At 31.9% G+C, this 134,248-nt stretch overlaps 3 protein-coding genes across 8 annotated transcripts; all 3 read left to right on the top strand.

The window, feature by feature from the left end:
- Window positions 1-30,298: 30,298 nt before the first annotated feature.
- On the top strand, window positions 30,299-56,690 carry LOC139523687 (B-cell receptor CD22-like). Its single transcript, XM_071317901.1, has 14 exons — window positions 30,299-30,629; window positions 38,589-38,654; window positions 40,209-40,550; window positions 41,688-41,945; window positions 43,006-43,263; window positions 47,424-47,681; window positions 48,257-48,547; window positions 49,283-49,390; window positions 49,783-49,867; window positions 50,642-50,721; window positions 51,290-51,332; window positions 52,219-52,301; window positions 54,275-55,056; window positions 55,345-56,690. Exons 2-13 carry the CDS (start codon window positions 38,600-38,602, stop codon window positions 54,391-54,393), a joined length of 1,980 nt encoding a protein of 659 aa, XP_071174002.1. The 5' UTR covers window positions 30,299-30,629; window positions 38,589-38,599; the 3' UTR covers window positions 54,394-55,056; window positions 55,345-56,690.
- A 1,616-nt stretch (window positions 56,691-58,306) lies between these two features.
- On the top strand, window positions 58,307-87,379 carry LOC139523686 (cell adhesion molecule CEACAM20-like). Of its 4 annotated transcripts, none has more exons than XM_071317899.1 (17): window positions 58,307-58,454; window positions 59,836-59,886; window positions 60,769-61,071; window positions 66,629-66,886; window positions 70,490-70,753; window positions 71,755-72,012; window positions 75,652-75,915; window positions 77,378-77,635; window positions 79,517-79,810; window positions 80,164-80,259; window positions 81,392-81,473; window positions 82,048-82,115; window positions 83,315-83,351; window positions 84,195-84,283; window positions 86,143-86,179; window positions 86,525-86,613; window positions 87,150-87,379. In XM_071317899.1, the coding sequence occupies exons 2-17, from the start codon at window positions 59,841-59,843 to the stop codon at window positions 87,275-87,277; spliced, it is 2,571 nt and encodes an 856-aa protein (XP_071174000.1). In that variant the 5' UTR covers window positions 58,307-58,454; window positions 59,836-59,840; the 3' UTR covers window positions 87,278-87,379. The 4 variants fall into 4 exon arrangements, with proteins under 4 accessions (XP_071174000.1, XP_071173998.1, XP_071174001.1 ...); XM_071317897.1 differs by having other exon boundaries at window positions 80,161-80,259; XM_071317898.1 differs by having other exon boundaries at window positions 58,356-58,454; window positions 59,840-59,886; window positions 80,161-80,259.
- A 5,701-nt stretch (window positions 87,380-93,080) lies between these two features.
- On the top strand, window positions 93,081-128,385 carry LOC139523685 (neural cell adhesion molecule 2-like). 3 transcript variants are annotated; one of them, XM_071317895.1, is made up of 14 exons: window positions 93,081-93,244; window positions 94,678-94,751; window positions 95,656-95,707; window positions 102,884-103,228; window positions 107,543-107,797; window positions 109,776-110,033; window positions 112,585-112,842; window positions 113,341-113,634; window positions 115,372-115,470; window positions 116,597-116,678; window positions 120,571-120,644; window positions 121,486-121,522; window positions 124,608-124,690; window positions 128,121-128,385. In XM_071317895.1, exons 3-14 carry the CDS (start codon window positions 95,662-95,664, stop codon window positions 128,252-128,254), a joined length of 1,965 nt encoding a protein of 654 aa, XP_071173996.1. In that variant the 5' UTR covers window positions 93,081-93,244; window positions 94,678-94,751; window positions 95,656-95,661; the 3' UTR covers window positions 128,255-128,385. The 3 variants fall into 3 exon arrangements, with proteins under 3 accessions (XP_071173996.1, XP_071173997.1, XP_071173995.1); XM_071317896.1 differs by lacking the exon at window positions 94,678-94,751 and having other exon boundaries at window positions 107,561-107,797; XM_071317894.1 differs by lacking the exon at window positions 94,678-94,751.
- The last annotated feature ends 5,863 nt before the right edge of the window (window positions 128,386-134,248 follow it).

The following is a 134,248-nucleotide window of genomic DNA, read 5'->3' as shown; positions in this document are numbered from 1 at the left end:
TACAATTCTAAATTTGTGAAATGTAATTTCTTAATTTGTAACATGTATTCTTTCCATCCGTTACATCAATTTCTACATTTCTTGATTTGTAAAATGTAAATGCTTAGATATAATTTATTCACGTATTTTCGTCATTCTTTACATGAATTTCTAAATTTCTTGATTTGTGAAATGTAGTTACTTTGTTTGAGTCACGTTTGGTGAGACCGCGTCTGTCAAATTGTTACCGCTGCCAGTCAATGCGAATTTCGTTTCTAAAGAAAACTTAGAAGTTACAAATCAACATGTTACAAATCAAGAAGGTTTACAAGTCTAAGATGAAATAGTTTTACAATATTCCACACGAGGTTGCTGTGGAGCCATGTCAACTCGTACCTTCGCAAACTGATACCCAATATTTACCAACGCATATTTCTACTAACTTGCGCCCAATATTGTATGATTTATATTCATTAAGTTTGTTATATTCTTTTCTATAATATAAAAAAAAATACACATAACATTAAGTGGAACTGCATTTATTGGTTATCTGATGCAATTGGTTTTCAAATCAGAAATGTCTAAAGTTAACCATTTCAAGTTTCTTAAGAGCCAGTCTGTGATAAAACCATTCAAAATGGTTCAAATCCAAAATATTCCAATCAGACTGATATTTTGTATTTTAGATACCTTATATGTAATAACTATTTGTGCAAAATATTTTCAAAAAATATTCAACCATTATTTGTGTATGCCGAGCATTCCTTAATTGTCCATTTCTCTACTGACAAAAGGCCATTTTAAGCCTATTGTAGGGTGCTTTGACCTGAAATTTTATTGTTTTACAGAAAAATTGCAGCTCAATGATGAAAAATATCTTAACAAACAACTTAAAATGAAAGGAAATTATGATAATTCAAAAAGAGATTTCTCAATACCCCTACTGACAGGTTGCAATTGCATGGTTTTGAAAAGTGCCGATTCAGCCAAATTTGTATATTTTTAAAGGCTTGAATCTTGTAAGATCATGTTTTATTTTCAATAAAATGTAATATTTCATGAAGCTTATATATTTATCTACAAAATGCAAAAAAATGGTGCTCGGCAAATGATACCTTCTTACGATAAAATAATAATTAAAGATAGGCATGATGGCAATTTTGTCAAATTTTAGATTTTTTTATCTGTTTCATTAGAAACTTTTCAAAAGTATGTAATAGTCAAAATATAAGAAAAATAATGACTGAACTAATGTTTACTGGTTATATCAATTGAATGAACCAAGTTTAACTTAGTTTAAATTAGAAAATATACCAAAAGAGTAAGCCCGGGAAGACCCCTTTTTTGCCTTTTTTGCCTCTAAACTGAGCATTTTACAATATGGTTAAATAAAAGCTTATTCAAAATAAAATTACTGAAGTAACTTAAAAATGAGCTGTTTTACTTACAATACTATGCACACTCATCAGGTAATATCATCATGAGTTCTTCACAATTTTAGCATTTTAAGATATTCTACTTTTTAGACACTTTTTGTCTAAATACAAAGTGGCCACAATTGAGTTCAGTCTTAAATTTTTAAAACATGTTGTATTTGATGATGATTCATAAAACTGTTTAACATATAAAAGATAGAGACTCAACATGAATGCAACCCCTTGCAATTTAGACAAAAAAACTATCGTAAAAGTACTAAAAATTCTAAGCACGTCTCCTTCAGATGAAATCGGGGTATTTTCTTTTCTAAAATAGTGTGAAAATGTAGACAAAATTGTACAAACTACGCAGCCTTGTACATTCATGTTATCTATTTCTAGAAAAGATGAAGATTTATCATTCTAATGCAACAACGTTTGTAACGTTCATTTTGATTGGATAACGTCACTATCTTACATGGCATCAATTGTCAATTGGACGTACGCGCAAACGCAGACGGCATATGCCAGATTTTAAATACAAGTTTTAACGTTGTTTTCTGTCAGTTTCATTAGAATGGAGATAACAATATTGTATTTTAAGCTCCGACGGCATCAATTTGGGATTTGATGGTCGCAATACCCGTTTACTGTCTCCGCTCACGCGTCGCCAGTAAACTTAATTTGCGACCATCAAATCCCCAATTGATGCCGTCGGAGCTTAAAATACAATACAGTTATCTCCTAAGTTTTATGAATTTCATAGTATTGTGCCTCATACCTAGAAAAGTGCTATATTTTGTATATTGTGATAAAGCTTTATGCCAAATATAAAGAGACTACTCCTAATAGTTCCTGATAAAACTGCAACTGAAATTTTGAGACGCTGACATGAACCAGTTAGTAATCCTTATGTCAACTGTGGGAGATCAGTGGACATAACAGTAATGTTAAGTTTCCTCCTAGAATTTAATCTCTAGCAATTTGAGGCTTGGGAATAAGACATGTAAAATACAGTTTGACTATTCCTACCAGCTGAGACATACACAAATATTTCAAATTGCAATAAAATTTATTTCATAACCACATGTGATAATCAGATACTCATTAGGGCGCAGCTTTATACGACCGCAGAGGTCAAAGCCTGAACAGTTGGTGCAAGTGTGGACACAACATTTAAGCTTGATACAGCTCTGAATTTGGATTGTGATTAAATGGTCTAAGAACTTAAACACTTGAAACAAATTAATTTGACATTTACCTATTATGGTCCAATATCAAAAATCTAAATACATGGTTATATTCAGCATATCATAGAACTCCAAGAATTCAATTTTTGATGAAATCCTTTTCTGGTCATAAACCTTGTTTTATAATTTCATAGATTTCTATTTACTTATACTAAAGTTATTGTGCAAAAACCAAGAAAAATGCTAATTTGGGACCTTTTGTTGGCCCCTAATTACTAAACTGTTTGGACCAAAACTTCCAAATTCAATTCCAACCTTCCTTTTATGGTCATAAACCCTGTGTTTAAATTTCATAGATTTCAATTAACTTATAATAAAGTTATAGTGCGAAAACCAAATGTATCCGGACGACGACGACGATGACAACGACAACGTCATACCAATATATGACCATTTTTTTTTCAATTTTTGCGGTCGTATAAAAACAAATATACACAGATAAATGGTTAAACTGTTGAGCAGACATACAATTAAGCGGCCACGTTCACTTGTATTTTTGTCCATCTGATGAGTTAAGCCTTTTTCAACTAATTTTTATAGTTCGTTCTTATGTTTTACTGTTATACCAATGTCCTAGGTTAGGTGAGGGTTGGGATCCCGCTAACATGTTTAACCCCACCACATTATTTATGTATGTGCATGTCCCAAGTCAGGAGCCTGTAATTCAGTGGTTATCGTTTGTTTATTTGTAACATATTTGTTTTCCGTTCATTTTTTTTCATATGAATAAGGCCGTTAGTTTTCTCGTTTGAATTGTTTTACATTGTCTTATCGGGGCCTTTTATAGCTGATTATACGGTATAGGCTTTGCTCATTGTTGAAGCCCGTACAGTGACCTATAGTTAATGTCTGTGTCATTTTGGTCTCTTGTGAACAGTTGTCTGATTGACAATCATACCACATCTTCTTTTTTATATTGTCATTAAAATGGTTATGATTTTACTGTTTATATACATGTAATATTATGGTGGTCTGCCGTAACGAAAAAACGTGCAAAATGGTCTAAATACAAGTTTTTAGTCATGAATGAACATGATGAAGGTATTAGAAAAAGAGAGTAAAAGTTTGATAGATCTTGAAGCATTTAACATAATAAAGTCATTCATATCTATTTTAACTAAATATCAAACAATTTTGCGGCATCAGAGTTGAGAAAATTTTGATAAAAACAAGCATTCTGTGAGTAATGCATGGTAATACATAGTCCCCAACCCGTTACAAATTCATTGTAATGGAATAAAAATTTTTATTAACCAACTTACTACAATATGTATAGAAATGCCCATGCTTTATAAAAGGAAAATTTCAACATCTGGTCATTATGAACGGAAAAATTGCTACAGCCAGTCATTACGAAATCTCAGTCATGCATTACGAAATATCAGTCATGCATTACGAAATCACACCCGTGCATTACGAAATCACAGTCATGCATTATGAACAGATGAAACGGGACATCGATTAAATCAAAATGTCGTTTATTTCTTTAAGTAAGTGTGACATTTTTTTATTTTTTTTAAAACTTAATATCATAAAAACAAGTTTAAATGATGTTCATTCACATTGTTTTGTAACGACTTGAAACGGAAATATTTCACAGCCTTTTTCGAGTACGACTTTCGATTATTATCACTGTTTCATTTCCGTTGTTCAATCCTCAGATTGCAGACTAAAGAATAGTTAAACTGTCTGATTTATTCTTCCCAGCTACTTTTTATTTGCTAGATGAAATGAATTTTAATAGCATAAAATTAAGTACTTGGATGAGAAATCAGAAATTACATCTGACAGTCACAATGTTGACCAAAATTCCATGCGAAATTGAATGCGAAAAGACAAGTAGAAGTTCAGCTATGAAAAATATTTCCTGTATCTTCTTCACGGTAAGTTTCCTACTCTTTGTTTAATCGAAGAATTAAAACAATTTAATAAAAATGTTATGAAACGGGCTTTTCTGTATTGGTCCTGTTGTAGTTTGTGGATAGCTGTATAATATTTTGGATCCGAGACTCGAAGACTGTTCTTGAATGAAGATATGCCTTTGTAGTTGGTTAATAAAAGTATCAATATATGGACTTTTTCATATTGGCTCTGTAACATGCCCTTGATATTAATAATGGCCTCGGACAGTTGTAATGGCCCTCGGCGTTGCCTCAGGGCCATTACAACCATCCTTGGACATTATTAACACCTCGGGCATGTTACAGGGCCAATATGAAAAAGTCCATACATTAATACTATAAACTTGATCTATAATTTGTCAACTACATAAAAATATCGAGACAAAATCTTCAAGCAAAACGAAAAAAAAATGTTGAATTGTGACTATCTAAGTGAATTTTCTATGTCCACAGACCACAACTCTGCACACAAATATCAGACTGGAACAAAATTGAACCAAAGAAAAAATCAAAATCTCAAAGTATCAACACACAGGAAAGAGATGATGTTTGGAGAGGGGACATTCAAGATAATTTTGGAAAAGCTTTCGATTTTTGAAAAAGTAGGGTCACCTCAACTGTCTTTCTATTATCTGGATTTAATCTGAGATATAAATCAAAAACTTTCATATGGCACATTATATATGCACATATAAACTTTTTTCGTAGATAAAAAAAAAGGCCACATTTTTTTACATACGCTCTAATAGACAAAACTGTATAATCTAGACACCCAATGAGTGATTGCCCCTATAATTGGTTTCGTTCCAATCAAAAGTTTCAAAGAGGAAGATATTTTGAAGTACAAGTATGTTCACAACTCTGTTTCATATAACAAGCTTTTAAAAAGACTGTCATCAATTGAAAGTATGTGAAAACCAGGTGCTCCGCAGGGCGAAGCTTTATACAACCGCAGTGGTTGGACCCTGAACAGTGGGGGCAAACTAAATTTGGTCACAATGTTCAAGCTTGATGCTGTCTGAATTTAGCTTGTGATTGATTTTTTGACAAAACAAAGGTTTTTGTCACAAAATAAATGTGGTCAAAGATCAAACAAATCTATTGCACAATACTGTGCAACTGAAGATTTCTTCTTTAAACTTTTCAAAATTTGAAATTTGAAAAATGTTGAAAAAAAAAGAAATCCCTTAAGATAATTGTAAACAAATTCCCCCCTCAACTATTGAAACCCCCCTTTAAGCAATAACCCTTAAACTATATCCAATCCTTTTCTTTGTAGTATAGAACCTTGTAGTACAATTACAGAGAGATCCATACACTTAAACCCAAGTTATTGTTTGGAAACTAGAAACATGCTTCTTTTTGGCTCTTTTTTGGCCCATTATTCCTACATATTTTGGGCAATTAATCCAAAACTAAATCCCAGCCTCCCCTTTGTTATATGGGGCATTGTGGTACAATTGTAGAGAGATCCACACAAGTACACACAAGTTAATGTCTTGAAACTAGAAAAATGCTTGTTTTTTGGCCCCTGTTTGGCCCTTAATTCCTAACTTTGAACCCATGACCCATTAAATGAATCCAAACCTTCTACTTGTGGTTTTAAACATTGTGGTACAATTTCAGAGCAATTGAAATACTTATACACAAGTTATTATCCTTAAACTATAAAATGCTTGTTTTGGGCCCATTTGGGCCCCTTTTTCCTAAACGGTTTGGACCATCATCCCCAAAATCGATCCCAACCTTCCTTTTGTGGTATTGAACCTTCTGAAAAAAATCACTCAGATCTATACACTTAAACTTCAGTTATTGTCCTGAATATAAGTCTACTTTTACTTTTTACTTGTCTTAGAACTGATATGCACCTTTAAAAAAATCCTAAAAGTTAAAAAAAAAAAAATTTGATCTTGAGAGAAAACACCTACTGAGTACATAAACTACATGCAAGTTATCTATTATATCCGTTGCACGAACCTCTCTGGCAACCTGCCAAAAGGTAAAAAAATTCTCAAAATGCATTTTTATTTTTTTTTTATGATGTTCTTTGCAAAATATAACAAGATAATGTTATATTTAAGAGATATATCAATTATCCAGACCTTTAAAAAGTACCTAAATATGGTGATTTTTTTGCATTTTTTTTTAATAATTCACAAATATGCAAAAAAGGCTGTTAAATTGAAAATAGTGTGAATTAACAAAAAAAAAACGTTTTTATCTTAACTCCTAAATACCCAAAGATTTTGGAAATATGTATAATGTTGCCAAGTTGTAACTTCCAATTTGGACGAAATTTGAGATTGTGCATGGTTTTATGGCAGACTGGCTCTTAAACAATCACCACTATATTCCGGACACTGTATAAAACGAATCTAGAGTAAACAGAGCGTACTAGCTCTTGGTTAACAGATTTTTAGACGACCCTAAAAGCTCAAGACAGTGACAGGGTGTTCACCGGACGCATTTGCTCCAACAATTTAATTCTTGTAGATAACGGGTGGTGCAAGTGGACTTTCTAAAAAGAAATCGACCAGTAATAGAACTGTAAATAACGAATAAAAAATTGCACATTGATAGCTTAAAGTTTAATTTCTTATATGTTTGTGGGCTGACAAAATAAAAATACTGTTTTTGGACTTTATTGACATCTTTCTTGGACATCATATCTGAATATTTGATGAAACGATGTTAACTAACATAGATACTTTAAACCTACTAGACGATTATATTTATTTTAATTTATTTAATTCTTGTTCTGACTTTGTCGCTTCATAAATATACGGGTTGTCAGTTTCACTATCGAAGGTCTACGGTTTTCTCCGGACACTCCGGCTTCCTCAACTAATAAAAACTAACCGACACGAAATAGCAAAAAAGCGGCGCTTTAAAGTGGCGTTAAAACACTAAAAATCAATCAATCAATTTTAAAGTAACGAAAGGCTTTCATATATAAACTAAATAGAAAAATCTCCTTGAACACATGTTCAACACAAAGATCAAATAAAAAAGTTTCATAGGATGTTTTATCTTATCTTTTTGAAGCGAAAAAAGCAAGTACAAGCATTAAACATAGTCCAAAGTTTAACCATAGTTAAAATTCAAAAAAATGTACATTTCGCCCTTATTTTCACCCAATCGTTTTTACAAAGTCCATTAGTAAAACTCAATGGAGTGTGGTGTACAAAGTGCTGTACTGATTCTGGAATCTGTATTTTTATACACACGTCTACATTTATTTTCCCTTAAACAACCCAACCCAATTCTCATCTATTTTTGTATGTTCGAGCCTTTTGTCCACTAATCAGGTGCCGATCAAGCCAATTTTTATAAAGGTGTTCCAACACTTACGAGTCAAATAGAAAGGGGTTTTCCAACCATATATATGTTCCATACAAAAGCATTAGTAGTCAAACAAAAAAAGGGGTATCAACCCCCGAACCTCCCACTTCTTCACCGCCACTGACTAATGATCATTGATAAGAATATAAGTTTTAATCAGAAATATCTCAGTTAATCATTCGTCTATAGAAGGAATTAGTGATTGTATGAAATTGTTTGAACGATAATTTTTTGCGTATACATGTTGATTAATTATAATAACACATTAGTCTATTCAGTGAAATGGTTAACTTTAGACATTTCTGATTTCAAAATCAATCACATCATATTAAAAATCGATGCAGTTGCATTTAATTATATGTGTATGTTTTTATATTATAGAAAAGAACATAACAACTTGAATGAATATAAATTGTAAAAAAGTGGGTGCGAGTTGGTAGAAATAATAGTTGGTAAATATTGGGTACGAGTTTGGGAAGGTACGAGTTGGCATGGCTCCACAGAGACTTCGTGAGTAATATTGTTAAACTATTGCATTCTAGACTTGTAAAACTGCTAGACTTGACAATCTTCATAATTTGTAACATGTGTATATGTAACTTGTAGTTTTTCTTTAAAAACGGAACTTCTCATTGACTGACAGCGGTAACAATTTTACAGACGCGATCTCACCAAACGTGACTCAAACAAAGTAACTATAATTTCACAAATTAAAAAAAAATAAAAATTCATGAAACGAATGACGAAATACGTGACCAAATTTATTTAATAAATTGTGTTTACACATTAAGAATTTGCATTTCACAAATCAAGAAATGTAGAAATTCATGTAACGGATGGAAAAAAATACATGTTACAAATTAAGAAATAAGATTTTACAAATAAAGAAATTGCATGTTACGAAATGATAAATTGCATTTCACAAATTAAGAATTGAATAATTAAGAGCCCTGACTTAAAGCCAACAAGACTTTCTAACTTAAAAAAGTTGTCATTTCTGAACTATGATAATATTTAGGTGTTAACTCGATAAAATTAAAAATAAGATTGAGGAATCTAACCTTGATTTTTCTGGTGTGTTTTTGTTGTTGCTGCAAAAATCATGAATTGAGTCACTGTTAATATTGGGGAAAATAACTGGCAAAATAGCTTGTTCCTTCATTCTGTTTATTAACTTTTCCACTGTTGCATTGGTTATTAAGTACCATTACTAAATTTATAGATAGTAACCAAAGCGTATATACAGGAGGGTCAAAGTGGTATTTTAAGAAAAGATAATATTTGACTATAAATACAGAAAAAAATAAAGAATACAAAATAATGGACCAACAATACAGAAAAAACGGACCTTAACATAAATAATCATGCATTTTGTCTTAGATGCATGATATTTTTTTTGTATTAGTTGTCAGTGGCTTTGAGGTAGCTGTCAGTACTTGCAAGTACTCTCAGATCTGTACTTGGCGTCTTTTTTGTTGTAGGTATGCACAAATACCCGGCCACGTCCGATTGTATTTGTAGTATTTGGTTTTTTTTATCCATCTGATGAATTAAGCCTTTTTCAAATGATTTGTATAGTTCGTTCTTATGTTGTATTGTTACTGTCCTATGTTAGAGGGGATTGGGATCCTGCTAACATGTGTAACCCCGCCACATTATGTATGTATATGCCTGTCCCAAGTCGGGAGCCTGTAATTCAGTGGTTGTCGTTTGTGTATGTGTTACATATTTGTTTTTCGTTTATTTTTAGTACATAAATAAGCCGTTATTCCTGTTTGAAATTTGTTACATTGTCATTTCGATTCGGGGACTTTTATAGCTGATTATGCGGTATGGGGCTTTACTCATTGTTGAAGGCCGTACGGTGACCTAAAGTTGTTTATTTCTATGTCATTTGGGTCTCTTGTGGAGAGTTGTCTTATTGGAAATCATACCAAATCTTCTTTTTTATTTTAAACTACACTATTAAATTTGATCTATGACATAAAGTGTAACAAAACAATGCAATAAGGAGCGGGATAAATAAAGGCAACTGTAGTACCAGTATACCGAATTCGCCCCATGTCCCCCTTGGAACGAAGTGAATTAAGTCAAGTATACCGAATGTCCGTGATTGTCACACAATTTATGACATAATCATCATGTGTCAATAATAGGTGACCATAACGTCATTTATTCGAACACGTCATCTTTCACCATAACCAAAAACAGAAAACATACTAAATAAAAAGTAATAAGTAGTGAGTATTGAAATACGTTGTTGCTCCGAGTAATGCTTAAAGAAAAACAACAAAGGTCGAGAGGAATCGAACTAAAATAATGGCTTTCAAGAAGAGCAGGTCCGAGTGTTTTCCAAATCCTCAAAGAATTGTCAAATAAATTCGAAGACAGCGATTCTTTAAGCAATTTTCTTCGATTCATTCATCAGCAGTTGCATACCTTTTTGATATGGTGAAAGACAGTATTACTAAAATCAGTACTAATATATACCTTCATGTATATACAAAGAAGATGTGGTATGATTGCCAATGAGACAACTCTCCACAAGAGACCAAAACGAGACAGGAATTACCAACTATAGGTCACCGTACGGCCTTCAACAATGAGCAAAGCTCATATCGCACAGTCAGCTTTAAAAGCCCCCAAAATGACAATGTAAAACATGTACCCGTATCACATCGGAGGAAAGATTATCACTAATTGTAAGATACTTGCAACTAGTGTTTTTAAATTTGAATTATTATATAAACTTCGTGCAGCCATTGCTAATCTAATGTTGATTTTAATTTTTTTTTTATATATTTTTATCATATACTTAGCATTATTATGATAGTTTTTGTATATGTATAATGAACAGGAGTAAACAAGCCATAATTTCACGCCCAGGCTGAAGACCCATATCAAAGGCACTTGTGTAAAAAACTCAAAAACAGTGTCTCTCGTGCAAGGTACTTCTGGAATCGTCTGTTTACAAATTTAAGTTCTGCTTAAAATATCTGCCAAACAAGGACATGATAGCGGAAGATCGGTTGATAAATGTGAGAGAAGGAGATACAGCAGAGATCATAAACTCGATGGAGAGGGTTGATACCAATAGGAGAACACAATGTGGCATTAGTCGGATTCAAACTTGGCTTTTAACAACACACAGTGAATTTCGATGTCCGTTTTCAAGTATTTGACCTATATCTTGCCAAATTTTTTTCTATCTGTGAGAAATAAAAAAAAAAATGGAGAGTATAAACCGTACACATTAAAGTCCATACAGTCTTCAATTAATAACATTGTAGTGAAAAATCCGATGTGAACATTTAAACTGATAAAGACTTTCAGCACTCTAAGGACGTTCTGTCAGCTAAAAAAATAATCTTCAGAGCAAATGTTTTGGGAAAAGAAAACAACGAAAGGCATATGCTTTCACACAAGAGAAACTTTATCATATTTATAGCAGTAATTTCCTCGGAACAAGTAAGTAAAATAACATTTGGACTTACATTGAAAATATTATTTTACAATTATTTAAAAAGTGTTCCTATAGATGTTGTTCACATGTGCTTGTTTCTATTGTTTGGTATTGGATCGACAAAAACATTATATCTACTTTTCTGTTTAGTATACACATATACATTTAATGATCCTCAATGTACAGTATGTATTATAATAGTAAAGAAATGCATGATATTGGTATCGAGGTACATGACTTTTTGTATACTTGCATTTCCTTAACAAAAAAGTTTTAACTTGCTTTGTTTTCAATCTATGCTTTTATTGTGCAAGTAATGCTGATGCGTATAAGATTGATTTATACAGTATGGGTAAAAAATATAATACATTTTGGCATTAGAAGCCGCCAAAAAATATCAGGATATGTAGTGTTGTGATATTGAAACATAACTAAATCAGGAGGAGTCAAGCACATGTATCCTGGATTTACTGAACGAAAAAAAGAAAGTAAGAGAGAAGTACAAGACCATTTGCAGCAAAAATGTTTGCAACACCAGGTAATTATTTTAAATAAAAGTATATCATTATTGTTAGTATTGATAGAACCGGTATACGTTATATACTATGTATACAAAAAGAAAATATCAATAATTAAGTATATTATGTATCAAAATAATTCCTAAACAAATCCATGTAGATATCTGATAATATGTTTAATCAAAACTGGTGAAACTCACTCTGCTGCGAATATCACACATATCTTACAGACTAACTGGGAAAATGTGTAAAAAAAAAACTTTGATGTTTATGTATTACGTGTATTAATAACATTGTTATTCATATACCTTAATTGAATACGTATTGTTTTTTCTATAAAATGACAACTTTGTATACATGCACATCATTATCTATTTTTCAGATAATCCAAGATGTACAGTGACAAAATTCAAGACTTATATCAAACGAATGCCAGACAGTAAATTGTATTTGTCAATTCTTTCTCGTTACCTTTCTAACATAACAAGGATCATGATGGTTTTGACACAAAGAACACACATATATGGTATACTATGAAGCAAAAAGAAAAATTACTTTGTGACCTAGTAAAAGTAATATTAGAGAAAGGAGGATTAACAGGTCGAAAAGTTGATCATTTAACTATAAAAAACAACAGCAACATCATTTTTGCATTTGCACACAACAATACGCAGCATCTATACATGATTATAGTTCAGCATCTTTAGATAAAAATAAATGTCCAACACATTGTCTGATATTGGATCTGGTGGTAATTGTTTTTGTACAGAACTTATAAGCTTATTTTTTAAGGGAGCGTAATTGAAATGTGTTTTAACGTATTGCTACTATCATTACATTGTGCAGGAACCTTTCTTTGATGCTTTTGATGGTTATAATGTATATGACATATGTCTTAAAAACCCTTACTTCCGGTAATATCCAAAATGGCGGACATAGAAATATCAATTAATTATTCAAATATTCAACTTTTTTTCAAATGTAAAGAAATTTTTTTTTTGTGCTGGTCATTAAACTTTTGGCTTTAAGTTATCCCTAAAACCACTAATTCTATCATGTTGTAAATGTTTAAATATAAAATTGATACTTCCGGTAAAAATTTGACGTAAATTTCAAAGATGAGTCCTCAATCCATTTCTTCGATGTAGAGTTTTGGATAGATTGGTTCAAACAAAATAAAATCACTATAGTACTAAAACATATTTAAAATTACTACAATTTTCGGCCAAAAATAACGATCACCACGACATGCACAAATCGCAGTGCACGGGAGACCCGATTTTCCACATTAAAAATGACCGCGGCATCCTTTCTTACATCCACAATGTACAAGCTTCTGACAAAATGATGAGGCCTCAGAAAGAGTTTTTTTTAAAAGGGACCCTCTTTGTCCCTACGCAATCCATTAGTGCCTGGACTGGGTAGCATAAGAGCCAATCCCAAGCTCGTCTCACTAAACACCTGCATTAGTATATTGCTCGCTTTACATGCTTGAAAAGACTAGACCAAGTTGTGGAACATATAATTAGCCTTCCCTTTTGTGCAAAAAAATGATTTTTTTGCTTCGTTAATCATGTTAGCTCCAACTGATAAATTTGTGCGATCTTACAGTAAAACCCCGGTGATTTAGGCTGATCAATCATCATTCTTTATGTTAAAGTCACATCTTCAAATACCATCAATGTCTCCCATGCACGTAGTCTTTTTTTCCTTTTCAAGCAAAGAGAGAACCGAATCACAACCGGTAAAGGTATGGGACAGAAATAAGTGTGTGTGATCACTCATTGCCTAGTGCATTTGAAAGGCCATTGATAGATGTTAATACAAAGATTTTTGCCTTCCCAAACACAATCAATAGTTCGTCTGCCCCTATCTCACGGAATAGCGAAAAAGTATTGACAGCATCGTCAGTGACTGTTTATCATGACTCGTTTAAGTTCGTGTTTCACTGCATCAGACACATGCATCATGATTTTAGTGTCTGTTTCGTTATGTGAACATGGTGCTACACTTGAAATACATCAAGTGGTGGATAAGATAGAACATCCTGAGCATTTGTTGCTACAAACACCATACTCATCAAAGACTTCATCGACTCGTATTACATCCACTATTGTTACAGTTTCAAGGTATTTTATTAAGGTAAGGACATAATACCCAATCATCATATTCGTTAGGAAACACCTTGAAACTGTAACAACAGTTGATGTAGTGTCGGATGCGAACATAGACAATACTGGTAGTTTGAAAGCTGTTAAAAGAAGCAAGAACAACATTTAGGGGAAAGGGAATACACAGACGAATCCAGGGTTCACTGAACCAGTATATATTTGTTTAGGGGCCAGCTGAAGGACGCCTCCGGGTGCGAGAATGTCTCGTTGCATTGAAGACCTGTTGGTGACCTTCTGCTGTTGTCTGCTCTATGGTCGGGTTGTTGTCTCTTTGGCACATTTCCCATTTCCATTCTCAATTTTATTAAAAACATGCTCAAAATTGGCAAAGTTTTCTGAGAGATGACGACAATAATAGAGAACTTTTAAGTTTTCATTCACAGAAGCTTGCTCAATACAATTTTAAGTACAAGGTAGTTGTAGCAACAAATGTTCAGGATGTTCAATATTATCCACCACTTGATGATGTTTCAAGTTAAGCACCATGTTTACACGAAGAGACTGACACTAGAATCAAGATCGATGTGTCTGATGCAGTGAAACACAGACTTAACTGAGTCATGACTCGAACAGTCGATACTGATGTCATTGCCGTTTCGCTATTCCGTGACATAGTGGCAGACAAACTTTGGTTTGCATTTGGAAGGGGAAAAAGCTTAAGATATATATCTATCCATGACCTTTCAAATGCACTAGGCATTAAAAGATAACACGTTTGCTGGAAAAGGAACTGCGTTGTTGACATTAATGGTGTTTGAAGATGTGACTTTAGCATTTAGAATGATGATTGACCAGCCAACACCACCATATGGATTTGATAATTTAATGTCATTGAAAACGATACGTGGTTTTGTTGTAAGATCGCAAAAAAACTGATCAGATTGGGTTATAAACAAAGCAAGAAAATATGTGTTTTTGGAATTTATGGATGTGAGGACCAATACCACAGTCTTTGTAAATGTGGGAAAGTTATCCTCTTTGTCCCCGCCTGGAGTGGGTAGCATAAGATCCAATCCGAAGCTCGTCTCCCTAAACACCTACCTAAGTATATTGCATGATTTACATGCTGGAAAAAACTAGACCAAGTTGAGGGAATAGCCTCAAAAAGCCTTCCCTTTTGCGCAAATAGTTATTTTCTTGCTTCGTTAACCATGTTATACCCATCTGTTAAGTTTGTGCGATCTTACAGTAAAACCCCGGTGATTTAGTCTGATCAATCATCATTCTTTATGTCACATCTTCAAATGAAACCAATGTCTCCCACTTAGTTTTTTTTCCCTTTCAAGCAAAGAGAGAACCATATCACGACAGGTAAAGGCATGGATAACAATAAGTGTGTCAGATCACTCATTGCCTAGTGTATTTGGAAGACCATTGATAGATATTAACCCAAAGTCTTTTGCCCTCCCAAACACAATCTATAGTTCGTATACCCCTATGTCACGGAATAGCGAAACAGTAGTGACAGCATCATCATTAACGACTGTTCGAATCGTGACTCGTTTAAGTTTGTGTTTCACTGCATCAGACACATGCACCATGATTCTAGTGTCTGCCTCTAAATGTGAACTTGGTGCTAAACTTGAAATACATCACACGGTGGATAAGATAGAATGTCCTGACCATTTGTTGCTATAATTACCATACGCATCTAAGACTTCATCCACTCGTATTACAGTTTCAAGGTATTTTATTAAGCTAAGGACATAATACCCAATCAGCATACTCGTTAGGCCGCAGTTCACAATCGGAGAGCTGATTTCCCACATTTACAAAGAATGTGGTATTGGTCCTCACATCAAATGCAAGAGAATTGTGTGTCTATCTATGGTCAACATGTTGGGGTATGACTAGAAACCACTTTTACCAATTTTAAGAAACATTGTTGAATTTTATTTATGGAATAGATATAGGAAGATGTGGTGTGAGTGCCAATGAGACAACTCTCCATACAAATAACAATTTAAAAAGTAAACCATTATAGGTTAAAGTACGGCCTTCAACACGGAGCCTTAGCTCACACCGAACAACAAGCTATAAAGGGCCCCAAAATTACTAGTGTAAAACCATTCAAACGGGAAAACCAACGGTCTAATCTATATAAACAAAACGAGAAACGAGAAACACGTATATATTACATAAACAAACGACAACTACTGTACATCAGATTCCTGACTTAGGACAGGAAGCTTACTTTTCATTTATATAAATTTAAGATTAATATTTCTGAGATGTAGGTTATGGATTGTCTCTTCTTATAAGTGGGAGGATTCCCAGTTATTTAATATATTTAATTAAATTGTATTCAGGCGCGTAGCTCCCTATACGCCAACACGCAGTTGCGTGCACATCAATTCAGCATGCAAAAAAAATGTCAAAATAAAAATTTATAGCATTCGGCAACCCACACCAAACTTGCTGTAGTTGAAAAACATCAAAAGGGAAAATACAGTGAAATTTGGAGAATTTATATTATCACATGAACATGCATTTGAAATATTTAAAATATTTTTTTCAAATTTTTTAGTTTTAGGTTCCACCTAGCTACCATATTAGAAAACTGGGATTTAAACGCTAGTCTATTAGAGGGATATTTCCAGTGGCGAATCCAGATATTTCAGAAGTGGGGTCCACTGACTGCCTAAGAGAGGGCCCACTCCGGTCATGCTCCAGTGGTTCTCTAAATAATCAACCATTTTTTTCCAGACAAAAAAAGGGGGGGGCTCTTAATTCGCCTTTGATTTCATTGGTTGTAATTTTGGAATTTTATTTTATCATGAATCAGATTTGAACACGACTTGGGGAATGAAGGTAAAGACCGAATGTCAGTTTTAGTCTTACATGTACATGTATATATGTGTACATATATCACTGATTCAGTGGCGATGGTGAATAGCTATATATAGACACTGACAAGTCTTAGATAACATTTTATAGTTTTGAATGTTTCTTCATCAGTTGACTAAAATTAGGTGGAGGTATGGTTTTATTTCCAACAGAGGGGCACTCATGCTCAACCTATATCAATTTGTGCATGAAGCGATTGATAGTTGCCAGACACTGAATGATTATACCACAAATTTGTGAAAGTTTTAACCTATGCATATATACTTTAAATACGATAAAAAAAAAATCATGTCTTATACAGGACTTCTGATCCAACCATGTAGTATGGCATGTTATTGAGATATGGTTCTGGTTGATGAATGTTCATGAAGGACCTGTAGTTCAAAGTATATCACTGGATTGAGCTCTCTGTCTAAGTGTATTATTAAAGTGCTTTGCTTTGAGCTCGGTTCATTGTTATGCAATTCATTCTTTGTGAAATAAAGATTTTACAGACAACTCTTATGTACAAGGATGTCTCAAAGTATTATCATTTCTATGTACAATGTAAGTAACAGGGAGATAAAAGCATTTTATTTTTTGTTTGAACCAAACATTATTTGTCCATTGATCAAATTTAAAAAAAAAAAAAAAATTACACAACAATGCTACTCCCCCTACTAGCAAAATGATGCTAGGTTGTATTAATACATCTGTAATGCCTACTGATGACTCGGTCCTAAGTACAAATGGTCATTCAATTATGTTAAAAATTGGACCAAAATTTATAAGGCCTATCTGGCGTAATTGATTTCTGAAACTATATTTCATTGTTCATGTTCAACATTTTTCACTCGTTTGTTTATTTTGTGTGAATTAACATTGTAACAGTAAATGTTAATTACAAATGAAAAGAGAATAATTTTGCAATACCATTTTCATATTGAATACTATAACTTTTTAGATATTTGGACATATTAAGTAAATTTTTATAATATCCACTTGTCATGCTTGAAATTCTTTCCGATGACTTTTGGAGCAGTTATGAGTCTTTGACGCATGCTCACAAAGGTTCTTTCGATGATATCATTTTCATATTGGTCAAAACTTTGTTTTGCTTTCACCAGCTTTGAAGGAGATATTATCAAAGAGTTGATAGAAAACAGCACAGAAGCTTACTTTCTAGCTCATCAGGCCCAAGCATCATTTTAGGCAATGTCATTACCGGGGTACTAAAAACCAATAAATGTTTTCTAATCTGAGGATCAATTCAACATTTTAAAGTTCTAATGATACTGACAAGCCACCACAAAGATATATAAATAGAACCATACAAATAGTTAGCAAATACATGTAAAAAAGATGTGATATGATTGCCAATGAGACAATTCTCCACAACAGACCAAAATGACATAGAAATTAACAATTACAGGTCACCGCACACAACCTTCAACAATAAGCAAAGCTAATACAGCATAGTCGGCTATAAAAGGTCTCGAAATGACAATGTAAAACAATTCAAAGGAGAAAAATAACAGGCTTTTTTATGTACACAAAATAAAGAAAAAACGAATATGTAACACACAAACAAACGACAACCACTGAATTACAGGCTCCTTATATCATGTTCTCAGATATCATCTCCCAATTTAAAAAAATCACGAAAAATTGAACCTATTATGTGTTGCTCTCCTAGCTATAAAATGTATCCAAAATCAAAGATGTGGAACATATTCTATCATAATCATTTGGTAACCAATGCAATTAGTGTCTCTTCCATGCCCGTCTTGAACATAAAAACTAAACTAAATATAAAATAAACAACACTCCTAATGCTCAGGTTTGTTGTCATCGTGCAACACAGTTAATAACACATATAGGAAAATCATAAAACTACATTTATCATAAAACACTGTCAAACATCCAAACATACTATTCACACCCATCTGTGTCCACACTTGTACTTATTGAAAGATGAATATCTTCATCATATGAATATCAAGCACAGTTCCTCCCGTAAGGGGTTTAGTATCATACCGTCTGATAATATATGAAAAGAACATAACCCGTATAATGCGAACTATTTTTTTTTTAGAATACACGTATTTAGTATACTTATTTTCCTATATGAAATAGTTGACAAGCAGATTCCCGTCATTAGAACCTGAAAATATAACTTAAATACTGAATGACAGAGACTCTATTAATACAAAAAAAAATAATTGGAGTAGCAAAACAGATAATCGGAGGTTATTTACTAAAAGAAGACGGCACATTTAAAACTACTCAAGACTTGGACCAGGCCAGTACAAAGGACGTTGTTAAAAAAGACTCCCACAGTATTATGGGAAGGTCCGAAAAACGGATGGTACTTCATATACTAAAAAATAACTCATCACCCTAAGATTTAGCTTACAAAGGGCTATGGGTCTTTTTTTCTGGACAATTTTTTTTTTCCGCTTTATTTTTTCAACACAAGTCGAAATCAATTTTTTTCTTTCAATTTTAGCATTACATATAGTGGCAGCTGAGGGTGAAACAAACAATTTTTTTTTTATCAGAATCAAAAACAAATTATTTTTTTCTCCAAAAACTGGAAACAAACTTTTTTTTCCAAAAAAACCATAGCCCCCCCCCCCCCCCCCCCCCCCAGAAAATCAAATGGTTGCTGCCTAATAAAGATGGCAGAATGAATGACATTCCAGGTAAATTATTTATTGGTAATATTTCAATTAACTGATTAAATACATGCTTCTTAAACCATGATAAAGAAGTTCATGTTGAATCCATACTATTATGAGTCTTTCACATTTGAAGTTTCTTTTAAAAACACATTCAGGTACCAGTCGTAATAAAACTGCTCTCTTGGTTTGCAAATGGCATTTCTTTCTTTCTAAATGAGTCATTTTATGAAAAAATGGTGAGTTGAACCTGGTATTGTGGCATATATATCACAATGTATACACATACAATGTATGTATTTGTCTGGGGGAAACATGACGTCATCAATGATGACAAATACATATGTGTATACATTGTGATATATATGCCACAATACCAGGTTCAACATGATGACGTCATGATTCACCCAGACAAATACATATGTGTATACATTGTGATACATATGCCACAATACCAGGTTCAACCCACCATTTTTTCATAAAATGCCCTCTACCAAGTCAGGAAAATGGCCATTGTTACATTATAGTTCGTTTCTGTGTGTGTTACGTTTCGGTGGTGTGTCTCTGTTGTGTCGTAGTTCTCTTATTATGATACGTGTCCCTCAGTTTTAGTTTGTAACCCGCATTTAATTGTTTTATCTCTATCGATTTAGGAATTTTTGAACAGCGGTATACTACTGTTGTCTTTATTTATACAATATAAATGCGTACATGAATGCACATTTTGTCTAGAAGTTCCAACTTAAAATTCGTTATTCCAAAAGAAACAAAAACATTACAAAAAAGTACATTTGTAGCTTTAGATAAACATTGTAAAATATTGAAAACAACACGTTAATAATTTCTTGCGTCCAAAGCGCATTTCTGGATTTACTTTCATCAGGAAGAGCTGTATGTCAAAAATACCTAAAATAAATAGCCAAATTCATCTAAAGCCAAAAAACTTAAATTTCTTAATAATTTATAATTTATAAATGGACAATTTTAGTAAAGTTTGATAAATCATGTCAGTACTGAAATACTGACTACTGAGCTGATGATACCCTCGAGGACTTATAGTCCACCAGCAGAGGAACCGACCCAGTGATGTAAAATATTGAAAACAACACGTTATTAATGTCTTGCGTCCGAGGCGCTTCTCTGGATTTACCTTCATCAGGAACGATCAAAGTCAAACTTTTGAAATCCGAAGATGTATAAGTACCGAAACCGTTGAAGAGTTATATGTCAAAAATAAAATGAATAGCCAAATTCATCTAAAGCCAAATTTGCCTGAGGAAGTTGAAACCTTAGTTTCTTAGTAATTTCTAAATTTATAAACGAACTATTTACATACATTTTACTTCACTCACTGATGAGATAGCATTATGTACAATCCATGTACATGTACCTTTTTCAATGAGTTACACATGTTGACTTAAGGTCAATCAACATAACTGAGATCATCAAATATTGGTTTTTAATGAGAATAATACTGTAACATCAGCATAATGACATACATGTAGCAACTTACGGGAAAGTGTAGGTTGTTTATTTCTTTTAACTGAAATTAAAAAATTCAAAACTCTCTCAAAAAATGCTGAAACAAAGTATAAAAATCTTATAAAACACCTAAAAAAACATTTATCTGTAAAATTAATATTATTTATTAAAAGTGTATATCCCTTTTTCAGGGAGTGTCAATTGCCTTGTTATATCTTTCACCAAATACATGTACTTTAGTAAACTGCATCAGGATAGAACAGTTTTTTGGCAGCGGTCAAAGTTGAATCTAAAACTAAAGAAAAAGAGGCTGTATAGTATGACAATAGTACAGTTAGAAATAATACTCTTAGAAGTCCACTAGCTAAAATTAGTGAAGGGTATGGTTTGTCTCGACGGTACACAAATCATTGCATACACACTTATGCACACTATATGCATAACTGTCTTAAATGAGGGGGTATTGAAGCTCGACACATTATGGGACGTAGCGGCCACAAATCTGAATCAGCAGTTAAGTCCTACTGCAAGCGTCTCAGTAGTACTAAAAACATGAAATGTCAAACATTTTAAGTGAAACTATTCAAAGTAAAACAAGTTCGAATGGTGAATTATCAGGAGAAAAAAAGAGTTAGACTCATGATACATCAATCTCAATATGTAGTAATGGCTTCGACTTTCTTTCTAATGATGTTGAATTTGATCAAATATTACAGGACAATTCAATCTATGAGTCAAATCAGATAAACATTCAAATTATTGTTCTTACCTCATGTAGTTCAGTTGATGTAAATGATAACTTTTGTTTTCCATTGTCTGGTTTTCAATATAGAACATTAACAATTCCAATATATATTTTCATTTTGAGATGAGTAAATTCAGTTAGTTAGTAACTTTATGGAGTCAGTTATTATTCTATATGTTTCTTGTAATTTTTTTGTTGAAAGTACAGTCATTAAATCAAACAATGTTGTTTACTATTTTTTATTTAAGATACCATATGCATTAGGAAACTAAATTGGTGAAATTTGTCATGAATGGTCCTTGAATACTACTGTGCATGCACTAGTACAATGTACAAAAAGTATGGTAAAATATAAAAAGGAAGATGTGGTATGATTGCCAATGAGACAACTGTCCACAAGAGACCAAAATGACACAGACATTACTAACTATAGGTCACCGTACGGCCTTCAACAATGAGCAAAGCCAATACCGCATAGTCAGCTATAAAAGGCAATGTAAAACAATTAAAACGAGAAAACTAACGGCCTTATTTATATAAAAAAAAAATGAACGAAAAACAAATATGTAACACATAAAGAAACGACAACCACTGAATTACAGGCTCTTGACGTGGGACAAGCACATACATAAATAATGTGGCGGGGTAAAACATGTTAGCGGGATTCCAACCCACCCCAAACCCCCACCTAACCTGGGACAGTGGTATAACAGTAAGGTCTGCTAATTTAGATGTGTCAGAAGGTGTTTGAAGATTTCTGTGAAAGTTGTGTTGTTCAGTATTATAAAACACATTTACAATGACTAGTTGTGCGGGTAATAGCAAGTTTGTTGTCCCTTTGCATACAAATTGTTGCCCTCGGCTTCGCAATATGTGGTATCTCCGGGACAACAAACTTGCTATTATCCTCACACCTAGTCAATAAGTATATAATATTTCCAATGCAAAGACCCTATAAGAGAATCAATATTAAAGCCAAAGTATGCTATCTTTAACATGCTTGATGACCTGAAAACAGTATCGTAACCAAATACTTTCTTAATAAGTCTGTTAAAAGATTTGGTTAGCTTTTGATGTGAATGCCGACATGTTTGTGCTTTGTGAGGAATATTACCATAAAAGATTGGGTGTGTAATACTTGGTCGTAGAAGGTGTCTGCATGTTGATTTGTATTTACGAATGGTGTCCTTGTACATTTAGCGATGTTAAAATTCATTAAATGTTTTGACTAGTTTGTGATATCGAAAATCCTGGTGTAATATTTTTTTCTGTAATACATGTACAAAGATTTCCTTCATTAAAATCTACAACGTAGTTACATACACGCGCGAATCCAACACGTTTATATATATAAATATACACCATAAGTTTGTGAAAAGGGAACGTCTTCATCTAAAATGGGTAGTTACAAATGTAACCATAAGAAAAGAAAACTCATCTCTTTCATCATAAATGTTGGTATTTAACTTCAGATCTTGTTAGTTATATATATATATCAAATATCAAGAAAGGGCAATTTTCATTGTTAGTATTAGCTTAATCTAAATTTAGTTCAGCAGGATAAAAGAGGAACGAAAGATACCAGAGGGACAGTCAAACTCATAAATCGAAATTAAACGGATAACGCCTGTCTAAAATGAAAAAGACAAACAGACAAACAATAGAACATATGACACAACATAGAAAACTAAAGAATAAGCAACAGGAACCCCAACAAAAACTAGGGGTGATCTCATGTGCTCCGGAAGGGTAATCATATCCTGCTCCACATGTGGCACCCGTCGTGTTGCTTATGTTATAACAAATCCGGTCCAAAATTATTTGTAAATAATTCCACTATTTTCAAAGATCTTATTCAACAATTATTATCAGGTGTTTAATTGTACCAATAGTTACCAGGCTTATCATTTAATGTGCTAAACGCGCGTTTCGTGTACATAAGACTCGTCAGTGACGCTCAGATCAAAATGGTTATAGAGCCAACTCAGCCAAGTGTACTTAGTAGAATAGACAATTAAGTAGTGGAACAAATATTATGGGTTGACGAGCAAATAAATATTTATTTGTAAGGTATTTTTTGTAGCTTACATAGTTGGAACATTCATAGTATTTGGTTCTGCCTGTATATGTAGATACATGTACATGTACAAGTTTGTTGCAGATGTTATTTTGCTGAATGTAAAATTTACGTCAAACAATAATGATACTAAGCAAACATTTTCCTGTTTTGTTTTTGATACACCAGTCATTTTAGATCACTTTGTAGCTTTCTGTTCGGTGGGAACCAGGGCTCTGGGTTAAAGGAATGTGTTTGCATGTATTGAGGGTGAGTGGGACATTCACAATGCACTATGTACTAGTATATGATTTAACGTCTACATTATAACCGGACGTGGCTGAGTATTTATACAGCCAAACAAACTTCACGTAAATGTACTACTTTAGAAAAGGCCGACTTTAACTCCCAAAACAAGAAGACGTCAACATGACAAAACCCCCAGTCTATTCTTAAAGTTTTAGCAAACAAAAACAATTACGTCGGAACAACTTTTATAGTGTTTTTTTATGTCCGCTTTTGATAACAAATAGAGATGGATTTCATTTATATCCAGGTGCAATGATATATTTCCCTATGGCATTGTCTATAGAACGAGGTTATTGCATTTTAAGAAATTCGTCTAGAACTACATTGTAGACTGGACTATCTCCTCATTAGTTAGCAGTCGACTAAAAGATTGCATTGCAAGACATTTAACAATACGACCTCACTGAAAAGCTATTGCTCAAAATCTTTGGTGTGCAAACAGTTGTGCTGCAGATAACTTTCATTCTTCAAACACGTGTTTTTGTATTAAACGTTCCAATTGGAAATCTAACTTTATAGGTTATTGATGTTCCATTTCCCATTCCTGCTTAACTGCTACCAAGAAGTCATCATAGCCGTCATACTGCTTGTTTTCAAAACCCTTGATATCATGAAAATAAATTGTACATTTGGGAAAATCTAGTCCCGATTTATGCAAATTTACGACAATCGCCTGGGATTTAAAACAGTTGCAATTTCCGTTTTATAGTATTGGAAAAATCGGAATATGGTTAAGGTTTTGTTTGAATATTAAAAAAATGTATTCAATGAATAATTGATTTGCTTTTTTAAGGGAACACTTGGTTAAAATAAAAATATTTGAAGTTTTTATAGTTCGGGATAGTCCCTTTTAAATTATGAAAGTTAGAAGTGGATAATCTGTCTTGATATCTGTTTTATCTGAAGAGTTACACACTTTGTCATTCTATTTCATGTTGCGGAAATTTATTCTTCATTCTAAAAGGCTTTGCAATTAAACACTTATGTTAACATTAAATCACTATTATAATAGCGGAAACTGTATCTTTATTTCTTCCTACAGGCTATGACAGTAAACACTTGAACATTATAAGGATTTTTTTTAGTGCAATATATGCATATGCAACTCTAGGTGTAAGTGTCTTAGTCAGGTGACGATAAGCTGTTTAATGTATACCAGAAATAGATATGGCACCTGATAGACATTCGATTTACATATAAGGAGTCAGTTTTAATTCTTCTGCCTTTGAGTGGCCTTGTGAAGGCCTTTTACAACAAACAAAAAATACAGTCTTGTTTTAGAAATAATTAATGTGACTACAAAAAATATGAAACATAAGGAATTATATGCGTGTGAAATATGTTTGCTTTTAATGTAGGCAACATTGTGAAAACGGGTGTCAAGATTTTACCTATGAAATGTATTGAAATGCCAGTAGAATAACCGAATGAAATAAACATGACAAAATCATAGTAAATAAATTTTAATATGAAGGAATTTTAGTGACGTATTAAAATGTAAAATAACTGTTTATTATGACTACAGCATCACACGGCATACATCGCAAAGTCATAACACATCTTTAACTTTCCATACAACTATACTACTGACTACATACATACGTGTACGCTGTACATGAAAAGTTCAAAAAACAAAGTCAACGTTCTTGAATATAGGAAGATGTGGTGTGAGTGCCTTATTGAATTAATTACAACAAAAAATACAGTCAAGTATAGTCTATCAATATTCAAATGTTAAACTTGTTATATGAATTGAAATAATTACCTCTTTGGGTAATTTATACTATACAACGCATTTTTGGGCACATTGACATCTTTCGATTATGGTTACAAGGGCGAAATTTATTTGTTTGTATTTTACCGGCAAGTACTCAGAATAAAATCCTAAACGGTTTTTAATTGGATGATACAGGATTGGAATAACATTTAATCGAAAAATCATATTTACATTTTACAAAGTAGTCAGAGACAAATTATCTTCAATTTCTGCACGTTGTGGCCTTTAAATACATGTATATGTCTTTTTCATTAAGCGAAAACAAATCTTTTTCAACTGCATTAATTTTTAAGTCAATTTTTGCCGCATGACTACATGTATATATATTTTTTTTGGTTGTAATGCAACACTGGCATTTCTAGTAACATGAACTGTTACTCGTTTTTCCCTAGTCTGTGTAGTCTTCCAGCAAAAATACGGAACGCCAGTGGTATCCTATGGAAAATGCATTACGAATAATTGCGCTCTTGATAATGAATCGTGAATCAAATTATAAGGGAGCTACCATTTGATTTTTATGGGGGGGGGGGGGGGGGGGGGGCTAGGATGAAAAATGTTGTCCTGCATTTTTTTTAGTTGTAATTTCTGTCCTGCCTTTTTATTTTTCACTCTATTCGGTCCTGCTTTTTTTTTTAGTTTATCCTGACTTTTTTTTACATAAAGTGTCATCCTTACTTTTTTTTTTTGCAAGTGTCTCATCCTGCCTTTTTTTATACTCAAAACTCCTGTCCTGCCTATTTTTTTCAAATTTCATCCTAGCCCCCCACCCCCCATAAAAATCAAATGGTAGCTCCCTAAAAGGGGAAAGAAATGAAGGAGAATAACCCGTTCTATTCTAGACGTTAGTTCCATGTTAGTTCCTTCTAATGTACGACGGTAACATGTATAGAGTTGAACTTCTTGTTAATATGCAAAAATGATTAACGGTCACTATACCTTAGGTCTAATTAAAGTTAAGAGAAATAAATATATGAATCGGATTTTTTGTTTAAACAAAAAGGTTTACAATATATAATGCAAAGTTAGAACTGTTCTCAAATTAACAAAGCAAGGAAACAACTTTAAGATAGAACTAAAATGTTCTAACACGGGACAGGCACAACTCAATCAGTGGGGTAACAGATTGCACAAAAAAGAAAATTCAGTCCAATCATCTCATAGTAAGCAGATTACACTTTAATACATAAAACTTATGTATCGTAAACAACAATAATCACAGCTATGAGATAATAGCGTACATTTAAGACATGTTTTGGGTCAAGTAGGACTTTATACAAATTGAAGAAAAAAAAACGATTGTTCATGAAATCATTTCCCAATATCCTTCCGCTTACATAATAATGTTTAATGTTACACATTAGATACGTGATGTGATATACATTGTATGTATAAATTATACTGCATTTCGTACAAATTTCCGCGGTTTGTAGTAGTAAGATTTATGAAAAAGAAAATATTCTTTGCAAATCAGATACATTTAATTTATATCTTTTCTTTAGGTTGCATACCTGCAAATATTGACAATGTATTTTCCCATAGGAACTCCCTTTACGGCTTAAACTATTAATACCACTTTTACTATAAAGTTCTGAAAAAAATCATATCCTAGAATGGAAAGTTCAAATGTATTACTATTTTTGTCAAAGGTCAATATATAGGGCTGTGCGGCATACATGTATTTTCAACGTTAATATGCCCCGAACTTCTAAGAGTTTAAACTAACACTAAATTTCTTAACTACCCCTACCTCGACTGTAGGGTTACCACAGATTACAAAATAAACAATATAACACAGCTACTTATTAATAAATCTGTTGCATACATGATGGTACTATTTCTGTACCAACATCTGTAGTAGTGAAAATCTACGTTTAATATTCAGAACTATTTTGTTACTTAAATATTTTTGTAATATTTAGGTACCTGTATTTTAAAGTACTTTATTTTTACTTGAAATTTAAGTACTATACAAATTTTGGTTACACCGTTACACTTTCACCTCGCTGAAGTACGTCCATTTTTCAATTTTCATTATTCAAAATTCAATAATGAATTATTCACTATTCAATTTTAAGTTATGAATAATGAATGATGAAATAGTTTCTGTTTCAGTATTCAAGTTGAAAAGTGAACCATGAAATAAAGATATAATTGTTGACTTATATCCCGTATTTCCGAATTCGTCATTTTGATGTTTTCTAATATTCAACTTAAATATCCAGAAAAAAAATCAAACACTTTTTAAAATTCTTAACATAATTCATTACTTAATTTAGTTTCGGAGAATCAACTAGTAGATTACTTTTACTACTTTTAACAGAAATCCCTTGGTTCAATGTATGGACGACCTGAATACCAAAACATATACAAAAATATTAAAATACTCAACGTTGTCTTTTTTATTTTTACGTTGCCTTTGCTGTTCTTCATCCCATTTTTATAGATATATTAACATGTCTATTGTGCCACAATGACCATTAGAGGGGTAACGGAGGACCTAAATGTCATAAATTAATACACATACAAAAATAAGAATAGCTAATTTTGAGTAATGGAATTGATATTTTGAATAAATGAATGGACTGCTGCGACGACCCTTCAGCCCCTAATAACAGATATACCTTATACCTCGAAAGCATATTTATAGAGGAACAAAATGTATACAGTCAGTATGTTCCGCCAAAATTCGAAATAGTACGGGTGAACATTATGAAACAACTTATTTTGAATAATGGAATGAACTTCAACAACCCGTCAGCCCCTAATGAAGAAAAACTTTTTACAGCATTTGACAGCTTTTTAATAGAGGAACAAAATTGTTATAAATAATATGTACCGCAATGACCATTAGGGGGATTACAGAGGACCTCAAAGTCAAAATACGCGTGAAAATTAAGAAATAGCCAATTTTGAATAATGAAATTGATATTTTGAATAATGGACTGCAGCAACCTTTCATCCCCAAATTACATGCATACCTAATACATCATTCGACAGCAAATTTTTTATAGAGAACAAAAGGCGTATAGTCAACATGTTCAGCAACGCCTATAAGAGGAGTAACACAGACCCTTCAGCTCCTTTCCACACTAGTCGAAGGCTTATAGAGGGAGGGATAAAATGGTCTATTAATAAGCTTTCAAACAACCATGGCGGCCATCTTGGTTGATGGGCGGGGCCATCGGATACATTTTTGAAACTAGATACTATAAGGATAAGTTATGCCAAGTTTGGTTTAATTTTGCCCAGTAGTTTCAAAGGAGAAGATTTTTGTAAAAGTTAACGGAAGACGTCGACGATGACAACGATGGACGACGGACGCAAAATGATGAGAAAAGCTTACTTGACCCTATGGGTAACACAAACCTTCCGAAATACCTTAAACTCGTGTGGACTGGAAGGAGGGGAATTTGTTGTTCAACAAATGCTTTTAAGAGAGATGTTCCACAAAGCCGATTACGTGGAATGCCGACATTAAACGGTTGGTTAATAGTTTACAGGTCGAGTACTGTGTTTTCTTTCATATTTATTTTCTCTCTATACGTTCGTTATACTATGTTTCAAATTAGGCGGTCAATATTGTAATGTAGGTGTTATTTTTCTCGTTTAACGTGTTTTATATCTAGACTAAATGTCATGTTTGTCTTTATGGTAAACATGGTAAAGTATACATTGTATCTAATAAAGTTATCATGTTGAAATGAATTCATAAAAACCTCTATTTCGTCCAAACAGTATTAGATTTGTGCATCGATAACTTTCGATCGATTATTAAGGTTTTTTTTCAACAAAAATTCTTAATTTCAATTCAACAGAACCCATTATAGGCTTGTTAATGTTAGAAAAAGTGGGCGATGGATGCAAAACCAGACCTCAGTGCGCATAACATGAATTAAAATTAAACTGATTGATATTAGTTGTAGTGTGGACATTTAAAGATATGAAATATATCATGATTACATATTTTTAATACTAGGTTATTTATCAGGTAAATTTAACAAAAGACCTGTAATTATCATCTAGTTTTGACCCCTTTTAACTGCCATTTAAATCTTTACCACATAAATACACAGTCATAATATGTTGACAAATTTTTGAATAGATGAAGTAAAATATATTTTAATATAATATATCTTGTTCATATACATCAAATACAAAAGATTTAAAAAATATAAAAGAGCCACACACCTATGCTATGTACCCTAAGATACTAAGTGTAAAGAGCACGCATGTCTTGCACCATGAATTTTTGTGCACTTTGAATAACCTTCAATACATTTTAACATCTATGAGAAGACAAACTTACATCAAAAACTTCTAACGTTTGGAAAAATATAATTTTACGGTCATAAATAAAAGTAGTCACACTTCTATACTCTCTTATTATTCTTTTACATATTCAGATTCATTTAAAAACTATTTAATTTAAATACTAACATACTTCATTCCTACTCAAGCCGACCCGGAAGTTTATATTATAAATAAATTTCGATTTCTCTGTTAAAGAGATGACAATAATATCATTTTGTGAAATGATAACTATCTTCGTTTCCGAGTCGTACGGAAAAGCAAGACCGTAGTTTGTGTTTAAAACCATCCTACTAAATTGTCCAGTGTAGTGTATTTGATGGAAGGATACATGTTGTAAGGCAAATTGACCAAGTAGAATACCTTTGTATGTATAATTCGAAGGAGAAAACTAATAGATATTATAGTAAGTGTCAATACTATTTTTTTTATTTTCTATGTTTGGCCTTAATTAAAATTACTCGTAATGAATGATTTTAATTACTAAGTTTAACACGTTTGGTCTAGTATATACTATTTATACTTTTCCAAGTTTAGTTTATAAGGAAATATTATAGTATATATATCAACGAGGCAGACCTAACGATAAACACAAATCCAAAAGATATACAAGACGAAAGTTTCAATCATGAAGATGCTATGCATCCTCATCAAACCGTGTTAGTCATGTATATGTGTTCTTTAGCTTAATGAGTGATCACACATATACTTTGTTGTTGTCTGGGACATAGGGTGAGGTTAAACTGGGCTGTTTAAGTTTTAAACCCCTTTATCTTTTAATTAATCACGAACAGCGGAATTACAAACGGTACACAGATGCACCTTTATCAAATACCTGTTTTTGTTGATTGGTTGCTGGCTGTTGTCTATTCCACAGCCCTTTTATTTATATGTATCCGCAACCCAAATGGACTCGGTGTGATTTTATTGAGGCATTAAAGTCGACTCACTGAATGAGGAAAACAAACGTATTAAATGGATATATATATAACATCATTGTTTTAATATATTTGTATATAAATGAGACAGCGATAAACATTTATTTTTGTACAAAGCGTCTTAGCCAATTCTATTAAGATATTACTGAGTCCTTGTCCCCCTTTCCCACCTTTGTTTATGTAGTCGTAACTGTTCATGCGCAGCAAGTAGGAATTGTGTACGAATACAGAAAACGCTGAGTCAAAAATTAAATATACGGTGCATTTAAACGATATTAACGACCCATAACTTTTTGAACAACTTTTATAAAACAAATACACAGGAAGTTATTAAGCTTTCTCCAACATTACACAATACAAGTACTGTATTTAAAAATAAAAATTTTAAGATAAAAAATCAATGTTCAAACAGGTACATGTACATGTAACCACAAAACAGAAAGGGAAATCCGAACGAACAAAATCATAAAAGATGAATTAAAGTTAACATTGTTATGTGAATGTAACCAGTGGCAGATTGATTAGTATGATTTGAGCGTTGTTAAACAGGGCGAAAGATACATTTCCGAAAGTAAAATATTAGTCTTGATATAAGTAAACTTAAAAAAATATTAGTCATCATATAAGTAAACTTAAAAAAAAAATTTTGTAGGTTCTGTAAAGGTTTAAGATTAGAAGACCGGCAGTAAAATGTGTGACTGCTACCTCAAACTGAGGAGCCCTGTGACTGAAAATTTATTTTGTGAACAAACGTAGCTTATATAGATTGTATAATTATTTGTTTTTAAAAACGTTGGTTAAGATATATATTAGAGGTCGTTCATTTAAAACGTATCAACCGTATCATATACGTTGGCGTATACGCATTTTCAATAGTATTAAGTGATCCCGAGCTTAAGAATATTATACTTTTTCCCTCTGTCCCTCTGGTATCTTTTGTCCCTCTTTTCCAACAATTAAGTCAGTTACAAATTAAATACTAGCATTAGAAATTAATCAGTTGCCTATCTGCGTTATTGAAAGTATAAACAATTAAATCTCGGAATTACATACTGAAGATGCGTATATACTGTGCGTCAACGTATATTACTGTACGTCAACGTATATGATACGGCTGATACATTTTTAAACGACTGACCTGTAATGTAAATAAGATTTGTCAAATAATTAATATTGAGTATTCAGTTGATCTTTAAAAAAATATTTTGACAGAAAGCTCTATTTGCATTATATTCAGTGAAGGATCCAGGAGGGGAACCTTCCGAGTGCCGGGGTGGAACCCCTTTTTTTTAAGACGATGAATTCATTTGAATTGGGACATATCGTTTGACCTAACGACCCCCCCCCCCCCCCCCAAACCTCCACACACGTTTATCCTTGGTTGTGAACCCCGCTTTAAAAATGTCTGGATCCGACTCTCATAGTTTCTGTTTCCTGGAAGTTTTCAAGATTGTATAATACAATTATTAAAAGTTTAACGCATAATAGCAATTTCGAATTATGAAATTTTGTTAATTTCCGTTAACAGTATAATCTTTGTTGAATTTGAAACAGAGGATATGTTTTGATCAAATCGTACATCTTGACTCAAGTATTAATTTCTGCTCCTGCATTTTATTCTGTTTCCTCGTTTCCTGTTTAATTCTGTATTCTAATTTTTTTAAGCCATTGTTTTTCTACTATTCTATATAAATTTTGCCCATTATTCTCTATTCTTTATAAAATTTGCCCATTATTCTCTATTCTTTATAAAATTTGCCCATTATTCTATATTCTATATAAATTTTGCCCATTATTCTCTATTCTATATAAATTTTGCCCATTATTTTCTATTCTATATAAATTGTGCCCTTTATTCTATATTCTATATAAATTGTGCCCATTATTTTCTGTTCTATATAAATTTTGCCCATTATTTTCTATTCTATATAAATTTTGCCCATTATTCTCTTTTCTTTATTTTTTGGGGTCTGTTTTTCTCTATTCTTTACATTTTGTTGTCTTTTATTCTATAAACCCAATCCAGACCGTCTACTATGTTCTTGGTAGATGTTTAGTACAATGTATATCAAATATGATGACACCAAGGTTACAAAACTTAAAGTTTTAATTTTGCTAAATTTTATTAGTCATATTGCATAGATTGACTTGACTATAAGCATGATAAGCCACCAAGATAAAAAAAAAATGTTTTTACATGGGTAAATAAGAATAACAATAAACTATCTGCCCTTTGTGTACTTTGATATTATAATATATATTTTGAAATTTAAAAACACAACAATGAGTTAAAACAAACAAACTTCATAAGACATTCATATGTAATTCAGTGGTTGTCGTTTATCTATGTGTTGCATATTTGTTTTTCGTTCATTTGTTTTACATAAATAAGGCCGTTAGTTTTCTCGTTTGAATTGTTTTACATTGTCTTATCGGTGCCTAGTATAGCTGACTATGCGGTATGGGCTTTGCTCATTGTTGAAGGCCATAGGGTGACCTATAGTTGTTAATGTCTGTGTCATTTTGGTCTTTTGTGGATAGTTGTCTCATTGGCAATCATACCACATCTTCTTTTTTATAACATGTGCTTATTCATTGAACGAGGATGGTTGGATATGGAAGTACAAAAACTAGTAATTTAAAAAATTCTATGGAACTCAGCCATCTTCAAGCTTGTACAATATACACCAAATATCACTTAGTTTTACATTCCAAAACCGTACGGCCTTCAACAATGAGCAAAGCACATACCGCATAGTCAGCTATAATAGCCCCCCCCCCCCCCCCCCCCCCGATAACTTTACTCTACCGTAAAAATTTAAATTAGACATGACTTAGAGCGTCAACGGCAATAGATCATGACTGAAGGGGATGGGTCAAATAATATCCATGGAATGAGACATTCTAAATCAAATGCATACCAAATAGTATATTGCCTTACCATAGTTCCCCTTAATAAACTGACATAATCCATATATAAACTTCTACATTTTAACCAAGTAAAAGTTTCAAATCACTAATTTAGTCCTTACACCTTGCTGAGGGGGCAGTGCTTAATAATTTCTTTTAAAATGGCATTAAATAAATGCATTGTGCCAATGATATAAAAAACGAATACCAAATATCATTGACTAGCAGTAGTGGGCAAAACATAAAAACAAACTGTAAAAATCAATAGCGACTTTCGTTCTTAATATACCATGCATTGTATACACTACAGGACAATATACACTTATCATTTGAACTTCTTATTTGCATTACTTGCGATAATGTTAACCCATTGAAAGATTTGTAAAGTTAATTTCCTTAATATCTCAAATATCATATTACATCTAATCTGAGCAGTGGACGCAGGAATGTACGGTCTGCGGAGTTAAAGTTTAAACCAATTTCATACGAGTACACTACATGTACATGTACGAAGTACGAACCCTTGTATCTGAGCATCGGACGAAGGAATGTATGATCTGCAGAGTAAAATCAATATCATACGATTACAAATACATGTACGAAATACGAACCCTTGTATCTGAGCAGCGGACGAAGGAATGTATGGTCTGCGGAGTAAAATTAATATCATACGATTTCATTACATGTACAAAGAACGAATCCTTGTATCTGTTCTGTGATAATAAATCCTTTCACAGTCTAGCGAAGGTACATCTGCTCAGTATAAAAATTCCTTAGCTCGACTTGAATATGTGAACTCCGTCATCAAATTTGTCTGTACGTAGGTTTAGGGGTTCAATCCTTTTCCCTTTTAGTTCCATACAAAGAAGTGCAGAATTTTTACTTTTTACTCTTTGATATATTTAGTACCTTGACTTCATCATGTGACTGTCCTAAGGAAGTAGCCTCGTTATTATCTAAATAGTTTTGTCATTTAGAGAATTTGGTATGTATGGTAGTCTCAAATAAATGTATTTGCAACTTCTCTAGACTCGCTTTGATTTACAGAATGATGTTCTCACAATGTAATCAACTGCGTCGGTGTTTTATTGGAGGCCGGTTTTCGACCTCTAGATGAATTTTTGAAGGAGTTTCTTTGTCGTCTGATACCGATCTCATTTAAGTTAACCTATAGGTTTAAAATTTTAAAATGTAGATATATGTGTGACTTGTAGGTGGCACGGTAGTATTTGTATTCCAGAATTTAGGTTGCTCTTTTGTGTACCCGACTTAGGTAAATGTATCTAAACAGTGTGATTGGACAAAAAATACAGTATCAACTGAACATACTTTTCAAAACTGAGGGATGAATCAGGTGTAGAAAAATATGTAATAATTTTACAAACAGATGAAAATGAATTTTTGAGAATTATTTTAAATTTTGTATTCACTGCACCATAAAAGACCTAAAAGTACTAGTGGCCTTAGGTTTTTAAAAATAGCAAAAAAAGTAAACGGTCATGATACATATTCAAATTCATTTCTGAATAGTTAAATGAAAGTACTTCAGTTAACTGTGAATGTAGAATTTTTTGCAGTGTTAGAAAGTGGTGAAAATTCTAAAAAGGCTATCGTTATCGCTTATGGGCCAGGAAATACTACCGTGCTACTTGTAAGTTGCAGCATGGTTATCTTATCTGAGAGTTTATCCGACAAACGATTTCTGCGAACAGTTTTTTAAAATTGATATTAAGATGCCTTTGATTGTATACAACATGTTCAGTGAGGAACAGACCATTTCGTGCTTAAGACTGTTTATGATAAAAAAAAAAAAAAAAAAAAAAAAAGGGGGGAGGGGGGTTGCCAATATTTCGGTTAGGTTTTCGATACATAGCCATACCTACAAATGACACACCTTCGTATATAAAACTCAAGTAACTGCAGGTTATGTGTTAATTTACGATTTGGTCATTCAAAATGAAATGATGTATGTAAACCAAGCTGGTAAAGATTATTTTCACATCAAGATAACCCTTAAAACATTTCTGGAAAAAAAATCACCTGTTAACTTATAATTTGATTTTAGAACAATTGTTTATACATTTTGAAATTTCTAGACCATCGGTGCAACTTCATCAAACTTATTATGTACTGTACTTTTAATCTTATCGAATATGTTGTCACAATACACCCCTACTTCTACCGGATAATGGCCACTATTATTTATTTATTTATTTATTTAATTAAAGGTGTGATGTAGACACATTACGATAATAGATTTGTTAAATATCTATTTTTATATATACAAACTTTTAATCTATTAGTTCCTTCTTCCTAGTCTGTTGCACGATTTTTCAAATTTATTCAAAACACTTCACCGTGTTCATTGAAGAAAATGACTTTTCATTAACAATTGAAATCACGATATATGATCAATTAGATCGTGAGTTATGAATTATTATAACCGATTCTGTAAATATGCAAATACTTAAAAGTCCTATATGAATACCTTGCTGTAAAAATCGTGCAATTAATGTTTATTCGTTGTATAGGTAAAAAGATGACACACCCAAATTAAAGGTAAAATGTCTTATTTAAATGGATTTCTGTATGTGTGCTTTATATTTCTAAATGAATTAGTCATGTTTTTCTCCCGTCATGTTGTATTATTGTAGATCAGTGTCTTTCAAAAATACTGATGTGCACCATAGAGCCATAATATTAATTTATTATTGACTGACTGTCTACATAGTTTGTAACAAGACGTTATAAAGTGTTGTGCCTTATCATATATATATCTTTATATATACCCACGATTTCCCCCTTTAAAATGGCCAAGCACAAACCAAATAACAAAAATAGGAAGACAATGATTTCTCAAATAAAAATGTTCACTCATTAGATGTTGGATGTGTACTGATTGATAATTTAGTCTTAGATGCATGCTTGTTTATTGGTTGTTAGTGGCTTTGAACTAGCTGTCAGTAACAGCGAGTACTCTGAGATCTTTACTTACGTGTTTATTTATTTTTTGGATGTACAAGTACCCCGCCACGTCCACTTGTATTTGTTATACATTTTGTATTTGTATATTTTTTTATACATCTGATGAATTGATCTTTTTTCAACTGATATTTATAATTCGTTCTTATGTTTTACTGTTACACCACTGTCCCAGGTTAGGGGTAGGGTTTGGATTCCGCTAACATGTTTAACCCCGCCACATTCTGTATGTGAAGCCTGTTATTCAGTGGTGGTCGTTTGTTTATATGTTGCATATTTGTTTTTCGTTCATGTTAGTATACTCGTTTGAATTGTTTAACATTGTCATTTCGGGATTTTTTATAGCTGGCTATGCTCATTGCTGAAGGCCGTTCGATGACCTACAGTTGTTAATTTCTGTGTTATTTGGTCTCTTGTGGAGAGTTGTCTCATTGACAATCATACCCAATCTTCTTTTTTATAGTTATGAATTATTGTGTCTTGTCATAAAAGGGAGCTATGAATAGTTATTATTAAAGACGTCAAACAAAACCATGAGAATCCCCAATTCCCCGCCTTTTAAAAAATGCCAAGCACAAACCAAAAACAAACAAAAAGGACAACTATGATTTTTCGAATTAAAATGTGCATTATTTCGATGTTGGATGTGTACTGAATGATAATTTAGTACATGTTTTTTTATTAGTTGTTAGTGGCTTTGAACTAACTGCCAGTATTTCGGTTAGGTCTTTGATACATTACCATATTTACAAATGACACACCTTCACCAGATCTGTACTATGCGGTATGGGCTTTGTTCATTGTTAAAGGTCGTATCAGTGACATATATAGTTATTAATTATGTGTCATTTGGTTTCTTGTAGAGAGTTGTCTTATTGGCAATCATACCACATCTCCTTTTTTCATACTCACATGACCGATATGATGATATCTGACCTTAACCTCATTTTAACTAACCAGTGTTTAGGTTATAATTTCGGATTGAAATCTGTTTCACTGGAAAGGTGTCATCACTCTGTAAAAGACAATATTATGAGTGCGTCGTACATATGGTATTGGTTTTTTTTCCGAAACATGCTCATTGTGCGAAATATTGAATAGAAAGTATTGTTTAAGTGATTTTTGCTACATGTTTTATGTCCCTTGTTGTAGTAGTATACGAAACGATTTTAACTAGAAAGCATGGTAATATTCAACTATATTTTCTACCCCAGGAGTGGCTTACGTTAGCTGTACATGTATGTAGCAAATCTTTTCGGCATTTTGGTGCCTCAATTCTCTTTAAATCGTAGTTTATTTTGTCTTTTAACTCATTTATTCGAACACCACTGTCTTTTGTAGACGAAACGCACGTCTGGCGTAAGTTTATACGACTGATAATATTAATGAGTATTTAAAGGAAGTACTAAATACCGAAAATTTAAAACAAATACCATACATTTTTCAAAGCTGTATAATTACATTAACGGTACATGTGTCATTGTACTAGATTTACCGCACCAAAAATTGAGTATACGCTATAATTTCTCTTGTAGATTGGCAGTAAATGATGAAGATGTTTGATGTCTTATTGTCTGTTGTGCTTGTCTGCATAATGAAAGGTAAGCTCGATGTTACTGAAAATATGTTTACTAGGTAGGTTATTGGACACAAAGTCATTTTTTATATGCATTGAACGCGAAATTTTAACTGGTAAAAAGGGATTTAGTTTGTCAAAATTTTAATACATGTATGACTCGGACTTCTCTTGAACTGAATTTTAATGTGCGTATTGTTATGCTTTTACTTTTCTACACTGGTTAGAGGTATAGGGGAGGGTTGAGATCTCACAAACATGTTTAACCCCGCCGCATTTTTTGCGCCTGTCCCAAGTCAGGAGCCTCTGGCCTTTGTTAGTCTTGTATTATTTAAATTTTAGTTTCTTGTGTACAATTTGGAAATTAGTATGGCGTTCATTATCACTGAACTAGTATATATTTGTTTAGGGGCCAGCTGAAGGACGCCTCCGGGTGCGGGAATTTCTAGCTATATTGAAGACCTGTTGGTGACCTTCTGCTGTTGTGTTTTTTTTTATTTTGGTCGGGTTGTTGTCTCTTTGACACATTCCCCATTTACATTCTCAATTTTATGTATGACATTCATTAAGCTTATGGTATACAACCACTTACTAGTTTTCATAGCCCCATTGCTTTCTGTGTTAAATTATGCAACTTCAAGCATTAATTGCTTCTTGGTCTTAAGTTCAAACAAAATGGCAATTATTTCATGTCAAAACTATTATACTTTATCCTGACTTGTGCTGAAAAAGTCAACATATTACCTTTAATTGCATGTTAGAGCGTACTGTGTTCCTGGAAGTTTGATAGTACAAAAACATGTACATCTGATCTGATCTGAACAACAGGGCAAATGTGTCCTATTAAAAATGTATATACTCAAAAGAAACCTTTAGCAATGGTTCTACAGTAATACCAAATCCCTTAGCCTTTATTTAATACACAAAATGGCACCCCATAATTTTGGAAGTAAAGTAACTCTCAATATTAAGAATTTTTATTTTATTTTGTAAAATGTTGTTTGTATACATTGTAGGTGTAATACCACCATTGATTTTCCCCTATTAGTCTTTGTTAGATTTGCACTTTTCAAAAAAATGTGCAGAATTTATCTTTGTTTCAAATAAAGAAATACTTGGCATGAGTAAAGTTTTATCCTGTCCAGTACTATAGAAAAAAATTCACATAACATTTCATTGCATATAAGAAAATAACCATCATTGGAAGTTAACCAATCAAATGTCTCCCCTTATTTTATCTGTGTAAAAGGTTTAGTCACCATGTAACCTCAAGATTACAAAATTTTCTATAGAAATCCCAAATAAAAAATATTGGTGTTTTGAAATACCCAAGACATATGTTTATGACACAGAAATGTTTTTACTGCAATAAAATGTAGGATTAATTACCCACAACTGTCAAATTCAAGGGAATATTTTTTTAGACCTACTTTTGTATGCAACCGGATGTGACGTACCATGATTTGGTGGTATTACATCTATAATTGCCCGTGTTGTTCGATTGTTTCGATTGCCCCTGAACATTTACCATGATTGTTTTTGTTCAAATATTTTAATCGAATCTATTCAATGTTTGTAGGACATGTATCATGTAGGAACATTTCAGTCTCACCGAATTATGTACATAGTGGCACACAACTGACATTAACATGTGATGTAGGTGGTTCAATTGTTAACGGAACAGCATTCTTCCGCAGAAACTCTGAAGATTTAGGCAGCATTCAGTATGATCATAAAAACAATTGTTATGTGAATTCCTCATCTACTCCCTGTCCATCAACGTGTTCATGTGATGGACAGGGCAACCGAATGATATGGCAATACACACCATTATCTACACCATCTTCTGACCAGACTTTCTATTGTGATTTTATTGGTGAAAGTGGTTCATTCACTAGAAGTACGACCGTGAAGAGGGCAGGTATGAAAGTGTGTTGCTGTATATATAACAAGTCTAATTAAAATGCTTTATTTACACAAATGGATTGTAAAGATACACAAGTACATACTGTAATTACAACTGTTGCATCCTATAAGTCACATACTATGGTAGATTTACATAGTTGCAAGCATTCAAATTATTATACCTGTTGCGGTAGATTATATGTGATACAAAAAAGAAGATGTTGTATGATTGCCAATGAGACAACTCTCCACAAGAGACCAAAATGAAACAAAAATAGGTCACCGTAATATAGTAATCGTTAGAATATTGTGTTCAAGTTATACATTGAAAAATAATTTATTTAGACATTATTTTGTGTAGTAAGTGTAGTATTGGTTCATAAAAACAAATCTGCACCGTATAATGTGTATAAGGCAAATATCATACAAATCATCACGATTATATAATAAATATAGTATGTATATGTTGCATATGTGTTTTGAATCAAATATTTTATAAATAAATGTGATAGTGATCGTTTTGTACAAGTTTTTCGTCATTCAGCCTAGAAGTGGAATACTATGTTTACTACTGCCTTATCTGAACCTGAGTACATGTACATGTATGACTGGAAATCTGGAAATTCTGATGCAACAAATAAGGAAAATATAAAATGTGCCTCATCTAGTTTAAAACTATGGGTCTTTAGTTATTTCGGCTTAAACATTTTATTCTTGAGATTTGTTCCTTTTGACAATGAAATGTTTTACCCAAGAACCACAATACAAATTGTTTTCCGATATCACTGTTAAAATGAGTATTGATTCATATTACGCATAATGCATTCCAAACAGAAAACGCCTACCATGCGTGCAGACATCCGTTCATTATACTGTTTGTAGCGCTTGATTTTTTTCTTTCATACAATGTCGGAAGAATTTGAAATTGATATATGAAACATACTAAGTAAGCTAATGTTATGAACAATATCAATATACTAGCTGACCTTAAAAGAAATAAACACTTAGCATGCTGAATGTAAATTATAAGAATACAATTTTAGAATACATTTTTATATCAATACACCAAAGACTTGATACAAAAGAATACACAATTTTGAAATTTTTGTGCAAAGTTTGTCAAAACATCATTTATCATTTTTATTTGTTTCAGTATTGTCATTACCAACGATATCACCACCAGCCTCTTCATACAATGCGACTATTCGTGGGAAACTAGGACCGATACAATGCGTAGTGAAGTGTTGGCCATCTTGCGGTATCAAATGGTTTGGACCAAAAGGTTTCACTTACACAAATGAAACTTTAGAACTGACTAACATTCAAAAGACAGATTCTGGACAGTATCTGTGTCAAGCAACAAATGTATTAGGGACAAAAAACAGTACACATGTCACAACTACAGTGCAGTGTAAGTATGTGTAAAGTGATATAATATGATTAATTGAGAAGTATTTTTTTCTCGCATAGCACAAGTTTTCAAAACAATGTGTATTTTAATTCAATAGTTTAATTTGAATTCATGAGTCTTTTTTTTAAACAAGAAAGTAATCAATTTTAACTATTACAGAATTGGGATGCAATAGAAGTAATAGAATGCTATGTTTATGAATTATCGGTTTGGGTTATACAGAAACACAAAAACATCTTTTTCCACATAACAGTCAATGATCATGAACATATAACTTGTTTAAAATAATCACATCTTCGACATCATGTTGTATCTAAGCTGCTGGATAATATGGATTAGAAATAACAGTTTTATTTGAAAAAGTGTGAAGTTTGCTGTACATTTTTTTTCCTGTATATATAGCAGAAGGGGTTTTCGAATGATATAAATCAAAAGAATTATGAGTGTTCTAATAAATGAAAGTGGAAGCCATATGTAGCACACAACAAAGAGAAAACAGTAGTTGTATTACTTATAGCTTTATTAAAATATGAAATATATACTAACAATGATGATTTAAACGTTCAAAAATGTCCAAAAAGAATTATCTAATAATACACCGTATAGTGAAAAACTTGGAAACTTAAAATCATTACAAAGTCAACCTACGTTGTTGCTACAGAGATTGTAAACACGTATGTTTCTATGTTGTTAAATGATGCTTTTTCAAAAATCAAAGTAAGGTCGAATATCACACGTCTCTAGAATGTGATAATATCAACGGTACCGAAATTGCATCAAATAGGAATTACAACAGAAAATATCTTTTTAGTGATGCTGGAGTCAGTGGTTGTAAATTATTTTAAGGTATTAAACATGTATGTCTTCCTAACTTGAAAATATTTGTATCCATCAGTAAACAAATTTCCTTGATAATTGGACAATTATTTGCACAAAGAAATAGTATATTTTTTTTGAGATGCACACAATCTCAATAGTTCTAAACGAAACGGATGATGTTCGTTAAATAAATTTCAATTTTCAAACAAACACATTGTGTCAAATTGTTTATCACTTACAGATGGACCAGAGAAAATAACCTTATCGCCAACGGACCAAACTTATAATAGAAACCAAGGTCAGTCGATTGGCCCTATCAAATGTTTGGCTGAATGCGAACCATCATGTGATTTTGAGTGGACATATCCTGATGGCACACCACTAAAAAGTACTGCATTGCCACAACTTGTTTTAAAGAAATCACACCATGGCCAATATAAGTGTAAAGCATCAAATGGGATAGCAAGTAAAGTGACAACAGTTACAATTAACGTAAATTGTAAGTATGATAATTTTGATGTTGGCGTTGACGTTTTTTGACTATTGACCCTCAAGGTTGATCGTAGGTTGTCTGTTAACATCATTAAATATTATGGATAAAGTATTGATATTTATTACTGATTGAAGACCTAAGGACTATTGCCATAATTATGGAAAGGAATATCCGCCATAATTATACATTTCTTAATTTGTGAAATGCAATACCTGAATTTGTAGTATGCAATTTCTGAATTTGTGTCATGCAATTTCTTAGTTTGTAAAATGTAATTTCGCAATTTGTCACATGTATTTTTTTCATTCGTTACAAGCATTTTTATTTCCTTGATATTCGTTACAAAAATTTCTACATGATTTCTTGATATTCGTTACAAAACTTTCAACATTTCTTGATATAATAAATGTAACTTCTTAGTCTGTAAATGCAGTTTATTAATTTGTTAACGTATTTTCTTCGTTCGTTACATGAATTTCTACATTTTGCAATCTGTGAAATGTTATTTCTTGGCTTGAGTCACGTTTTAGTAGGTCGTGTCAGTGCACTTGGTTCTACTGCCAGCCAATCAGATGTTCCGTTTCTAACGAAAACTAAAAGTTACAAATCAAGAAATTTTTTAAGTTAAGAATGAATCAATTGCACAATATTCAAAACGCAGTCGCAGTGGATTCATGCAAACTCGTAACTTTGCAAAATCGTTCTTAATATTTACCAACTCGTATTTCTAAAACAGATACGAACCATGATTAAAATTACAAATCATACATTAAGCCCTTGATTTTCCCCAAGCTTAGTTTCTACAAAACTCAATGAAATATGGTGTTCAAAGTGTAGTACTTATTCTGAATTATGTATATTCACAAATTTTTTGAAAGGGGTTCCAACAACCTCAGGTCAAATAGATAGAGAGTGCCGGCCTATACAAAAGCATTAGTAGTCAACCAAATAGGATGATTTATCCCCGGTGCCTCCCGCCCAATTCCCCCCAATGACTAATGATAACTGATTAAAATATTGTGTATAATAATTTTTCAACATGTACATGTTGTAAATGAAAAAAAATATTGTTCTAATAATAACATATAATCGCGTTCTTCTTAACACTTATTAAACTTCAAAACGCGTCAGGTATATATAAACATGGAAAAAAGTATTGCAACACCTTGATGTTTTTAAAACTTGAAAAACCAGCCTCTTTGTTTTGGATGGAATATGATAAAATATTTGTAAAATAATATTGAAATATATGTCTGTTAACATTGGCATTAAAACAAACAAAAATTGTATGAAAAAAAAAATGTTTTATCTAACCAAAATTTTTATAACAAAATGAAGTGTTTTTTGTACAAAAAAATGCATTTTACAACTTTAACTGTAGTCCAACCTACAATTTCAGACATTTCAAAATTAATCTTTAGATGATTGTTCACATCATGGTGGATCTTTATACGCCAAAGAATTAGTACTTTGTGCGCATTCTCCATTCAAACGGATAACCACATCTTAACATCTTCTGATTCCTGGCATAAGTCGACCAATTTGTTGCTAAGGTAACATCAACCATTCCTGACGAAGGATGTTGTTTATTTCATGACTTGTTTGAACAGGGGTGTCCTTTCGTGCACTTTACGCCCAATAGTGTCCCATATATGCTCGATATGGTTCAAATTCGGGCTACGATCGGGTAAAGGATGATAAACCGAATTTCATTGGAACAATGGATCTTTCTCCACGATGCTAATTTCAAAACTTTGGCGAGATCTGCACTATATTGGATACGGGCAATTCTGTGTCTGTTCGTAGACAAAGGTCCCTGAAATGGTCTTATCGCACGATAATAAGTAGCGATGAACCAATCTCGAACAGTTCTTGCTTAAAGGCTCCTGTATGGTCATTACTCTCTTTTACAAGGTGTCAATCACATAACTTTATAAACTTTGTTAATTAAAGTGTTGAAAAACATTGAGGATAAAGAAGATCTGTTTTATTGGTTACGAGTACAGTAGCTGCATGTGCAGATAAGAACTCATCGAGTCGATATTTATTGATTAAACTCTGGTGTTATTTAAATAATGTTTAACTAGTTCTATTTCAACAAATTATATCACAAAACAATAAAGAGTGCTTTTTTAATTTGAATTTCAATTTGGTGTTGCAATACTTTTTTCCATGTGTATATATATCATATAAAAGAAATTAAACTTAATTGCGTGAAATGATTATTTTGAATACGGATTGGCATAGGTACAAGTTGACATCGACACACAGTTAGTTCGTGTGGAATTTTGTGGAACATCTCATTGGCTTGCAGTCGTAATAATTGCTCTGACACGATCTTCTAAAACGTGACTCAAATAAAGAAATAGCATTTCATAAGTTCCTAAGTGTATAGAAATTCATGTAATGAATTATGATAATATTTTAAAAAATTAAGAAATTGCAGATACAAAGTTTAAGAGGTTACATTTCACAAATCAAGAAATTCATATAACGCATGGAAAAAGTACAAAAAAAGTCATGTTACAAATAAAGTAATTCCATTTTACAAATAAAACCTTTGCATGTTACAAAATGTAATTAAGAAAACACTTTACAAATTAAGAATGCTATATCTATGGCGGATATTTTCTTCCATACATAATTGATATGAAATGTACCTATATGAAATGTGTGTGCATAGATATTTGATCTTAAAATTTTTAGTCCGTTTATGTTCCTTGAACTTTTTTTTATTATATAAATAAGAAAAACATGCTTTTTAACTTATTCAATATCCTATTTGAAAATACTGATGATACATGATCAAGTATTGTCTCACCAATTTAAAACATATTCACACCTTCATGTGACATCACAAAATTAGCCTCTCCCATTGATACGAGTTCTCTTCAAATGTTAACAGGAATATAAATTATTTTAAAATTCAAAATGTAAAATTTCAACTGTTTGAATGAAGGAGCATGGGGATAGGTTCGGAAAAAAATGGACAAATCATTCAAAAAGGGAGTATTTACTGCTTCGGATAAAATTGGTACGTATCTATCTCAAGTTATTTAATTTTAAAAAGGCTCAGCACGAAATGTTTTTTTTTTAAATTAGATTTTTGAAAATATTATATCTTTTTAATAATGATAAAATTTAATCAAAAGATTTAAAGAATGAGAATCCTTCAAATATAAGACCCTGAATTTTTGATTGATGGAATTATAAGAGTTTTTCAGTTTGTTTGCTTTATATATCAACAGTTATTATTTATTTTAAACATTGTCTATTAGATCGACCAGTTAACGTTCAAGAGTTATTTTACTAACATTGTTCCCTTTCAAATATTCATTTTTTAGTTCCTTTTTTTTTCCAAATGGAAACTGACTAAAGGGACTGTACACTTAGTTAGCGCATTACTAAAAAGTCCACTGTCATAATTGATTTTGAATGGAAATTTATGAATGTATAACGTTTCATAGGGCATTGAAATCGATGTACTATGAACAAAAGATAGGGGTGTACGGATTTTCCATTGAAGGAGAAGGGTTGAATATTTTTAACATATTTTATTTCACATAGAAATGAACTCTATTTGAATAAAACTAATAAATGTTTAGTCTATAAATGGTGATTTCCACTTGCACGTTTTCGAATTGGCATAACTGCATTTATGTACTACCGCCCAAGAATGTAAACTGTAATGTAAACTATATATCATATGTAAACTATATTGTAAACTATATATTATATGCAAACTATATATTACATGTAAACTATATGTTGCATGTAAACTATATACTATATGTAAACTATTATATATTATATGTGAACTATATATGATATGTAAACTATTATATATTATATGTGAACTATATATGATATGTAAACCATATATTTTATGTACATTAAGGACAACAATATCGCTTAACCATTGTACTTTTCCGTCCATAGTTCAACGTTCATAGTAGGCTGCATTTATTTTCATAAATCCATTATATCTTCAATCAGAAGAATTTATAATTTAACATTGGTTTTTTTAGGTGAATACTGTGTAAACAAAGACATTGTTGCATCCTGTGAATGTTTTTTGGGGGAAATGTAGTGTTAACCTAGAGATGTACTTTGGAAGCAATAGCTCAATGAATTTTGTTTTTATGTCTTAATACGAATATTTTCAGATGCACCAGAAAACATAGAAGTGTCACCTTCGAAAACATTATTTATAGTCAATGAATTTGAAAGCTTTTCTGTAAGTTGTTCGGCCGATTGTAGACCAAGCTGTAACTTCATGTGGACTAGTCAAGCACAGTTTTCCTCATCTAACACCCAATTACGGATAACGAGTGTAAAAAGAACCAATGCTGGATCATATCGATGTTCTGTTAGAAATTCGGTTGGTACTGGGCATTCATCAAGTATATCATTAAAAGTTTACAGTAAGTATCGCTAGCACTTTTTAAAATTACTTTATGTACAAACTCTCTTTACCAATATCATACCGATTATATTCATGTTAATGTTCGGATCATACGTTGTCCTATCATACGTTGTCCTACTTATAAAGGTCGAAGATGTCATACTTTTATAAGTCTGGTTGCTTTCTGTCTTGAATTGATTTTCGACAACATTGTTCTATGATTTCAAATAAAAGGATTTATCTTGTTTTTGAAGCATTGAAATGATGAAAATTCTAGTTGATTTACAATTTTATTGTATAGTAATATTCACAATATTTTTAACTCAAGAATCTATGGGAAAATTTTAATTCACTTTTGTGAAAATTGAAAGTTTGTTAATCAAGCAAGTCATACCATGCATACACAATGCACAATGATTAATTGGTCTCTTTTCAGTAGTTTCCCCCCTTTCGATAGGTATAACTTTTATAATTAAAAACTTCAATCATATGCATCATACATAAAAATGTATTATTGAACATGTTGAATAACCATATAAAAAAGTCAATAAAGTAAAATTCAATTATTTAGGTTTTGCTTATTATTCATTTTAGCACAACCGACAAAAGTAGACAGAATGACTGTTGTTTGTACGGGTGCAACAACAGCGTCAATTGCTTGGATTCCAGATATGACAGTAGTACCTGGTGAAAATTTTACAGTCAAATATAAAACTTACAGCGGACAAATGCAACTATTCCCTTTTGAAGAACCGTTAACTACGGATGACATCTACTTGCTTCAAATAGACAGTCTCTCCCCATCTACAGAGTACACGTTTACAATGGAATCAAAAAATGGGTTAGGACGGGCTGAATCGAATGAGTTCACATGTACAACAATGGGTGCGTGTTTATAAATTAACCACATTATGTAGATATAGGAAAATGTGGTATGAGTGCCAATGAGACAACTCTCCATCCAAGTATCAATTTATAAAAGTATACCATTATATGTCAAGGTACGGCCTATTTTATTAACAAGAAATATTTGTAAAAAAAATTAATTAAATATGAACAAATACTTTTCTCTTTTAATTAAAATTTCTATTGTGTGCCATTTAGTGACTTTACCAAGAATGAATATATAAACTGTTGTCAGTCTCCTTGTTGAGATGCAGGCGGTTGTACACTTTTTCCGTGACTCAGAATTCAAGCCGATGGCTTATCTAGCTAATAAAGAGTAAACAATTTTGATCAGATGTTTGTATTTGCCATACTTTTTTGCCTTGAAACGTTTACAATGTTACGAAATTAATAGGCATCCTCATTTTTGACCAACGAAAGCTACAATATTGCTTATCAGTCTACAATGCTTAGTAAAAGCTCGAGTTAAAACTTTCATAAAAAAATAATAACAAAGGATGATTATTACAATTATAAAATGTTAGACGCTGCTCAATTTAAGACCAAAAATTATCTTGTTTTAAAATGTTTCATAATATGCATACATTAAAATATTTCTGTAAAGAAAACACACAAACTTTGCTGTTCAGTTACTCATAATGAACCGATAATATTAGAAATCATTCGATAATCTTTAATACATACATTGTATCGCTGTTATTGCTATTTTTATAGCTGCATCAGAGGAATCTGAAGTTAGTGGTGCTCTAATAGGAGGAATTGTATTGATATCAATAGCACTACTGCTAATCATCATAGTCATAGCATTAATACTACTACACAGTAAGTAGAACGTTTTGACGTTAAAAAAGACGACTCTATTTTATCAAAAGAAGTTAAAGTGTAACTCACCAAACAAACCATTAAATAAACACTTTACAAACATAAGCGGCACCATCTTGAAAAGAAATCAATTTAGTAAAGACTGTTATAAGAATGTTATTCTCAGTTTGTCATATTTTTAATATATATTAGAATGCATTTTTTAAGCCTTACTCCATACCAACACTTTAAACATGTTTAAGCAAAGTGGTTATATCAGGCGTTTGAGTGATAATTTGCCAAGTTGAACAACTTAAAGAATATCATAGTATTTTCTATTTTTTTTTTTATATCTGTACATGATGTCATCATAACAGGTTTCGAAGGTCAAGTGTAATTAATTTTCTTTTCAGAGTTTAGAATTCTCACAACTGATCTTTCTACTTTACCCTGTGCATGTCCAAATTGTATAACGACGTGCATCCAAAGAATTTCAAGGTATATTATAGCTTCTCGTCAAAATATACACCAACATCTTAAATATCAATTCATGTTGTTGTAATGGTCAACTCATGCCACCAGATTGTCAGTAGTTTCGTTGATTCTTGTCGACTTTCTACCTTAAAGTAAAATGGTGACACTTAGTGCAAAAAAGAGTCCACATCCATTTCAAAGGTCAATGATTCACTTACCATGGCAAACAACGAAATACAACTACAAGACAAACTCTGATTAAAAAAAACAACAAACAAAACCTTATAATGAACAAGATGAACATCACCAATAACCTGAGTGACGTCCATGCCCCGAAAGGATAAGCAGACCCAACTCCACATGTGGATTTAACTTCAGCTAGCAGATATACAATATAATCAGAACTAGGCTTTTGAAACACATATATTTAGTTCACGATCAGTCATTTGAAACAATTGTAATTTAGTTTATGTCATCATACGTTTTTTTTAACCTGAATTTTAAATTGTAGTTTTTGTTTTATCTACTTATATTGGTGCGACTGAACTCTGATTATGTTGAAATGACTGATGTTATATTCATGGTTTCTTTAATCGAATATTAAACTTCAATGTATATTTGAGTAAATACCAAAGGAGGCAACGATACATACACGTATATATATATTGTCTTGATTCAAGAAATTAAGAGCTGAAACAGTCGGAAATTTGCATAAAAAAAGATAAATGACACATAATAGTGACAATTCTTTATATAATTGTACAACGTACCTATAATTCAGCCTATTTCCTATTGTAGGTTATCAAAGAAAGATGAAGGTCCATATATGAATACAGTACACACAAATTATGTGAACACTACAATCAATGAACCTCAAGGTACGGTACAATCATAGTAGAACACAATTATATCAATTCATTGTGGCATGTTACAAAGAATATAACCTACAACGGCTTACATTATCCTCCATGTAAGTTATACTTTTTCGTGGTTCTCGTATGAAAAAGCAGTGTGGAAATAATCCGAAAAAAATCTATTGTTTGAAGTGAATTAAAACACTTACTTTTTTCAATTTCACATGCATCGGATATCAATTATTGCATTATTGTACAGCAAAAAAAAAGAAGGAAAATAACACTATATTAAAGTTGTGCTTCTCTGATTTTACTTTGCATCAGTAACGCTTTAAGCTAAATAATTAAAAGTCAAGGATGTATAAGAATCGAACTAGTTAAAGCGCTTTATTAATCCATTTGATATTAATCAAATTATTTAAGGTCAAATCAAAATATTCTATGTAATGTAATGGGTAACGAAAAGTAAGTTGTTTCGATTCGCTTCAATGTGATGCTCCTTCTTTTGGAAAGTCCATTGCTATTCTATAAATTAGGAAGTCGCACAAATACTTGAGATATATCTTTGACCATTGCATATATTTTATTGTAGAGGGCAATGTCAATACAGAAGTCACAAATGATGACAATGGAAGGTATAGTATAACTAAGATAATCTGTTATTAAAATGGAATATTTGAATGGAATTAATATCATACATAAAAAAACAATGCGCGGGAGTGGATCGTAACCCTTGGCTAGCGAAGATGTGGACCGTATTGTTGGAACATAAACATGATAAACTATAGATAATTTGTCAAATTGGCTGTCAATTTTTCATTATAATTTTTATTTTAGATTTATCATTTCAACACCATTTCGGTTTGTTTTATCAGACAAGAATATAAACTCAGATAATGTCGTTTTATTGCCACTGAGTGCACGACATAAATGTACGGAAATGAATCCAAAGATGACGACATAAGCATATACAGTTTATCATATAGCATTTAACTTTGATAAAAAAAAAACGACACCGTTTAGTAAGCTGTAAAAAGCCCCGACATGACAACATGAAAAACAATTTATCAAACACTACCATCATGACTTATTAAAAAACAATTAACGAAAAAACAAATATAACAGACAGCAACAAACAACAACCACTTTATTACTTGCTCTGGCTTAGGACAGGCTAGTATAGACTGTGTCGATGTTGGGAAAATTTGTTAGCGCTCTTCAATCATCCACAATGACATAATTAGAAAAAGAAATATATCCAGCATCACCAAAAAAAAATAAAAAGTATTTTGACTAAGATTTTTTTTTCTCTGAATATCGCTTATAGACCTCATACTTTATTTAAGACCCTTTTGACTTGTTCTGGTTCGAATTTCAATGATGACTCTTTCGTAAAGCACGGCAGGGGTAAACACATATAATTAATAATGAATATGGGGTTAATATATAATAAGTTTTTATTGATCTGTATCATTTTAAGATCTTTCTCGGTTTCTATTATAATGATAATTATATTTTCAGCGATAAGCCTTATGATGATCTTGTAAGAAGAACTTCGAACTCCTCGGAAAAACCATACGATAACTTACACATGTCTCCAACAGGTAAATATGCATATTCGCTGCATTTTAAACAATGCTTCATGTGCTTTGTCTTCCAAAATTGATAATGAAGATGTATATAATCGCGTTACATGTATCCAGTACATTGTAACCAGCATTAATCATTTAGAGTATTTTGTGGGAATTTGATTACCACTCGATTGTTGTTATGCGTCATTGAGAAATGGTCGATATATAATAAAAGCATGAATGAGAGATAAAAGATATCAAAGTGACATTCCAATCCATAACTAGAAAATAAGCCAAAATTGTCATGTCGAAAAAAAAGAAACGTGATACACAGATATTCCATAAAGATCAATCAACTCATGGTATCGTCTGTAAAATAAACGAAGGGATGATTTCAACTTCAACATTTGGAACTCTTGGTTTAATAGCTTGTAAGCAGAAACTCGCATGATGGAAACTCCAGCCCTGTAATACAGAATCATCTTAGAGATATGTACTCTGCATCTGCATGAATGTTGCTACATATAAAAAATTACATATAAATTCACAAATGGCATTCTAAAATAAATTTTTTTTATTTTTTTTTTAACGACCCTTATTGTCAATTATAAGATGTTAGTCAACTTATGAGGCACACTTGACCGTATCTAGTGCATCCGTAAGTTCAAGTTTAGTCATACATAGAAAAGATAATGAAAGAAAATATATAAAAATAATTTTCAATAATCAAAGATTTAATTACACGATACACCTTCAACCAAAAAGTAAAACATGCATTAAGCTCCAACCCCAAACCCTACGGGCAGCAAAAACGGAATGACAGGCGGATGCTGATACCTGAAAACGAAAGTCTCTGCTAGCATTATCGAAGATGCATAAAAATGAGTTTTTGACGAGCCTGCCACATTTGTCGCAGAAAACGCGACATAGGGATAGTGATCCGGTGGCGTCTACGGTGGGGATGGCGGCGGCAGCGGCGGTGTCGTTAGGTCACTTCGTAAAAGCTTTATATTTTAGAAGGTGGAAGGCCTGGATGTTTCATACTTTGTATAAAGATACCTTATGTTACGAAGTTTTTGTCTGTCCTTGACCTCAGTTTCATGGTTCAGTGACTATGCGAAAAAAAGTTAAGAACTTTGTTTGTAATAATAATTTCTCACTTAATTGAGTAATATGATAACTATATTTGGTATGTGCGTACCTTGCAAAGTCCTCAAAGGAATTTGAGGTGTACTTGTCCAACCGGCAGATTTCATTTGACGTTGACCTCATTATCATGGTTCAGTGGTTATAGTTAAGTTTATGAGTTTTGTTTTTGTTTTTCTAATACTAAATGCAATAGGTTATTTTATATTTGGTGCATAAATTAACATTATGGTGTACATGTTAGTTATATGAACTACTTTGTAATAAATAAAACATCTGTGTTTATATTCTTTCATAATTATTAATGTAAAACAAATAAAGACCGTATTTCGAATATTTAAATATTTGAAGTCCGTTTCTCATGTTTGATATTTTAAGAGGTATCGCGTCATTGAATACGTGCGAATTCGTCGATAATTCAAAATTTGCAACAATAAGTACTTGCAAAACATAAAACATACAGCAATTTCCTCTTTTAAATATTGGTAAAATAAGAGAATGTGCACTAAATACACGAACGTAGGACAAACATAGATTCAGAACCAAACGATGTCCTCTGGCATAGTATGAAACATGTACTTTGAGAACAGTATGGACCTATGGAGAGCCTGTTGTATGATGAATCCCAAAAGATACATGTAGCTAAACTATGTTTACAATTCGTTTTTATCCATTATCTAAACTTGTATCAATCAATAATGTAAACCACTAGATAATATTTTTATGTAACGGATATTAGTATAACAAATTTAAAGTGAACCTTCATGCGAAACTATTACTAGGTAAAAAGGACAACATTTGTATTTGATTTTTTTTAAAGAATATGTGTCTGTAAGTAATTTGTTATGTTTTAATTTCAGGTACACAAAATGATCAATCGTCACATTATGCTAATTATGAAAATGTGAACAAAATGAAGAAGAAAAAAGAAAAACCTCCTCCAGTGAAACAGAAGCCAAAAAAGAAATTAAACAGTTAACCTAAATTAACGTTTTATATTAGTATACAGTGCAATACTATTGACTTTATGTTGAAAGCCAAAAAAAAGTATGGAGAAAGTTCCCAATTGAAATTTGATGACATGAATTAAGAAATTAACGAGAAACTAATGTGCTACACATGTAACTTTCTCTGGCAATGTTGATATTATATATAGTTTGCAACTATTTTACGGTTCCTTTTGGTGAAATCGACCCGTATTGTATCTCGTAATTTTACAACCCCAGCTTTCAAATTTTATTGATTTGCATGTTATTCAAGCGCTTTGGAAACATGATTTTATATTACATGTATTTATTACTTTTTGGTGTTTAAATCCAATCCTACACAATCTTGATTTGTTGAATTTAGTTTCAGCAATGAAACCAGCAAGTTTAAGAAATCACAGATTTATAACTTTTCGACGTTTGTATCAAACTTTGATCAAATGTTCTCTAAAGTAAAATACCAAAAAGAAAAGATAAAGAATTTTATCGCTATTTTGTGCATTTTTCTTTTGATCTTTTTTTTTGTGATAATTTTCATATCATGCTTCTCGCTTGAGATGGAAAAATTATCGCTAGAAACTAATGAGGCCACGTGGCGTTGCTAACGAAATTGACATTGAAATTGACAACGTCGTCATAGGTAAAATAGCGATAAGGCAGCAACCATTTGATTTTCTGGGGGGGGCTATGGTTTTTTTTGGAAAAAAAAGTTTGTTTCCAGGTTTTGGTGAAAAAAATAATTTGTTTTGGACCCTGAGAAAAAAAAATTGTTTGTTTCACCCTCAGCTCCCACTATATGTAATGCTAAAATTGTAAGAAAAAAATTGTTTTCGGTTTGTCGCTAAAAAAATAGATTGTTCTTCGCCGAAGGCGAAAAAAAAAGTTTGCACAGAAAAAAAAACATAGCCCCCCCCCCGAAAATCAAATGGTTGCTGCCTAAACAGATTATCATTGGTCATCTCAACTCGATTGATTTTCTCACTTTCGCTGTACCAGCTCTAGCGAGAAAATCAATCTCGTTGAGATAATCAACGATAATCTATAAATATCTGCATTGATATCAGTGATAGTACTCATTTTAGGTCAAAAAAATAATGACCTTGTTTTTTTAATTGATTTGATAAAAATACAAAATGAAGTCTTATATCTCACTCCCAACAAAAGCTCTGCATAAGGTTCCTTTGAGTTAAACTGTGTATTATTCAATTTTGCATAAATGATCGATATAAAAACTATTTTTGTTAAGTTTTAATTAAGTGTAATCAACAGCCTTACAAAGAAAGAAATATTATTAATTTTAGAGAACTTATAGCAAAATGCATTTTATGCTATTTCTATTATCTATATATGGATGGGATGATATCAAAATTATAGTTGGACATTGCGTGTAGCCTATGCTCGTTTCCTTACATATAAATATTGTAGGTCGAAAGCAAATATGTTAGAACACGTTGAAATTGTTGACATACTAACAGTATGTTCATTAGATCAAGTTTATTTTATGTGATCGTTTAAAAACTGTGTAATGTACTTTAAGTCAAAGGGTAACAATGATTCTACAACAGTTACCATGTCTTACTGTATATACACTGTATATGGCCATTGCAAACATTTACATATAAAATGAATAAATAGAATTATTTGTGAACTAAGGATCAGGTTCAACTCGAGTTGGTATATTATAGTCCATGTTTCGTAAGGGGAATCAAAAAGAAGGACATCCGTACATCCACAAGTGGGTGGTGTTTGTCCAGGCCCTTCATTACGGCCATCAATTCTGTCTGGTTAGTTAATTACCATCTGAGACAAGTCATCTCTTTTTACATACTCAAAATTCCTTAAAAGTAAGTAAATACTTGAATTTAAGAAATGAAAAAAATCTCAGAAAAAAAAATAATGGGATATAAGGAGGAAGACATCATTGAGATTTAAAAGAAAAACTCATCAAAGATTCAGGCTGATAATTTTGCATTACATCTACAAAAGACATCAATGTCACTCGAATAAAAAAAAAGTGAAACTAAGTACGGAGTTGAAGAGCATTTAGAACCTAACATTCAAGAAGATTTTGTCAAATAAGTCCGCGGCTATTTCATAGAACAGACTCCTTGACTTGACATAAGAAAATAAACATGTTTCTTCATGAAAGTAGTTCTAGAGAATTGATCGTCAGTATGTATTGCATATGCTTTGTATGCATGCATGTACATAGCAGTTTGAATGCTTTTCTAATTGATATTAATATTGTTACATTTGTTTTTTTTATTCATTAAAAAATTATGAAAGTGTATTTAGGTTTTCTGTTATTATCAGTTTAAAATATAAAAAAGAAACTGGCAAGAAGAAGTATTATATGTCGCACATGTTACGATTGTTAAGGCACTAATTGTTTTTTTTTTTATTTACCTATATCGAATGTCATGAACTCATTCAGAATATGGAGATACAAATCTAGGTATTCTATTTACAAAGAAATTTTAAAACTATTTAAAAAAAATTACAAGATTAGTTCAACTTTCATGTATTGGAATTTAATTTCTGTGGTTGTCGTATAAAAACAAGATGTGGTATGATTGCCAATGAGACAACTCTCCACAAGAGACACAGATATTAACAACTATAGGTCACCGTGCGGCCTTCAACAATGAGCAAAGCCCATACCGCATAGTTTTCCTTTAGATTACAAATGTAGACAATCGGTTCTCCTATTTGAATTGTTTAAAACTTTTAATGTTGGGCCCCTTTAAAGCCATGGGCTCCTTGTTGGAGGGCGTACTCTGACCTATCGTTGTTAACTTTTAATACATTCTGACTTGAGATTTGACATTTAGAGTGGTGAATAGAAAATGATGGTAGGGTTTATGTTAACAGTATTTTACCCATAAAACACGTCACCTTTTGACCGCTTTAAGTGTTGTTTTATAGTTCAATGGTACAGAGAGTAAGACACGCTCTCTTTACAGGAGGTTTCGAAGTTACCATTTGTTACATTCTATTACTGTAAATGTATACCTCAAGCACATGCTCAAACGGAAGTCCCTTTTTTTGCAATCGTCGGAAGAAGACTAAGGCAGCAACCATTTGATTTTTTTTTTTTGGGGGGGGGGGGGGGGGCTATGGGTTTTTTTTTCTGGAAAAACAATCAATTTTTTTTCGCGACAAGTCGAAAACGATTTTTTTTCTTTCAATTTTAGCATTACATATAGTGGCAGCTGAGGGTGAAACAAACAATTTTTTTTTCTCAGAATCAAAAACAAATTATTTTTTTCTCCAAAAACTGGAAACAAACTTTTTTTTCCAAAAAAAACCATAGCCCCCCCCCCCCCTCCTCACCCCCAGAAAATCAAATGGTTGCTGCCTAATGAATGGCCATATTATGTTTATACAGCAGCCATCCTGTAAGATAAATTAGATGCTCAGGGCTGATATATACTTTGTACATGTAAAAACATCTCAGTGTACTAAATCTAAGATAACATCAGTCAGTGACAATATAAACCAGGATAAGCGATTAGTGTTCCGTGCAGGCTTTTATCTCACTCTTAAGTATTATCTTAAAAATCGGCAACACTCTTATAGATGTTTGTACACACACCCTCATGATGATTTGTATTTCGTTGCATGAGGAGTATATACAAATAAAGCTTGAAACACCTGCAGTAAAAAAATATTTATTTCTTTATTAAATCAAAAACACTTGAAGAAAGTTAACAGTGACTGCTTTGTTCTTATTTTATACATTATTGAAAACAGGGATTGCTATTGTGATAATTAATTTGAAATATTAAGCTCTTCGCTTTATATTATTTAAAAGGACGTGTTTGCATGGTATGTGTGCGATTTAATCTTGCGTCCTGTTTTAAATTGTAGAACGGAAGGATAAAACACTTCTTCTTTGAATTCTTCAACTACATATTATTTATTACTGCGTGCGCATATACTATCAACTTTTTTTCTTTTAGCCGTGGAATTTATACAAAACGGGATTTTATAATGGTTTAAGCGTCTATTTATTTTTAATTTTGTGTCGAGTTCTTCTGAATTCACTTTATAGGTGAGTTGATAGATTCCTTTGTTTTCCTCCAGTTAGCTGATACCTACGAAGCTTTAAAAATACATCTAATTATTACGAGGAATATTTTTGTATGGATTTTTTTAAGGAAATTTTATTCTAATTTCATCATTTAAAAAATACAATGAATAACCTTACGATATGATGTGCAGGCTTGATATGTCTTTCTGGGTAAACCTTTATCAGTAACACTCAGAAAAAAAGTTGGGAAGCAAAATAAATTACACGGCGGAGAGCACATATAAAAAGGCTAACAAAAAGTGAATACAAAATTTAGTTAATAGAAATGTTGCCCTAAACTTAATAACTGAATTATTGCAAGAGTATAAAATATAGAAAAAAAACCGAAAGATAGATTTTCAATCGAATTATTAAAAAATGAGAAATAACACTATCATGTTAATAGTATTATTTTTACTAGTCCAGAAACGAGAATTATTTTTTTTTAACTTTTTTGTCTTTAGTGATGCTCGGGGCCAAAATATTTAAAAATTGACAAACTTTGTTTAAATCTGAGGAAGTTGACTAATGCCAAAGCAAACAAACATTATATGATTGGGAGGAAAATACATTTCCGGACCAGATTGTTTTTCACAGAATTGATAGCGATCAATATCAACGAATGCTTTCATTTCAATAGTGTTGCTCACATTCATCTTTTCGCGTAGTTATTTAGGAAACCGAAATCTTTACACATTTTGTAATTGAAATATTGTCTAAATATCCGTTTGAGTTCATCTTTAATGAGCACATACCATCACATACATGTATATTTCAGCAAGTGTATTTGTTACGGAGACAGATTAACATATAAGCACTTATTGCTTGTTTCTGAATCCTAATTGTGAATGTGTTTATAAAATATTCTGACTTGTATTATTCATACAAAAAATATTGTTTACACCGATTAGTGTAGTTGTTTTTATACTTGTATCATGTTGAAACAAATACCTCGAAAAGAACATACATTGTTGAACGTATCCATCTGACCGTGTAAGACCCTCATAGGAGATCAAGGTGGTTAAAAAAAATCTTTGGAAATTTGCTTTTATTTTAGTATTAAGAATCATTAGACATGTTAAGGTAACATTAAACGGATCATGAATCAGGAATTCTGAAATTAATGTACTTATGTAGGTGCAATATACGTAGAAAGGGCAACGGCTACATGCTATTAAACTATTTTTTTTTTAAATCGTATGACGCTTTTCATGGCTGGCTGAAAATTCTAAGTTGTGACAATTAACGGATACTAAATACAAGTTATTTTTGATTTTACTTAATAAGTATAAGCCATAGTGTATTGATATGTTAGTATATTGTTCAGTATTAATGATTGATTTCCTTTTTTATGTTCTTTAAGAAAGAATGCATTCCTTTCTGCTGAACGTCTGTCTCATTTACATAATTCAAGGTAAGTCTTACGGTTTTCCTACCTTTTAATTAAATTAATGGTATGGGAATAAATTACAAATGATAGTAATTGTTCATACTTTGCCAAAACACAGTATATGTTTGATATAAAACTGTTAGGTCACTGCGCATTTTCTCAAGCTACAAGTTGTGACAAAATGTCACATTTTGTATGGACTATACTGGAAAAAATATGTGATTAGAAACTAAACTAAATGATAGATTTTAAAAATAGAATTCGAGATGATACATGTAGCTGTTTGAAAATGCTTTGAGAATATCAAAAGAAAAGATGGCACCGTAATTTTTTTCCGGCTAAAATACTAAATAGGAAAAATCCTCTCCTTAAAATAACAATAATAAAAAAATAAAAACCAAGCAAAAATAATCTATACTTGTAAAATATTTAGAAGTTATACTCCCTATAAATTTGTTATTTTGAATGAAAATTTCTGTTAGTTATCTGCATTCTTGAATCAAATACAGCCCTTCGTACTATGATTTGAGGTACTGGGTTCTCCATAAAGATAATGATATCTAGATCAAAGGTCACAATCATGTTCTAAATGTGACATTTACCCCAGTTGCTTCTAATCAGAATAAGAATTAATCAAACGTTAATTTTGTTCCGAAATATCGAAACTGTAAACTTTTCGTCAAAATGGTACAAGTCGTTTTATTGAGGAGTCAGTGAAAGAACCTTAACGTGTTGACAATTTTGGATATTCACCTTTTCTACAGGCCATAGATTTATATTGATAAGTGTCTAGAATGGTTTAAGACTGTTTCAGCCTGGTCAAATTTAAGATTCGAAAGATAATTGTTTTTTTTTTGTGTTTGACTGTATAAAGTAAATATAACGTTTTCATATTTTCACCTTCAGGACATGTGACGTGTATTACATTATATGCCTCACCGAACTATATTCATGCAGACACTAGCATAAGTCTTACATGCAATGTAAACGAATTTCTTGGATATGGGCAAAATGTGACGTTTTTTAGAAACTCGGATTTATTGGTTAGCAAAGTATGTTCCCAATGGCAACGGCATCGATACTACTGTCATTCGAAAATGACGTATATATATAGACCAGACACAACGCCAACAACTGACGAAACATTCTCGTGTGAGATAAATGGAAGACATGGCCAAGAGAGAAACTGCACAACAGTCAGGGCGGCTGGTATGTAAATATATAGTACACATTACATTCCTCAATTTGATAATCGACTAAGGTCATCATCGATGTATTTATGTTTAATCATTATTCTACGAAAGGATATTTATATTAAAAACATGCTTTAAGGATGTACTTAGGTGAGGTTTTGGAATTTGTGTCAAATGTTCGGACTCCTTGGTGTTTTTCCATACAATACAATGTAAAATATTTTGCCCCATAAGACCCATCTATTTTTTTCATATAAGACTTCATAGCTCAAGAAAGGTCATTTACCAAAATTTTAAAAGATTCTTGATTTTCTTTCTTTTGTTTTGAGACCCAAACAATACCAATGCAAATATAAGGTAAAAGTCCAAGTCAGCCTTTTCCCGCCATATTTTAAATCTCAAATATCTCGGAAAGGAGGTCCATGACCTATCAATATTTTTAGCTTATCTTTAACCTTAATTGATGCTCTGCCAGCTTATAGTATCAATTTTAATTTCTTAATTTCTTAATTTTTACCTAACCTCACCTAAGTACATCCTTAAATAATGATGGAAAGGTTTTAAATATCAGTAACCAGTAGCAATAGGTTTTCTCTCCAGTTCTGTAAACATTTTCGAAATTTTCCTTTGACCGATGCAGACGACTCACAAGCATTACACCCCTTAATTCGAGATCCGACTACGCTCTTCATCAAGATATTTATATTTAATGATTAATTCTATATTAAAACATGCTTTAAATAATGTTGGAAAGGTTTCAAATATTATAAGTCGCAATATTTTTCTCTCCAGTGCTATATCATTTAATTTATTTAAATTAATATATACCCCTTCTCCATCAATTACACCAGTGTGTATATTATGAGACAATGGTTCCCAAGCAAGGAGATACATGTAGTGGGGGTGTCCAACCATATGTCCTCATTTAAATGCATTGCTCGTCCAAAAAAGTGGGTTTTCAACCCCCGAAACCACCTTCCCTCAAAGATGCCACTGGGTGGACACGATTCTGGAATCGAATCTTGGAAATGAGTGGGAGTTAGGTTGGAGGGAATTGATAGTGAGCCGATGGCGGGAACTAGGTAACGAAGTGGTAAAAAGGGATAAGTAATGCTTCCTCAAAACCAAATCGTAAGGGGAGGCAAGTAGGAATAATTTCATGTTCACCCCTCAATTACAAGGGTCAGTGAATAAAGTTATTTTTTAAATTAAAGAATTCTTTTTTTTTTAAGGTTTTCTGCAATAACTTTACCCCGGCACACGATTAACGGTTTCATAGAACGTAGTACTTTTTAACTCTACACCACACATCAGACAAACTTAACAGAAATAGCAATTCAATAGTTCAGCTTTATCGTTTTTTAAACGCCTGTGTGGTGTATTAGACGAGACGAATTACGGCGGTATACCGTTGTCTGACCGTCTGTCTGTCGTCAACATGCCGTACACTAACATCAACATGTCGTACAATAACAACAACCTGTGTTTTAGACGGACGAATTATTTTCTGACCGTTTGTCTGTCGTAAACATTAACTACAACCTGCTTTCACGATTTCCCATAAAACTTTCAATTGGTGAATTTTTTATGTCAATGGACGTTCATATGTTAACCTTTTGGATCATACAGGGGGGGGGGGGGGGTTATAGTTTTCAGAAAATCAATCACATGATGTTATTTAAATATATATTCAATAGATTACAGAAACTGTCCTTTTGTTTTTTAAAGTAAAATTGAAACAGACTGAGTACTTCTCTAAAATCCCAGAAACCACTTTTGCATGAAGCCGTACATGTACCTTCCGTAACCCTAACACTGATACATTATCAACATATATGGTCATCACTGCAATTTATTAAGGCAAAAGAATAATTTACTTTGTAAACAATTAATTCAACTGGATAAAATTAACTATTTATATCTTTATATTTGCTCTAAATATGCATGAAATATTTGCGACTGCACATCAATCAATCAACCAACACGAGTTCATTTATGTGTAGCTAATTATTATGCATAATACGAACAACTGACTTTGAACAAACCAATGCTAATAAAGGACCACTTAATCAACAGTTAGAACTCTGAGAAAAATTGAACTAGTTTAGTAAAATATGACAAGATAAAACTAAATGTATAATTAATGATTCAAGATTTCAGCTTTATCTTTTATTATACGACTGTGTTTTAGACGTAACGAATTATAGTATACCGTTGTCTAACCATCTGTCGGTCGTCAAACTCAAGTAAGAAATGAACACCTCAAAGAAACATTAATAATACAATACAAATAGTACATGCTTGCAGTTTCTCGGAAACCATGTCGCATATTAAAATCACAACATGCAGAAATGCACCTTCTGTGATCCTCTTCTTATTAGGGTTTTTGCTGTTATCCAAAATCAAAATAGTGGAACATATTTTATAGGAATCATTTGACAATAATTGCAATCTTCTGCTCCTTTAAGATATGTATACATCTCTCCAGGGTAGTTGTGTTCCATTAACGGATCAGTTTTAAGAATGATAAATGTACTCAAAAAGAAGTTATTCCAAAGTTAAAATGTTGAAAGGAACCCCCATCCCCCCAATGGAACGTTGCACATGCAAAAAAATATAAATACAGGAACGTGCATACGTATATACACGTAGCACTCAAGTATGTTGGCCAATATGTGAATTAGATATTAAACAATGTCTTGCTAAATAAAATCTATGAACGGTTTGAAGTGACTTAAATTAGTGTCTCCTCCGTGACAGTCTTGAACATTAAACTTAATATTAGATAAAAGACACTGCTATTTTAGTGTTTGGTACAGGTTTGCTGTCACTATGCACCACAGTTCAACATAGAACTCTATGGGGTGAAACAAGAGACATATGTCAGAACACACTATTAAACATCCAAACATACTACCCACACTGATCTGTGTCCACACTTGTATAGATATAATAGTTGTTGTTATATTCAGATAAGTTGTGGTTAGGATATGTAGCATCATGTTATAAGAAATTTGATCAAAAGTTGAACTGGCGTCATCTTATAAAAAATAGTTTCAAGCAGGAAAAATTGTTAAAACAATCTATTGACAATATCTAAACGGAATCCATATATTCCGGCATTATGTCAAGTGCAAGGAAATAAGTCATCTGGAAAAAGCTTGAATTGTTGTAAACACTTAAAATCTTATCCCTTTCTTCCACTTCAAGAGTTTGCATGAAGAATAATTTTACTGTCCTTGAATGGTGGATTTTTTTACTAAACTATGTATGGTGTAATAATTAATGTATTTGGTTGATTGTGTATGATGTAGAGTGAATGGGAAAAATGAATGGTGTAAGGAAAATAATATGGTGCATGAGCTATGTTGAATAGTGTTTGAATTTAATTTTGTTTCATTAAAGTTTTTTAACATGTATGTTGTCCCATAGGAAATCATACCACATCTTCTTTCTTATATAGACATTTGACATATTAAAATTTTGGATAATTTTGAATTGTGTTAACTTAATCCTGAATGATTAAGGATAATTGCACTTCAACTTTGTCAATCGTATTGATATCGGCTCCCATGGTGAGTTTGTTTAACGCTCAACTGGCGCACTGAATTATGGGTATCGTATAATTGAGGTTTTTTATTTGTTATTTTACGGCAATTAAACGGAAAGGTATTTATCTAGACTAAGTACAACATACGCCTTGTCATGATGGCGAGACATAATACTACACTGATATAACAATTTACCCTGTTTACAACTATATGTAGAATAGATGTGCAAAATTTAGTGGCTAAAAAAAAGGCAAATTATTAAAGTTATAAGAGGTTATTTTGTTACTGTCAGCTAATGTTTTGGCTATAGTGCAGTGAAGTAGACCTATACACATATTGTATTTTATTATTTTGTCAATTTCACTTTTAATATATGTTTATGTTTGTAATTTTACTTGCTATATCCCTTTTCTTGTTTTCAACTTCTTTATTTGTGGTTACAGCTGCTCAATCCTGTTAAATGACTGTACAAATTCCTATTTGGATGGGGACAACGTTCATATTTACACCCCGAACAGTTCTAGTTTTGCAAACTAAAAATTGAATATCTACTTTTAAGATCGGTAATTTTGCAGAATACCAAAAAATAAAACGTTTTTAGTCTTAGACAGAAAACCCAAGTTATTTAAGCCTTATATAGAAATTTAAAATTCTTAGGCAACAATTAATGTTCATAAATATGGCATCATGTTAACTTACCTTTAATGCTCAGAATTTACTCGATGATAGATGCATGTTTCTTTGTATAGATCTATGGAAATACTTTGAATTTAAAATACAGTTTTCTTTGAAAGAGTCATGATACATAAGTCTAATAATTTAACTACGCGAAACATATTCAATGTTCCTACCTGGCTGACCCTTGCGATAAAACACGTAATTTTGAGAACTCCGTAGAAGTCAATTTTACTATTAATGAAATGATTGTGTAGCTATTAAACTTCAGTGACTTTTTTTATTAAGAATTTAAGACTGTTGGTGTCCAAGAGCTTTCAGCTGTGTATATTCATGCTTATTGTTTGTTCGGGTTTTAAGGTTGCTTCGATACATGCATTATATTGTCTGTTTGGCTGTGTGGAATGTATAAATACGCATTCACGTCAATAAAGGTACTTTTCTCAGAGAGCTCACAGTTTTTTTTGAAGTTGAATGACTGAAGATGAGATACATGTTAAAATGTTACAGTATATGTTTGATGTTGTTATACATCTAACTCTTACCACCGCTTTTAGAAGAAAATATTTGCAGCAAGTCTGCATTAAAAGATGTTCGGACACAAAATAGTTTCCATGAGGACCGCCTGTAGTGATCATTTCTCAAAATAAAACATTTTTATATGAGCATACTGTTCATATTGTTAGAAGATATTCCATGGAATTAAGAAAACAAACAAAATCAAATATTTTTTTGTGAAATGAATGCAAAAATTAAAAAAATCTCAAGTTAAGAAAAATCTCATCATACCTGATGCAGTGGTACAATAAAAAAAAAAACATTTTCAAATTTATTATTAAACCATCTAGTCACCTGTTCACATTTTATGATTTTTAACTTTAGATTCATTTCCGATTTTATGCTATAGTTAATGTGTGTATGATAACTGTGATTGCGAAAACTGTAAATTAAAGAAACAGTTTACATATTCACCGATTGTTTTATGCAATAACACTTGAAAAGTTGTAAGTTAGAATGTAGAAACCTCCCAACAGCAAAAGTCAACCATAGAACACATCAAGTAACAAGTTAGCATACTTTCCTTCTAAGTCATAAGAAGAATTTATAATCAAGTATTTTTTTCGCCTTTGCTCATGACCAATAAATGAATATATAACAACGTACCCGAACAGCAATATACATGGTTAGTTGTTGTGTAGTCGTTATCAGTATATTAAAGTCACCAGATGAAAGAACACCGGCTATAAACAATCCTAAATCAGAATACCAAATCAATTTTACAAATACAAAAAATCCGAATTATCTTTCTTGAATAGAAAAATATTTCTTTTTTTATTTTTCATTTAGCGTTACAATCTGTAACATTATCACCATTAACTACAGAACTCAATGTAACACAAGGAAAGACACCAAGAAGTATCACATGTTCTGCTGTTTGTTGGCCAATTTGCACATTCAGATGGATTGGACCCAATCATTTCAATAGAAACGGCCCTGAGTTGACACTAAAGGTCATACCGAAATCAGGATCTGGAACATATTGGTGTCAAGCTAAAAATGTAATAGGAACAAAAAACAGTACAAACATCACTTTAACAGTGCAATGTAAGTTTTAATCTAAAAATCTAAAAATCTAAGAAAATATAACTTCTCAATCAGAAAAAAAATCATGTTACCGAGTCAATATATTCACACACAAAAACAAAGACATTTATATTTTGGTTGACGTATAAGTGATTCATGTTTGATTGATTGCTGTTTGCTCTGCGTCCTTCAAGTGTCCAGTACAGAATGTATTTCATGCATGTTCAGGACGAGACAAAGTTGTCTAACAGAAGGGCCTACTTCGATTCGTCCAACTCGGGTTAACTCTAGTTGAAAGGTCAGTGCTAATGCGCATGTGCGCAACCGTTCTGAATCGAAGTAAAAACTCTTCCATCGAGTTAACTATTATACTGGAGGTGAAAAAATTGTTTTTTGCTGATCATTTAAATAAAAAAATATTACATAGTGTTTCACAAAGAAAAGTTCTGATCCTGTTTGCTTTTGAAAAATAGTTTGTTAGTGAGTTAAAAAAAAATGAACAAAAAATCGTTCAAAGAAAAACAATTAATTTCTATTTTATTTCTAACCACCACCGACAGCTGATAACAATCTCATCATAGATACCAGGAATAAAATTTAATATGTACGCTAGACGCCCGTTTCATCTACAAAAGACTCATCAGTGACGCTCGAATCAAAAATGTTATAAAAGGTCAAATAAAGTACGAAGTTGAAGAGATTTGAGGACCAAATAAACACATAAACAACATTGGCTGATACCGAAATACATGCAATAATAAATTCCCCCTGTCAGCTTTATTCTTCGGCTGTGTTTTGTCAAATACCAGTTTATATGTATCAATTTTATTTGTTGCAACTATTTGACGCCATCTTGAAACTCGACTAAACCTGCCCCGACCCAGGGTTGATATCGAGTTACCTCGGGTAGGTTCAAAAGGTCAAACTCGGGAGGTTCGGTTGTCAGTCGAGTAAACTCGATAGACTCTACTAACCCGAGTTGGACGAATCGAAGTAGGCAAAGGAAAGTTCTGAATTAGAGGATGACCAGGATGTTCCTTCAAAATGAGGATTAATTTGATAGGGACATCTAGACTTGCAACATGACACCTGGTGTTGTGAACTATATTGAATTTTTTTTAATTGCAAAAAGTTAGTTATTGTGCGATGAATGTCATACACATCACTACGTAAAGCTCGCAACTGCTTATCCGACTTGGTCAATTGTCATCGGTGTCAGAGCATAATAGTAATATACAAGGATTTTGATAAAATGACGAGGCGTCCTTTTTTCTTAAAAACTTTTTCAGAAAATACTAAATAGAACTAACACATAATATTTAGTATCTGCTTCGTATAGAATACAGGATAATTGTCATTGCAAATTGTAAGTGTTGACAGTGCGTAGCCTTTTATTTACGTTATGATCAGTGTTCCTGATAAAGTTTGTTCTGTCAGACCGTACGATTAGGCGTTCTTGATACGGATTGACGATTCGAAAACTGTTGATCTATGTTTGACCTTACCCTTTATCGTAATATATGTGTCATTAAGGTGTTCATCCATTGGTGTGTTTGAACTTTTCATTTCAGTTGTGTTGTATATCTGTTATGTAAGATACCCAATATTGGCTTTTGGATCCGAATTATTGTCAAGTTAACCAAATTGAATTATGTCTGTTTCAGTTGCTCAACAGATTTAGTCAGTATAACGATTCATATACAATATATGTACATTGTCGGAAAATATAAAATTTCTTGGTATGAGCTTACGAAACAGGACGAAAAGCGAGTCTCTGCCGAGCTTTTCACCTGTTTCGTAGCGGTTACGAATACATTTTATATTTTCTGACAATGTACATATATTGTTTTTATCCTGAAATTTATCCCAGCACTTGAAACTTTTGTTATTAAATCAAAATCATTGTCTCTAAATTCTCAAAGAAATCGACATAGTTGAAACACGGACGGCGAAGAAGACCCCAAAATAAACTGGTTAGGAAACAGAAATATTCATATCAGCGGTTGCTTAACGTGGAAGTAGGGTAACAGGAGACTTTATTTGTACAAGACGTACAAATAAAACAAACAATCATTTGTACCCTGTTATTTGTACAATATTTGGTTAATTGTAGAATAAAATAAAAATAAGTTGGAGGCAACGCTAACTTTAAAACTATGTGTACACCACCTTTCAAAAATCCTCCTTCCTAGAATTAAGGAAATGTTGTACTATTACCAATAAGACAACTATCCACCAATAAGAACATATTTATTGTATGGCGTGCTATAAACATGATAAAAGGTCCAGACATTAAACATGTGAAAACATTCAATTGATGAAGTTTACGGCTTAATTTCAAAACAAAACAACTTACGAAATACAAATATGACAGACATGAACCAATGCCAATAACTAAACTTCAGACTCTTGAATTAAGACAGGCACATGCAAAATATGGCGGGGTTCAACCTGTTTGTTAGCGCAAAACCATCTCCTAACCTGGGACAGTGGTGTAACATCACAGCATATGAAAAAAAACCACAGACAATTCTTGGCAGGGTATAAAACTCTCCCTCGCCCCTAACATAAAAAAGGACCCTAAATATATAGTTATTAGAGTACTTGCAGTTACTGACAGTTAGTTCAGACCTAATGACATCTAATAAAAAATCATGTATATAAGACCAATTCAGGATTATGACAAGTTTTCCATTCGTGCCGTTGGTTAATATGGTCGAGCGTTCGATTCTGAACGGAATTCCCCTTTTTTGGTTTTACTTAACAGTTTGCGATTTTGATGACAAAGAAGATACTGAATTGATAATGTACGTCATTTCAAATATTAGAAACCAGACAATTTTATGCACAAGGTTTTGATTTTTGTCATTATATTGAACACGAAAACAAGTGATGCTGATGACTATCATTGAGGTGTAAAATATATTATGTAATGTCACTTTGCAACATACTGACACATTTCATCAAAGAGTGTAGGCAAAAAATATTACACAGGCTCTAAACATCATTAATCAAAGAATAGACAGAAGACAAAAATTAACCGGCAGAAATAAAAACACAAAAAAAAAACGAGAAATAGTCTAGCGTCATGGACCCATAAAAGGGAGACGTAAATGAAGTGTTTATATTTAAAATAATTAACGTGTAATAGTTTTCTTTTATAGCAAAAAAGCAAAAGCAGGACGAAAAATACAAGATGGACATTCAAAATCATAAATCGAAAACAGGCTGACAAATCAATGGCTAAAAAAAAAACGACAAAAGCAAACAAACAATAGTACACAAAATACAACATAGAAAAATCCTGTTGCTCATGTTAATACAAACCCGGTAGTAAGTCTGATTCGGTAGGTCACATTCGTTAAAAGGGAAACGGAATTAAACTTTTTCAATGTGTCTTTTATTTTGAAATAGGGAATAAATGCCAATACTTGTGTACAGTTGAGAAAAGACAAATGTCTTTATTTATTTGTAATAACCATTGTTCTCATTTTTTTGGGTCGCTAAAGTTGTTATTAGAAGATAGGCGGTTCTGTGAGCTATAGACCATTTCTTTTTAAAATATTGTCACAAATTATTATTCATTTATTAGTGTACAATCACTATTTTAAAAACATATTACAGATGGCCCAGATACCATTGTAGTATTTCCTTCAGAATTGAACGGTAGATATATAAGAACTGAAGGTGATTCGATCAGAAATATAACATGTTGGGCTGATTGTCATCCTGTATGTAACTATACGTGGACATATCCAGACAAAACAACAAACGTGACGTCATATTTCTATAAATACGCACTGGAGAAGATACATGATGGGGAGTACACATGTAGAGCATTCAATGAGATTGGCTCCAAAGAGAAAACAATTAGAGTTGTTGTAAACAGCAAGTATAATGTACAGTAAAAATCTGACTCATCTGTGTTATCACGACTATACAAACTTGAAAAAATCAAACACAATGTGTGTGTATATATATATTCTTTGTGCATTGGTCATGCATATATCTTTAAGTATATTTTGAACATATTATATAGACATCTTCTTTTTAGAAAAATAATAACAAATATGCCCAATTTGCAGTCTAGCACAGACTCAGGTAAATCAGCGTTTTCTGATTTGTTTATAGAAACTATGTTTTTAAAAGACATAATGAGTTATCGGTAGCCATATCATCTTTAGAATGCAATCCCAAATTCCTTGTATACTCGATACAATTTGATTTACCGCCTTACATACATTTTTCGAGACATGTGGAAATACCTTCAGTTTTAATCAATGCACAGGATGCAGAATTGCCTTTTTCAGCAACTTCTATCAATCTGTTCGTATGGACCATTTAAACATTTGCTGCACGGAATCATTTCATATTTTGACAGACAATTTTGTCACCTGTTCACATTTTATGATTTTTAACTTTAGATTCATTTCCGATTTTATGCTATAGTTAATGTGTGTATGATAACTGTGATTGCGAAAACTGTAAATTAAAGAAACAGTTTACATATTCACCAATTGTTTTATGCAATAACACTTGAAAAGTTGTAAGTTAGAATGTAGAAACCTCCCAACAGCAAAAGTCAACCATAGAACACATCAAGTAACAAGTTAGCATACTTTCTTTCTAAGTCATAAGAAGAATTTATAATCAAGAATTTTTTTCGCCTTTGCTCATGACCAATAAATGAATATATAACAACGTACCCGAACAGCAATATACATGGTTAGTTGTTGTGTAGTCGTTATCAGTATATTAAAGTCACCAGATGAAAGAACACCGGCTATAAACAATCCTAAATCAGAATACCAAATCAATTTTACAAATACAAAAAATCCGAATTATCTTTCTTGAATAGAAAAATATTTCTTTTTTTATTTTTCATTTAGCGTTACAATCTGTAACATTATCACCATTAACTACAGAACTCAATGTAACACAAGGAAAGACATCAAGAAGTATCACATGTTCTGCTGTTTGTTGGCCAATTTGCACATTCAGATGGATTGGACCCAATCATTTCAATAGAAACGGCCCTGAGTTGACACTAAAGGTCATACCGAAATCAGGATCTGGAACATATTGGTGTCAAGCTAAAAATGTAATAGGAACAAAAAACAGTACAAACATCACTATAACAGTGCAATGTAAGTTTTAATCTAAAAATCTAAGAAAATATAACTTCTCAATCAGAAAAAAAATCATGTTACCGAGTCAATATATTCACACACAAAAACAAAGACATTTATATTTTGGTTGACGTATAAGTGATTCATGTTTGATTGATTGCTGTTTGCTCTGCGTCCTTCAAGTGTCCAGTACAGAATGTATTTCATGCATGTTCAGGACGAGACAAAGTTGTCTAACAGAAGGGCCTACTGCGATTCGTCCAACTCGGGTTAACTCTAGTTGAAAGGTCAGTGCTAATGCGCATGTGCGCAACCGTTCTGAATCGAAGTAAAAACTCTTCCATCGAGTTAACTATTATAATGGAGGTGAACAAATTGTTTTTTGCTGAGCATTTAAATAAAAAAATATTACATAGTGTTTCACAAAGAAAAGTTCTGATCCTGTTTGCTTTTGAAAAATAGTTTGTTAGTGAGTTAAAAAAAAAATGAACAAAAAATCGTTCAAAGAAAAACAATTAATTTCTATTTTATTTCTAACCACCACCGACAGCTGATAACAATCTCATCATAGATACCAGGAATAAAATTTGATATTTACGCTAGACGCCCGTTTCATCTACAAAAGACTCATCAGTGACGCTCGAATCAAAAATGTTATAAAAGGTCAAATAAAGTACGAAGTTGAAGAGATTTGAGGACCAAATATACACATAAACAACATTGGCTGATTCCGAAATACATGCAATGATAAATTCCCCCTGTCAGCTTTATTCTTCGGCTGTGTTTTGTCAAATACCAGTTTATTTGTATCAATTTTATTTATTGCAACTACTTGGCGCCATCTTGAAACTCGACTAAACCTGCCCCGACCCAGGGTTGATATCGAGTTAACTCGGGTAGGTTCAAAAGGTCAAACTCGGGAGGTTCGGTTGTCAGTCGAGTAAACTCGATAGACTCTACTAACCCGAGTTGGACGAATCGAGGTAGGCCAAGGAAAATCCTGAATTAGAGGATGACCAGGATGTTCCTTCAAAATGAGGATTAATTTGATAGGGACATCTAGACTTGCAACATGACACCTGGTGTTGTGAACTATATTGATTTTTTTTTAATTTGCCAAAAGTTAGTTATTGTGCGATGAATGTCATACACATCACTACGTATAGCTCGCAACTGCTAATCCGACTTGGTCAATTGTCATCGGTGTCAGAGCATAATAGTGATATACAAGGGTTTTGATAAAATGACGAGGCGTCCTTTTTCTTAAAAACTTTTTCAGAAAATACTAAGTAGAACTAACACATAATATTAAGTATCTGCTTCGTATAGAATACAGGATAGTTGTCATTGCGAATTGTAAGTGTTGACGGTGCGTAGCCTTTTATTTACGTTATGATCAGTGTTCCTGATAAAGTTTGTTCTGTCAGACCGTTCGATTAGGCGTTCTTGATACGGATTGATGATTCGAAAACTGTTGATCTATAATGTTTGACCTTACCCTTTATCGTAATATATGTGTCATTAAGGTGTTCATCCGTTGGTGTGTTTGCACTTCTCTGCTGTTGTATATCTGTTATGTAAGATACCCAATATTGGCTTTTGGATCCGAATTATTGTCAAGTTAACCAAATTGAATTATGTCTGTTTCAGTTGCTCAACAGATTTAGTCAGTATAACGATTCATATACAATATATGTACATTGTCGGAAAATATAAAATTTCTTTGTATGAGCTTCAGAAACAGGACGAAAAGCCTTCTCTGCAGAGCTTTTCTCCTGTTTCGTAGTGGGTACGAATACATTTTATATTTTCTGACAATGTACATATATTGTTTTTATTCTGAAATTTATCCCAACACTTGAAACTATTGTTATTAAATTAAAATCATTGTCTCTAAATTCTCAAAGAAATCGACGTAGTTGAAACACGGACGGCGAAGAGGGTCCCAAAAAAAAACTGGTTAGGAAACAGAAATATTCATATCAGCGGTTGCTTAACGTGGAAGTGGGGTAACAGGAGACTTTATTTGTACAAGACGTACAAATAAAACAATCATTTGTACTGTTATTTGTACAATATTTGGTTAATTGTAGAATAAAATTAAAATAAGTGGGAGGCAACGCTAGCTTTAAAACTATGTGTACACCACCTTTCAAAAATCTGCCTTCCTAGAATTAAGGAAATCTTGTATTATTGCCAATAAGACAACTATCCACCAAATTTTTTTAGTAGTTGCTAGCAATTACAGGCAACCGTTTCGCCTTCAATAATAAGAACATATTTATTGTATTGTGTGCTATAAACATGATAAAAGGTCCAGACATTAAACATGTGAAAACATTCAATTGAAGAAGTTTACGGCTTAATTTCAAAACAAAACAACTTACGAAATACAAATATGACAGACATGAACAAATGCCAATAACTAAACTTCAGACTCTTGAATTAAGACAGGCACATGCAAAATATGGCGGGGTTCAACCTGTTTGTTAGCGCAAAACTATCTCCTAACCTGGGACAGTGGTGTAACATCACAGCATATGAAAAAAAACCACAGACAATTCTTGGCAGGGTATAAAACTCTCCCTCGCCCCTAACATAAAAAAAGGACCCTAAATATATAGTTATTAGAGTACTCGCAGTTACTGACAGTTAGTGCAGACCTAATAACATCTAATAAAAAATCATGTATATAAGACCAATTCAGGATTATGACAAGTTTTCCATTCGTGCCGTTGGTTAATATGGTCGAGCGTTCGATTCTGACCGGAATTCCCCTTTTTTGGTTTCACTTAACAGTTCGCGATTTTGATGACAAAGAAGATACTGATTTGATACTGTACGTCATTCCAAATATTAGAAACCAGACAATTTTATGCACAAGGTTTTGATTTTTGTCATAATATTGAACACGAAAACAAGTGATGCAGATGATTATCATTGAGGTGTAAAATATATTATGTAATGTCACTTTGCAACATACTGACACATTTCATCAAAGAGTGCAGGCAAAAAATATTACAAAGGCTCTAAACATCATTAATCAAAGAAAAGACAGAAGACAAAAATTAACCGGCAGAAATAAAAACACAAAAAAAAACGAGAAATAGTCTAGCGTCATGGACCCATAAAAGGGAGACGTAAATGAAGTGTTTATGTTTAAAATAATTAACGTGTAATAGTTTTCTTTTATAGCAAAAAAGCAAAAGCAGGACGAAAAATACAAGATGGACATTCAAAATCATAAATCGAAAACAGGCTGACAAATCAATGGCTAAAAAAAAAACCAACAAAAGCAAACAAACAAAAGTACACAAAATACAACATAGAAAAATCCTGCTGCTCATGTTAGTACAAACCCGGTAATAAGTCTGATTCGGTAGGTCACATTCGTTAAAAGGGAAACGGAATTAAACTTTTTCAATGTGTCTTTTATTTTGAAATAGGGAATAAATGCCAATACTTGTGTACAGTTGAGAAAAGACAAATGTCTTTATTTATTTGTAATAACCATTGTTCTCATTTTTTTGGGTCGCTAAAGTTGTTATTAGAAGATAGGCGGTTCTGTGAGCCATAGACCATTTCTTGTTAAAATATAATCACAAATTATTATTCATTTATTAGTGTTACAATCACTATTTTAAAAACATATTACAGATGGCCCAGATACCATTGTTGTATCTCCTTTAGAATGGTACGGTAGATATATAAGAACTGAAGGTGATTCGATCAAAAATATAACATGTTGGGCTGATTGTCATCCTGTATGTAACTATACGTGGACATATCCAGACAAAACAACAAACGTGACGTCATATTTCTATAAATACGCACTGGAGAAGATACATGATGGGGAATACACGTGTAGAGCATTCAATGAGATTGGCTCCAAAGAGAAAACAATTAGAGTTGTTGTAAACTGCAAGTATAATGTACAGTAAAAATCTGAATCATCTGTGTTATCACGACTATACTAACTTGAAAAAATCAAACACAATGTGTGTGTATATATATATACTTTGTGCATTGGTCATGCATATATCTTAAAGTATATTTTGAACATATTATATAGACATCAATCTTTTTAGGAGAATAATAACAAATATGTCCAATTTGCAGTCTAGCAGAGACTCAGGTAAATCAGCGTTTTCTGATTTGTTTATAGAAACTATGTTTTTAAAGACATAATGAATTATCGGTAGCCATATCATCTTTAGAATGCAATCCCAAATTCCTTGTATACTCGATACAATTTGATTTACCGCCTTACATACATTTTTCGAGACATGTGTCAATACATTCAGTTTTAATCAATGCACAGGATGCAGAATTGTCTTTTTCAGCAACTTCTATAAATATGTAAAGACCATTTAAACATTTGCTACACGGAATAATTTCATATTTTGATTGAAAACTGACAGACAATTTTGTATATGACTCAACGTTGTTTGTAACATGCGACTTCCAAATTTAATACCATAGTTAAATGTAGTAGAACTTTGCGTTAAAATATATTTACAGTCAAACCTGTTTTAAGAGACCACTTAAGGGAGAGCGAAAAAGTGGTCTCTTAAGACAGATGGTATTTTAATACAGTTTCAATTTATATGAAATGTACTATAAAGGGATCTACATTTGGTGCTGTTTAATAGCAGTTTTTTGCTTAGTACAGGCAGTATCTTAAGCAGGTTTGATACATCATAATTCTTGCGTGTATCATGTCGTGTTGATACTACATTTCAATCAAACGGGGTTGTAAAGGGTTTGTGCGATCGTTTGTTTATTCGCTTCAACTCCGTATCCACAACTCATCTTATTTAGTTGCATAAATACTTGACATGTTTTAATTCAATTACACTTTGCATTTCTGTTATTATTCGTCTACAATGTAGCATGAAGTATGAAAAAGAATCCGGTACAGATTTCCTTTCGAAATCAAAGATTGAAATATAATGAAAAACTTTTGTAAGTTAATGATCTTCAGGAAATAATTTTTTGAAAAAAAATGCAAGTCACTTTAGAGCTTAAAAATATGAAAATTAATAAATATAAAATTTCCTTGTATTGTATTAAATGTGTGATTTTTTATTCGGGTGGTTAATTTGGTGGGGGGTACATTTAATGTGATTTTTGATATGTGACTAATCACCAAGCATTGTTTATGCATTTCCTGTAGATGCAAGTTGCGTTCAGGTGAAATGTACTTTCATATTACGAAAATTCCTTGTTATCGACAAAACGTTGAAACTCCAAAAAGATGATTCGATTGATCAGTAGGGTAGCAATGGCTTTCATTCGGTTCAATAAATGAATGTATTTCAACGTTTAAGCTACAAATTCCTTTTAATATACGTGTATATTTGAAGTTCTATAAACATTTTAGATGCACCAGAAAACATACAATTGTCACCAAACATCACACCAATTATAGTTCAAGAGAACATTTTTGATTCAATAACTTGTTCTGCCAACTGTAGACCACAATGCGAATATAAGTGGACAGGACAAACTCGATGGTCAGCATGGAATAATCTGTTATTTAGAAGAAATGTAAAAAGATCAGACAGTGGTTATTACAGATGTGAAGTAAGAAATGGTGTTGGACGAAAATATTCTTCGTATGTACGTTTAACTGTCCACAGTAAGTGAATATATTGAAACACATATACATTTTGTACACGTCATTACAATAATCTCCTTCGAAACTTATGATTAAAGTTTAATTATTTCATTACTTATATACCACTGGTGGTAAGCGGATGGTCGTAACTAAAAGTTACGACCATCCGGAGATGGGAGACAACTCTAGGGATAAGTTTTTTTCCCGATTTTCGTGCAGTAAAAGGTTCATTTGAGCCAAACCGCTTGTCTCATACATACTATTCGGCAGTTCGGTGATATTGAAACCAAATTTCATACATTAAAACATTCCAATGTTTGTAAAATAGTCATTTCAAAAATTATCATATATTATATTCTGTATTTCTGAAGATTTTTTAAAATTTTTACATACAACGTAAAATAAAGCAATTTTAATCCATGTAAAGTTTTCAAATATTTGTTTTTGGGGAATTTTGATTAAAGTTTGATTTAAAATTCCAATTTTTTAAAAATGTTTTGGACCATACAAGGCAAGTCAAGAGTTTTAAACGTGTCTTTTGTAATATGAATATATTATATTATATGTTTGTGACGTTGTTTTCACCAAATAATAAAAAAACTAAAAGGGGGTGAAGAGAGGGGTACCTATAAAGTGCGAAATGGAGGAAAATTGGAACGAATCGAACGAAACAATACAAAATGAAATGAACAGTCATATATACTGAAAATATAATGTATAAAATTAACAAATAGGTAAATAGTTGAATTAATGTAAGCGGTTAAATTCATTAACAATGTAAATTTCTCAAAAGTGGAGAATTCGTTTTAAAACAAGAAACACAGCTCTGGTTATAATTCTTAGTTAGAAATAAAAAGCACGAAATGTACCAAATCATTGTTTAATTACAAAATAAATGATTTTATGAAAAGGCATTTTTAATAAATGGGAAATCACATGAAATAACAGTATCCTGGGTTTTTTTTCGTTAGATTTTGCATCTATTGAAAAGATAAACCATTTGAGGATATTATAGGTAATACTAGGTTTAAAAAAAAAATCTACAATTTAAAATTGATACATTAAGTCGAAAGATCAAAACTGTGTATGTTTAATCATTCTCTAGCTTAATTTCTGCATACCATTATCAGAGTAACAAATAATATTGTTTGTAGCAAATCATATATGACATCTGAGTATATTAATTTTACTTTTAAAATACATTAAAACAAGTTTGTCTAAATACTCGAGTTACGGTCATCTTTCAAAGTTACGACCATCATCCAAAATACTATAGTTGAAGTTACGACCATCACACATTTAAAGTTACGACCATCATGCTCGAATTTTTGAATGACTATTTTACGAAAATTGGAATGATTTTATCTACCAAATTTGGTTTCAATATCAACGCACTCACGATAAGTGTATATGAGCTCAAATGAACCTTTTACTGCACGAAAATCGGAAAAGAAAAACTTATCCCTAGAGTTTTCTCCCATCTCCGGAAGGTCGTAACTGAAAGTTACGACCATCCGCTTACCCCCAGTGATATACGTAACATTAATCAACAAGTCTGAGATTTTCTGTTGATATTTATTGATACATTGTGATTTATTGGATGTTTAGATGTTGAAATGAAATTTTCGAACAAGGTAATAGTAATACATGATTTACGCTTAACATCAATACAGAGTGGAGGTAAAAGTATTTACAATAGATATAAAACGGAAGGCAAATAAAACTTAAAAGAAAATAGTTAGCGTGTCCCTGTATTTACAAGTGCTAATAATACCATTAAATTGTTCTTTAATTTTTTTTCTACCAACTTTTTTTTCTGCATGACATATGTAATAGATGTTTTACCTACTCAAAGCATTGAATACAACTTACAAGTATAACATGCATAACGTATATTTGTAGCGAGACCGACAAAAGTAAAAAATATTACTGTAAAAAGCACTGGATCTACCACTGCGTCGATTGCATGGATACCCGATATGACAGTGGTTCCTGCGCAACACTTTATTTTGCATTATAAAACAAGGACCGACATGGATTTCACTAGTGTGCTTTTTAAAGAACCAGAACATCAGCAAAATATCTTCTTGTTACATGTAAAGAGCCTGATCCCTTCTACAGAATACGTTTTTAAAATATCGTCAGAAAACTATTTAGGACAGACTGAATCGATTGAATTTCGATCTGTAACCAGTGGTATGTATTTACACAAAGTGAAACTATGATCATATAGAAACATTATTGCATTGTATAATTTTAAATAAAGTATACATTCAATAGGTTCAATTGGATAAAAAAAAGTGTGTTGTGCACTTGCAACTTCGGTATATATCTTTCTTAAAGAGGCTGTAAGCAAGTAATGTTTTTGAGATGAAAACTGAAAATCGGTGAAAATTTTGTGCCAAATTAGGAATATGGAAGTTAATTCAGAAGTATGTTCAGTTACTATGTGTTTTTTATAAGTACCAATAGAAACGTGTTACAATCTTATTTACATATAATAATTGTTCCTTTATCTATATTATGATTGGATATTTATTTCACAGCAGGTCAGATTTCTCCAATACGCCCTGATTTTATTGGCGGGATTGCATTGATATTGATAGCGTTACTTGTAATCATCATAACAATGGTGCTAGTCCATAGTAAGTCATTATATAAAACATCTCTCTTATCCGGTCATACATTTGATCTTCTGCTATTTATCTGCACTTTAATTTGTTTTTGTATCTAACTTTTACTGTGTATAAAACTTAATGATTTAAAAAGAGAAAAGATGAAAAGAAACTATACAGCATAATTATGAGCTCAATACCTGACTTATTCCAAATGAAAATCAAATTTATTGAAAAATATATGTACACTCACTATAGGGTAAACCGCATGGTAAAAAGAAGTTTTTATCGACTTGGAATGCATATGGTAATGAGTATGAGTGCATGCATACGGTTCTTTAAATATACAGACACCTGCTGTGAATCTGGAACGTGCGTGAATATAGTGTATTAACTGACATATAGAAACGCTATATCATGGCGCTTATGGTTTGTCACTGATGAGAAATGGCAAGTTAACAATTAGAAAGTTGAAATGTCCCTTTTGCCACATATGCTAGGTTGAATCAGTTCATCCACGTTATTATTGCGGACAGATCGATATGTGCAGCATACCTTCTGTTTTAGAAATATCCTAAACCCCAGGTTCACTTGGATATGCAAGCACTCATTAAAATATGTGTAATTGAGTGATGAGATGTAATCATCATATCTGAAACTAGAGTTTTAGAGAACTTTGAAAGACGTTGTTTTTTACTTATTGTCATTGAAAAGGTTATGTATGAACTATCATCATGATTTATATGAGTACCAACAAATAAGTAATGGTGCCAAATCAGTATCCGTTGACATACCTATTGTTTGTTTACCGAACTCAATAAAAAAATTGTCGATTACAATTCTGCATTTTAATTCATCTTCGATGTATATATTACTTTTTTAATCGTTTTGAACATTATATATTTGCCACCAGTTGTAAGGCTACCAACAATCAGTAAATCAATTCTTTTTCCAAAGGGCTGACATAAAATATATTTGAACACTTATTTGATGAAATGAAATATTGCAGAGTAAACCAATACACGACATCTGATGTTGTTTTAATAGAAATTATATCTCTTTTTTTTTAAAGCAATGTCATATTACAAAAATTAAACAAGCAAGCAAAAATAAAATAATACATAACGGTGTATTCATTAAATGAGCAATGTGTTTTATCAAGGGTTTCGATTACTAACACAACGTTTGGACACTACAATTGGATGTTCTTGCTGCATCAAGGACAGTACCTCAAAAACTACCAGGTAAGCAAGACCCAGCTGCTACATTTCGTTACAATTCAACGGTTATATTAAACTTAGTTGAGAGAAAACATAAGCATCTGTATTTACATCATATTCCAAAGGTTACACAGAATTGAGTTTTATTTCTTCGGGTCGTGAAGGGACATATCTTCATTTGTAGATACATTGTATGATATACTTTTTTCTAGTACGAGTGAGATGAATAATCAAGTAAAGCAGTAGGAGTTGTGCCGTATCAAAATTAAGCATAAATGAAACAGTATGTAAATGCTCTGATACTTTTAGTCAATTTAATTGATTAAAGGTCACACGGTATAGGTTTATATTGCATAATATTCACTTGATACATGTAAGCTTGGTGCAAATACCTTTCGCAGTCATTCTCAAGTCAGAATAATCTTATCTTGTTTCGCTTAAACATGTTAAATAAAGTAGTTGTTCTCAAGAAAAACGCCGAATATTATGTAGTTGATTTTGGAAACTACGTTCGGTCTTCGTATATTACTCTCAGCTTTTGTATAGAACAAGTTAAACATTGACTAATTGTCACATCATTTCTAATGTGTGTTTGTAGACCAACTGAGAAAAGATTATATGAAAATACCAGTCTCCAAATGCAAAACCTAGGAAGTTCCAGCGAAGGTAATGGTCAAATATCAGTGCTAAAAACTAGTGGAGAAAGATACCAGAGGGACAAGCAAACTCATATATCGAAAAACAACGCTCTGGCTAAAAAACAAAAGACATACAGACAAATAATAGTACACACGACACAACATAGAAAACTAAAGATTTGGCATCACGATCCCCATAAAATCTGGGGTTGATCTCAGTTGCTCCGAAAGTGCTAAGTGGTTTGTCTATGACGTACACCAAACAGTTTAAATAGTTAAATGATTACAATTACGTGAGTACAGATGATTCACTAACTATGGTGTGATCATATGCACTTGGTTCAGTGTTTTTTTGGCACATCTTTTCGTAATTTTGGGTCCTCAATGCTCTCCAACTTTGTATTTTATAACTATTTTGATCTGAGCGTCACTGATGGGTCTTATGTAGACAAAACGCGCGTCTGGCGTATTAAATTATAATTCTGGTACCTTTGATAACTATTTATAAAAGGGTCTACATTTTGGTATATTTATCCTTATATGTATGTTGTGACACTTAACATTTTTGTAAGATTCTGGTTTGAGTATAAAATATCGCCAATATAAATTGTCGCGAATATTATATCTGAATCACCCCTTATGTGAATACATAAACACAGATAGAAAATCTGTCATATTTCTTGCCGCAAAATCGATCATGGAAACCTACACGCATCTAAGAATCCACCAAGATAAGTTTGGTAACAGTATTTTGTTTTATCTTATAGCAAAAGATTGACTTCTTTTTTAGACTTTCTTTTAATAATGGGAATATAATTATTACTATGATTTATGCTAAAAAAAATGCATGTTTATTCGATTTTTTTTCAAATTTGAATGTGTACAGTTTGTTCAATAAAGGGACAGTTTTTGCAATACTTGTTAGGTATCCGTGAACACGAGTTAGCACATATCATACTTAAAATCCATAAGTCTGAATGTAAGATAATATTTCTTTTAAAACTGAACATACTTATTCATTTTCTATTGATTGATTTGTTACTTATAATTTGTTGAAATTTAGATTTTTTGATGGAGAAATTATTTGGTAAGATGAAAAAAAAATCAGTTACTTTGTTATGTTATTGCCATGGTATTTTAGCAATCATTATATTATGCAAATCCTTCCGATTTTTTTTATATTATTCATTAAACGATGAACCTTATATCATTTTACATTTTTTGTAGCATCAGGAGGGATTGAAGAAATAACACAGGAGCGTGGGTAAGCCACTTGTGTCATATTATTCTTAATTGCACGCAAACCTTTTACACATAAATGCGAATTATACCCTTACTTATTGACACGACACTATCAAAGCTCAATTAATGATGAAATTGCATTCCTATGAAAGATAATTTATTGAGTATTCTAGATTGATTAATTGTTTGTTACTTGACGTCCAGTGATAAATATCTCATGCATATTCAGGACGAGAACAAATTAACAAATAAAAACAATAGGCAGGTCTTGTAATATAGGCCAATTGGGATTATGATGATGGGAAAATTTGGACTACCACTGGAATTGCCTATTGGATAGAGGCAGACATTTTGCCTTGCAACAGACGATATACGGACCCCTCAAAGATTTGTCACAAGGGTTCTTAACGTACAAAGAGCACTCGGAGCGAACGTGGCTGGAAACTTATATATCCCTCACAGCCAAACATTTGACTTTTATTAGTTGCCTGACTTGCAGAAAAATCTTTACAAAAAACGAAACTTATTTGGGAAAAGTCATGTATAGAAATTCTGTTGCAATAATCGGGTAAATTTTTATACAAAATACAGTTTGACTTGTGGAAATGTAGATATAAGAAATTGTTTTGTTTGGCCTAAAAATGTTCTTAAACAGGACTTCCAACAATCGAGGTCAACACGTTTCCATGAGATCATCAATACAATTAGATTAAGAGATAATAGTATATTTCATATCAAAAAAAACTTTTACTGCTTTAACTAATGATATCAAATACGGATTATCAATATTTTTTAACAAGTCTGACTTCTTCTGCTGTTTTTGTTAACACAAAAGAAAGTGTTTAAACACACGATGTATTTTCAGTGGAGCGACTCGTGGCAATGTATTGAGCAGACCCGCAGACGAACCTCTTATTGAGGAACATTATGAAATCATACAAATACCTACCACAGGTAAATTACTCTTTTGGTACCACACACCTTGACTACAACCAATTTGCTTGTTTGATTACTGTAAATTCAGAAATTATTGCGTTCATTTATTATTGCGATTTTGTCATTTTAGACTTCAATGCGATTCTATTTTTTACGAATTTGAGAAAGGTCCTGTTTAAATCATATAAAATATTTCAAAATGCGAGTTAAACTATTGCATTTACAATTCTGTCGCATTATTCGCAATAATACAAACCTCGAAATAATTACTGAATTTACAGTATGATAAAATTTTGACAAAATATTTACTTTAACTCTTTGACAAAAATATAAATATACAAAAAAAAAAAATTAATCACAAACTTTTTCGGTTAACTTTCATTGGATATATAGCTTTTTGACGAGTTCTAATTTTCATCATTCAGAAGTTTAATAATCTCTCAACAAGGAAACTCTCGTAAAACGTTCAGCTGATTTATATGTTATACATCATTAAGTCATATACATATGATTAAATCGAAAGAAGACGGGGGAAATTAAGAAATTAATGTTTTCCTGTGAGTTGTGAACATTATATATGTATATATGTATTAAACTAACCCATCCTGCAAATAATTAAAAGGTTTCAAATTATAACAAAAGCTGGTTATGAATAAAGGGAACTTTATATACTACATTTTTACATTATAGATTTGATTTATTAAATATATTTGTGCTTCACTCTAAAATTCAATAGAGGTACAATTTGATTGTTAATTGTGAAATGGACGCTCATATCAAAATAATTATAAAACCAAAGAAAGTACAAAATTGATGAGCATTGAGGACCCAAAATTCCAAACATCCTCAGTTTTTCGAAAAATCGAAAGTTTTGCAAACAGGAAATTTATAAAAAATGACCATATAACTGATATCCATGTCAACCCTTAAGTATTGACTACTAGGCTGGTGATACCCTGGGAACGAAACGTCCAGCAGCAGTGGCATCGACCCAGTGGTGTATAAAGCTATCAAAGGTACCAGGATTATAATTTATTAGCCAGAAAAGAAAATCATCAAAGATACCAGGATTAAATTTTGTAGGCGCGCTTTTCGTTTACGAAAGACTCCTCAGTGACGCTCGAATAAAAAAAATAAACAGGCCAAAGAAAGTACGAAGTTGAAGAGCATTGGAGACCCATTGAGGGCCCAAATTTCTAAAAGTTTTGCCTAATACAGATAAGGTAATCTATTCCTGAGGTAGAAAAGCTGTACTATTTCAATAATTAAAAAGTTTTGTAAACAGTTAGTTTATAAATATGACCATATCAATGATAATTCATGTCAGCACAGAAGTGCTGACTACGGCTTTTAGAGTATTCAATCATACTGCATGATTTTGTGAAAGAGCATTTTTTTATGTATTTATAAATAATCCTTTTGTGAAAAAAGATTGGTGTTGAGTATTGGTTATATAGTAAACATTTGTTTTTCATTAGATTAAATAACTCCTATATATATATATGATCAGTCAGAGACAACAGAGAAGTAAATTGACTGGCAATCATGAGTACATTGACTATAACATTACATATGTATTTGGTTAATATTTAAAAGAGTTAAAATTATTTTATTTTCCTATCCAATCACATGTGTTTCTTTTCTAAAAGCTTTTTTATACTAATTACCTGTCATACAAGTTGGAGGTATAGTAAGCTTAATAACAGAGTATTAGTCAGCCCGACATTTCTGTTTTTGAATGTCTGAACCAATGCAGGAGAACGATAGTTATTTTTCAATTGTTCTGTTAGTTGATCACGTTTGAATGTGCCAGTTTGTATGTAATATCCCTTAATGTTGCATTAAAAACCTTGTGTCATTTGAATTTTTATTTTTAGCTTCACTAGGTGTTGATGAAATAACAAAGGAATCTAGGTAAACCATGTATTTAATATTTATATTTAACGAGCATGCTAAGTCTTAAATATTTGTTCTATGTACTAAAGGACAGACTGCAAAACAACCATTACCATGTGCACGTGCACTTATGTAACGAAATAAAAATGCTTTTCTCAAATTTTATTTTTAATGTTTATAACTAGAAATTTGTTCAGCCTAGTAAGTACTTGCATGTAAAACCCAGAAAATTTGTATTTACAAATAAGCTCTAAGTGTTCTAAGTAAGAACTTTATTACGGAACATCAATATTTAGCAAGACTGATTTCATCTGATGTATTCATTAACAGAAAATACTATTTAAACACGCAATGTACTTTCAGTGAGACCCTTCGTGATAATAAATTGAGCAGACCTTCTGGCAGGCCTCTTATTGGGAAACAATATGAAAATCTGAAATTGACACCAACAGGTAATAAAAATTAACTTTTATAAAACAAACGATAACACTGAATATGAAAATTAAGAAGTGATTTTTTACGTTTTCATGTCAGTTCACTTTTTGTATTTTTATTACCTCTTGCAATTGATTTAAAACTGAAATTACGCTTTGCAATACTCACCTCCATAAAGAAAGCTCAAAGCCAAATATTTAAAGCCATGAATTTATTATTAGAATGTTATTCTATTTGCTTCTGGTAATACATATAATTATATTTTTATGGTCGTGCGTTGAATTTCAAAGCGGAAAACAAAACAGAAGTAGACCGACAAGATATCATGAAATGCTGCAAAAGGATAAACATTGTTTAGTTAATATTCAGTATGAAAAGATGTGTTATTGTCTCACGCATCTAAATCTGTTTTACGCACGGAAATCGCCCTTGTTAACCCTTTATGTAAAATATCAACCACATATTACTTGGGTTAACATTAACGTCCATATTAGTTATCTTATGTTACTTTAAATTTTTCGGTCGTGACTTTAAATAGTAAATTTTATTTCAGATCGAAAGCAGAACAATGTGTCAGTTCATAACGTTAAATCAAATACTAAAATCAATCAGAGGAAAGATCACGTAGAGAAAAAGGCACTGAAGCCTCTCATCAAATCAAAACCACATATGAAGACATGACCAGCGTGTGGCCAATCGCTTACTTTTTTATGATAAACATATTAATTCTTATAGCTGTACATATACTTAAATGTAAATAAAAAAAATATCTAAGTATTCGGATATGGATTTGATAATCAATTTAAAGAGGAGAAACACATTCCAATTGAGGATTAAACAACCCTAAATTCATGGACATATCCCAATAATCCTATGTTGAAACCTAGATTGATATCTGGTTCTTTTTTGTTTAAACTGTTGACTTATATTATAGTTATCATGGCAAACAACATAGCAGCTTTTTTATGCCTTCTGTCGTTGTTAACACATTTGTTTTAAAACATAACTGTTGTATTTGGAATTTTTGAGAGAATGATCACGATTCGTTTTCCGATTGTACAAGGAAAACTATGCTGTATTTGGTAAACCTTTTAGGAATTTTTGTTCTCAATGCTTTTCAACTTTGTACTTTATTTGGATTTATTTACTTTTTTGGATTCGAGCGTTCCTGACGAGTCTTTTGTTGACGAAACGTGCATCTGGCGTAAATACAAAATGTAATCCTGGCATCTATGATGAATTTATCTATTTAGAATACACAATTATCACGAGGCATGATATTGTAGTGATATGTTAAGGATGAAATAATAGCAAATTATTTTAACTCAAACTTGAAAAAAAATGAGAAGTCAACTGGCAACGGACTCGGATTTAAATAAATTGCAAATGAATCTAACTTTTAAATGTCATTTACTAAGTCATGAATATATCATCAGTCCATTTCTATAAAATTGAGAATGGAAATGGGGAATGTGTCACAGACACAACAACCCGACCATAGAAAAGACAACAGCAGAAGGTCACCAACAGATCTATGTATATTTCATTGGCTTTTGCTTTTGATATAGTTCAGTGTGACTATCCGTTATTAACCTCTTGCTATCTTTCCCTCGGTTTTGGTTTGAAACCCTGATTTGGTTTTGCTTTAACGATTTATGAGTCTTGAACAGCGTTATACTACTGTTGCCTTTATTTAAGCCCTACTATCAATTGGAACGTAAAATAAAAAATAATGTATTAGTTTCTTTGAAACAAAAACTGGATGTGACGGCTATTCATCATTCACCAATGACCTTATAAAATAGCATCTGTCATACACTGTGCAGCCTTCAATAGTGATCAAATTCTAAACAGGTTGGTGGGCTTATATACTGTATTTTAAGTTTACAGTACGGAACATTACAATTTTTGTTCATTTATCAAAACAACTTGATTTATAAACGTTTTCCATTGTTCTCTTTTGAACAATATCAGAGAAAGAGGACAGCAGAGTATTTGAATCTAAATAAAAAAAAGAGCCAACAGTAGTTTACAGCTGTTCAATCTACATAATTCATTATAAAGATAAATGCATCAAAGTAAACAGTTTGACACAATCGTATTAGCTTTGATAATGACTCCTACTATGGATGCATCTCTAATATGTAATACTCTATCTGCTAAATGTAATGCAGTATAATTTTTAACGATAATGCCAAACATTATCACCTGCGCCAAAAAACTTGTATTTGAAAACGCGTTATGTGATACTATAAGATCATGATTTCAATTTTCGTTTGTTGAAATGTTTCGTTAATTTACATACCTCAATTCAATATTGATAACGTTGATTGTTCCTTAACATTTGCGGTAGTGAGTAGTACCTTGCAGACACGCTGTATGCATAACGTACAGTACAAAATTAAAACGCAACGTTTTAACTTATATTACAGGTATCAAACTGATCGTTGAAATGCAGTTTCGACGATCCAAATGCAACATGGTGGAGCCAAAAACAAATCTAATTTCTTCGTGTACACGCATTGATTACAAGAATTACGCAACCGCTAGGTGTATATCCATGGTATTGTTGTGTGTGTGTTATAAGTATCATATGTGGCCTTGTTAACGAAATAGTAGCCATCGTCATTTTACGGAAGATCAACGTAACTCCAAGAATTTTATTTGATATAATAAGCGTAAGCTGATTATTAGATAGTCGTAACTTGTACTAGATACTAGTTACTTATCAGTGATAATCGTTACTTTCTTTATATGATGATGGGGATGGCGGCTATATATGTTTGATAGTGGGACTAGAATAAGTGAATAGTTTACAAATAGAACGAACTATGAATATTGTTACGCATTTGTTGTTATCTTTAAATAATCTTTTTTTAATGCCCCCGTCGTAGCGTAGGAGGGCATATAGTTTAACAGTTGTTCGTCTGTACGTCCGTCCGTCCGTTGGTACTTCCCATAGTTGGTTTCCGTTCTCTAACTTCAGTTTTACCTCGACCAAATGTTATAAAACTTATACACAATGCTTATTACCACATAAGTTAGATCAAGTTCGAAACTGGGTGGCATCACTTTTACCGTTCTTTCGTTATATCCCTTCAGTAACATAACAATTGCTAAAATGTTCTTTTCAGTTGTCTACCTTTATTTTGCCTCAACTGAATGTTATTAAAAACTTACACACCACAATGTTTATTACCACAAACTACAGCAGGCCAAGTTTGAATTTTGGTGGTGTCTCAGTTACCTTTCTAGAGTTATGTCCCTTTATAAATCGATAAATTGCTGATTCTTTTGTTTCTGTTCTCTTTACTTTAGTTTTCCTTAAACCAAATGTTATGAAACTTTTACACAATGCGTGTTGCCATATAACAAATACCATTAAGTTTGGAGGAGGCATCACTTATACCGCTATCGAGTTTTGCCCCTTTATAAATGGATAAATTGCTAATTTTTGTGTTTCTGTTTTTTTCTTATTTAGTTTGCCTTTACCAAATGTTATGAAACTTATACACAATGCTTAATGCCACGTAACACACATCAAATTGGAATTTTAGTGAGTTAATTTTTACTCTTCTAGAGTAATGCCCTTTCTATACAAATGACAAAAATGATGAATTTTTCGGGTTAGTATTTCATGTATTTTTACTTTAGTTTGCTGTGACCAAATGCAATGAAACTTTAACACAATGCTTATTACTACATCACACAAATCAAGTTGATCTTCTATCCCATGAATGCATTCCCCATTTATTATTAATATTCCGTTAGCAGAGGATATTGATAAAATCAGTTACTATTATTATAGACCTATTTCATACAGTTACGACTATCTTTCAAATTATTTGTATACAAGTTACGATTATCTTCTTTTGGAGTTACGATGATCTTCCATAAATTTTCTATGGCTATTATTTCGGTAACAATACCAGATATGATACCAAGAACACGCACACACAACAATACCGTGAATATCAACCTAGCTGCTGAGTTATTCTTGAAAACAACGCATGTACACGGAAAAATTAGATGAGAACAATTTATCTTGTTTTTGGCTCCGCTGTGTAGGGATCGTCGTAACTGCAATTACGGTGATCAGTTTATATGTAATATAATAAGCTATATAGACGTGACTGCATTCTAGGTTTCAACACCTTTTAAGCAGACTCGCTGAAGCTGATATGTACAGTATTTTTTCTACATACCACAAGTCAGCATTTACAGTTTTAAAACATAGATACAGCAAACGAGGAAAGCATAACTTCATACATAAAGCATATCTGTCCGAGTGAATATGAACGCTTGACACAATGCATCCGTTGTTTGCATGGTGTTTGAGGCGGATAGTCTTCATATTGTTTAAATTTCGATCTTGCCTTATTCATGAATGTTGCCCAATACCTTTGTTGTCTAACGTAAAACAAAGCTCTTGTTCACTTCACATTACATATTCAGTAGATATTTGCCTTTTATTGAGTCAATTAAGCAAATGTTTTTCACTTGATTGACATTACAAGTACCTGGCCATGATAGTATGTAAAGGCAACAGTAGTATAACGCTGTTCGAAATTAATAAATCGATAGAGAAAACACAAATCCGGGTTGCAAACTTAAACTGAGGGAAAATGTAAATGTAACACACACAGAAACGAACTATAATATAACAATGGCCATTTCCCTGACTTGGTACAGGGCCTTTTAAAATAAAAATGGTGGGTTGGACCTGGTTTTGTGGCATGCCAAACCTTCCGTTTTAAATGCAATGTTAATTACAACATTAAAATGACAATATTACGTGATAGGACTACAAACTATGTCTCAGATATATTTGGTAACTAGCAACGAGTACATAGTTTCTCCTTGCTTTGTTTTTCAATGTATATATCAAAAAAGGATATGTGTACACGTTCGTGTACGCTACGTGTTTTTTTTAACTTGACCGAAATACCCCGGAGCCTCTGATACTTAAGGGCATATGATACAGTTTTGATCCCGTATTCATATTTTGAGAAAAATTTCCATATAGACTATTTTTTTACCAGATTAAATCAAATATGTAATAAAAAAGATAACTTCATGTGGTACTTTTTGAGTAAAATGAGGTCAAAATTTTGTATATTTGCTCAAAATTCGGATTTTTAACTTTTTTATTTTAAAAGATAAACAAAAATTGTTTTTGTCAAAAAAAATAGAATATAAAATTACATCTAGGTCAACCTCGTTTGAGGCACTTTGAAAAGGTAATTTCAAAATTTATAATTCGAAATTCGATTGAGAATGCACTGTAAAAGACAAAAGAAACTATGAAAAAATCAACACATTACTACTTAATAATTGTGCAACATGCACTTTATCTAACGCAGAGGCAAACTTGTGTACTCCGGAAGGGTAATCAGTTTCTGCTCCATGTAGCACACATGATGCATTATGTCAGTCTTGTTTATATTCAACATTTTCTTCCAACTTCTGTTCTTTTGGGTTGCCATCTTTGATTGAGCACTAACCAACACATATATTGCATCTTGAAAACACATAAAACATTATATTATAGAATAACCTTTTGTGAATGTATCGATTGTGACATTTCACTCGGTAGATTTGTTAATTCGTGCATAGCAAGATACCGTTTCGGAAAAGGATGAGATACATTGTAGAATGAATAATGAGTATCTTTTATTTTGTTCATGAAGCTCCTGATCCGTGCTTTCACAATTTCTTTTGATTGATGCTGGTGAAGGTATATCTTTAAAATAAACCAAATTACCGATTTATTTGGTATTTGTTTATAAAGAGTTAGATTAGAAGGGGCAAGTTTGCACCAAATAATAAGTATACCCTGAACACATAATGATGAACTATGGTTCAAGTGACAGAAGCATGCCAGACCTACTTTATTTTAAAGCTCTTTCATGTTTGTGGTTGGATACCATCGGTTTGTAGAATCTCGGTCAATGTCAACGAAAAAGTAAAATCACAGAAATACTGAACTCCGAGGAAAATTCAATTGGAAAGTCCCTAATCAAATGGAAAAATCAAATGACAAAACACTTCAAACGAATGGACAACAACTGTCATATTCCTAACTTGGTACAGGCGTTTTTAAATGTAGAAACGGTGGATTGAACCTGGTTTTATAGCGCTAAACCTCTCACTTGTACGACAGTAGCGTCAAATTTAATAATATTGATAATGATGCTTGAACAAAACAAACAGACACAATATATAGGTAAACATGTCACAAATAAAGATAAAAAGTTTAATTCGGTAGGTCACAATCTAACCCCGTAGACTTAAGTAGAAATTATATCACACGCGCCATATCTCTCGACACTTGTTGTCTTAATTACACCAGGAAATAATAGAACGACTATAACATTCGTTTAACATGTTTAAGGCTGTCCACTTCGTCAGGCACTTATAATGGTACTTAATGTAAACATAAAATTCATAAAGCACTTTTAATACAAACCGGAAGATTTTACACTTCGTGATATAGCTGTATGTCTTGTTCTGTGTCTTGTCGTCATATAAAGAAAACATTTTACACTAGAAGTTTTTTATTTAACATTTTAAACAGTGCCGAGATCGCATGTTTTTTTAGTCAGATTAATGATGAGTGATCTTGTAGGAAAAGGTATTATTAATTAGGTGAGTATTGATTGACAATTTCAGTTTAATTTTGAAAATAACAAAACTTCTTGCACTTGTTTACAAAATTTATAGTACGTTACTATTAATTCATGATTGAATGTCTTACTAATGTATTTACAATTTATAGTTAAAATATTTGAAAAATTGCGATTGTTAAGCAAAAGAAATGATTCCTGAAGATGTATTAGGTGCCTTTTTTCTTCTTGTTTTTAAGAATTTCAATTTTTGATTTGGCATTTCAATTATTATAATACAAAAGGGAATAATGAGTTATATTCAAATGACACAGGCCTTGTATATTTATATATATATTTTTAAACCACTGTTTCGATTGCACCCTGATTGGACGGTTCGCCCGATGGATATCATTCAAATACATCGCATTTTAGTGTTAAATTTAATTTTTATGCTTTTCTTTGAAAAATGCTTGATTATGTTTGTTAAGGGGGTATAAAAAAGAACATATCATTTAGCAATGTTTTTCTATAAATGAATTTTATCATATACCTAATAGAAAAATAAAATGAAAAAATGGGGTCACCATGCCTTTGAAAGAGGCAAACATTTGTGCAAAGATACTTTTTTTTCTGTTAAACTATTAGGAGAAATAGAGGTTATATCGAAATAGAAAAAGAACTAAATTACAGAAATCGTTTAAATTTTAAAATACTTTAGTTTAAGAACAGTTTCTTTGAAAAAAAAATAAAAAAATGTAGGTCACCGACGAGTTAAAAAAGATATCTCAATTTTAATGCCAAAAAAATGGCACTTTTGCAACAAATGGAGATAATTTTTTCAATGATATAATACTATACATTTTAAAAGTCATCTGTGGCCAAAACGAATTAGGTTTATTTAAATTTTTATTTGTACCATATGATAAAAGTACAAACTTATGAAGTAATAAATAAAATGTGTAATGAAAAAAAAATGTTTGAACTTTTTGTACCCTCGTGACTCCGTAAATGTACAAATATTCAAACCAACTTGGTTTATATATTCCCCGATACAGATGCTTTAGCCTTATTAGACACTACTGTCGTTTTAATGCTTTCCAAAACTATATTTGATGAGGTCTTCCCTCACATTTCTTTAGTTTTATTCTGTTGTTTTTTTTATCATTTATTTTAAAAGAAAAAAATCAAACATTTAATTCATTTTCATTGTTTTGTTTCATATAAAAATATATGTTCTTTAAATACTGTGTAACTGTTCATGTTGTTCATATCAGTGATTGACATGTTTTCTTTTAATGTTCAGTGGCATATATGTAATGCATATAACTATTCAGGACTTTTTTATGGGGTTTGTTTTGCTATATTGTAAGTTTTCAGTTATTAGAAATATGCTTGTTTATTGTGTCGTCTTTTTCTTTTTTCCTATTAAAACGATGTTTTTGTGTGCCCCCTCTGTTTTTTTTTCTTTTAAAGATGTGTCAACCTTCAACTAGTTCCAAACTGTGTCCTGTATGTTTGGTTATTAGTGTTTATGTTCCAGATCAGAGGTAATTTATCAAACCGATTGGTCATTTTCAAATGAATCTTTTCTTGTACAATTCAATTATTATGGATGTTGATAAATTTTAAGATAACTTATATACGTACTAGGGTCATATTTCATCAGTTAATGTAGACATAAAATGGTGGCTATTATTTGTATGTCTCTTTTGTCATATAATTCCTTCTTTATTCAAGTGTTTATAAATCATTTGCATTCGATTTTTATAGGTTTCAACTTTCCTGTTAATGTAGATTCAGAAAAGCGCTTCTGAAGCAACATGGTACAAGTGATATTATTAATTGTTAGTCATGTTAGATATGGAGTATTTAGAAATATCTTTACCCGCAATATATTGCGCTAAACATGTTAAATAAAAATAACAATTTGTTAAATATGTAAGATGCATCGAAAATTATTTTGATAATACGTTAGGAATAATACTTTAGTCTTAATATTTATATTCCAAAAGGTATTAAAAACTTTCTGAATTCAACTCATAGGTAAAACAGGCAGTCAATGGTTATTGCATTCACTTTAATATTTGTGTTTACTTTTTTATCTAATAAGAAAATGGGTAATAATTTAGTTCTGTGCTTTGAACGAGTAAAATAACAAGATGCTGTTTGTTTTGTTTCCATAGTACGTTCCACTTCAGGAAGCAATTAAAAATCTTACTTGTCCTGCTAATTTGCAACACGAATTATACGAAGCTAGTTTAAACTAGACTAAGTTTAAATTATGTAAATGAATGTTAGTATACTATTATTAAGTGTAAACTGTATAAGGTAAGTACTTCAGCAATATGATATATATGTTCTATATTTACAATGTAACTTGATATATATCACATTGTTATGTTATACATTTTATCAAATATTAATGATACTATCTTTGTCGTTTTCGCAAAGGAAAAGATGCATTGCCTTTTGTTGAAAGTATTGACTATTTACATATTACAAGGTAAGTCTATGTGATTTTTCGTAATATTTTTTATAAAATGTGAATTATTGTGATGAAAACAATCGTTAGTAGTCTGCAGACATAAAAATCGTTTTATTTATGTAAACTGTTTACACTTTTTTTTAAATTATTTGAAACGAACGTTTAATAGTGCCCTATTTCGTTTTTTTTCAAATAAACTGTAAACTGTGTGAGTGAACCTTGTTAGATTTTGTCCTTTTTTACATCATATATTTAATACCGCGGTCGCACTACGATCTGTGAAAAAAATGCAAATGTTACGACCGTATTGTGATTGTGTAGATCGCAATAAGGTCGTATCACGATCGTGTTGAGGGCATCAAAGTCGTCAAGCTAGGTTCACACTGCCGATCAGATCAACTCGGTGATTCCGATTGTTCACATTTCCACGACCGAGCGTGACCACATTCTTGATCGGGCCTGTTTACGACTTCTACTCGACTGTACACGACCTTAACCCGACCATTCACGACTCCATCACTACTCAAACCCGACCACTTATTGAATACAATTCGATTATTCCGACCAGTTCACGATTTCTACACGATCTTTACTCGACTCGCTAGATCAAATCAACTATACTCGATCTCAGCCTGATCTCTGCAAGACCACAACGACTTGATCATATAAGGGTCGTAGGGATAGTCGGGCATTGACCGGGTATGTACTATTTCAGTATAAAAACATACGATTTTTAGCTCACCTGGCCGAAAGGCCAAGTGAGCTTTTCTCATCACTTGGCGTCCGTCGTCGTCCGTCGTCGTCCTGCGTTAACTTTTACAAAAATCTTCTCCTCTGAAACTGCTGGGCCAAATTTAACCAAACTTGGCCATAATGATCATTGGGGTATCTTGTTTAAAAAATGTGTCCGGTGACCCGGCCAACCAACCAAGATGGCCGCCATGGCTAAAAATAGAACATAGGGGTAAAATGCAGTTTTTGGCTTATAACTCTAAAACCAAAGCATTTAGAGCAAATCTGACGGATTAATATTGTTCATCAGGTCAAGATCTATCTGCCCTGAAATTTTCAGATGATTCGGACATTTCGTTGTTGGGTTGCTGCCCCTGAAATGGTAATTTTAAGGAAATTTTGCTGTTTTTGGTTATTATCTTGAATATTATTATAAATAGAGATAAACTGTAACAGCAATAATGTTCAGCAAAGTAAGATCTACAAATAAGTCAACATGACCAAAATGGTCAGTTGACCACTTTAGGAGTTATTGCCCTTTATAGTCAATTTTTAACCATTTTTCGTAAATCTTAGCAATCTTTTAGAAAAATCTTCTCCTCTGAAACTACTGGGCAAAATTTAACCAAACTTGGCCATAATGAATATTGGGGTATCTAGTTTAAAAAATGTGTCCGGTGACCCGCCCAACCAACCAAGATGGCCGTCATGGCTAAAAATAGAACATAGTGGTAAAATGCAGTTTTGGCTTATAACTCAAAACCCAAAGCATTTAGAGCAAATCTGACTAGGAAATATTGTTCATCAGGTCAAGATCTATCTGCCCTGAAATTTTCAGATGAATCAGACATTCCGTTGTTGGGTTGCTGCCCCTGAAACAGTAATTTTAAGGAAATTTTGCTGTTTTTGGTTATTATCTAGAATATTATTATAGATAGAGATAAACTGTAAACAGCAATAATGTTCAGCAAAGTAAGATCTACAAATAAGTCAACATGACCAAAATAGTCAGTTGACCACTTTAGGAGTTATTGCCCTTTATAGTCAATTTTTAACCATTTTTCGTAAATCTTAGTGATCTTTTAGAAAAATCTTCTCCTCTGAAACTACTGGGCCAAATTTAACCAAACTTAGCCATAATCATCATTGGGGTATCTAGTTAAAAAAAATGTGTCCGGTAACTCGGCCAACATACCAAGATGGTCGCCATGGCTAAAAATAGAACATGGGGGTAAAATGCAGTTTTTGGCTTATAACTCAAAAACCAAAGCATTTAGAGCAAATCTGACAGGAAGTAGAATTGTTGATCAGGTCACGATCTATCTGCCCTAGAATTTACAGATGAATCGGATAATCGGTTGTTAGGTTGCTGCCCCTGAATTGGTAATTTTGAGGAAATTTTGCTGTGTTTTTGTTATTATCTTGAATATTATTATAGATAGAGATAAACTGTAAACAGCAGTAATGTACTTCAAAGTAAGAACTAAAAATAAGTCAGTATGACCAAAATAGTCAATTGACCCCCTAAGGAGTTATTGCCCTTCATAGTCAATTTTTAACAATTTTCTTAAAATTTGAAGATTTTCAATAACATTTTCCACAGAAAGTACTGTTATAGATAGAGATAATTGTAAGCAGCAAGAATGTTTAGTAAAGTAAGATCTACAAACACATCACCATCACCAAAACACAATTTTGTCATAAATCCATCTGTGTTTATTGTTTAATATTCACATAGACCAAGGTGAGCGACACAGGCTCTTTAGAGCCTCTAGTTTTGTATATCATCCCCCTGCAGCGGAGAAGGCATTAAGAATTACCCTTCTCCGTCCGTAAGTACGTTTACGTACGTCCAAAGATTAGTTTCCGTTCTCTAATTTCATTTTGCCTTAACTAAATTTTATGAAACGCAATACCCATAAAACACAGATCAAGTGCGAATTTGAGTAATGATTCTCTATAACGTTATATGCAAGCTTGGGCATTATCTGTGTCGAATGAACACGATCTCAATTTATATGGTTAAATTCAGTAGTTCACAGTAGGTCTGAGTAAAATTATAAATTAAAATATCTACATGGAAATACAGCAGTTGGATTGTTTGGCAAGGTGGTTAGAGCCTAGATATACAGGTAAAAAGCTGTGACGGAGTTTGAAGAGAGCGTAGAGAAAGCCAAAAAAGGCTAGACAGCAATGGGTGTCGAAAAATCTAGATAATGCAGTGGCTGAAAAGCTGACCACTGTGTGGGCAGTATAAATAGTAATCACAAAAATACTGAACTCCGAGGAAAATTTAAAACGAAAAGTCCCTAATCAAATGGCAAAATCATAAGTATGAGAGACTTGCAGGAGCTGAACAAAGAGTACCCCTATGGTTATAAGAACTTTCTGAAAGTAAAGTAGGACGCTGATTTGTAATGGGAGCTTTACTGGTCTTTTCTTCCAAATGAAATTTGTCACTATGTTAGTACGGATGTTAGATAGCAATCTTATATGCATAAATATTACCATCCCCTTTTCTTTGCTTTCTTACAAATTAAGCCTATTGTTTGTGTCATATATGTGCATATGTATGTAATCAGTATTTTCCATATATCTGATACCAGTAGTTGAATGGTTCAAGATATTTCGTTTTGGTGTATCCATGGCAATTGCAACAATCTGTCCTTTTTTTACTAATAATATTGTGAAAGGGGGATAAAGATGTCACATAGTTTCACAAAATTTGGCCAAAAATAGATCTTGAATTCAATCTCCTTAAGGATTCCTTTTCTGAAACTCTTTACATATAACTATCACGAATTCAAATAAAAAATAATTTGGCTTTCGTCTCATATTTTTTAATAAAATTATACCAAAAAGCGTATGGAAAAAGTGTTTGTTAGCATTCGACCGTACGGTGACATATAGTTGTTAATTTCTGTATCATTTAGTGTCCTGTCGAGAGTTGTCTCATTGGCATTTATACCCAACTTCTTATTCTTATACTACAAAAAAAAAATTTTGAACATAGGGAAAATACGGATAGTTATACAAAAACAGCCCATCAAACAGCTAAACTATAGTATTGATGTTTTTACTGGCTTTGAAGGCTACATTATAAGTCATTAGCTGCCTAATAATGAATTTTAATGCACAATTACTTTCATATTTAAAAAATACTCTTGGGTTAAAATGCAGAATCTATTTCCTTTCCGAAACACCTCCGATAATCCCAAGTTTTATGGGGTTTCGTGTTGCTAAGTTTTTAGTTTTTTAAGTTGTGTTATGTAGACTTCTGTTTGTTTTCTCGTCGGCTTTCGTTCTTCGCTACGGCTGTGTCGGTTTGACCTTTGAGCTTGATCGTTTATTTGGTATCTGGGTCATTATAAACAAAAACCATGTGAATTTCGATGAGGGTATATTTTGGAAAATAATTCATTGTTTAAAACATTTAAATATGTCCCTCTATCTAACTATTCTATAGTATGGTAGCAACTATGTTAGGAAATATGCAATGGGGAAAATGCGAAGTTCCTTCCAATTAACAATTTGAAATTTAGGTCATCCTTTGATAGAATCGTGTCAATGATGTTACCAATTTAAAACATGCATTCAGGTACTTAATAATATTGTTAAATAGCAAACAACTATTCCAATTTGTTGTTAAGGTTTAAATTACTACTTTATTCATATAGTTGTAAATTCTTTTTAAACATAAATTTCAGAATAAATTGTTGAAAAAAGTTGGCTGTCCTAATTATTGTCGTTTTATTTATATTAAAACATACCCTTAAACTGAATATATGTAACATGTTGAAGACAGAATGATTAGATAATACCTATCCTCCGTATAAGATATGAAAACCCTTTCATTTGTTAATAAAAAAATTAAATTATTGTATTTTTATATAGTATCACTACTGACCCATAAGAAAGCCCAATGACACAAAAGTATCGCCATTGACACCACATTTCAAATTTTACTTTTATGAAGTACTGATCACAAGACAAAGAACACTGCGCAAAAAGTAAAAAAAGAAAAAATAACTCTTAGGCTGAAAAAACTCAAATTATATAACATAACATCAATAACTAAGAATGAGAATAGTGTTTCTAAATAGTATCATTGTTGTTACCAGCATACACTAGTTTGTGAAAACTTTGTATACGTAAAACATTTATTAAAACATTATATTGTTAAAACATTGTTAAAAAGTATTGCTTTTCATAAATAATATGATGTTTCGCTTGTTAAACATTAAAAGAAACACAAAAAAAGCTGATTGTAATAATATATTCAGTGGTGTTACTATACCATTGACAGTAACACCAACGATTTACAGGACTGATGTATTTTAAGAATTAGTTACAAAATAAGTGCTCCATTCCTCTATTTTATATGTTGTTCCTGGTGCATGTTTCTACAATCAATATATTTCATAACTCAAAGTTCAGGAAATCTTTCAAAAAATAGATTTTTATAAGGGTACACCATTGACACCATTGACACTATTTTCATTTCGATATAGCTTTTAAAATGTACTTAGTTTTAAGATTTTTTCACTAAATTTTCAACATTGTTTTCTTTTGCATAACATGCTAACAAGTACGATCGCTTAGGGAGAAACTATTGTAAATGCTGAAATCTTGAGAAAGATAACTCTTTAATAACTCTCTATAACTCGATGATGACCAAGGTCATTGGCGGATCCAGGGGGGGGGGGTCCGGCGGTTGGAACCCCCCTTTTTTGGCCGATCAATGCATTTGAATGGGAGCATATAGTTGGAACCCCCCTTTACTCTTGGTTGGGAACCCCCCTTTTTTAAATTGCTGGATCCGCCCCTGAAGGTAGACCGCCCCGAACATTCTTGTCGATTGAGACAGACCAGTCTCCCGATCGCTTCATTTATCTTGATCGAGATTAATCGAGTTGGTCTGATCGGCAGTGTGAACCTAACTTAAAGTAGGTTCAAACAGCCGATCAGACCAACTCGACCAATCTCTATTAAGACAGATTAAGCCATCGGAAGACTGGTCTGACTCAACTGACAAGAATGCTCGGGATGGTCTACCTTGGTAATCATCTATCTGACTTTCTACCCGAGAGTTTTTGACATGTCAAAAATATTCGAGTAAGGATCGAGAAGCAAGTCACTCAAGAAGAGATCGATAACTCGTCGAGTAAAGCTCGAATTTATTGGGAAAAGATCGTTTAGAGATCGCGTTTGGTCGGATTACAAATATTTTACCGATCAATACTCGATCAACTAGACCTTTGCTCGACTAATATCCGATTATTTCCCGAGTAACGCCAACCTGTTTGATATGGAGTCCATGTAAACTCGATTAATGCCCGATCGCTACATGATCACTGCGGCGTCTATAATTTTCTTATCCCAGACCAACTGGACCAATACCCGGTCTTATTGCGAACACATTCGACCACTCTTCGATCCATACTCGGCCATACACGAGTACATATGACTGCTACATGATTTTTCTACAAGTTAGTGCAGATCTTATTAACTCTCATAATTGTTCTTTGCATCAAAATAATGTTACTATTTATGTTTAACTGTACGCAAATTCTTCAATGTACAATACGTGTCTGTACTTATGCAATGAGGGGGAAATCATAAAAGGGAGACAACAGATACCAAAGGAACAATTAAACTCAAAGGTCGAAAACCACCTGACACAGTCATAACCAAAAACGAAAACCGACGAGAAGACACACAGCAGTCCACATAGAAAACTTTAAACTAAGCAACATTAAACCCAACAAAACCTGGTATTCCGTATTTTTGTCCCTGATTATTTTTCATAAATGAAAGTATTTGTGCAATGAAATTCATTATTAGACAGCTGATGACTAATTTAGTTTTCAAAGTTAGTTTTTATGAACATCAAGATAGTTTTAAACCTGTTTTGAAGGGCTGTTTTCTGTTTGACTGTCCTTATTTTCTTTTAGTCCAGAAGTATTTGTAGTATAGAAATTAGAAGATGTGGTATAATTGCCAATGAGACAACCCTCCACAGAATAAATGAATCAGAAATTAACAACTATATGCCGTACGGTCGAATGGTACAAACACTTTTTTCACACGAATATGAGACGAAAGACAAATGATTTTTTTTTGACTCAAGGGTTGGGATCCCACTATCATGTTCAACCCGCCCACATTCTCTGTGTTTGTGCCTGTCCCGAGTCAGGAGCCTGTAATTAAGTGGTTGCCGTTTGTTTCTGTGTTAGATATTTGTTTTTTTTTTGTTTTTTTTTTTGTGTACATAAATCAGGCCGTTAGTTTTCTCGTTTGAATTGTTTAACATTGTCATTTCGGGGCCTTTTATAGCTTACTATGTGGTATGATAGTCAGGTATGACATACGAGTAATTTTAATTTCTAGTGGTTTTGCATGATTTTGTTTATTATTTCATATTAACCTAAATATTTTTTTCCTTCATATTTTTGATTTCAGAACACATTGTGTGTGTCACATTATCAGCCTCTCCGAACTATATTTCTGCATTTGTTGACATTAAACTTATTTGCAAATTAGACGAATCCATTGAAAATGTGAATATTGTTACATTTGGTAGAAACTCGAGTATTATAGGCAGCGTCAAATGTTCCAACAACATGGGACTGTTCTTTCATAGACGACACAAGTTTAGACGTTGCCATTTTAGGGATAAATCCTGTTGTGACTATATCAATAATACCGTGAAATTGACTTATAAACCGTTTACAACGCCAATAACTGATGAAACGTTTTACTGTGATGTTAATGGGGATATGAACAGTACAACATTGAGACCCGCTGGTATGTTATAAAGCCAAGACTTTTAAAAAAACTGAAAAGAGATTAATATTCTGTATATGTCAATTGAAAAGCAACTCAAAGACACATTCATTTTATTATTTATTAGATTCCTTTTAATTCAGATTCGAAACATATCAAACTAAAATGCAAACTCACTGGTCTAAAATAAACTGTCAATCTCATAGCAAAAAACAAAAAAACGTCGAAAAGACAAACAGCAGTACACAGAGCACAAAAAGGGTAAGGCCACCATATTTAAAAAATATCACCATAAACATTAGAAAGAAGTACACACGAGCACCGACAAAGTTTTTGACCAGTAACAGTTCCATTCACATATGCCTCCTTATGTCAATAATTTTTTCAATCTCAATACACTTAATTTTGTAATTTTTGAATGTTCATGGTCTTTTGTTCAAAAATATTTCAACTTAGTGCAAAAATAATGATCGACATTAAAATGACTTTTCAGTGATCAACGTGAGTATACTCACGGTTGTCATTCGGTTTATCGAGAGAAGAGACCGTGAAAGAATATCTAACGGTACAATGCGGTAGTCAGGCATTGCGAGACGATCGTGAATTTAATTAAAGGTAAATTCTACCTCAGAATCTGTGAAAAAATCTCTGAATTTTCAAAACGCAAAACAAATTTAAGTTAAAAAAAATCATTAGAAATGTGTCTTAATCAGTGTGAAAAAAACCTCTTGAGAATCGGTCTAATACAATTCAGGCAGACCGCCACTTTAATGCCAATAATATAGGTATGCAACGTTTAAATAAAAAAAGTCAACCATCAACCAAAATCTGAAAGCATTTTTCTTAAACAATTTGAGATTGAGCGATAACCAACATTTTGGGCAACAGTCATGTTATTACAAATCCGGTAAATTGTCTTATCGCTAGGTCATATTCGTGAAAAGGGAAGGGTATTGTAGTTAAGACATAAGGAACATATCCGATATCATCTGTGAAACGGTTATTCCATAACGGTAAACCAAATCGTGATGGCGTCCGTAAAATTTACGAAGGGATGATTTCAACTTCGTCCTTTGGAACTCTTGGTTTAAGAGTTTCTTTGTCCTCTATGATAGGAAATGCAAGCCCGGGAATATCGTATCAATTGTGAGATATATACTCCGTATACAGGCACTGCTGGAAAGTTGCTACATAGAAATGAAAAGTTCACAATTAGGAAGCTGAAATCTTCTCTTCTGTCGTAGACATGGTAAAGTTTTTGTTTTCAACCGACCCTTATTGTCAATTTTTAGATGTAAGTTCAAATAAGAGGCATAATGTATTAGTATATTGAGTAGTTGGTATACTGAAATTAAATGACAAAATGCCATAGTTGTTATTTCTTGTTCTTCTCACTTTCTGAAAATATTAATGACTTTAATGCTTAAATTTATTGAGAATATTTGCTTTATACATATAATGTGCATAAAAATGAGAATTCAAAGTTATCAATACAAAATAATTTAAAACAATCGTAAATAAGTATTTATAACAAACTTATGAAAGACTGACAAATAGACTGATATTGGTATTATTTACCAAGTCTGTGTGACATTATAATGTGAACGTGTTCGTAGCATCAGATCTTTCACGATCCATTTCACGATCTTCAAAAAGCGGTAAGTGATCTTTCACTATTTGAAATATCAATTTTGTGTAAATATTTCTATTTTACAAAGTTTCAGATTATGTTTTTACAAAATTACTATGAATGCCCTTTTTCGGAGAAAAGTAGTTTATTTTATTCGAATTTCTGAAAAATCATGTTTGTTAACATTTTTGATGGCCTTGAAATGTCGGGGAGCAATCTCACTTTTGTTGTTTTGTAAACACTATGTACTTTTAAAACTGGGTTTTCTCATATATTGATCATAATATTGTTCCGTTTTGACAGACAGTTTATTTTGCTGTAAATTTGTCCGTGTAATTAACAAAATTAGATTATTTACTGATTTTTATATGTCTTCTCGATTAAATTTCCTTCATGATCCGGTACAAATTTACCAGAGCTTTCACGATTGTCTCACAACACTTGACCACCGTTAGAAATTCTTTCACGATCCTTTATCTCGATAAACCAAATGACACCCGTGATACTGTACCTATAAAGTAGTTGTAGTTTTAATTTTTTTTCTCGAATTTTCGTCTTTCTATTCCTGGTAGTTATCACTGTAATATTTGCATCTGATAAACTTATCAAAAATTTTGAAGGGAAAAACCAATCAAATTAGTCTGATTTTATTTTAAATAAGAGGTAACTAAATATCAAAAGGTATTCTTAGATGCCATTTGTAGGCACTGTGACAGTAGCTATCCTCATTCTTTGTGAAATTAGAAAAAGTTGTAAGGGTGGCAACATTTAATAAAAATAGTAACCAAGCAGGAAGATATCAATAAAGAGATGTGTATGAATAAGTTTATTGGAAATACTTAGACGACATCTATATATATGTATTTCGTCAAGAGCTCAGAAACAAGTCATTTAGACAAGTATATTAGCCAACCCATCAAAATAATATTCCTGACTACTAATTTAATACGGCAATTATCATTTACATTATTTTTATTACCTTTGGGAGCGTGCACCTGACATATAGCTGTTAAAATGTGAGTTTAAATTAAATTTAGGTTAAATGAATTACAAAATCAACATATTTCTATTGAAAACAAAGTATTAAACAAAAACGGAGCTATCGAAGGAACGGTCTTGAATAATAATACAAAAAAGTCGATACCTACTGACTACACAAAGACAAACAAGACACTGCATGCACATATAAAGGTTAAACAACAGAAATCCCTTTATGGGGGATGGGATCGCATGTGCTTCAGAAAAGTAAGAAGATCATGCTTCATATGTGGCACCCATTGTAAAGCTAATTCATAGTACACATCATTCACAAGATCATAGACAGTATATTAAAAGTTGGTATTATAGATATTCATGTTTATGAAAGAATGACGCGCATGATTTGGTATTCCCTCTCAAGCTGATTTGTAAATCATGTGTGTTCAATGATTTTGTTTGTTGAATTTCAAATTGTTCATATTTACTACGCATTCAGTGGCTGCATACAATTCTACATATTGCACATTTGAATTTTTCAAAAGATCTGATATATCTGACATATTAGAAATCATCTTATCAAGTTCAATATAAAATATCCTAGCAATCGAAAATAGATACGGAATGGTGTATCAACATTCATATTGTATGAATGTATGCAATCGTTAACTTTTGACAGTCAAACAAAAGCATTTAAAAGTCAGGAATGTATATATCCTTAGAAAAGTTATTAGCTATATATAAACAAAGGTCAAATTTATCCAAGGTCAAACTTGCCTGGTGAAATTGAGACATTACTGGTACAACTGGTTCCTGAAGCTTTCCTAATTAACGTATTTTTATAATTAGCGTATTTTTAAATATGCCATTAGTCATATTAGTATTGAGGCATTGACTTTTAAACTAATAATACCATCGGAGACATACAGTTCTCTAGCAGCGGGATCGATCAATAATAGTAAACGAAAACACTTAATGAATTGCGTGCTTCCGTAGGTATAGCTAGATATAAAACTATGCGTGTACGAACAAAATTGTGTAATGTAATAAATGTGCAAATCAAAACCAAAAGGGTCCCAATTGAAATATTCAAAGTTAAACTAAGCCGGAGACAAATTCAAAATTGGTTTGTAGAATAATGGCACAAGTTAATTGCTTGAACATTACATACAAAATGTATAATTTAACTATGCAAATACTAAAGTAGTTTCTAAAAGGGACTATCATTATGTTTGCTTCCGACGTTTTTATCCTTAACTTTATTCTGTTCAACCTTCTACCTTCCTTTTCAGGTTTTTGCACTAAAAAATGCGACATTTCTACGACTGTATATTTCAATATGTGTGTATATTTTTTCTGGTTATGTTTTTTTAGTTTATTTGTAAAAAATATATAATATATATATATTTCTTTGCAAAGCACGATCTTTGGAAATGCTTTAAAATTATGCAGACATAAAAGCAGATTTAGCATCGAAGCCGATGAAAAGACAAGAAACTAATTCCCCCTAAAAAAAAACAGGTGAACATTAATGTCATTAATTTTTCAGTTTGAAAATCATGAAAATTGGAAGCGACTTAGTGTGTGACCGGCTTAGTGTGTGCAATAACTGTTTTCATTTATTTGAATATGACAATATATATGTTCAACCTATAAAAGGCATGCTGCAATATGGTTTGTAAAAAAATACCACATGAACTTGAGTAAATAGAAATTAGTTTCTTTTTTAGTGTTTTCATCTGTAATAGTGTCGCCTTCATCAACTGAATTTAAAATAACACAAGGGAATACTGTAGAAAATATTACTTGTTCTGCTGAGTGCTGGCCAATTTGCACTTTCCAATGGATTGGACAAAATTATAAGAACGAAGGAGCTGAGTTATTACTAGAAAATATTACGATTTCTCAATCTGGAAGATACCGGTGTAAAGCCAAAAACAGCCTGCGAACAGAAAGCAGTAAATACATAACCATGGACGTACTGTGTAAGTTTTAAATATATTGTTTCGAAGAAAATAAAGACAGAAGTTAAACAAATCAATTAAAATAAATCGATTTATAGTTTGGTTAATACAAAAATATTATGAAAATAACGTCCATGTCATTTGGTCTCTAAGGGTGACTTGCCTCATTGTAAATCATACCATACTCTAGCATTTGTAGCATACAACACATATATAATCATATGACGTGTTTAACATTAAAAAAACTCCCTTGACGCCAGGAACTAGATGGACCAATTGTATCACTGCCTTTTGTAAACTCCATGATTTGTTTAGGAAACCCATACTAATTATGACAAAATGCACAATAGCATTTTGCGGTTTCAATTGATGACATTTTCAATAAATTGCAGGAAAGGAGTTTGTAACTTGAATGTGCTCCCATCTTAAGTAAAGCAACGGAAAAAATCAAAGGGATGAGTAGACGAACTACAAAAAGAATATACTAACTAACTACTTCCCAATAAGTATATTCCATTGCATAAGAATGGGTTTATATTTTTTTAAACTTTGAGTAATATCAGAGTTATATTCTTATATCCATTTGAGTCTACTTTCTTAGTATATTTATATACAAAAATTCTATAGACATCTATATTTGATGAAAATAGATGTTTATATTAGCAGTACGACACTTTTAACGAACATATATGTAGACGGAACAGCATATTTTTCAAATTCCAACACTCTTGAACATTAATATCGTTTCAAAGTGGTTTGTCAGAGTATTGTCAATTATTATTTTACACATAAACACAATTGAGATTTAAATGTTTTTTCTAAAACAAGTTAACCATTAGCACTGCACGGAGATTAGGAACAATGTGTAAAACTAGTATCAACTAGATTGGCTAGTTACTATGACATAAATTGGAAACGTATGACGGGACGCGGTGATACGACTTCCCATTAGTAAATAAATTGAACACAGGCTGTAAATGAAAAATACTGCAACTACTATAATATTTTTTTTTGTATCAAAATCACAAGACAGACAAAGCAATGGTTAGAAAACATTAAAATAGAAAGATTAAACATTACAAAAAATACCTTAGTTTGAGCAACGCAATCCGAAAACAAACAATTATCTTCTGATCAGATATATACTTTCACGTGTTTTCATAATATTTTTGGGAACTATTTCTCTTTGGAGTCTTTCCAGAGTTTAACCAATTTAATTGTTTGTCTTTAAAGGCGCATTAGCTGTCTAATTCCTGCTCACAAAATTGACTGGAACTCTAATATTTGATGTGAAAGATGGGTATATCCAAAAAATAAAATAAGCAATTAATAAATGCACTTGTTAACATTTATATCATCCTTTTGGGTTTATTTGTGTCAATCTAAATAACCATCGGGTTAACCCCCGAAAACTGCAGACGGTCAAACACCCGAGATATATTAAATATATATATATGAATAGTGACAACATGCAGTTAAAATTTTCTACATGTAGGTCTGTTTAATTTCATTTTATACACTTAATAATATATTAATCATCGTTTTACCTTTATAAGGATTAACTTTTGTAAGATCAAGCCAATCAACGGAATGGTTCACAGTTGTTTCACTTTCAATGTTGACATTATGATCCTTTAAATAGACGATCACGCCTATTACATGCCTAACCAATCTCCAGTAAATGGATTGAGTTGAAGTTCACATAAAAACGAATTCACATGAGGTTTACTTATACACTCGCCAGTCATTAATACTTTAGCGTTGATTTTGAACTTATTTTATTAATTTGGATCAGACTAACTGCTTATTACGAAACATATTTTCAAAATACCCCACCAATACTGAAACCCCAAAAAATTAGTATCAGAAGAAATAATACAACAAGCCGAAAAAATTCATGTGAGACGATTGTATTTCAATAAAAGAAAATAACATGATTTTATATAAACTTTTATTAGCATGCACACACTTTATGATCAGTTCATTTTCTAAATTCAAGATGCACCAGAGACAGTTGTCTTATCCCCTTCAAAAGAAATATATACAAGAACAGAAGGTAGTTCAATACGCTCTATTACATGTTCGGCTGATTGCAATCCTGTGTGTAACATTACGTGGATGTATCCAGATAAAAGAACACTTCCAAGGTCATATATCTATGAATATTCATTAGAGAAGACACATGATGGAGAATACACATGTAAAGCATTTAATGAGATTGGATATAAAGAGAAATCAGTTACAGTAATTGTAAACTGCAAGTATTGTGTATGGTTATGATATGTAAAATCGAGAAACATTTAATTGCTAAATCACTCTATGTATGAAACAACTAGACACACAGGTAAAAGTCTAGCCACTGTCCAACAATGAAAAACATAATATGGAAATAATTTTTTTTAAAATTAAATGAAGACATGATGATGTAAGATTATATTGGTGGATCTGTAGAGAGTTCATTGACTTTTATCAATTTATGATTTCAAAACCTCCAGAATTTATTGTTTCCTTAACTGTTGATCACTAGCGTACTCGATACATTTCATTGCATATGATTGTGCTATTATCATAGACATTATGACATAATTTCAGTATCGTTGGAAAGAAAGAAAGAAACGAATTTTATATCAACTTTTATTTAAATGAGATTGTCAAATTTAGTATAATTGATTTTATTTCTAATCCTTCGATGTCATATTATTTAATTTCCATAACGTTTTACGTTTTTGCCAGAGTATGTTTTCGATATGGATTTGAATATCCCCTTTATTTCTATATTTCTCCTCTCTTTGTATGGACTATTTCAAATGGCGGTTACCGTTTATGCCAAAATACAAATGAATATAATGATGAAACATCCGTAAGAATTGTTAACATCTTCGTACTATGCAAATGAAAGCAAACATCCGAATAAAAAACTACATGTCTTAGTGTATTATTTGGGCATTGGAGTTATATGCACAATATATGATTACCTAAAAAGATAAATTGATATCAGAGTGTTAAGGAAAAATAGGAAAGGCTTTGTTCAAATATTCATTCTAGTCAGTAATTTCGGTGTATTGTGTTAGTTAATTCGTTTAAATAAAAACCGCGAAAAAAAAGATGTATGTATGCAATTGGTCCTTATTCACGGTAAGGGTTCCTGATTTTTATATAAAATTATCTGACCGCAATAAATATTTGTTTTGCCTTATATATGTCGTGTACATGTTATTATTTTATACAGGTTAATACATGTAAAAACATTTTATACAAGTAATTACTTGTATGAGGCCATCATACAAATTATTACCTGGACAAATACAATTGTACAAGTAATAACTTTTACAATTTTTACTGAGAAAAAGATAATAACTTGTACAAATCATTATTCTTCCTGGCCTATTTGATGTTCTCAACAAATCGTTTCCCTTTAAACAAATATTCAAATAACTTATGACTAAGACCTAGAGGTATAAACTTTCAACATATGTGTACTTTTTGTATAATATATATCTGAGCAAAATTTCAAGAAAAGTCAAAACTAAGGTGTAAAGATGCAAAACCGTGTGGACAAAAATGTAGTATGATTAAATGATTAACTTGTGGCTTGACAGTAAATCTTCTCACTATTTGGTATTCACACACTTAAGATACAGAGAGAAAATTAGTAATGTAAAGGAAGCCAAATTAAGCACTTCAAAATATTTCTTACGGAAGTATGGTATTTTTAATGTAGCAGAAAAACTCATTCGCAAAATGGACGAAATTATTTATTATTGTACAGTTAGTGAACTTTACCCTTCGAATAGAACAGCACATTCCAAAAGATGGTCAAAAGATTTAGAAATTGCAGACAATGTTATGATACCAGTGCAAAGAGTAGACAGAGGTCCGATGGACTGTAGGAATATCAAAAGAATTATCCTGAATATTGGCGAAAATTGATATGAAATAGGAACAAAAGTTGAAATCATGATTGGTTTAATGACTTCAAATCAAATCTAAAAGATCCAGATAGATGATTTGACATTGTTACACATACTGGAGAACACTGAGGTTAATTGCAGTTATCGAGATGGCTGTAAAACAGGCACATGTAAAAGCAAAATATTGAGCTTATTGTGTGATTCCAGATGTCATGCTTCAGATGTCTTGTTCAAATAAATAGGTTATTTCATCTATTAGGCTTTACTTTTGTTTCAAATATATGATATAACATAAAATTATGCAACTTATTATTATGATTGATGTTGGAAAATAAATAGTAGAAGGTTTTTTTTTTAATTTTTGCTTTTAATTACTTTGTCACTTTGAACCAGTAGTCCATAATTAAGTGGCAACAAGCTGGTGAGTTGAATTTTCCCAAGGTGTCAAGTTATCTTTTTTTGTTACTTTGCGTCCGTCTCTTGTTTGTAATCTTCTAACATTTAAAAAATAATACTAAAACACACTTAAAAAAGATAAGAAAAATAATAATTAAGTTACAAATCCAAAGAAAGGATTTTTTTAATAAAACATTTAAAGCAAAAGAAGAAACAAACATAACTCAATGATAATGTGTTGTACAAGTTGTTATCTTTTTCTCAACAAAATTGTACAAGTAATTACTGATACATTTATCTTTGTACAAAGCTTTTGTACAAGTAAGAACCTGTACAAATAATAAAATGTACACGACATATACAAGACTATGAACACTTGTATCCTAATATTGAATAGTAAAAAACTATTTCTTTACAACGAAAACTAACCGGTTAAATGTTTTTATAAACTTCATGTTGTTCAAACATTCAAAAGATTATCTGTTTTCTTATCATTTTCAGATGCACCATTTGATGTCCAACTGTCACCAAACAGCACGTCATTTATAGTGGAGGAGAATAAACATGTTTTAATAACTTGTTCTGCAGACTGTAGACCACAATGCGAATATCAATGGACAGGACAAACTGACTGGTCATCATCAAACAAACATTTAATTATTAGATATGCAAAAAAAGCAGATAGTGGTTCTTTAAGATGCGCAGCAAGAAATAATGTTGGGTATACATATTCATCGTATGTCCGCGTGACTGTGCACTGTAAGTAATAATATTAAAAAAGTACTTAAAAGAACTAAAATGTAATTGCATTTAGTTAAACAAAAAGGAATGTTGACAACGTCTGAAATGCCTTTTATTATTTTATTTACATTACGTTTTTCGATAGAAACAATGCTTCGGAACAAGACAAATATATCCTTTGATATAAAAAAAATTATAATAACACAAGCGTTCGATTACAAGTGTAATTAAAAACATTTCTTTTCAAATTTATTCTCGTCCTGAACAAACATGGAATACTTGCTACTGGACGTTATACAAGCAACTGATCAATACAAATTGGCGTCGTATTTACAATTTAAATTATTATTTTCATTTGTACTCTACTAACAAATTTAACTACACAGTTTCTCGGTAAATTCTTTTTACAAATAATGTTTAGACAGCATATATATTTGAAGTATCTTAATTCAAGTTCAACATTTTAATTAAATGAAACTGACAACTAATATAATTTTGTCTATGGTATTGTTTTAGCAAGACCGACTAAGGTCGAAACTATTGCTGCAAAAAGCCAAGGATCTACCACCGTGTCTATCGCATGGATACCAGATATGAGTGTGATACCCAGACAGAACTTTACAGTGCAATATAAAAGAAGGAACTATGCAGATTTTACAAACATGCCATTTGAAGAATATACAAATCAGCAAAATATTTACTTGTTACATGTTAAAAGTCTAACCCCCTCTACAGAATACGTATTCAAAATATTGTCAGAAAACTATTTAGGTCGGACTGAATCGACTGAAGTGAGATTTGTTACTAAAGGTATAAACCTTTTAACATGTGGCGCTACAATGAACAGTAAAATATTTTAGTAGAGTAAACGTTTTACCTTTTCATCTACAAAATACAACGGATATTTGATCTTCAAAATCGATTACCGGATATTTATTATGAAATACCTTTTGGATTTTGACGTCCTAAGTCATGTTAACGCTTTTAGCTTTATACATTTTTCGATCTTAAAACGTTTTGATTTTAGCGACACTGATGAGGTTGTTGTAGATGAAACATATGTCTTGTGAAATATCACTAGCCTGATAACTCTGACAACATTTTAATGCCAATAGTGATGCGAATAAACGTTAATGTATACCCTTGTTAAAAAACTGTGAATTAGTTACAACAAAATGGAACCCAAAGGATACGGTGTGCATACTTTTATTATCTATTATGAAAGAACTATTCTTATTTCAAATTCAAACGAACAAAATAAGTTTTATCTATACACATGGAAAAAAGTATTGCAACACCTTGATTTTTTAAAATTTGAAAAATCAGCCTCTTTTTTTGGATGGAATATAATAAAATATTTGTATAATATTATTGAAACATAGTTTATGATAACATTGGCATTGGAACGAACAAAAAATGTTTGAAAAAAAATGATTTATATAACCACAATTTTAATAACAAAATGAATTGTTTTTTGTACAAAAAAATGGATTTTACAACTTTTACTGTAGTCGAACCTCCATTCAAACGGATAACCGCATCTTAACGTCTTCTGATTCCTGCCAAAAATTGACTAATTTGTTGCTAAGGTAGCAGCAACCATTTCTGATGAAGAGCATTGTTTATTTCATTATGTGTTTGAACTGGGGTGTCCTCTTGCGCACGTTCCGCTCAATAGTGTTCCATATATGCTCGATATGGTTCAAATCCGGGCTACGATACGTCCAAGGAAGATGAACCGAGTTCCATTGGAACAATGGATCTTCCTCCACGATGCTAATTTTCAACTTTAGCGAGCTCTGCACTACATTGGATACGGAAAACTGTGTGTCTGTTTGTAAGCAAAGGTCTCTGAAATGGTCTTATCGCACGATGACCAGTAGCGATGAGTCGATCACGAACAGTTCTTGTTAAAAAGCTCCTGTATGCTTACCACTCTCTTTTTAGGATTGTATTGTATGCAATGGGTTTCCTTCTGACCAACCTTCATTATGCTTGATTTTACCTAGCAAATAGCATAGAGGGTCTTCTTTATCTCGGAAGGTCTTGAAAATCGTTTAATGCCTTATTTTTAACTCAAAACGACTTATAGTGGAATGGTGATGACCAACAATACGTGCAGTTGTTACAGCGCCATCCCTGCTTCTCTCATGCTGATAATATGCCATCTTGCTGCAGTTTAGAGTTGTCGAGGACCCATTACAAGGTGTCAATCACATAACTTTAAAAACTTGGTTATTTAAAGTGTTGAAAACAATGAGGATGAAAACATCTGTTTTGCTGTTTACGGGTACAGTAGCTGCATGTGCAGATAAAAACTTATCGATTCGATATTTATTGATTAAGCTCAGGTGATACTTAAATAATGTTTAAGTTGTTCTATTTTATCAAATTATATCACAAAAAAATAAAAAGTGTTTTTTTTTATTTCAATTTCAATTTGGTGTTGCAATACTTTTTTCCATGTGTATATGTTTCAGGTGTGGTTAATTTAAACCTCTTATAAACGATCTCTACAATCACAATAATATGAATTCTAATTTACAGGTGAACCGATCGCTTCAATACGCCCTGATTTGGTTTGCGGGATTTCATTGATATCAATAGCTGTACTGATAATAATTATAACGTTTGTTATAGTCCAGAGTAAGTTATTAACTACAATACACGCCCTTAGGTAACTGTAAAGGGAAAAATATCTTATCTACTTTATATAACTTCAAATGGTTGGAATATGTAGAAATAGCACGAGTAGATTTATACCTGTCAGTGCACCTCACCTCACAACAGTTGCACGCATGATATTACAACTGTATTCAAACTGTCAAATATGTCTACGTATAGATCAGTCAGGGGCGTTACTTAAGCAAATTATTATTTCAAGTTACTTATATTATGTAATTTTTGTTTTCAAAAATAATACAAATACTTAATAGAGTTATTTTAATTTCAATAGAAACATAGACTAAATGTAGTTTTCATGAAGGTTGACATTATTTTATATCATAAAAAAAAAGAATTTATTAGATTTGAGAGGAGTATAGAGATAAAGGGTCACTTTAGAATTTATGACAAAAATATTACTTAAATAAGTTATTTTATACATTTTTGAGAAAAAAAAAGTTATTATACTTATTTAAGGAAAATGTGTACGTGATTTGGGTTACAAATTATAAATAATTTCAATTCTTAATTAATTCACAAGTATCGATCTATTTATATCAGTCTACCTTCAAGATTTTGGCGGAAAATTATCATTTATTAGTCCAAAGAGTCCAATCTAGAAGCGTTGGTATGAAGGATAAGTGCGTCAGAAAGTAAATTAATGTTTCAGAAGAATTAGATTTTATTTTTCATGGGAAAAATAACCAGGTGACTGTGAAAATTGTTAAATCTAGTAAAATCTGTATTATTTGACACCTTAAAAAAAATATTCGGAAAGTTACTCATATAAGTAATATTTTAAATAGCCTCGTTTTCAACATAACTTGTATAGGTAATTTTAATTGTTACTTGTTTAAGTAATGCCCCTGAATGTAGATTAATCTGATGCTTAAACCAACACATGTTAACCCAGACTTATGATATATGAACGTCAAATATCGTTTTCATTTATTGTTTATTGATGTGTCGGGCCGCACGTTATTACGGGAAGAAAAAGTTAATGAAAATAGTAATGGAAGACATGAAACTTGGGATAAATCGCAAACTGTATTCAATCAATATATATAATACATAGCATTCCATTAAATAATCAATATATTTAAAATAGGGTTTCTATTAATAAAATATGGTTCGGACACTACAATTGGAGGTTCGAGATGCAAACGTGATGGTACCACAAAACCTGAAAGGTAAGAAAGCTAAAACTGCAACTTGTATACTTCTCTATTTTCAGGAGGTATGTTAGGGACCGTTCAATATTTATCAGATGGATGGGCCGGTGCATTCTTAATATTGATTCATTAAAAAGTTAATGCCCATCCTTTTAAATTCTGAAAAAAAGTCCTCGCCCATCTAAAAAATCTATAAAAAAAAGTCCTTGCCCCTCTAAAGCTTAAAACAATCAAAACATATTTAAAGTTCTTTTTCTATTTGATAGTTTGCAGGTTTATGTCTTGAAATCAAAGAATAGACTTTGGTGTAAATACAAAATTTAAAATGTGCTAGTTAATTCCATTTATATATAAATATTTAAGTGTGTATCAGAACCCTCAGTCAGAACCATACATTTTATTGTTTTTAAAACCAGCATGAATATACATGTATATATTTGATTTTATATTTGCAGCCTCAGATACAATATTGATTTAAAATAAAGGAAATAATTTAGACTAAGGGACAATAACTCTTGGACTAGTAAAAATATTATCATATGCTGAATTACTAATTAGAATGAAATTCATAACAGTGTAGCTATGGCCATTCATTGACTGGGGAAAATTAGGTGAACGTTCGTCAGTAATGCCCACTGCTCACGACGTACTTATCATAGAAATTTAAACTTTGAGGTCACCAAAGGTTCTAAACGCCTAAATAAAATAATTAAAAATACTAATCAGGAATAACCTTTGTAATTTGAAAATAAATAAAAATGGCCTTCAACACGGAGTCTTGGCTCACACCGAACAGCAAGCTATAAAGGTTGAATACTTAAAATTCTTTACTTGATTTTTTGTTATGGTTTGACCATCAATTTTCCTAATATGATATCGCACGTTCTTTCAGATTATTTTTTTACTTAATTGGCTTTAAAAGTTACAATGCATGATGTCGTCTGTTTATGTAGTTCATATGTGTTTTTCGTTTCTCGTTGGTTTTCCCGTTTGAATTGTTTTACACTAGTAGTTTTGGGGCCCTCTATAACTTGCTGTTCGGTGTGAGCCAAGGCTCCAGTGGTGGATCCAGAAATTTTCATAAGTGGTGGCCCACTGACTGACCTAAGAGGGGGCCCGCTCCAGTCACGCTTCAGTGATTCCCTATATAAGCAACCAAATTTTTTCCCAAAAAGGGGGGGCCCGGGCCCCCTGCCCCCCCCCCTAAATCCGCCTCTGGGCTCCGTGTTGCAGGTCGTACCTTGACCTATAATGGTTTACTTTTATGAATTATTACTTGGGAGGAGAGTTGTCTCATTGGCACTCATACCACATCTTCCTATATCTATCTATATCTATACATTTTTTTCAACAAAAGAATACATCACAAGAATATAAGTTTTGTAAGAAACGTGAGAAATTGTGTTGGACTTGAAGATAAGGCAAAGTGACAAATATCTGAAAGAATGAATCGTTTTATGGTATTAAACAAAGAAATCAAATGATTTTTTAATTATCCAGAACTCTTCACAAACAAAACCCACATGTATACACATTGAATAAATAGTAGGCCATTCTTAAATGATCACACCGTAGAAGTAGTTGTGCTCTTAATCAATGAGATATTTTGTGAATTAACCCCATCAACTTAATATTTTTTTTTTCAATGGATAAACCTATTTTTTTTATTATTATTAAATAATATCATCTCTGAACATTATTATTCTTATAAATGACACGGTTGTATGTGATGATTATAATAAATATTTAAAACAAATTCCTTTCAAGCTTTGTAAAAAGAAAGTTTCATTTTATGTATCGGAATGTGTAACAATTGAATAGATCTATTTCATTCCCCACTGGAAGGCCTCTGACAGACTGGGTGAGCATAAAATCATAGCCGTTGACAAACAAGTTACAACCTACAAACGTTTTACTGTCGACCACACTGTTATGCAATTAATTCTATTGTCTTAATAACACAGCATGTTAAATATAGTTCAAATACCAATGTCCCTTTATCTAATCTTTCAAAAAAGAAATTATGGTCTTTTTAAGCAATTTAGGCAGACATATTTTTGACTTTGATGCACCCTTTTTCACCTATTAATTAATTCCGTACATTTGACAGTAAAACACCAAACAACCTGGCATTCTGTAAGATTAATATATAAATTAGATAGCTGTAGAGTTATATGAAGATCTAAATTGATTTGAAAAAGTTATAAAAAAGTTTAAAGATGACTATCCAATGATTTGGCCTAAACTGAAAATTTAAGCTTTTTTTAACCTTTTTATTAAATCCATAAGAATGACACCAATTCACAAAACTACCAAACAACCTGGTATTCTGTTAGATCAATATATAAATGAAATAACTATAGAGTTTTATGGAAATCCATGTTAATTTGAAAAAGTTATAAAAAACATTAAAGATGACTTTCTTGATTTAGCCTAGACTGAAAATGTTTGCTTTTTAACCTTTCTATTAAATCCATAGAATGACAGCAATTCACCAAACTACCAAACAACCTGGTATTCTGTAAGATCAATATATAAATGAAATAATTGTAGAGTTTTATGAAAATGCCAGTTGATTTGAAAAAGTTTTGAAAAAAATTAAAGATGACTATCTGGATTTAGCCAAAACTGAAAATTTTAGCTTTTTTTAACCTATTTATTAAATCCATAGAATGACAGCAATTCACCAAACTACCAAACAACCTGGTATTCTGTAAGATCAATATATAAATGAAATAATTGTACAGTTTTATGAAAATCCATGTTGATTTGAAAAAGTCATAAAAAAATTTAAAGATGACTATCTGGATTTGGCCTAAACTGAAAATTATTGTTGAGACCAATGTCCGTTATGTTTTTTGTGCCTGCAAAAGGAATTTCCTCCACACCGATAAAATTGAAAGCAAATTTTTTTCAAATAAAATAAGTTCTAGCCCATCCACTATATATATTAAAAAAAATTCTCGCCCATCCAAATATTTCAACAAAAAAAGTGCTTGCCCCGCCCCATTTTGCACCGGCCCATCCATCTGATAAATATTGAACGGTCCCTTAAACGTTATTGTGAGAAAACGTTTGACGTTTGTTACCATGGTTAGTTTATACTATTTATGTGTCTAAGGCAATCCTAGTAATTTCAAATTGGGATATAACGCACCTAAAACGTGCAGGAATGTAACTCACAACATAAGTTTTGAGAGGCTAGTGATAATTAAAGAAGTTGGATTTTCTATACAATACGCCCACCGAGGTCCCTTTTGTAATACACTTTTGAGCATTACGTTAATATGATTTAAAGGGATTGGAGCTTGAAGGAAATAAAATGTACATTGGAGATTTGCATTTTATCTATTTTGATGTGTTAAGGAAGTTAATAACATAATTTTGTATGTGATGTTCGTGAAAGATCAGTGGATCTTTAAAATAGTCTCATCTACTTTGGTAAGATAACTTCAACTGACAACTGACTACATATACATGTAGAAGTCTGATATGTCTATATATAGCTATGCGGTATAACTTTCATGCGTCCGAAGCATTTTCTGTAGTTACCCTCAGAATGTTTAGTAAGTCTTCTCAAAGTAGAGTAGAAGGGTCGAAACTGTTGAGGATTTGTGTCTTAATAATTTTAAAATTAATGAACGAACAATTATATAAAAATGTGACAGTTATAAATCAGGTCAGTACCAAAGTACTGACTTCTGACCAGATGGAATCATCGGGATGGATAGTCCAACAATAGAGGCATTGACTAAGTGCTAATTGTCAACAAAAAGGGTGAGCGTCATGTATTTGTGCTTGCTAATAAATATAAAAAAGAAGAAGGTTGTCCTTAAAATATAAGTTTTCTTTTAATGCCGAATGGATACACATTTGACTACTGGCTATTGTTTTTCATTTGTTTTTATAGATCAACAAATACTGAGGAAAGTCTATATGAAATTACGAATCTCCAACTTCTAAATATTGGAAGTTCCGTTGAAGGTATATACTTTATCGATGCTAAGTGGTTTTTTTAATCTAAAATTAAATTGTTAAAATAGCAAAATAATGATATTCATAGTTATGTATGCCTTCTGTACCATGTTTGATGAACAACGATTTTTTTAGTTTATATCGACAAGAATTCTTATCTTCAGCGCTACGCGGAGACAGATTTCTTGTCTATAAACGATTTTTTCTTGTTTTATGTGATTATTATGACAAATTTATTTTTGCGTCTTGGTAATTATAAAAAAAAAAATCTCCCACAAGCAAAATATCGTAAATCAACCAAATCATCAACCAAAATAGATTTGATTACAGTCTTGTATGGATATATTGCTATATGTTACAGATAAATGATGCCTTCTTTTATATTTTTATCCTTAACACATTAGAGTGTTTTATTGTAATTCACATTGATGCAATACACATTTTTGTATTTTTTCTATGTTGATGATTGATTGTTGATTGAAGGCAAGATTTTTTTCCCAAAATATTTGTGTGGTATGGCATGATGCTTTACCTAATATGATTTTTTCACAAAACGAAAGTTGCAAATACACTCTTTGACAAAAAACATTTGTTAGAATCTAGGAACGAAACGTAGGATATAAAACAGTTTTGAATCTTTTCTGTATTTATATACTCTCACCTGGTAAAATTTTGTTGATTTAGAGCATGGCATATTTAAAGAGTTCGCTCGTTTGTTAAAAATTGAATGTTGCCCTACAGATGACTCATAGATGTTTATTGGTTATTTGTGTTATGTCATCAGGTACATTTAAAATTTATTCAAAAAGAAATGAAGACACCTTTAATTATTTAAGTTTTTATTTTTCAGCTTCACGGGATAATAACGTATCAACGCATGAACTCGGGTAACATATACATGTTATGTTGTTATTTTATTAAAATTGAGAATGGAAATGGGGAATATTTCAAGGAGACAACAACCTGTTCAAAAAGCATACAACAGCCGAAGGCCACCAGTGGCCAGAGGCTCCGACTTGGAAGTTTACTTTATAAATGTAATACATGATAACCATTATCTTTAAATCATGTATTATTAGTTACATAGTGTGCTAGTGACCTAATACGGTATGGATATGGAATTTACTGAACCCATATATACCGTATTACGTCACTAGCACACTATATAACGAATTTATCTTACCGACTATCTTAACGTGTGAAATTAAGACTAGTGATTCTCAAAATGAGCAAGTCTTCAATACTGTTAGCAGTAAGAAAATACTTTCATTGATCCTACAAAAGCAGATGCCAAAAATAACGACTTGTAAGGTTTAAATGTGTTTTATGAATTTATTTCAATCTTAATCATCAATTTATTCGTCTGTTGGATATAAAGGGACGTAACTCCGCTACTAATCGTGTATGAGATAAGCCCCGCCTCCCTACTAACCTAATATCAAATGTATACGGTTAGCACGCGGACTCTTTTAACCAATCATATTCCTGGAAATGTATAGGAGGTAAGATAAATTGAAAACTCCATTAAATATATCGGGCAGATTATACTTTTGACGCGCTTTTTCTGCTTTGTAACGTTAAGACTGATCAGTGACTCTAAAATCCAGAAATATAAGTGTGTTTGATTTTTCCTCTAACCTTACCTGCCAACTGTTCAAAATGCCCATGGGGGTTTTACGTGCAATATGGCTCCCATAGTCCCAGAAAACCTTCAAGGGGGCCTTCAAATACATTTTAATCTTATAAGAATCCATAACGCGATTGAATGATTTTGACATTTATGGTTCAACGCATTTTGTAATTCATAATAGAAATATATCATAATGACATGAAATAGAACAATATCAAACTGACGGGATCTTTTAAAGTACAGAGTCACGTTATAAGAACCAAAGAAACACATAAAGTCGCATATACAAAACACACCACCACAAAATGAAAGTCAATACAAACACATTGACGGGATTTGTAAGTACCGAGCCACGTCAAATATTACATAAAACAATCAAACAGTAAAAGTAATATTATAAAAAGAACAAATACAAATGAAAGAACAATAAAACACGTTGTTAAGATGATAAATAACATCAGTACGCAGAATCTATACATCAAGACCATCATGTATTATTTGTGAAGTTGATACGGAATATTTATCAACAAGGTTTTGGTACCTTCCGATGAACTTTTTTTAGAAAAAGGACGATTTTTTTAGAAAAAGACGAGACGTTCTTTGACAGACCCCTGGTTCATCAACTTTCTACTCAGACACTGATGACGTTTTACAAACATGACAAAGTCTGGGTAGGAGCTGCAAGCTCTAGAATATCGAATAAGTTGGGAAATATATATCCCATATGCAGGTGAAGTTTGTATATTGCTACTAAGGTGGGGGGGAATATATTATTTCAAAACTAAAATCGTCTCGTTTGTCATAGATTCTGGTACTGAGATGACTGTGTAAGTCAAATTCGAGATATAAGTCTAAAAATGAGGCGGATGAAGCCGTGTCTGTTGTTTCTTTAATTTCTAGTTCTGGGGGATATATTAATGGAACCCAATCAGAAAAGTTCGGATTGTTTATAGAAAGAACATCATCAATATATCTGAAAGTGAAATTAAATAATCTGGCTTCTTTGATCCTCTTGTTTTTGACAAATATCTGGAGGAACTCCTATGAAAATAAGAAGAGGTCGGCATGAAGAGGAGCACAGTTTGTTCCCATAGGAATGCCGAAAATTTGTTGAAAAAGTCTACCTTCAAACTCAACAAATATGTTGTCGATAAGAAACTTCAGCATACTGACCACTTGTTCTTCTGTGTAGCATGTTTTACCTTTTTGTTTGTCACTATTAACGACATATGCCTTATGAAATCCCAAGTAATAAATGTATAGCGTATGCTACCATTTTTATGTTGAAAGGCATTGTGGATGATTTCTTTTAGGCGATTTTTCAGTTTCACATGGGGAATGGTGGTATACAGGGTTGAAAAATCAAAAGTTTTGATAGAACTAATTTCAGAAAAAGACCGAGATTTAAAATTGTCTAGAAGTTCTTTAGAACTTTTAAGAATCCACATATGGTTGATACCACTACGCGAGTAAACATGCTAGTTTCACAGTATTTCTGAAGACCCTCTTACACTGCGGACAGAATTTTAGTCAATCTAATGGACAATTCTTTAGTGGAAAATGAAGATGAGCTAACAATAAACCGTTGTTTGTACGGAATTTTATGAAGCTTTGGTATCCAATACAAACAAGGTAAGTCCTCCGATTTGGTGTTCAAAGTAATGTTTATTGAAGCCATGAAGGACTTATGATTTGCTAAAATCTCATCCTTGTCAAATGATATGTCTTTGTATGTGGCATTTCCTGAGTGCTCCTTCATACCCAATTCTTTTACAAGACATTCGTAGTAATACATACAAAGAAAATATTATTTGAAGCTTTGTCCGCAGGAAAAACAATATACTTATCATGAAGAGATGATAGACATTTCATGGCCTCTTTGTCTCTGAAAACGGACTTTGGTCGATCGTTCACACAGTTTTTCAACTTGTGAATGCGACGTTTTATCAAAGACCTGATAGTTTTTACCCATTCTGACAAAGTGTCCAGTTCAACTTCTGCTCGCTGAGCCCATGCTCTGGCTCTAAATTTGATCTATGATACAACATAAATTCCAAAGAAATAAAATAAGGAATGAGCAATAAAAGTAACCGTATTATACCGCTGTGAAATGATAAACAATAATCTAGATAATATTCCGCAATTTTTCAATATTATCGTACACAGGAAAATGAAAAAAGTTGTGTTGACAGGTTTTGTTTACAAATTTATGGTACTAGCTTGCATCGCTTGAATTGATCATTTCAAATAAGGATTGTCATTATCCTTAAGTAATTTTACTTCGTATAGTCTCTAAATACTAAGATCAAAATACTACTTTGACAATAATATTTATATTTTAGTGATACGCCACATGATAACTTTTTAAGAACACCTGCAGACAGAAATTTGACAGACAAACAACATGTACGATTGACTGCCACAGGTAATTACCCTTTCTTTAAATCATTAAACAAACGATCAAGTTGATGTAAACTTATGAAGTCGTATACGTAAAGTTTAACAACCAGCCTTGTGTCTGTTGCAAATACAAAATGTTAATCCTGGTATCTCTAGTTAGTTTATTTAGAAACAATCGATACATAAATATGTGAGAAGATGTGGTATGAGTGCCAATGAGACAACTCTATATCCAAGTATTAATTTGTAAAAGTAAACCATTATACGGTCTTTAACACGGATCATTTGCTCACACCGAGCAGCAAGCTAATAAAGGACACCAAAAATGACGACTGTAAAACCATTCAAACGAAAACCAATGATCAAATGTGTATAAAAAAAGACAGAAAAGAGAAGCAATTCTGAACCACATTATCAAACGACAACCACTGAATATCACATTTATGACTAAGGACAAAACAAACTAAGTGCAAACAAATGCAGCGGCTTTAAACGTTCACAGTTACCTGAAATAATAGTGTAACATCACAACATAGAAGGACAAAATATACATCTGCATATGGAAAACTTATGCATATAATTTTGCATATAACTGATTAAAAGGTAGTTCATTGTAGAATTACTGTGTAAAAATAAAAGGGAACATTTTGTACGTTACAATTTAAATTAACAAAAACTTAACCTTTCCACGGCATTTAACATTCATTTGTCTCTTTTTTTTAAATAGTTTGTAATGTGTATGCCTTAAAATACTTCAATTTCAAAAGGTCACAGTAACATGTGTCAATAGATTACATCATTTGACACAAATTGTGTACATCTGTTTGAAAGTTAATTAAATGGAAGCAATAATGAAAAAGTACATTTTTGTACGAAACAATTATTTCAATATTATTTCAATCGATAATGCATTTAAAAAAAAAAGATACCAAAAAAAAAAATGTGTTGGGGTTAGGCCAACTAAAATTAACTAGTAGATTTTCATCCAAATTTTTCAAAAATAATGGGGCGGGTGGGAGGATTTAATTTTTTTAATTTTTATTTCGTATGAAACCCTCTAGTGACGTTTTCTTCATATATGCCAGTGTAATGATAAGCTTATATCATGTAAATACATGTATAAGGAATCGTATACAATTTTTCAAATCTTAAATAAAAAAAATCTCTGATTGGCAATCACTGTTCTACATGTAATTGGTGCTTTAGAAACCTAAACAGCAAAAGCAAAAAGAAATGTTCTCTTAAGTTGGACTACCTTCACCAAATTTATTTTGTTATGGTTTTTTTTTGTCTCCATAAAATGAACAAAAATGCAACAAAAGAATTATGAGTAGAGAATAAAATGAAACAGTTTTGAAAATAATAGGGTAGGTGCTATTATGATTCTTCTTAAAGATGCAAATATAATTTATATGTTAAACATGAAGTTCAACTTAAAAAAAATAAACGAAGTCGTTTAATGAATCTATTAGGGGTATTTGGACAGAAAGTAAAAAAAAACAAACAATAGCCATGAGTAAATCTAAGTGTATGTTTGCTGGTTGGCAAAGTATTACAAACCTGGGAATTCCCGGGCGGGAAAACCCGGGTTTTCCCTGGCTACGCAATACTCCCAGAAATGGGTAATACGTGGCATTACTGGGCAATATAATTTTTTACTCTTATTTTAACACAAAACAATAATGACTCGATGTAGTTTCATAGTATTACAGCTAAATATATCCTTTTTATACAGATAACCATTAACAGTCATTTCTAAATAATATTCAATTTCATTCTCTTCTCCATTAATTCCGTATGTAGGCAGAATACAAGATTTGCACATTTAAGGATATCATACCTTGTTAATTACCAAGGATTGTTTCAATAATCCAATTTTTGACAAAAAATGCATATTATTGCAGTGTTTAAGTCAATTGTTAATTTTAATTGTCCTACCATCATAATGCTAAATAAACACCCCAAGGGGTCATGCCATTAACACTTATAGAATTGAAAGGGCTGATTATTGTTACATAAACAAATCTGTGTTCTAATGAGTAATCTGAATAATTACTTATTAATTAGTGACAGTACATATATACATTATTTAAATGTATTTTTTCTTCCATGTAAGTGTTAATTCTTAATAGGAGTTATACTTATTTGAAAAAAAAAATTTTTTTGCTTTAAATTTATAGTTTTACCAATCTAGACAACCAAAATAGGTTATAAATATCTTAACTGTATTAAATTTGTGTTTGATCACTGAATCCTCTATAAAATTCAGACCAGTATTTTATATTACCCAGTATTGCCCAGTATAACCCACTAAAACCCAGTAAAACCCGGGTTTTCCGAGTATTTCCCAATGGGCTGGGCAATAATCATAACATCCGGGTTTTTGCCAACCCTGTTTTTGAACTCAATATACTGTCATAAATCTAACAAGTTCGTGCATGTGTCAATTTGTTTAATACAGTTATGTTTTTGTACCAAGGTGTTCCACGATTCTTGCTCTTTGGATATAATTCACATTCCAAAATTCCTGCCTCAAAGTCATTTTATAAAATAACAAAATCAACGGTTTTCTAATCAGAAATTTGTGTCATGCCGCGATAAGCGTTCTTGGACACAGCGTATTACATGTTACCCGATTATTTCATGTCCTTCTCGTTATCAATCTCTAATCTCGGTGGACGATTTTGTCATCAAAGAGCAGCAGAATCTTTTTAGATTACAAGAAGAAATACAAAAACCCAAATTTGAAACAGGAAGTTTGGAAGGAAACGAAATTTGTGAATGTTACCGGTAACGGAAATGAACAAAATCCGGAAATCGTAAATTTTTGAAAGAAAAAAATATCGGGGCGGGACGATTTCAGATGAGCGGGCGGGGATGAAAATCTATCAATTAATTTTAATTGGCCTTATATCATTGTGAATATTATTGTTTTTGTTTGTTATTTTTAAAGTATATAACTCACTTTTCACTGACGTCAGTGGCAATCATTAAGGTAGAGGTTACAAAAAGGGAAGTAAATAAATGAACAGTCTTAAGAGTAGTTTTGTCCAAACTATTTAATATTTTAATAATACTTCTATGTTCTATATGTTTTTGAATCAGCCGATTTTATATAAGTTTGAGGTATTTTCTGCAAAAGGTTACAATGCTTGAAATGACGGTCATGACTTTTGTTTTTGTTTGTTATTTTTAAAGTATATAACTCACTTTTCACTGACGTCAGTGGCAATCATTTAGGTAGAGGTTACAAAAAGGGAAGTAAATAAATGAACAGTCTTAAGAGTAGTTTTGTCCAAACTATTTAATATTTTAATAATACTTCTATGTTCTATATGTTTTTGAATCAGCCGATTTTATATAAGTTTGAGGTATTTTCTGCAAAAGGTTACAATGCTTGAAATGACGGTCATGACATAGGTATTATATTTAATGTATATAATATTATATTTCAGAGATTAGAAGACAAAGGAACAAATTGTTGGTTCAGTACGCTAATATAACTGCCAAAAACAAGAAGATTAACGATCGTGTAGAGAAAAAGGCACTGAAACCGCTTATTATGCCAAAGCCAAAAATGAAGACATGACCAGCATATGAAATATTGCTTTTGTTTTGAACTACATTTATCTAAAATAAGAATTAATCATTTTAGTTAATCTGGTCTAATTGTAAGATGTATGTAAAATTGTGTTCAAATATCCGATAAAATTTGTTTAGGTTTTATTCTCCTTTTTTGTATATAATAAAAAATTAAATAGCCAACTTTTACACAAATGAATACATGTAGCATGTGTATATGTTATCAATAAACGGCATATCATTTCCTCCTTTATTTAAATTCTATTTTAAAAAACTATCGAATGCAACTTCTTTAATTCATTTTTTTAATTGAATTTGTTTTTTATTTTACAATTAAAAGTAACTGTCAGATTTCAAATTCATTTGTTGAACAATTTTCATGTTGTTTTTTCTTTATTTTATTTTCATTCGAATGAATAATGTAAACATAGTTGATAAAATTTAAACATTTCAAGTTAAAAAAATAAATCTGTAATTTCCCTTTCGCCACTACAAGTCAAATGTATTCTAAAACAAAACCCATTAACGTGTTAAAACTAAGGAGAATATGTATTTGATCAAAACGTAGGCATGTCAGGATGAAGCCAAACATATAGCACATGTTGCTATGCATTATTACCTGGATATATTAACATCAGTATCTAACAATAGATGATTCTAGCAAATTTGTCACCTGCCTACAACATGTATAATTTTTTAACTCAATGACAATTTTGTAACATATTGTGTATATGTAGATTACTCATTCAATCATGATAAACCTCTGGCCTTTTGTAGCCTCGTTATAACATAACAGTTAATCTTCTGATTATGAACTTCTAGCGACAATTTTCTAGAATTAGAAGCATGAATCAAATTATGTTAAAAAAACAATAAGATGATATTTTTCTATTCGATTTATCATAAGTTTATTTTTCTGAGTATATATGACAATAATTATTTGAATTGAATTGATGTAAATAGCTTATACTTAAGTATGTTTTGAAATAGTAAATTATAATGGAAAATGTATATAATTGTATAATTTTATAAAACATTTAACAAAAATAATAACAGTTTTTGGCGGGTTTTGTGTTATTCAGTATTCAGGTTTCTAAATCGCGTTTTGTTGGTTGTTGTTGTCTTTTCGTCTTTTGTTGGCCATGACATTGTCAGTTATTCTTTGAATTTTGAGTTTTAAGTGTCTCCACGTCTCCATTTGTAGTTTTGTATTTGCATGCACTATTTCTAATATCAAAATACATAAGGGGAGATGCTGGTTAACCGTAAATAAGACAGCAACTCGACGATAAAACGATACAAAAAGGTTCAACATATATAATTTTAAAAAAAATAACAGATTAGGAAACACTTAATATCTTAATTCCCGTAGAAAACCAAGAACATAAGATAGATATTCAATTAAAACGTAATCCAGCCAATGACGAGATCCATTATTAGGGTCAGTCACATATATGCATGCATATCTGACGGATATATCATTGATTTGTATCCATTGTGACACGTTTTGCTGGCATTACATTCATCAAATAGTTATTATAATTTAGTACGCCAGACGCGCGTTTCGTCCACACAAGACTTATCAGCGACGCTCATATCAAAAACGTTCCCGACCATAAGTTTGAAATTCTAACATTATTATTAATCATGACAAAACGTTGATAAAGAAATGAGCTGTTTGTCTATTTGTCTTTTTTTCTTTCCTTATTTCTGTTTTTTCGTTCTTGTTCGGTTTGTTACCAACTGATGGTTTTGAATAGAACTTTGATATTTTCCCTCTTTTTGTGGAGACCAACCTTACATCAACCATTGAATAAATGAAAAGAAGGGCGCAAGTTACAAAAGATAGTCGAAGTCGAAGGTAACTGGCAATACTTAGGATGATCATCAGTTAACAAAATACAGCATAGAAAACAAGACTACACAACACAAACCATGTCGAATCATTGGTGTTAAGTGCTCTGAAAGGGTGAGCAGATCCTGTTCTACATGCAACACCCGTTGAAGTAAAAGAAAACACGAACACTCAAATATCACTTTAAATCATGAGAAATATCGATATTTTAACCAATGCTAAACAAAGATTGAGCAATAATACCGCAAAAAAAATATATAGAATATATGATAAATAAATTTCAATGAATCAAGTATGTTATCAACAATTTGAAAGTTTTGGTAATAGAGGATGTATAAAAGATAATATCAGATGCATGTGTAATTTATTCATCCCAAAATTACTCCCATTTATCATATGAAAATACTTTCTTCTTCTGTTCGTATATTTTAAATTTTTCAAAATCAAAATGCACATATGACCTAAGGTTAAATGTGTAAACCTGCTACCTTTAATTGCACCTTTCCTAAGTCAGGAACATGATGTTCAGTGATTATCGTTTGTTGATGTGTTTCGTTTTTTATATAGATTATACCGTTGTTTTTTTCGTTTGAATAGTATTATACTTTTGGGGCCCTCTACAGGTTGCTGTTCGGTGTGAGCCAAGGCTTCTTGTTGAAGGCCTATAATGGTTCACTTTTACAAATTGTGACTAGGATGGAGTGTTGTCCCATTGGCACTCATACCACATCTTCTAATTTCTATTTAAACATGCCAATTCACTAAAATATGTCATGCTTTGTACTACGTTGACTAATATGAACTAACGTGCTAGCTCACATGTTCACAATTGCACGGAAGACATATCACATGCATACGCAAACACATTATAACGATACATTCGGACAAGTTTATGCTTTTTATCCCAAATGCCGAGATTTTTTTTATGGAGACCAAACACACAGTCTTGCACCCCGCCTGAGGTAATCAAAATATGTACCGCATTGGTAAGTATTTAGTAAGACGACATATTCACACGTCAGTACTATGAACTACACATTAATGAATTTTGTAAAAAAAAATGTTTTCTTTCGTTCTTCTTACAACAAATTCATTATATTTAAACTTACATAGACGCCTTTACGTCCCAAGTTAGACTTGTCTATTGGACACTGTTTCTTAACCACTTATTTTAAATTGTATTTATATTGTGACATCGATTGAACTTATTCGTTCGATGTTCATTTTTTGGTTTAATGTCGGTTTGAGCCAAGACTCTGTGTTGAAGGCCGTTCTTTTACCTATAATTATTAGCATTTATACATCTGTCTTGGATGGAGTGTTGTTTCATTTGCACTCATACAACATCGTCTTATTTATGTTTGAAAACGGGTTCCTTTCAAATTGATGTATATCCAAATTACCAAATTCGAATAACTATAGCGTCAAGTCAAACATTAGCTTATTCTTTAAAGTGCACCTTTAAGATTTATTGTGTTCTAAGAACTTCTAAGGAAATGATATGCAGAAAGTTGGAAGCAAAAAAATATATCTGGAACAAAAAGAAAATGCCGTAAATAGTAGACAAAATCTTTATAGTTACAATACAAGCATATAAATAACATCTGTATTTAACATTCTGTTTACCTTGTGTAAACGACGTAAAAATTAGCTATTTAAGGCCACTGATCGCCCCATTGAAATCTGAAATCCAGCATAAAGCCGTCAATGTTAAGTGAACGCTAAAACTTCAAGTTTAGTTAATTGTAAAACATACCGAACTCCAATGACAATTTAAAACAGAAAGTCCCTTATCAAATGACAAAATCAAGGGCCCATAAATTGTACACCTCAAACGAATAGAAAACAACTGTCATATTTCCGACTTGATCCAAACATTTCCATGTGTAGACCATAATGGGTTAAGCCTGGTTCTATAGCTAGCTGAACCTTTCACTTGTGTGAGTCGTATTTTGTTCCGTTATATTGATCAAAATGTGTAAAAAAAATTAGACATAATAAATACAGTGGAAAATGTGTGTACAGCAGTAACAAAATATTAACAGCGGTATGGGGATGTGCCCAAGTCCCTTCGGTCGCTAAATTATCACCATGGAACCATGGAATTTTGACATCAACAGAAACAATAAACATGAGCATACTGTGACAACATCAGAAAGTTCCAAACATTTATGACAGGTAAAACTATTTACATAAAATTCCGGAAAAGTGATATCAAAAGCAATGAGTGTGATATGTTTTTAGCTGGGATTAATCGTCGCTTTCTCGATAAATGTTTATATATTTGTTTAAAATATTTTTTTAGTTTTAAAGATATAACAAGTGTGTAATACTTCAAACAGAAATAATCATTATGAAAGTAAATTTCAGTAACTGAGAGTCAAGTTGTTATATGGCTTTTTTTTATTTTTGTTCACAATTTTATCATTGTTAAATGACTATATTATTTAATATGTAAATTGTTATTTTACCCAAAAAATCATTGCAAAGACTAAAAAAAAAAAACAATCTGAGATAAATTCTGGTTTGACTGTTTAAAGGCTGTGAAAAAAATTTGCTAAACCGGTCGACACATATTATCTCAAAACGGTTTTTGAACGTCCGATGTCAGATTTATATCACGTGGTGATACTGATAAAAGTTAATACAAAACACATGTCGTTCTTCCTTGTTTTATGTCATCTATTTCAAATTATCCGAAGATATACATGATATATATATACATGATATAAAATTATCAAGAAACACTTACAATTTGATAACAACAAAAACTGACATGATCATTCCTGTAGAAGGTATATAAAAGCACTTTTGACTCACCATGCAATTTTTTACAAAATATTCAAAAAAATGTTTTACATATAGTTTATTTTTTCTGTCTATGTTGTCACTCTACTTGTAGTTGATTAAACATTGTCATAATGCATCAAAAACGTGTAATTCGTCCATAAGTCATCGTTCATTAAGTACATGTATGTACAGTAGTAAGACTAATGATATTTCTTTGTGTTTCTAAATTCATAACGTTATGTCAAGGTTTTTCAACATTATATATACCATGCTCAAAGAGAAAAAATCTCTGAACTAGAACACAATTCAATTGTGTTAAGAAAACAGTTGAAAAACGTCTCCGGTGCGGGATTTCTTTTTGCTATTTGAAGATCCATCGGTGGCCTTTGAGGGGGGCTGTTTTCTGTTATTTGGTAGTTGTCTCTTTCACACATTCCCCGTCTCAATTCTGAATTTTATCAATGTTTTGAAACTAAACTTTACGAAGTTGAAATGCAAATGTTTAAGATAATGTGAGCTAATTTTTTACGTCCCTTTATCAAATGGACTGTGAACTGCAAAATGATTTTTTTCTAAAGGAAAAGTAAGAATTTAAGTTTCATTTGTCAATGATAGGTCAATATGATAGACAATATGTTTTTGCACAACATTTGACAGTTATTTGTACAAGGAACAATCTAAAAATGTATCAGGAATTATCTCATATACAACTGTTCGATAATTGGCTATTTTCAAAATAGAAAAAAATATATATATTACAACTGATGGTTGCATTGGTGGCATTGTCATTATATTAAAAGATATTTAGTGTATCAACTAAAATATAATGATTGATTGATGTGGCATTGGCATGTCTTATTGCATTTTAATAGACAAACGGATGTCAGGTTAATAAGCTTATTGGTACGGGACCATAACCAAATCAACCTGTGAAGGATCGATAAAGCTTCAAAATGGATAGAAGTCAACAATCTCAGTTGCCACTTAAATCTTTATCGAAGAAATATAATAAACTTCAAGGAAAATAGAAGTTGGGTCTATGATATCGATGCTTCTAGTGTAAAAACCTCGTTCTATTCGATTACTTTTCAAGTTTCTTTGTGGAGGGTACCATGAGGTAGTTGACAGTCAACCATGAGCTGCACTGGTTACTTGTAGATGAAAAATAAAAAGACCTATGTTAACGTAAATTAATTCAAAATCAACTGTATTACTGTTGTTTTTTTTAGATATATTTGTTCCGTGGAATATGTAATGACTCAAACATTCAATGGTTCTGCATAATTATTTAATTTTTATGATGAATTATAGTTAATCGTGTATTTATTTTGTAATGAATCTCAATGAGGATTTTGA

This window comes from Mytilus edulis, chromosome 5, assembly GCF_963676685.1.
Source record: "Mytilus edulis chromosome 5, xbMytEdul2.2, whole genome shotgun sequence".
Classification (NCBI taxonomy): domain Eukaryota; kingdom Metazoa; phylum Mollusca; class Bivalvia; order Mytilida; family Mytilidae; genus Mytilus; species Mytilus edulis.
This window is presented reverse-complemented; position numbering and strand designations above follow the sequence as displayed.

Bases quoted from the DNA above. Each gene is read 5' to 3' on its own strand.
- LOC139523686 (XM_071317897.1), top strand. From the start codon at position 59,841: ATGCATTCCTTTCTGCTGAACGTCTGTCTCATTTACATAATTCAAG. The intron at 75,916-77,377 runs GCAAGTATAATG...TAAACATTTTAG, and splicing joins AATTAGAGTTGTTGTAAACT to ATGCACCAGAAAACATACAA. The intron at 84,284-86,142 runs GTAAATTACTCT...TTTTATTTTTAG, and splicing joins CATACAAATACCTACCACAG to CTTCACTAGGTGTTGATGAA.
- LOC139523685 (XM_071317894.1), top strand. From the start codon at position 95,662: ATGCATTGCCTTTTGTTGAAAGTATTGACTATTTACATATTACAAG. The intron at 103,229-107,542 runs GTATGTTATAAA...TTTCTTTTTTAG, and splicing joins TACAACATTGAGACCCGCTG to TGTTTTCATCTGTAATAGTG. The intron at 113,635-115,371 runs GTATAAACCTTT...TCTAATTTACAG, and splicing joins AGTGAGATTTGTTACTAAAG to GTGAACCGATCGCTTCAATA.
- LOC139523687 (XM_071317901.1), top strand. From the start codon at position 38,600: ATGATGAAGATGTTTGATGTCTTATTGTCTGTTGTGCTTGTCTGCATA. The intron at 47,682-48,256 runs GTAAGTATCGCT...TATTCATTTTAG, and splicing joins TATATCATTAAAAGTTTACA to CACAACCGACAAAAGTAGAC. The intron at 49,868-50,641 runs GTATATTATAGC...TTCCTATTGTAG, and splicing joins TGCATCCAAAGAATTTCAAG to GTTATCAAAGAAAGATGAAG.